Source organism: Cyclopterus lumpus, chromosome 23 (genome assembly GCF_009769545.1).
Source record: "Cyclopterus lumpus isolate fCycLum1 chromosome 23, fCycLum1.pri, whole genome shotgun sequence".
Lineage (NCBI taxonomy): Eukaryota > Metazoa > Chordata > Actinopteri > Perciformes > Cyclopteridae > Cyclopterus > Cyclopterus lumpus.
In genome coordinates, this window is record NC_046988.1 from 2,454,815 (window position 1) to 2,567,007 (window position 112,193).

General features: G+C 42.8%; 9 protein-coding genes across 19 annotated transcripts; 4 read left to right on the forward strand and 5 right to left on the reverse strand.

Moving 5' to 3' along the window:
• Positions 1 to 4,971: 4,971 nt before the first annotated feature.
• ppp6r2a (protein phosphatase 6, regulatory subunit 2a) lies at positions 4,972 to 21,490 on the reverse strand. 5 transcript variants are annotated; one of them, XM_034526853.1, is made up of 25 exons: positions 21,258 to 21,490; positions 20,936 to 21,064; positions 17,634 to 17,796; positions 16,612 to 16,866; positions 16,027 to 16,213; positions 15,675 to 15,812; positions 15,161 to 15,226; positions 14,917 to 15,029; positions 14,182 to 14,295; positions 13,968 to 14,094; positions 13,653 to 13,805; positions 12,858 to 13,082; positions 12,671 to 12,735; positions 11,944 to 12,059; positions 11,761 to 11,873; positions 11,035 to 11,115; positions 10,841 to 10,938; positions 10,310 to 10,367; positions 9,986 to 10,113; positions 9,744 to 9,871; positions 9,493 to 9,637; positions 8,841 to 8,929; positions 8,540 to 8,732; positions 7,422 to 7,529; positions 4,972 to 6,380 (listed from the first exon to the last, which is right to left on the reverse strand). In XM_034526853.1, exons 4-25 carry the CDS (start codon positions 16,836 to 16,838, stop codon positions 6,332 to 6,334), a joined length of 2,721 nt encoding a protein of 906 aa, XP_034382744.1. In that variant the 5' UTR covers positions 16,839 to 16,866; positions 17,634 to 17,796; positions 20,936 to 21,064; positions 21,258 to 21,490; the 3' UTR covers positions 4,972 to 6,331. The 5 variants fall into 5 exon arrangements, with proteins under 5 accessions (XP_034382744.1, XP_034382743.1, XP_034382747.1 ...); XM_034526856.1 differs by having other exon boundaries at positions 5,866 to 6,380; positions 11,761 to 11,846; positions 21,258 to 21,426; XM_034526852.1 differs by having other exon boundaries at positions 20,936 to 21,490.
• A 1,401-nt stretch (positions 21,491 to 22,891) lies between these two features.
• On the forward strand, positions 22,892 to 28,452 carry cbll1 (Cbl proto-oncogene-like 1, E3 ubiquitin protein ligase). Of its 3 annotated transcripts, none has more exons than XM_034526859.1 (6): positions 22,892 to 22,951; positions 23,903 to 24,070; positions 25,895 to 26,001; positions 26,420 to 26,503; positions 26,585 to 26,658; positions 26,930 to 28,449. In XM_034526859.1, the coding sequence occupies exons 1-6, from the start codon at positions 22,939 to 22,941 to the stop codon at positions 27,936 to 27,938; spliced, it is 1,455 nt and encodes a 484-aa protein (XP_034382750.1). In that variant the 5' UTR covers positions 22,892 to 22,938; the 3' UTR covers positions 27,939 to 28,449. The 3 variants fall into 3 exon arrangements, with proteins under 3 accessions (XP_034382750.1, XP_034382751.1, XP_034382749.1); XM_034526860.1 differs by having other exon boundaries at positions 22,906 to 22,951; positions 23,906 to 24,070; XM_034526858.1 differs by lacking the exon at positions 22,892 to 22,951 and adding an exon at positions 22,964 to 23,429 and having other exon boundaries at positions 26,930 to 28,452.
• Positions 28,453 to 29,014: 562 nt separating this feature from the next.
• LOC117726495 (chloride anion exchanger-like) lies at positions 29,015 to 39,243 on the reverse strand. The gene is made up of 19 exons (XM_034526812.1): positions 39,116 to 39,243; positions 38,809 to 38,948; positions 38,367 to 38,477; positions 37,930 to 38,090; positions 37,661 to 37,825; positions 36,807 to 36,959; positions 36,087 to 36,169; positions 35,698 to 35,845; positions 35,346 to 35,459; positions 33,223 to 33,300; positions 32,320 to 32,415; positions 32,099 to 32,205; positions 30,590 to 30,659; positions 30,416 to 30,508; positions 30,227 to 30,322; positions 29,912 to 30,133; positions 29,567 to 29,621; positions 29,337 to 29,473; positions 29,015 to 29,035 (listed from the first exon to the last, which is right to left on the reverse strand). The coding sequence occupies exons 1-19, from the start codon at positions 39,241 to 39,243 to the stop codon at positions 29,015 to 29,017; spliced, it is 2,178 nt and encodes a 725-aa protein (XP_034382703.1).
• Positions 39,244 to 45,049: 5,806 nt separating this feature from the next.
• Positions 45,050 to 55,517, reverse strand: LOC117726220 (chloride anion exchanger-like). Its single transcript, XM_034526367.1, has 20 exons — positions 55,387 to 55,517; positions 54,508 to 54,647; positions 53,243 to 53,353; positions 52,955 to 53,115; positions 52,682 to 52,846; positions 52,439 to 52,591; positions 52,137 to 52,219; positions 51,329 to 51,476; positions 51,121 to 51,234; positions 50,538 to 50,615; positions 50,346 to 50,441; positions 50,120 to 50,226; positions 49,973 to 50,042; positions 48,390 to 48,482; positions 47,566 to 47,661; positions 46,546 to 46,773; positions 46,306 to 46,360; positions 45,998 to 46,143; positions 45,785 to 45,844; positions 45,050 to 45,129 (listed from the first exon to the last, which is right to left on the reverse strand). Exons 1-20 carry the CDS (start codon positions 55,515 to 55,517, stop codon positions 45,103 to 45,105), a joined length of 2,262 nt encoding a protein of 753 aa, XP_034382258.1. The 3' UTR covers positions 45,050 to 45,102.
• Positions 55,518 to 71,211: 15,694 nt separating this feature from the next.
• slc26a5 (solute carrier family 26 member 5) lies at positions 71,212 to 92,691 on the forward strand. 4 transcript variants are annotated; one of them, XM_034526274.1, is made up of 18 exons: positions 71,213 to 71,412; positions 73,748 to 74,013; positions 75,370 to 75,509; positions 75,910 to 76,020; positions 79,685 to 79,875; positions 80,218 to 80,382; positions 80,511 to 80,746; positions 80,960 to 81,107; positions 81,503 to 81,616; positions 82,140 to 82,217; positions 82,441 to 82,536; positions 83,742 to 83,848; positions 83,921 to 83,990; positions 84,093 to 84,185; positions 87,574 to 87,678; positions 88,431 to 88,601; positions 90,879 to 90,933; positions 91,903 to 92,691. In XM_034526274.1, the coding sequence occupies exons 2-18, from the start codon at positions 73,808 to 73,810 to the stop codon at positions 92,025 to 92,027; spliced, it is 2,211 nt and encodes a 736-aa protein (XP_034382165.1). In that variant the 5' UTR covers positions 71,213 to 71,412; positions 73,748 to 73,807; the 3' UTR covers positions 92,028 to 92,691. The 4 variants fall into 4 exon arrangements, with proteins under 4 accessions (XP_034382167.1, XP_034382165.1, XP_034382168.1 ...); XM_034526273.1 differs by having other exon boundaries at positions 71,214 to 71,412; positions 73,751 to 74,013; XM_034526277.1 differs by lacking the exons at positions 90,879 to 90,933; positions 91,903 to 92,691 and adding an exon at positions 86,764 to 86,842 and having other exon boundaries at positions 73,751 to 74,013; positions 88,431 to 88,566.
• Positions 92,664 to 96,894, reverse strand: psmc2 (proteasome 26S subunit, ATPase 2). The gene is made up of 12 exons (XM_034526281.1): positions 96,505 to 96,894; positions 96,171 to 96,208; positions 95,975 to 96,056; positions 95,728 to 95,827; positions 95,307 to 95,438; positions 95,139 to 95,211; positions 94,832 to 94,927; positions 94,447 to 94,611; positions 94,258 to 94,345; positions 93,767 to 93,969; positions 93,582 to 93,678; positions 92,664 to 92,976 (listed from the first exon to the last, which is right to left on the reverse strand). Exons 1-12 carry the CDS (start codon positions 96,572 to 96,574, stop codon positions 92,819 to 92,821), a joined length of 1,302 nt encoding a protein of 433 aa, XP_034382172.1. The 5' UTR covers positions 96,575 to 96,894; the 3' UTR covers positions 92,664 to 92,818.
• On the forward strand, positions 96,891 to 103,781 carry dnajc2 (DnaJ (Hsp40) homolog, subfamily C, member 2). The gene is made up of 16 exons (XM_034526278.1): positions 96,891 to 97,119; positions 97,818 to 98,008; positions 99,059 to 99,134; positions 99,230 to 99,328; positions 99,418 to 99,640; positions 99,747 to 99,812; positions 99,903 to 99,994; positions 100,141 to 100,262; positions 101,017 to 101,166; positions 101,271 to 101,359; positions 101,969 to 102,038; positions 102,166 to 102,347; positions 102,991 to 103,091; positions 103,214 to 103,324; positions 103,404 to 103,561; positions 103,634 to 103,781. The coding sequence occupies exons 1-16, from the start codon at positions 97,065 to 97,067 to the stop codon at positions 103,697 to 103,699; spliced, it is 1,851 nt and encodes a 616-aa protein (XP_034382169.1). The 5' UTR covers positions 96,891 to 97,064; the 3' UTR covers positions 103,700 to 103,781.
• Positions 103,716 to 110,129, reverse strand: pmpcb (peptidase, mitochondrial processing subunit beta). Of its 2 annotated transcripts, none has more exons than XM_034526280.1 (14): positions 110,017 to 110,129; positions 109,090 to 109,289; positions 108,668 to 108,805; positions 108,249 to 108,335; positions 108,010 to 108,139; positions 106,627 to 106,825; positions 106,434 to 106,513; positions 106,099 to 106,205; positions 105,553 to 105,696; positions 105,135 to 105,295; positions 104,935 to 105,020; positions 104,503 to 104,591; positions 104,015 to 104,090; positions 103,716 to 103,915 (listed from the first exon to the last, which is right to left on the reverse strand). In XM_034526280.1, the coding sequence occupies exons 2-14, from the start codon at positions 109,171 to 109,173 to the stop codon at positions 103,851 to 103,853; spliced, it is 1,446 nt and encodes a 481-aa protein (XP_034382171.1). In that variant the 5' UTR covers positions 109,174 to 109,289; positions 110,017 to 110,129; the 3' UTR covers positions 103,716 to 103,850. The 2 variants fall into 2 exon arrangements, with proteins under 2 accessions (XP_034382171.1, XP_034382170.1); XM_034526279.1 differs by having other exon boundaries at positions 108,668 to 108,853.
• On the forward strand, positions 109,642 to 111,567 carry phax (phosphorylated adaptor for RNA export). Its single transcript, XM_034526282.1, has one exon. It carries the CDS (start codon positions 109,984 to 109,986, stop codon positions 111,205 to 111,207), a length of 1,224 nt encoding a protein of 407 aa, XP_034382173.1. The 5' UTR covers positions 109,642 to 109,983; the 3' UTR covers positions 111,208 to 111,567.
• The last annotated feature ends 626 nt before the right edge of the window (positions 111,568 to 112,193 follow it).

The window sequence follows — 112,193 nt, forward strand, 5'->3', positions numbered from 1 at the left end:
AAGTGAATTCTCCCTGGACCCCAAACCGTGAGTGAACGGACGTCGTCACACGGACGTCGTCGTGCACGTAGAAACACGTCTTCATGGAGTTTAAGAAGGACGCCATTTCCGCCTTTTCATATCAGGAAAGGTGCGATAAAAGAAAAGAGGTGTAGCGGTCACGTGGGCTGCTGGGGGGGCGCGTGCCCGAGAGGATTCAAAGGAAACCCGGAAGCTGCTGCAACTAAATCGATTTAAAGAGAGCAACCCGTCGACGTTGACAATTGACGAGCAACTATAACGCAAAAGAGCAACTTTTCTGCACGCATGACAATCAAGGCAATATTTGTAAACCGAGTTTCCTTTTTAACAGGCCGTTATTTCCGTAAATACCAGCTGATGAGTGATCATAACTGTTTCTATTTAACAAGAAAACCTCATCACACAGATTTAAAAAAGTGGACAAATTGATTAAATGCAACAATGTAATGAAGCCAGGAAAGTAGAGTTGCTTGTGCATGCTGCCGCAAATGAATATGACGTGAAGAAAGGAAGGGTGGCCTTGCTATTGACACTGACGTCACAGAATCCATGAACACAACCTGCAACAGCTGCAAATAGTAATATGAATGAATATTTAAAATCTGCTCAGCTGGCTTCATCTCAACCTAGAGAAAAAGCAAAATACTGAATCTGCTGATGGTGGTAGTGCAGATGATGATGAGGGTAACTTCAAAACACCAAGGAGTTAAAGTGTGAGTTGTGGTTGCCATGACGATAATCGTGTGTGTCCGTGTGGTATTGAAGCTCCAGGAGAGGTGGAGGACAGCAGCTGAAGGTCACCATGAGCAGTCCATCTGGTTGAGTTCAAAGACACGCCATGCGTACACGCGATGAAGTGAAAACAAACACGCCTTGTCGTCACCGTGGAAACCTCCAAACGGCTCAGTCAACCGGTCCTCTTGAGTCCTCCCAGCTGCACAGCCGTTGTTCAGCCCTCTGCAAATCAGGGATGAGAAGGACAAAAAAAGTCCTGCTCAAGAGATCCGATTCCTCAAAGGATGTTTCGTCGGTGTCACCAGAGGACGATCTGCAAAGACAAAGCGCCTCCTTTGAATGAAGGCACTACAATCCCTCTGATCCTAGAGGCACACGCACATCTGGATCAAGGACGCTGTGACCTGCTCCAAAGCCCGTAGACAGCGGCTACAAGTCCACGGGAAGAACATGAGAATCCTGTCGACAATGAATAGTTGGAAGCAGTTTGCAAACCGTCTCGATGGAGAGGGACTTCTTTCAACTCCGAGATAAACCCAGGAGGACACTCCAGTCATGACGGAGCATCATCACTGGGGAGGAGCTCAAAAGATGTCGACTTAAAGAAGTGTGTGCACCTCACAACAGGTTGAGCTATTGTCTTTAATTACCGTGTAGGTTAGAAATGAGCAACCTGCTGAATGAACATACTTTAAGGAGGATGTATCCAAAAAGCCACAGTACATGTTCAAAGATATGGCTGCCCTCAATGAGCCATACGCCCCACTGGGATCAGGATGTTCGACCACCACGCCGGATTTTATGGTTTCATAACTTTGTAAAGCAAAACGTCACAAATGAATACATGGATGCAAATGTACTGAATTGTTATCTCCAAAAATATTGGTTTATTTCATTTGCTCGCTTATCGGTGGCACCGCTTGGTTCTGTCTCCGACTCCTGAGGGAACACTCCGCTGTGCTCCTCCGTCTGGCTGCTGGCTGCTGAGCAGCTGATGACGTAGAAGTAGATACGGAGCAGCGCACTGACCGCTGGTTCCACTGCTGTGAGGTTCCGAGTCTCTCATGCGAGTTAGGTTCCGAGTCTCATTTGAGGTTCCGAGTCTCTCATGCGAGTGAGGTTCCGAGTCTCATGCGGTTCCGAGTCTCATGCGAGTGAGGTTCCGAGTCTCATTTGAGTTAGGTTCCGAGTCTCTCATGTGAGTGAGGTTCCGAGTCTCATGTGAGGTTCAGTCTCATGCGAGTGAGGTTCCGAGTCTCATGCGGTTCCGAGTCTCATTTGAGTGAGGTTCCGAATCTCATGCGAGTGAGGTTCCGAATCTCATGCAAGTGAGGTTCCGAGTCTCTCATGTGAGTGAGGTTCCGAGTCTCATTTGAGTAAGGTTCCGAATCTCATGCGAGTGAGGTTCCGAGTCTCATGCGAGTGAGGTTCCGAATCTCATGCGAGTGAGGTTCCGAATCTCATGCGAGTGAGGTTCCGAGTCTCATGCGAGTGAGGTTCCGAATCTCATGCGAGTGAGGTTCCGAATCTCATGCGAGTGAGGTTCCGAGTCTCTCATGTGAGTGAGGTTCCGAGTCTCATGCGAGTGAGGTTCCGAGTCTCTCATGTGAGTGAGGTTCCGAGTCTCATGCGAGTGAGGTTCCGAGTCTCTCATGTGAGTGAGGTTCCGAGTCTCATGTGAGGTTCAGTCTCATGCGAGTGAGGTTCCGAGTCTCATGCGGTTCCGAGTCTCATGCGAGTGAGGTTCCGAGTCTCTCATGTGAGTGAGGTTCCGAGTCTCATGCGGTTCCGAGTCTCATTTGAGTGAGGTTCCGAATCTCATGCGAGTGAGGTTCCGAGTCTCTCATGCGAGTGAGGTTCCGAGTCTCTCATGTGAGTGAGGTTCCGAGTCTCATGCGAGTGAGGTTCCGAGTCTCATGCGAGTGAGGTTCCGAGTCTCTCATGTGAGTGAGGTTCCGAGTCTCATGCGAGTGAGGTTCCGAGTCTCTCATGTGAGTGAGGTTCCGAGTCTCATGCGAGTGAGGTTCCGAGTCTCATTTGAATGAGGTTCCGAGTCTCATGCGAGTGAGGTTCCGAGTCTCATTTGAGTGAGGTTCCGAGTCTCATTTGAGTGAGGTTCCGAGTCTCATGCGAGTGAGGTTCCGAGTGTCATGCGAGTGAGGTTCCGAGTCTCATTTGAGTGAGGTTCCGAGTCTCATGCGAGTGAGGTTCCGAGTCTCATGCGAGTGAGGTTCCGAGTCTCATTTGAGTGAGGTTCCGAGTCTCATGTGAGTGAGGTTCCGAGTCTCATGTGAGTGAGGTTCCGAGTCTCATGCGGTTCCGAGTCTCATTTGAGTGAGGTTCAGAATCTCATGCGAGTGAGGTTCCGAGTCTCATGTCAGCAAAAAGGCTGGAAACACGTTAAGGCTGTTGCTTGTTGACTGGGATGGATTCCCTCTCTCAAGTGTCTACAAGTTGAATTTCATATTGGCTGCCTTGAATTCAGAAATGTATATAAAATAAAGATACCTTTTGGGAAGTGGTAATAAGAGTAATATAAACCTGGTTAGTGGTTTAGGGACTAAACATTGAGTCCTACACGGCTCTCCATCCATCCATTATCAGTCGCTTATCCGGGGTCGGGTCGCGGTGGCAGCAGGTTCAGCAGGCCGACCCAGGCCTCCCTCTCACCCGCAACACTTTGGGTAGCCTGCTTTACTGCTGCAGCCGCACCGATCCGCCTGTCGATCTCCTGCTCCACCTTACCCTCACTCGTGAACAAGACCCCGAGATACTTGAACTCCTTCGCTTGGGGTAGGCAGTTTGCCCCCACCTGGAGGGAGCAATCCGCCGGTTTCCGGCAGAGCACCATGGCCTCAGATTTGGAGGTGCTAACTCTCATCCCTGCCGCTTCGCACTCGGCTGCAAAACGCCCCAGTGAATGCTGGAGGTCACGGTCCGAGGAGGCAAACAGGACCACATCATCCGCAAACAGCAGAGAGGCGATCCCGAGACTCCCGAACCGGATCCTCTCCGCCCCCTGACTGCGCCTAGATATCCTGTCCATGAAGGTCACGAACAGGACCGGTGATAAAGGGCAGCCCTGGCGGAGGCCAACACCCACCGGGAACGTGTCTGACTTACTACCGAGGAGACGAACACAGCTCCTACTGCAGGCGTACAGAGACCGGATGGCCCGTTCCAACGGGTCCGGCACCCCATACTCCTGCCGCACCCCCCACAAAAAACCCAGAGGGACCCAGTCGAAAGCCTTCTCCAGGTCTACAAAGCACATGTAAACTGGTTGGGCAAACTCCCAGGACCCCTCCAGTAATCTTGCGAGGGTAAAGAGCTGGTCCACTGTTCCACGACCGGGACGGAATCCGCACTGTTCGTCTTGAATCTGAGGTTCGACAAGCGGTCGGAGCCTCCTCTCCAGCACCCTGGCATAAGCTTTTCCCGGGAGCCTACACGTCTCTATCCTTTCTTAAAGGGATAGTGCAGATAAGTTTTAAGTGGTTGTATGAGGTACTTATGTATAGTCGGTGTATTACTACCTGTGTTGTTGTGACTTGAGTTTAAGGGTCAGTTTGGTTTACCAGAGTCACACAATACAAACTAAACTATGTCGACCTGCAACATCTGTTCTGTGATGTCAGCTGTAGCTCAGGGGGAGTGGTTGTCCTGTAACCACAAGGTAGCCGGTTCGATCTCCCCATAGTTCACGTTGAAGTGCCCTTGAGCAAGACGCTGAACCCCCAGTTGCTCCCCAGTTGCTTCACTGCAGCCCACTGCTCCTTAATAACTAAGGATGGGTACAATGCAGAGAAGGATTTACCCACAGGGATCAATAAAGGATATATTATTAATAAAATACTTGTTTTTGTGGCTTTGAAGAGAGCATAGATGGATAGAACAGCTTCTAAAGTAAATTAAACTGATAGAAAGTTTAAAGTGTCTAAAATACATCACTGTCTATAGAAGTACAGCCACACTTCTAAACTCTCCCCTGTATCATAAAATAATATCTCAGTTGTATGTTGTTTTAGTGGCTGACCTCCCTGTGAGCCTCTTCTCTGGAGTATGTGCTCTGTGGGGACATGTCGGCCCTTTTATCATCTTCATATGGAGATAGAGATCCACCAGAGGAGCCGTCTTATTCACAACAGGCAGCTGGATCTTTGCAGAGGTGGAAAGACAACAACCAGACGGGCAAAGCAAAGCTTTTGGTATTAATGTGGTCAACCAGACACTTTTAATTTCAAATTTCTTTTTTTTTTTTTTAACAATGATCGTAGAACCTGATCGCTGTCAAATGATTGAAGTAAGTACACCAAAGAGGCCTGGAGCTCTGCAGAACCCAGACCTGCCCTCTTTCCAATCCTGCTGCTAAGAAACAAATAAAATTAAAAACTTAAAAAACAAACATACAGCGTCACTCTTACCAGATGCCACTCTTGCCCTGTGAGTAAGTGCTTGGTGGAGAGAGAGAGAGCAAAAAGGAACACACAATAGTAATCCCAAGATTGCTTGTAAAATTACTTTTAAATGTAGATAATATTTGTATATAGGTAGATAATGTTTGGTTGATTTTAGGGGGATAGCAATAAGAACGTAAAGGTCAATACAATCAGAAGGTCTTAGCTCACTAGCTAGGTCAACAGAGAACCGGTTATACATGCACTAAAAAGAAACAAAAAAAAAAAATTTAAAATCAGAACGATCAAGTTGAGATTATATCCAAATTTATCGGCCCCCAAACTACACCAAATCTCCAACGCTAGATTGATTCTTTTTAAAAAGACAAAAAAAAAGTGTGAATTTCATTTTTAAATATAAATGGCTAATTGACATTATTGCACATGAGCAAAAGACAGTAATACTATTAGAGCTCTGTTCAACGACCTGCCCCTCCACCGCCTCCTTGACCTCAGAACATTCAGACCTGTTGACGGACCCAGAGAGAGAACAGAAACGGAACCACTGGATAAGAACCTTGATCTGGGTGAGAGGACAGACGGACAGCCAGCAGAGATGAGGGGAACACTTGCATTGTGCTAGAATGTACAGTAAATGGCTGCATAAGTGCTTTTTCTTAAGCCTGAAGAAAAAAAATGGTTTTTTTTTTTCAAAAAACAAAAAGAAAAAAAAGTATTTATTGTTGAGGCATCATTAAAAGTTAGCCTGTGCTATCCATTCAGGGGTGACGATGTAAAATCCCTAACAATGGGATTCCAACAGCTTCAGGAGAGAAATCTTTCAGGACATAGAAAAATAATAATGATGATGATGATGATGATGATGTTACCCCTCGAGTTCTGTCGTTTCAAAGATCGCTGCTACATTAAAACCGCACTTAATTATGTGCAACATCAAAAAAAGGCGTTGAAGATGATTCCTCTACACTCTTCTGTCTGTTGGTTTTGTTTCTTGTTTTTCTTCTTTTTTTTCATCTTTTGTTGTTGCCTCATTATTGGTGTTGATTGGCAGTGTCCAGGTCCAATAACATGGCCGAGTGATTCAGTAAAAAAAACACCGTAGTTGCAGTGAGGTTATTTAGGGGAGGAGTCACTCTGTCACCGATGAGCAGAGGGGCTCAGACCGGCCCGTTGACCAACACTTCCTGGGGCGGTGGCGTTTCCTCTCTGGGGAACAGAGGAACAGAGGAACAGAGGAACCGTTACACAAACAGTTACACAAATTAATTCCAAAGAACTGAGAATTAGACACACGCTGCTCTCTGTGGTTAACAGTGAGCAGCAGGAATGAGGAGGAAGCCTTTGTCCCGTTGGGTTTACTCAAATGTCTGAAATAAGGTTTGTAAGCTTAAAAGAGAACAACATGTAGTTCTACGATATTAAATACTTTAGTCCCCCCCTCCTGTGAACTTTGAAGCTTTTCCACATTTAAAAAGGCCGTTTGTTAACCAGTGTCCAGGTGAGAGTACAACATGTCATCACATTGAGTCGCTGTGTGGACTCACGCTCATGTGACCGCGTTGGAGTTCCCTTACAGCCTCACGATCTCTTTTTACGCCTTTAAAGTGCCGTTCATTTGTGAAGCTAATCAACGGTCAACTAACGGTCAAGGCCCATTTGGTGCAGCGGGAAACGCTTCCTGTGCGGCGCTTTAGCTCCATAAAATATCATAAAATAGTGAAGAGATGCAAACACAAGTTCCAAATGCCCAAAGTGATGTCATCAAATGATTAGTCTGACCAATGTTCCAAAAATACTAAATATGAATTTCGTTACCATCTATTACATTTCTTCAGAATGAGTAACCAAAGAGTTACTGCATGTCCTTATTAGGGCGGTCCAGATTTGGTTCTTAGACGACTCGGATTTCTTTAGTCAATTAGTCGTTTTAACGCCTTTTTCATGCTGCATGATCTCTGGTGAACAAGATTTAAAGTGGTGTTTTTGTGTGGAACACTAAAATGGAGTATTTTGATTATATTGTCTGTGGTGCAGACGGCACACAGGGGTCCAGGTGAACCCCGCCTCCACCCAGTGACAGCTGGGATCGGCTCCAGCGCCCCGCGCCCTTAAATAAGCCGTTTGGATTGAATGGAATATTCTATGTGTTAAACACGACCACACTTATGAAGAGCTTCTTTGGTGGAGGACAGCCCTAACTTCAGCACAACCCAAACTTGTATACAGTGTGAACAGAAGGGCACGTACTTCCTGTCAGTCGGCGTGGTTACGGGTGAATCCTCAGCCGGCTGCTGCTCCGACGCTTTGGGAGGATCCGACAGAGAGAGCTTCTCCAGAGACACCGGACTCTCCTCACTGCAGGACACACACAAACTTATACTTTCAGGTTCAAGTAAAGTCTGTGTCTTTGAACTTTTGCTTCCCTTTTGTTCCGTGGCTGACCTTTGACTCTGCAACCTGTCAGCCTCAGTAAAAGAGAACAACCGTTTCTATTTTGGGCTCAAAGCACAAAGGATCCTGGGATTCACGTACACTGCACTCAAATTCTTCCACTCTCCTAGATAACCGCAGCTGTGCGAGTCATCGAGGTAACCTAATATTTGCACCAAAGGATTATCTGCAGGGTTTTCTTAACAAAAGCAGTGGTTCGTACCGGTATCCTTCTGAAATCACCACCCACTACAAGCATGATGTTGTGTCGGAGGCATAATGTCTGTCATATTCATGAAATGTGTTTATGTAACTCTGTAATGCTGTTCATCTGTACACATGACATCTATTGCTTCTGTCCATCCGGGGAGAGGGATCCTCCTCTGTTGCTCTCCTGAAGGTTTCTTCCGGCTTCTACCGGCTATTGTTGCTGCTGGGAGGCTTTTTAGGCTCTTCAACCAGCAGCCCTGCATGCAAGGCACTGATCTTGAAGGTTAATGGTTAACGATCCGTTAAGGAGTTAATAATTACCACCCAGTTCTAAGAAGAGAGTGAGTCTGGGGTCTGTTTCACTCTCGCCGCCGTGTGTTGGTTCACTCGTTGCTATAATTAAAATAGGCTACAAAAGGTATCAACGTTGCCTTTGCTTCCCAATAACGACTCAGCTGTCAAGCTACAAACTTCTTTTACTTTCTGAAGTCGCAAATCTTTGTTTTTGCTCAAGATTCTGTCGAGAACCAGAGACGCTCTCAGGATGTACTTAACTTAAAAAAAAGGCAAAACTGAATGAATCCAGTAATTTCAATCCCAGTCCGGTCTATAATTACCTCAATGTGGTAATTATGTTTCAAATATAGATGTTTCTACACACACAGAGCAGCTTTTGTGTGTGGCTGCAGAGTGGGATTTCACCAATCAGCTAAAAAGTTGCAAACCTTTTGAGGTCAGCGGTCTTGTTGCCGGGGGCGCCGGCTGTTCCCGAGGCGACGGCTGCGGCGGGAGGAGCAGCACTGGCATTTTTGTCATCCTCCTCGCTGTCGGATCCCCCGGAGGAGCTGCTGTCTGAGGCCACGAGAGGAGCTTTCCTCCCTTCTCCCACCGGCCAAGATTCAGAGGAGGCGCTCACCTCTGCAGACAGACAGAAAACATGAGCTTGTGTTCTTCTAATCAGTTGTGATGTGTCGTTCTGGGGTCTCTAACAGATGCTGAGCTCTGTGGAGGCAGGGAAACACTCACCACTCTTCTCGTGGTTTGGTTTGGCTGGGTTTTCTGCGTCACCGCTGCCCGATTGCACAGGAGAGCTGCACCTGGGATCACTCTCTGTACTGCAGACAAGAGGGAAGCAGAGAGCCGCGTTAACAAGTGGTAAAGAATGAAGAGTTTGCTCTGTTTACTCATTTCTTTAAAAGGTTGTCCCTCTGCAGCCAAAGTTTCCCTCCAGGCCAAACAATGTGAAACTGTCCTGCACACTCTCTGTACTAACAAACAACGTGTTGATCCTACAATAATCTCTCTCGCCAAAATTATAGCTCAACCCTCTATAGAAGGTCAATTGATTGGTAAAATAAGTTCCAGGAACAATGGAACCGGAGAACCTACTGTCAGCATCTAAAAGTCCCTTATGCGTTTCCTGAACCATGCAGATTAGACAAATTGGACCGATGGATTAAAGAACAGCTGTGTGTTTACTGCTCTGTTTGAGCTGGATGGAAGGAAAAGGACATGTAGAGGTGCAAAAGGAGATCGAGTGTTTAACTTAAGTTGCACTAGCCCGAGAGTAGAGACATTTTGCCCCCTGGAACAATCAGGAAATACATCGTCCTTCATTGGTCTTCTTCAAGACCACCTAGCAGACCTGCTAATTTGGGTCCACATGTTAGCGTCTCACCCGGAGAAAGGCTGGAACTCAGTGAAGTTGGCCCAGCCACTTCCCTGCGTCTCTGCTCCACTCCTGGATGAGCTGTCCCACCCTGCTGGGGTTTGGGACGCTGCATTCCCTCCAGAGTCCCTGAAATGTGCTGTCCAGCCTGGACCTGGAGACAAGACCAACAAACGAGAGACAAGAGACGATTGTCAAAGTTCCTAGGTTTCCATGAGATTTGTCTGTGTTCAGTGGGTAGCTGCTGTCCTCTAACCGACCTGTTTCTGATGTGTTCTGCTGCTCACAGTCCTCGTCCTCATCAGATTCAGATCCATGGTCCCGCTCTCTGCCTCCGTTCTCCATGCTGCTTCTGGGGCTTTCCTCTGAGGTTTGGGAGACCCCAAACCTGGTGGAGTGAGACAACGAAGAGATGAAAGGGTTAAAAGATAGACGACAAAACGCTATGTGTTCGAGAAACTGCTGTGACAGGATCAAAAACAAGAAAACCATCAGGGTTTACCTTGTTCTGGATTTAGCTTGTGTTGCATAGTTCATCTCCTTCTCCTCCCAAATGTCCTCCTCTTCTTCGGCATCATCAAACTGGCGTATCCTCTCTTTACAGCAGGCTTCAAAAGCAGCCGCATTGGCCTGCACAAACATTGTAATGAAGTTAGTCTTTTTGCAACGATGCCTAATATGCAGATAGTCTAAGTCAGTTGTTGTAGGAACAATTAGCAGTAACTATATAAATAGCAGTAACTATATATCACTGACAGTAAGAGCAGGTTAAGTTTGATCGTTACACGTTTAATAATTAAGACAAGGACAACAGCAAAACACTTACACTATTATCATCAGCATCGAGATTGAAGTTTATTTCGGCAATTCTATCAAATGTGGCACTGAGGAAAGAGAACAAGATGATATTAAAATATAATATAAGTGAATGGGTTTAGTAACAAAAAAGTAACACGCCTACACTGAAGTATCACAATAATACAACAAGCATAAACTCAAATAGTTAGTAGTAGTTTTTAAGAGGGAATACGCTGTGGTGAGGAGGTATAGGGTTCTGTTCAAACCTTAAAAATAAATGATCCACAGCATTTTCATGAAGGAACTATTTTCTTTCAACCCAACTAAACCCACCAACCGTATCCCTGCGCCACTCCTCCTGGACGAGAGGCTAGTGACAACGCAGGATGTAGACATTAATGGCGTCCTCCTCGGCTAGGCTGTAGCGTTAGCTAGCTCAGTGTGCTAGGTGAGCTAGCGGTATCGGTTAGCCAAAACTATCTAGATCGCTAAACATCAACTGCAAATAGGACAAATGTGTAGTTTGGATTTGGGGTGAACTAAGACTTTGACCACTTACTTGATATTTTCATCGTGCTCGCTGAACTCCTCGTCGTTGAAGCCAAACTGATCCACAAAGTTGGCAGTCATCTGTTGGATTTGATAGTCAGAGAAGGCCTGGGAAGGTCAAAGGGTGATATCGTTATGGATATTTTTTTAATTGAAGAGTAACAGGGGTGTCCCCCGTGGTCTCCCTAGTGGAGTCTACCCTACCTGCTGGAGAGACAGGTCGTTGGGGAAGGGGCTCTCCATGTCGTCGTCTTCACTGGACGAGTGCATGTTGTGGGTGCTTACCTGCAAGACACAGTGCAGAGGGTTTGGTCAACTTTATACGAGGCACATTTGAACATCATGCTGCACTTTTAAGTGCTTTAAAAAATGGACTCTGGACTAGTATTTGTGCTGTGCCATCAGACTCATCATGGAACAGTGACAAAGTTATTTTCTTTTTATGTTACACCAAGAGCATCCTCCTCCACGGAGCCTTATACTACATTAGGTCTCATCTTAGGATGCATACTATTAGTCTTTATGAATACCATCCCACTTCCATGCAGCTAATTATTTTTCTTGCAATGCAAACAAATGCCCGTCTGTAATTATAAAACACGCCTAGTTCCGCTTCCTTCTCCTGTAAAGACATTTCTCTCTCTGTGACCTCACTTCAAAACTTCAAAGTGATTGTTGTTAATCAATTAAAAACAACACCTCTGACATTTTGTTGCTGATAAGATTGGATTTATTCAATGACATTTGAAAAAGCAAATCAAATTTGCGTGGAAGCTGCTCTGACACTGTGCTGGGCTGCTCGGTCATGTCCTGATTAACAGGCATCTCTGAACACATCAGGCTTAAACTGAGAGAGAAGAGGAAACAAGAGGAAGTTAAAAGAAGGCTTTGCATGCAGAAGGACCCAAGTGCGACTGAGTGACATCTCACCAGCTCGACGGTGTTCCTCCTGTTCGTCTCTCGGAGCGTCTCGTCCACAAAGCTCTCCCAGCGACCTCTGCAGTCTTCTGGCAGCTCTGCAAACACGGGGATATTCATTTTCACTAACTTTTCAGTCAACTCCACCTCTGTTAACTCACATTTGGAATCCGGCCGGCCGCAGTCTTTGCTTACCTTTCATGAGGTCAGTGATCTGGGACGGTTCTGGTCCTTTCTCCAGGTTCTGGACCACCATGTTGGCAATTCTGGTCAGGTGACCCATGTTGCCTCTCCTGGTGCCGCCCTCACTCCTAAGATTCACAAATACGATGAATTTGGCATAGAACTTCACTGCAGCTCCACAATTGCTCTCGTCACGACTAATCTGTAAACCACCGATATTGCAGCAAACCATTTGCGGGGTTTCAAGAGCCACGGTAATCAGGTTCAGATCAGAAACGGGTACCCATCTAAATATTGCTGCATATATTTCGCTTTACTTTAAAATCACACTCAACACCAACTAGCATTAGAGCGTCCACCAAATTTTAAGTTACAGTTTACATCCATGTTTGATCCTGTTTTTGTGATTAGCATATGGAATCTCGAAAAAAAGCTTGTGAGGTCATGGTGCCCTTTGACCACCAATATGGTATCGCTCATCGTTGAGACCAGGCCGTTGGTTCTGCCAAATTTGAAGAGATCTCGTTCACGCAGAGGCATAAAAAAAAAGAATAGATTTTAGGATGGCTGAAACGAATGTCATTTCTAAAAAAAACAGTCAATGGAGGCTTTTGAATGAAGCGCTGAATGTCTGTCGCCATATCATATTTTATGCCGTCATTAGCCTGTTATTAGGAGTCATATAAACTTATATTCTTTTATTATACAAATGTGTTTGTGGACTTAAAGATATGCTTACTGTATTTTATCGTTCTCCTCCCAGGCATCAAGGATCCTCTGGACCAGTTGACACTTCTGGAAGAGCTGAGGTTGAACAGAAACACAGAATGAAGGCGAGTGTGGGAGTAATCGAGGCCGAGCATCAAAAGCCGTGAAGGTTTTTTGTGACGGCAAAGTCGGGACGTCAAACTGCTAAAGCCACCTACATGTGCTACGAGGGCATTGTGGATGGAGGCGTGTGGGTCACTGGTCCTGCCCGTCTCCACTGCCTCCTCCTGAGCCTCATGGCTGGATGCCACAGGCTGCCCGTCGTGGTTCTGGAGGACGGGACTGGGCCGCTCATCCGAGGAAGGATGGCTCAGGATTGCCGCCACACACAGCTCCACTTGCAAGTGCAAAAAGTTATTCCAGGAGTATTTGAAGAACAGATCCTATTCGGAGGGAGAGAGAGAGAGAGAGAGAGAGAGAGAGAAATGTTGAAATGCTGCGTGCAAGACAGAGCTGTAAGCAGCACTGAATTGATGGACACCTGCCGTACAGATGTCAATATATACCAATAAAACTAAGTTTTTAGCCAATTTCTTCAACCCCCACATACTCTGTGCCCATCTAACATTTAAAAATGACATGTTGGTAATATCTGGACCAGAGATGACTTCTCCAGTGAGCCCATGCTCATGGAGGGTTTAAATCCCCTCTGCTACGCGACACACAAAGCTCAATGTCTTCTATGAGCCTGCTCCAAATAAGCAACACCCACTGCCCTTTGGTCAGGTGGTGTGATTAGGTAATCAGTGCTCCCCTGCCTCACGACCAACCTTGTGCAAATCTGACGCAACTTTTTACAGATATAACATACAAACGGAATCGGGCAAAGTATTGTTCTTTAAAAAAAAAAAAAAGAAATAGGGAGGGCTCAAACGCATTTGATTCACTGTGTGAAATGAGAAAGAGGAGTTACAGAGTTTCAGTGTGCAGAGTCAAGCCAGGCTTTAGCCTACCAGTAGTAGTTCCATGGTGGCAAGGTTGCAGAGCTCCTGGCAGATACTGGGGGCACTGGTCTGCAGCAGGGCGGCCACCAGTCTGGCCACGTGAAGGCGGGCGTTCCCCAATGGCTGCTCGAGAACGCCAACGGTCGTCAATATTGCACTTTTCTGCAGAAGCGATGTGAAAAGCACAACGTTGTTTTCATACATAAGAACCTATAGTTGTCATGCTATAACTGTACCAAATCAACCACATACTAATAACATACCATACCATTTCTAAGTGCCTATGTTTAGAGTGTATTTTGCTTCATGACTATTTGGCTTTACCTTTGGGGGAGCCAGAAGAAGCTGCTGGAAGTCCTTTAAATGGGGCTCAATGGCATTTAAAATACTGCTGTTGACAGTGTAAGACCTTTCATAACCCTGAGAATACAGATCCATCAGCCCTTCCAACCTGGGACACACAAGCAGATACAAACATCAGACGTGAAAGCTCCCAGCGTTGACAATGAAAAACCTGACAGGAAACACTTTCACTCACCCAGACCGCCTGGCCTCCAGTAAGGTAAGTAGCACTTGAGTTCCGTTAACTATGGAGGCCTCACTCCTCTCCCCCTCAAACATGTTCTTGAGGAGCCCCGCTACACTCTCCTGCCTGAAAGACAAGGGTATATCAAATAGCAAGAACACCCAAACTAGACGATGTAGACATAGTACTGAGGTGTTCTCCTCTTAAACACTGGAAGTTATTTTGCATTTCTTTGCTATTGTTGTTACAGATGTGTGGAAACTCATGGATTACGTGTTTTACACCAAGGACACATTATGAAGGACACAAACTTTCACAAAAATCTAAACTGTTGTCAAACAGGGTCTGCCAGCAAACCCTTGTACACAGAACACTTATTTAAAGAACTCTGAGCTCCACATTGGGAGTCAAGGACGACTCAGGAGTGTTTCCGTATGTTTACACTCCTTGCTTGTGTCGACATGTAAGAACTCACTTCTTTCCAGGTCTACCGTCAAACTGAGTCAAAGACACAAAACACATGAAAGGAACCTGCTAATTATGTGACATCATTAACCAACAGCAGATGGGAAGCAGAGGGTGTGACTAGCTCAGTCATCAAACAAAGCCGATCCAGCACCAGGTTTTCATTTGTTTTGAGTGTCCTGCAGCCAGATAAATGGCAGGTTTTTCAATACACGCTCACTCTAAACACCACTGGACACGTTTCCTCTTTGAACACAAAACCAAGAGGCATTGTATACTTACGACTCTAGTACAGCCAATAGTGGGTCGGCCTCCATATTCTCCTGCATCTGATTGGCCTGGTCTCGACTAAGGCGGATGATGTCACAAAGCGTTTGCGATGCATTTGATTGTCTCTGTAATGTAAATCAATGAATTAGAAAAACCTCATTAACTCCATTAAATATTGTTAATGGATATGAACAGAAATATAGCGTTTCAATCTGACTAAGAGAGCGTCATGACAACATGGTGACAGGAAACTCACCTCCTCATCTTTGCCGGTATGGATGAGCTCTGTGAGTCTTTGTACCAACTTCTCCTCGTTCAGCCACTTGGGGGGGGGGCAGAGAACGACACAAATAGTGTTAGATATATTAAAATGTGCTCAATACAAAATTCAGAGCATATCTCTTGCCTCCACATGGCTCTCAACATGGTGACGGCTGAGCCGAGGGCTCACAGATAGCGTGCTAACACTGCAAACAACAAGGGGAGAACCGGAGGGTGGGCGCTGTGCTTCCACAACGACAGCTGTAACAGCTGTATCCTCGCAGAACAGCGGCCATGAGATTTCCAGTAGGGCACACGCACATGCGGCCGGCCATGTAAACAACGCACAGAGAAACTCAGATTAGTGAGTTCCTTCTCTACTGAGGTAGACATTACTCCACTATATCGCTTTAGACAATAGTCGTTTGCTGCTATATTGATGCCCTGAATATCGTATGGAGAACATTTAACGGCTGACGTTTACTTATGGGAAGTACAGTAGCGCTTACATGGAGGACCTCCTGCCTCAAGGGGGCAGGCTCCACACAACTGATGAGTCGAAGCAGTAAGTCCATCATAGCAGAGGCGTCAATGTGTTTCAGCACCAGACCAATGAAGCCTTCCTTTTTCTTTAGAAAGGTAATCACCTGGAAAACAAAACAAAGCCCCCTAATATTTTAGGTTCCTCATAGCAGCACCAAGCTGGGTGAATCTGAATGTGCAATATTCCAAAACCCCACACTTCTGTTTTGTACTGTACGTCAGTGTTTTGCTATCCAGTACAATGGATTAACGTTGCTTGCGACTGCTTGTTTACAAATTAAGAAACCGTTGCTCAAGCCATGACCTTTTCCAATATACCTGTTCGGTTTTCCTGGCAATGAGATTGCCGATGGTTTTGCTAAAGAAGCTGGCCAGTAGCGGGTTGAGGGGTGGGTCCTGCTCCAGGAAGTGATAGAGCACTTCAAGTAGAGACTCGTCCGCGCCCAGCTTATCGTTTATGATGGACACATCGGATGTCAGAAGCTCACAAGCGATGTTGGGAAACCTTTAAAAAAAGAAATACAGAATGACAATGAGAAGAAGTCGTCAGTACAATTATAAATTTTAAGGTGGTATTTCAAAAGAATTGATTATATCAAAATCTAATCTTAATGGGTATTTTTTAAAAGAGACGATGAGAGGAAATTAAATAATGTTTAAAGTTAGTTTCCTATTCATTTTAGGGAATCTAGTGTATTTCCTTTCTTCTTTATCAGATAACTTTTTCAAGTTCAATTAAATAAAAATTGGATAACAATCAAATACAACATCAATTCTGCCTTGTAATAGTTTATAATGGTGGCACTGACTATAACCACACACTGTCTTTTTCAACAGTCACATGGTTCTCCTGGGAGCCCTCACTAGTCCTTGGCATCATCTTTTGTGGCTGTGAGGACTCACTTGAAACGACTCCGCTCCTCCAGGTCGGCGGGCGGCTCGGTGGTGATGAGGCTGACCAGCTCCTGCATGCAGTGTTCCTGGGAGAGGAAGAGGAGCAGCCGGCGGTTTTGGGCCTTGCACTCCTGCAGGACGTCGTCCTCCTCCATCAGCTCTCTCAGCGTCACGTCCTCCCTGTCCAGCAGCTGGTCGATGTGGGAGGTGGTGTGCAAGTCAAACTTCCAAAACATGGTGGCCGCTGGGATGGGGGACACAGCCCTGGTCCACGGGGACAGCAGAGTGAGGAGAAAGGAAAGGTAAAAGAAAAAAACAGAGGTGAGGAGGGTGGGGGGAAACAGGGGGGCAAGCAGTAGCCAGAACAACAAAAGAAAGGGGTAGGAAATGGAAGAGTGGAGGTGTAGATGGGGAAGGAAGCAGGGGAGAGAGATGGATGTAAACAATGTAAAGGTGGAGGATTAAACCAATAATATCTGGAACAAGACAGCACTATCACTTGCAGTAAGTCCTTTTATATCACAGACTATGTTTAGAAGGGCTGCAACATTATTGCATTAATGCAATAAAAATGTTTTGTAAACAACATTTTATAATAATTATGAACAAATTAAGATGGATTATTCCCATTTATTATTTTCCCGTTTATACCATGTATGAAATTGGATGGAGACTTTACTGAAGTTTTTTCTACTGTTTCTAAATATGCAAGTGTATGGCCACAAAGGTAAAATCCCATTATCAAAAAGATAGAAGATTTGAGTGATGTTAAAATACTGGAGGTAACTGATGCTGTGACGTAATGTTGATGTGACATCTTCAGTCACGAACTGTGCTCTATACAATTTAAAAAAAAAGGTAAATCAGGAACTCTAACAGGTTAATACATCTTTTGGCAACTCCAGTAGCCAGTGTATTCAGAATACTTCATTGTTTACAATAAGGACAACAGTTGCATTGTTGTGGTCAAGGTAAATATTAGTGGACTGTGCGATTACAAAAATGCAACACAGTAAACTGCTCACACGTACCAGTGGATGAAATGTGGATATCTTTAATCAGACCTCCCCCACGGGCAGGCAGGCATTTGTGTTTGCGCAGTGTGTGTGGCGAGGCCTGGCATTTATCAGCATGGGTCTCCTCTTAAAACGCAGGCCTCTTTAGGAGATGAGACGCCAAGAGGCTCACCATAACCTGCACCACACGAAACACAGAAGAGGTTATTAGATCACCAAGATTTTAGAAGAAATGACAGACAATGTGTTAATAAATCCATTCAGATGTCATTTTACATCAATGTTATAAGTGAATGATAACATGGAGGAACCATGTGTTGCATTAAACAAACAAATTCACTTTCAAAACATCTCAAAGCACTTTTATTGTTTCACTGAACATCAATGAGTTATTTGATTTTTTATCCAGATGATTTCTAGCTCTTGACTGTACGACAGACACATCAGAGCAAAGCTAGATTTCTTAATGCAGAGCTGTTCAACTGATTTATATAACTTTACCTTCTCTTTGCAGCAATATTATTCAAGAAAGGCATTGCATTGAACCATCTGCACGGGTCAGGGGCAAAGTTCATTTAAAAGACATCCCCAGTATTAACCTGTTCAACAACATCACATATGTTTTATACACAATTATGTCGTGAATGTACTAGTTATGTTCAAACATCAAATTGTAGTCAAAAATACAAAAAGTACAGAAAAATACTGGATCACACATCTAGAATTCTTCATGTTATAATATGTAATGGTGAAATATAGAAATAGTGTAATGGTTTATACATTTCAGTCAGTATGGTAACATGACATTTGGGAAGAAAGTTCTACAAGCAGTAATCTAGCAAAACATAAAATACAATTTTTGAAATGACGTGCCTTTTAGGGTTATAATAACCACCCAAATAGATCAAATTTGGCTAAATTAAGTATTAACTCAACACAACGGGAATATTCAGGACAAACCTACAAGTTTTTACGCTACTTATTTTATGAAAATGAATTAAGCTACAAGCTTTAGTACACAGATGTTATCATAAAGTTGATCTACATGTTAGGTAAATATTATGGCCAATTACCATGCCGACACTAAAAAAAAAATTAAAATTGGCATGTTACTTGTTGTTTAGAACTACACTAATATACAACACACATACACACACATACACACACACACACGTGTGCACTCTCGTCCTTCTGTACAACTGCCTAACAAGAGTTGGTCAACATCTACTTCTCCCGTCCCATCAGCAGAGGCTTTTCAATGCCGACTATCAGATGATGGTGAAAGGAGAATGCATCTTAACTTATGAAAAATAGCTATTTGATGCTTTTGTGACAACGCAAGCATGTTCAGTTTGTTTTTCCTTGTGTGGTTACCGTGGCGGCTAACTAACACACGACCACCTAACACACGAAGCAGCGACACAAGAAAACAATGACATCTGCCGGCTTCACCAAAGCTAACGTGTCGCTCTGAGCAACATGCTACCAACTGTTGATCATGGAAGTAAAACTGAAGGGGGAAATCAAAGCGCTTCCTCCTCCTTCGCTTCCTTTTTCTTTTCTTTTTTCCCCCTTTCTCTTAGGAGGACCCTTCCATGCACATGCAGCAGCAGCAGCAGCAACGTCCATCTGGCATACATTTACAGAGTACACAAGTGCAATAATAACCCGGCGAACGCTCCCTGTGGACACTGAGCAGGAAAGCAAATGCTTGACTTTACATCCAAAATAGAACCCAGCAGAGGCAACCTCAACAAAAACAGTCTACTGGTACATTTACAGACATTGAAAAGAGGAACAATGGCACATACTGAGGGCAGACATGTGGATGTTGTGAGCAAACAGTTAAAAAGCAGTGAAAGCAAGCAAAAGGAAATTCCATCTACACTTACATGAACTTGAACATGAACTGTCCTTTACTTGCTGAATCCAAATATAGAAGATGCAACTAGTGGTGACAGAATATGTTTCATGTTGTACTTGACACCTTTTGAGATGCACTACCAAATAATCAAAATACTGACAGTTCCATATGAGAATAAAAGCCAGTGACTTTACATATCAAAGAGCTGACGCTTTTATCCAAAGCGACTTACAATAAGTGCATTCAACCATGAGTACAATCTCAGGACAACAAGTAACATTTCTTCAAGAAAGCCAAACTACAAAATACCATAAGTAACTGCCATTAATGTGCTAATCTGTTTTTATTCATGGTAGTCGGAAAACCTTACGTTTTTACGTTTGTAAATACTGCTTCACAAATGTTAAGAGATCCAGGGGTTCTTCCATTCACGTTATTGATTATCTTTGAGTTTGTTGGCTGTCCAACTAAATCAGCAAGTGTTTCCAACTTTGATAACTTGAGATAGGCACTTCACATTATGTTGTGATGGCTAATGATACATGAATACATTTAAAAATTATAGATCAACCATAGACCAAAATAATATTTTAATAGGTAGGGAAGAAATCCCCCATTTATGAGGACTGTCAAACAATTAGAGACACACTGGTGTGTTGTTAAAGCAATGTCAACTGAGCTCCTGTAGCTTTGGCATGAAGTGAACGTCAACTGACTTGCGGTAGGAGCTCAGATTTCTGTTTACGTCAACTTCAGTGGAGACACCACGACCAAATAATACAAGTTAAAGAAAACACACGGTAGATCACGGTTAACTACATGCTTCACAGTTGTTAAGCACGGGTCCATTCCTTCTTTATCCATCCGTAAGCAACGCACAAATGAACCGTGTTTTACGTTACTTGATTTCAGAAACGCAGCAGGGACTCGTTGCTGTCGGCCTCAGCTAACTCCGAATGGTTGCACTGAAGAACAACTTAAACAACTTCCAGCTCGTTAGTTAGCAAACAGGAAGAACATGTTTAAGATCTGCAGTATTCCAAAGAACATATCAAAGAGGAAACAAGTTACGTTCATGTCGCTGGCACTACAACTGTTAAACGTAACTTACCGACTATGTTACTCGTGTTAAGTAATCGAACAGCTAACGTTGAACAGATTCCTACGGCGACGTTAGCCGATTAGCTAACACTAGTTTATTAAACCACTATTAATCGGCGAGTTTAAGGCACAAAGTTAATCAAATAAACAATATAGCCAACTTTACGTTAGTCCCTCCTTCCCCTGATTAGCACGTAAGCTAACGTTAATTAGCTACAGTTAACGTGTAACGTTACTCAGCTCAGTTAACTTAAATAGCTCTCCAACTTAGACTCAACTTTGTCGATGCAGCAGCAGAGTTAACGTGAGATCGTTGCTCGAACTCATGGCGACCTTTTCGTCCAAAACTTACCTTTGGTTGAAAAACCCGCTGCTATTCCTTCCGTTAGTCTTAGATTGGTAGTTAAGTTTCCCGTCCAGCAGCGAGCTTCTACGTCCGTAGCTAACTATGAGCTAGCCGCGTTAGCTTCCACACATTAGCCTGTGAGCGAATAGTGATTTGTTTTGAAGAAGGGGTCAGTCTGCGACAGCTACTGTTAGCTAGCTCAACTTAGCTAACGTTAGTCCAATGGTGTTTTGAAGTCTATCAAATAAACGGTTCCCAAACAGTTATGGCTACTTGACATTGGTAACAACAGACGTTATTTCAGATGGAGTGTATGATTCTTACTCACGCACAAAGTAATTCAAACGCGGGGCTAAGTTTAGCATGCAAAGCAGGAAAAACTCAGTCATATTTTTCGAATCAAAATGGCGACATGGTTACGAGAGCGCGCAGTCGCCCTCCACGGTGGACGTGCGTTGACTTCAGACAGTGTACACAGCGAAGCAGTTTGGAGTACTGAAGGATGCGACAGTGCGACACTGTTCTTTGTATTGATCAAATAAGATAGGATAGTGTTCCTCCAGGGACCTGTCTATGTAGCATAACCAGTCTGAGTGGCCTTCCATCTTATGGTATTCTAACGATACAATACGAATAGTTCTGCTGTTATATAGTGTCATGGAGGTGCCAATGTACAGAAATTAGGGTCACAACTATTGATTCAAATGAACAAAATACTGCATATAATGAACCGCACAATTATAGCCAATACATGTATGCGTTTGTTTTATGTAAACGTAAGAAGTTTAGCGTTTTCCTTCTTGAGTTCCATTAAGTTAGGTATAATAGATGTAGTGCTCACTATGAGGAGGTACTTTGTCGAGAGGGTTTTGCTGCTTAGTTAGTCCTCTAATCTTAAAAGATTAGAGTATTAAGATAAACTTTATATATTACACATTGTGGACTACATTTGCCAGAGTAAAATATATATATGTTAAGTGAAGTGGATTGAGAGGCACGGTGTTTTGGCAGCAGTCAACAATCATTTCCGTTACTGAATAATTCCGTTACTAAATAAATATGTGTTTTGTCCATAAAGGATAACGTAGGGGTCTATACTTATTAGAATGTATAAACAATTGAATACCCAATTGTGAAAACCCCAATGAATAGCACTAAATTAATAGCAATTAAATATTATATTGAAATCAGAATATTGAATGTCCTCCGCGACATTTTCAGCTGGTGTTATCCAAGTAGTGCCATTTAAAACAGAAGTAAATTCAGATGGTTTTCCAGTCCCTTACCTGAACTTCTCTTTTCTTAAATTGTATGCCAAAATGTACCTATAGGTCAAAGGTCTGATCAATTCTATTCAGGCTTGATTGTTTATCAAATAGGCTGGATTTTTAATCTCTGAGGTTCACAATCCAATTATATATATTTAATTTATTTGAGCAACCTGCATCATTTAATTGGTGTACTCTAAACAAATATTACTTTTATTTTTGAAAATGCACAATTTACCTTTTGGAAATTTCAAAGAAGGAAATTCAAACCACCCAAACTCAGAAACACCGTTTTGAAAAGTATATATTTCAATGCAAATGACATAGTGGTATTTAATGTACAACATTAATAGTGATTTAAGTTTACAATGAAGTGTTCTGTTCCAAATATGAATAACATCCGTGCTTTGCTTCCATATATGTGAGTGTGAGAACTCCTCTCAATTATAAGATTGTAAAAACGTGAAAAGGCCTTATTCAGCAGAATGTGTAAATAACTGATTAATCCCTAACATTTTATCAGCAATGACTGATAAACCATATCTCAGAGGTATCTTCTACTCCTTATGGGAAATGTTTACCTTCTAATTGCTTTTTCTTTTAAATTATATTAATCTTCATCTCTCACCTTCTTCACCTCCCTGCTTATTTACCTTCTCAGCCTCGGTTCCTTCCTTTCCTCTCCCCTCCCTTCACCTCGCCTTCTCTATCCCATAATGCATTGCGTTCACTCGTTGGATCATGGACCAAAGCGGTAAGCCAAATACTGAGTAGGGCGGATGTTAGCTAACTTCTTTTACGCGATATATTTTCACCTTGCAGTTCTAGTGTAGTTGTATCAGCTCGTCAGATAACGACACATCATCCTCTCAGCACAGTATTCTGCTACGACCTCCACTTTAGTTCCAGAGTAGCATTACAGCTAGCGTGGTTCAGGCTAACGTTAGCTAACAATTTGCTCGCGATTGAGGAACGCCAGAACGCTTAACAATAAGTTAACGTTAAGTTCTAAATGAAGCTACATGATCACGTGTTTGGACTGTTACTGCCGTATATTGAACGGTGCATGTTGCACATATTAGTAGGCGTAACCGCTAGCTTCGATTGACTTGCGGCGCGAATGCTAGCTACATCATCAACGTTAGCATCATGCTAACTAATCTAACGTGAGCGAAGAACTGACACAACTAACGCTAACTGCATGTCTCAAGAGTGTTTGCTGAAATGTATTAGTAAGTACTTTGAGCTTCTTAGTTCATTGTCGTGGCGGCAGACCGCTCAGGCTTTTAATACATGAATTGCTTTTCCAGGCTATCAGTTCCCAAGACATTGTCAGATGCGTTACTAACTTTGCGTGTGCAATTCTGGCTGTAGCCCAACCACGGGGATGATTTAACGCCAAAGTAACGGCAACATAATGGATTGTCACTGAGCCTCGTGAGACGGGCAGGTGCCACTATCACAATATCGGCCTCGGTGCTTGTTGCACATACCGACTTGGACCGCATTTTTCCAAAAGTACAATAAATATCCAAGAAATCGCCTATCGAGTTAAATTTCAGCTTTCCCACATGTCATTTTAATTATTTGAGTCATATCAAACGGGTGCACCTCAGACTTAATGTTGGAATTTCCTTTGAGTACATTTGTAATGATTACACTACAAGACTCTAAAGCAGTGTTTTGTGTCCTATCTTTCTCCCAGCAGACAATGATCTTCAAGGAAGTGATGGCTCTGGGAGTTTGGGTGGCCCGGATGTCCGTAGACGAATCCCCATCAAACTCATATCCAAGCAGCCCATAAGGAGCAAACCTCAGCCGCGCACCCAGAGACCCAGCAGCAGGCCATCTAAAAGTGAGGCTGTGGAAAACGGTAGGCACATTCTGCAGTAGCTGAGGTGGCTTTCACACCTAAACCATTTGGTTTGGGCCTGTTTCCCCCGTGAGTACGGTTTGTTTGGGCTGATGTGCAAGCTGTCAATCAAGCCTTGGTGCAAACCGAACAATTGAACCGAGACTGTCTGAAATGTTGGGTCGCAGGCTGCTTCCAAGTGGACTCTGGTGCAGTTTGTGGTGTGAAAGCCATCGAACCAATCACAGGATTTTATGAAAGTAGACGTGTAATTTTAGCATGATTTCAAAAGTTTGACTACTAAAATATAAATCTATTGATTGTGAAGTCTGTTCATGAAGGGACCTACTAATATGTAAAACGCCCTAGATATATAACATATTCATGCAAATCACTTAACGCAACGTAACACACGTTAGTGCTGCTTTTTCCCCCTGATTAATAAATCAAAAGCTGGTAAAAATGCTTTGCTTGAATCGGATTGCACTTTGTGTCAGTCAGCAGAGTTTGATTGTTCGTCCTGATGATGCAGGATGACAATTGCCAAAACTGTACAATCAATCAGTTACCTTTCATTCTGTAGAACGTCATGTTTACTCCTCGGACTCGTTGGTAAAATGTCCGTATGCAAATGAACCCCCCGTAGTCCGGATCAAATGAACCCTGCTACAGTTGAAAAAGCACACTAAGATAATGTTGTCTGTGTCTTTCAGTCAGTGAGGGTACAGTTGGACCTCTTTGCCAATGTAGTTCTCTTGTTCTGCCATAGGTCAGTTCTGTTTGTTGTTGTCTGATGTAGTGGGGGCGGCTGTGGGCAACAATGTCAGCGGTTGGCTCCCCGGTCACCTTTGTGTACCAGGGATACGTAAATAATCAATTTTAGCAGGTAATGTAATATGTAAAGTTTTAGAAGTCCTTGTTTTACTTGGATTCTTTAACTGGCGGTCTCAGGACTAGGGTTTGGCATGAAGTGTAATTTCTAAGAGAACATTTAAATTGGAATTTGATTTTCAGTAATAACTGATATTTTGTTGTCTATGCTCATAGGTGACATTACATTAAATTCTGTTAATAGGTGTGCATCACAGTTCTTATCTTTTGAACCCTTTCTGATTTCCCTGTCCACTACTCTTTAACTCACAGGTTCATTAGATTATTAAAGCAGCGTTTTAGTAGAGGCTAGTTCTCTAAATGAAACTGGTGACATCATGCAGTTTACCTTTGCACCACCTGAGGGTACCAATGAATCACCTATAGTGACCATCATTGACCATAGATTGCAGCCCAGATAATCTACAGAAGATCTTGCCCAATCTATTAGCCTTTGTTATATCAAATACAGTTTGACTTGAACATTGCTACTGACTTTGCCACCTTTTTTTTATTTATTTGAACGTCCAATCAATGTTGATGTAAATGTGCTATATTGACCGATGGAGGCTGAATTCTCCTGCTCGCTGAGCCGTGCCTACATGTACCAGGGTGCATTGCTTATGAGCTTCTGACGCCCTGAGTCCTCACCAGTCATATCCTCTTGCTTGGTTAATGCAGCTGCAGCATCAGTGACTTTCTACTGCATTTCTTCAGTAGTCCTGCTCCAATAAATAACGTCTGAATATCAGTCAGCCAAAACACAGCGGAACGTATCCTTGTATCCTCCATGTTGTTTGAGCTCAGAGAAAGAAATACATTTGAGTTGTTTATATTCTAGAGATATCCATAATTCTCCAGGCATTAACATCTAGTCACAGCCCCATAAAGGTCATTGGTCACTGCTTTGGAGGCAACTCAATTCGACTGTTTTTCTGCATTACATAGTTAATATTCCTCTATTGTGTTTTACAGATAACTTTGGCTTCAAGCAGGAGGAGAGGTTTGATTGTGGAGCTAAAGCCGGTGATGTGTTTGCTACTCAGAGGAGATTCCCCCAGGCCCTGTTTTGGGACTATAAGGTACATTTTTGGGGAGTTTTTCCTGATCTGATGTGAGGTCCTGGGACAGGGATGTCGTATGTGTACAGATTGTAAAGCCCTCTGAGGCAACTTTGTGATATTGGGCTATACATAATAAACTGAATTGAATTGAGTCACCAGTGGGGAGGGAAACGAAGCTACAGCATTTAGATGAATAATAATGACAACTATGTCTTTGCTAATGTCTCTTGGACATGATGGCTCCCCTCCAGACAATCAGAAAAGTTGTCCAACTCTTCTTATTTTTCATGCTGTTCTCAGTTCAGTCTCAAAGCTTGAGCAAACAAAAAAATAGGCAAATCCTCAGTGGTACTTGGTACCAAATTGTGTCAGAGTACCTCTAAATGATTGTCTTTTAATGGTTACCTGTGTGTTTCCTCCCTCTTTTTTTCAACAGTTAAATTTGATTGGAGAAAGGGATGAAGTACCAATTCACTTTTGTGATAAATGTGGGCTTCCTATCCACCTATATGGACGAATGGTATGTATTGTCGTTGAGCTGACCTTTGTCTGCTGGCAGGCAGACATGTTCATGTGTAACTCTTCTTCTCTGACTCCTCAGATCCCCTGCAAACATGTTTTCTGTTACGACTGTGCTCTGCTTCATGAGAAGAAAGGAGATAAGATGTGTCCTGGGTGAGATTTCTGGAGACTGTATGAAGTTTCTATTCAGTTACATTGTGACGCATTTATTAACTTCCGAACACAAACTCTAAGCAGCCTATTAAAAAGTAACGTATCTAATTTTGTATGATCTTGTATACCAGCTTAAAGTTCTATTAGCTAAATCAGTTGTTTTACTTATGTTAACTGAGCCCTGCTGTAGCAGTAATGTGTCTTGTAATGCAGCTCCTCAGATGCGTTTTATTACGTCTCTGAGTCTCTGAACGTTTGTCCCATTTTTCAGCCTCACCATGTACAACTGCACCGACCCAGTGCAGCGCATCGAGCAGAGCCTGCGCGGCGCCCTCTACATGTGCAGCGTCGTGCCCGGATGCAAGCGCACCTACCTGTCTCAGCGTGACCTGCAGGCCCACGTCAACCACCGCCACATGAGGGCGGCCAAGTCGTCCGCCGGCCGACAAGAGCCCGTGCACATGCCCCCCCAATCCGAGGTCCCCGACCGTTTCCGCGTGCCTCCACCTCACCTGCCCAAGAACCACGTTCACCTGCCCAACCCGCTCCAGCACAGCAGTCACGACCCCTACAGTCAGCCTCCCCCGCCCACGTCCCACGAAGCCCCGCCCCCGACCGCTCTCGGTCCCGAGACATTCCGCATCTCCACGGTGACGACCCGCAAGCACAGCAATCTCATCACCGTGCCCATCCAAGATGACTCTTCTTCTCGGGAGCCCCTCTCTGGTGGTCCGGGCCCTGCTCAGCCACCCCACCACCACCCGGGGGACTATCCTGGTCAGCCCCCTGTAGTGTCCCACTCTCACCACATGATGGCCCCACCGCAGCAGCACTTCGGCCCCCCGCCTCCCCCACCTCCTCCCATCAGCCACCCCATGCAGCATCCACCCCAGGCCTCCGGTACGCCACACATGGTGTACAACCAGGCCCCTCCTCCCCCCATGTCCACAGCTCCCCCACCAATCACTCCGCCGCCAGGGCACATTATGGGCCAGATGCCCCCCTATATGAACCACCCGCCGCCAGGACCACCACCACAACACAGTGGCCCACCAGTCAACGCCCCCCCACCTCATCACTACAACCCCAACTCCATGCAGCAGTTCCCCGAAGACCAGGGCACACTCAGTCCCCCATTCAGCCAGCCTGGAGGGCTCAGTCCTGGGATGTGGCCTGCTCCGAGAGGGCCCCCACCACCACGAATGCAGGGTCCTCCGCAGGGCCAGATGCCTGGACCTCACCACCCAGATCAGGGCCGCTACAGGCCTTATTATCAGTAAACTGCTAACTGAATGAAGGAGCAACAGCCTTTGTCATTCTGTTCCACACCACTCGTCTCAATAATGTGATAGTAGACCTCAGGGTTATAGGACTTTCATTTTGATAAGACTCCCAAAAGCAAATGTGTATACGCTGCACATTTTAATAAAGTGTACTGAACCTCCCGCTGAACAATTTATTTTGAATAGACTTTAAGAGGAGCAGCACGGTCCCTTTTTTTTTTTTTTTTTTTTTTTTTAATAGCGTATGGTAAATATTTCTGTATATATGTCACCTGAATTCACACATCTGTACATTGAAAGACGCCAAATATGTCTCAATAAATTTTTAACGGCAGACTCATCTCTGTTTGATATGAAGGGTCAGCGTGGATCCTATTGAGAACAACTATCATTTGAAGACATTTGGTTCAAAACGGTTTTATGAGGGAATAACCAACTGTGATTTACTATATGACTTTCTGTCTTGGATATGTCTGGTTCTATCAAAGCTGTTTGGTTTGAAAGTCATTCTTATGCGTCTGTCAGTTTGCGTTCAAGTAAAATCAACATAACATGGTTCGTACTGTTTTCATTCTGTGGTGAAGCATTACAGGACTTTGTGCTTACTGTTGATCAGCTGATACTTTGTCAGCTGTTTGTCTTGTCCTATTTAGTGCTTACCAGCTTTCAGGGTTTCAGAAAAAGATTTCAAACCTCGCTCTGTATCAATATCTGTAGTACGGTGGTTTATTTTAACCTATAAAGTTTAGTGTTTAAAAATGGGAAACATTGTCTTTGAAAAGGTGGTTTGACCCATGCCACACATTTGTGTAGTATCTGAGATACATTTGATTGACACAATGAACACACTAACATTGTTATGCCAAATTCTTTAATGTATAGCATTTATTCATAGTAACTAAAAGGACACGACGGTAGCAACAAGTAGAAAATACTGTGAACTTCAATAGGCTTAAACCCAAACATTTCAAAATGAAACTCACTCACTTTATACACAAAGTATGACTTTTATTTATTGTGCCGTGGTCGTATGAAGAGTTTTCGGCATGACGGTCCTGGAGACAGTTGCTCTCCTAGAGTTTGCTTTCTGTTAACTGCAACAACAAAAGTTTTAAAAAATGACAGTCTGCCTTATGAAGGAAATAGACATTACATTATGAATATATATTTCACTTAATTTTTTTCGGGTTTGTTTTTATTTAGGCTCTTTAAATCTTAACAAGGGAGTTAAGCTTTTCGTTATAGTGAGCTTCATGACCTTTCCTCCGGTGCCATACCTGAGTCTAAACCCAACATCTTTATCTCTGGCTGATTGTTCCGGCGTCGGGCTTCTGCATGCATATTAATCTTTCTTTACTAGACGCTAGTATTTGTAGCATGAATAGCTTCCCTTACCCCCCCGCCTCGACTTTTGTCGTCTTCGTGTTTGTCTCGCACATGCAGCATGGCGTCATGAAGGGTCGGGAAGAACATGGAGGTCGAAATCTCCTCGTCGAAGAACGTACAGCTGTGTAGTTTCTCCAGGATGCACGCTGTCAACACACGGGGGAAACAGATGTTTTTTAGTAGTATTCACCTCATGCTCAGTGTACCTGTGATGTCACTGACTCGAAGATGAGACTCACCATCACAAGAAACAATGTAAACATCCACGTCGACACGGATGAGCTCTTTGAGTGCCTGTGGAGAATACAGTGATTTTACAAAACCTCCAACATTTTATACACTAAATGTTTAATTGATAATATATAATGTAATCTGTTGCAGCCCTCGTCTTATTCGTTGAAACTGCCAATTCTGGGTTTACACAGCAACACGTTGACAATAGCTTGTCGTTTTTTGTGGAAAAGCAGTGCCAGTGAAAAGGTGGAGGTGGAGACTGACATCCTACATGCGACTGCCACTTTCTCAGCCTCACACCAGCATCTACTGAGCTCCAGCATGTCGTAGCCTCCCGAATGACTCGGTACCGTTTTGAGTCCCTTCAGAGCAGAGATGTCCAGGAAGGACACAGCAGAGAAGTCCAAGATCAGGCTGTGGAGGTCCACTCTGGGAACACTGACGTCAGCGGGAAGCCCGGCTCTCCAGTCCATCCGGAAAGGAAGGCCGCTGAGGTCGGAGGGCTGATCCAGCTCCTTCACGTCCATGCGAGACTCATCAGTCGTCTGGCGGAATGACTCCCCCAAGCCTTTCTGCTTGACATACGTAGGAAAGTAGGCTGAGAGCTTTTTGGGGAAGAACACCTTGAAGCGCTCACAGCTGCAGTAGTTTATTTGAGGTCTCACCTCTGTAACGCCGTCCTCCGTTTTCTGCAACAGCTTCTTGATTTTCCTGAGAGCCTTGTTCCTCTTTCTCAAAACCCGAAGCGGGTTAAACCCAATCTGGAAAAACAACGTGTTGATTATGTTCAAGCGCTCAATGTTTAATGTTCTCTTGAGAAAAAAACGCGAGCAGAGTGGACGTGTCGTACACACAGCTTCTACCAGCTTGTCCCTGAAGAACTCAATATTGGCGAAGAAGAGCGGCGAGGGTATCCTGAAGATCAGCACTCCATTTGGTTCAGATATCTGAGAAGGGAAGTGCCATGATAAAAAACTAATGTGAATCAGAGAGATGAACTGAACATGTACTAAAACTAAAATGCTTACATGCATGTAATCTTTGCGATCTTTGTAGAGGTCGGTCCCTGGGATGTTAGCCAATACGGAACAGCGGGGGCTAAAAAGACATAAAGAGGTTTAAGAATGGCATAAGAAATAGGAGAGTTAAACGTCAGTCAAATTTTAGGCAATAAAGGACATCATCTTTTGTACATTAAATACCAGGTATCTTTTTGGTTAAACACTTGGGGTTTAACAAAGATTATGTATTCAGTTGTGTATGTGCATCTCTGCGTCTGTCCATAGGTAATCCTGCATACTACTGGACCCATCCGCCTGATATTTGTGGGGCTCATTTATGACTGTGTGCTCAAGAACCTCCCTTTGTTGCAGTGATTCACACTGTTTGAAAATGTATTGACCACAGATTTTATTGGCTTTTACATGTCGCTACCAGAGATGTATACGGTTTCTCTACGTCACTCCGCCGCATTCCAAATATGTTAACTTACGTTCATTGGTTGCAAAAAAAAACCAATATGGAGACGGCCGTAATCCAACACAACAATGGCAAATTTGCCAAACTCAAGGCATCATACCAACAGTCCACAAACCAATAGGTGATGTCAAGACGACTACGTTCACTTCTTATATGCTCTTAAGCGGCAACTCCAACACCTGCTTCAGTTTGTTTCAAAAACTGTTTGTCTCTTGATTTACACACCTAAGACAATATGTATGTTTGTATGTATAACTATCACTTTGCAAATGACAAACCTACTACTGACTACAATTGATCGCATCTTCTCATGTCTGGTGGTGTGAGAGCTAGTTAGCTGTTAGCAGCTGGAGGGCAGTAGGTTTCTGCAGTGTGTTTGGCTAACAGCGCTAACAGCTAACGTAGGGGGTCAGCAACCTCTTGTTAATCAGTGTGCCATGTCAACATTAAGGTTACATTACATTTACATCCAAAGCAACTTACATTCATACACCGGAGACACAGCTACGGGGAGCAATTCAGGGTTACGTGTCGCTCAAGGACACATCGACTAGAGTTAGCACAGCCGGGGATTGAACCAGCGATCTTCTGATTGAAAGACGGACCAGCTAACCACTGACCCACAGTCAGGTTAATGTTAAGGTTAATTATAACACCAAGATTTATCTCTGATCTGTAATTGTATTCATCCATATTGGTAGGGCTGGGCAATTTAAGGATAGTATATCGATATGAAATATTTGGTGTGTCTTTTAGGTTTTAAAGGCTGCAAGAGATGTCATTTACTGAACTTACCAGACTGTTCTAGCATTTCTATTATTTGATGACTTACTTACTTGCTTACTACTTAGTCATTCTATCCACATTACTGATGATAATTATCGGCAAATCTCACTGTGTAAATATTTTGTAAAAGCACCAATAGTCAACCCTACAATTTTGTCGGTTGGCCTTTCGTTTGGTCCTTGCAGACACACCTGAGAGCACTTTACTCGCTTCCTTTTTGCTGTTAGGTTCCATATCAAGGAATCAATATCGGCCTTAAATGGTGTCCTTACAATTGAGTCCTGAAGACCACAGTGAGCAGGTTCACCCCCAGGCCAACCGCCAGACCAAGATCCAGTCCCAGCAGGGCGGCACCCAGAAATGTTCCCACCCACACCACCTGCAGACAAACTTCTGAGGTCAATCACTGACGGAGAACCGACTGGGCCAAGTAAATAACCACGTAAATACAGTACAGCTTTGCTTTGGCAGTGAACTATGAGACAACACCTACACAGTCTGGTTTGTCCCTCCTCCACAAGTACGGGATTTCTCTGAACTGCATCAGCATGCCCTTCAGGTTGACGATGACCAAGGCTCCCAGGACAGACTGGGGTGAGGGCAAATATAACGGGTATATGTAAAAAACTGACTTTTGACCTAAAAATGTACTTTATGTTTGTTAGGATGCCCAATGGAGGACATGGAGGCAAATGAGACAATCAGGGGTCAAAAAGCAGTATTGGATGAAGCTTCATTTTCATTTTCATTTATATTTTTAATTTATAAAATATGTACAATAAATATTTACGCAATTTTACTAGCATCCAAAATATCCATATTAATTGACCCCCCATTTAGAGTTCCTATAAATAAAGTAAATTATAAATCCATTGTTTTACTTAAATAAACACAGCAACACATATCTTCACTTCCTTCAGTTGGTATTTCCCGGAACTATAAATGGGTGCTCGGGCCCCTGGGGAAGTATTTTGCCCAAACACCCTGGGAAGAGGAACCAGGCAGAGGTAAGTTGATGCAAGAAATATATATATATATATATATATATATATATATATATATATATATATATATATATATATATACATACACACACAATATTGTTCAGCCACCTAACTAGACATTTACCACAATCAAGTTAAATTTGTCACTGACTGCAGTTGTCCGTTTGTTGGCAGGGAGAACAAAGGATTACTCTGTCCCAGCTGAGCACATGGCCCTCAGCATCCACAGACCAACAATAAATACAAACAATAAACTTGGGTCCTCCTTGGGTCCTTCTTCACACCACATCTCACACACTATCTGTTGTAGGTAACGGCACTGCGTCGTTACAAGGTAAGACAATCAAAATGCTATTTGGCATAAGCCGTTACATTAAAGAGGGGAGTCTCACCGTGGGTAGCGGTTCCAGCAAGAAGCCAAGTGCCACAGTTACAATCATCGCCATCATGGCTGAGATCAGCCCTGCAATCTGCATTCGTAAAAAGTTAATGTTTCATTTAATGCATGCCAATGAAAGAAAAGTATGCCATATACCACTATTTCCGCAGTGCAACAAAACAGGAGAATTAAATGTGGACTCCTAAATATTAGATCGGTCATCGAAAGCTGTATTAGTCAATAATTTAATATCAGACAATCACATTGATTTATTTTGTCTTACTGAAGAAGTCATGAAGAATATGTCAGCCTAAATGAATCGACTCCTCCAAGTCATATTAATACTCACATTCCTCGAGGCACCGGCCGAGGAGGTGGAGTAGCAGCCATCTTTGACTCAAGCCTATTAATGAATCCTAAACCTAAACTAAACTACTCATTTGAAAGCCTTGTTCTTAGTCTTTCACATCCAACCTGGAAAACATTACAGCCATTTATGTTATACTGTACCGGCCACCAGGTTCATATTCAGAATTCATATCTGAATTTTCAGAGTTTCTAGCAAGTTTAGTCCTTAAAACTTTAAAGGTTATTATTGTAGGAGATTTTAATATTCATGTGGATATTGATAGATTACCTTAGTGCTGCATTTATCTCATTATTGGACTCGATTGGCTTCTGTCAGAGAGTACAGAAACCCACTCACTGCTTTGGCCACACCCTCAACCTTGTTCTTACATATGGCATTGACATTGAGCATTTGGAGGTCTTCCCACAGAACCCTCTTCTGTCAGACCATTACCTCATAACTTTTGAGTTTATACTCCCGGAGTGTACACCGTTAGTCAAAAGTTTCTACACCAGATGTCTAACTGACAGTGCTGTAGCTAAATTTAAAGAAGCGATTCCTTCTGCATTTGATTCAATACCACGTCTCAATGTGACGGAGGACTCCTCTGCTAACTTTAGTCCGTCCCAGATTGATCATATTGTCGATAGTGCTACAGGCTCACTGAGAATGACACTAGACTTGATAGCCCCACTGAAGAAGAAGACAATGAGGCAAAGGAGGTTTGCTCCCTGGTATAACCCTCAGACCCGCGACCTAAAGCAAACTTCACGAAAGCTCCAAAGCATATGGCGTTCCACCAATCTGGAAGAATCATCTCTGTACTTGTCTTGTTAGATCTTAGTGCTTTTTAAGGACTCATCTCTGTACTGGTCTTGTTAGACCTTAGTGCTGATAAAGGACTCATCTCTGTACTTGTCTTGTTAGACCTTAGTGCTGATAAAGGACTCATCTCCGTACTGGTATTATTAGACCTTAGTGCTGCGTTCGACACCATTGATCATGACATCCTATTACAGAGACTGGATCAGTCGATTGGCATTTCAGGTACCGCACTAAGTTGGTTTAACTCCTATTTATCAGATCGATCTCAATTTGTATTTGTAAACGATGAAGCCTCAATGACCACCAACGTTAATCACAGAGTTCCAAAAGGTTCTGTGCTTGGACCAATTTTATTTACCTTATATATGTGTGAATATATTCTGTACTATCTACCTCAAAGGCCTGACCTCATTGGTCCGGCCTCTTTCGCGATACCTCCTGCCTCTGTGGCCCTGCCTCCTGCCATGGCCATGCTGATGCGCCCCGGCCCCCCACCCCTATCCTCTATTTCTACTTCTGTTTCATGGATTGTGGAAATCTGGATCGTGGTCCATGCCTACTACTAATTATTCATACGTTTCTGTCATGTTCATTGAATGTGTTGTAACTCTGTTCATCTGTACACATGACATTTATTGCTTCTTTCCATCCGGGGAGAGGGATCCTCCTCTGTTGCTCTCCTGAAGGTTTCTTCACTTTTTTCCCCGTGAAAGATAATTTTTTGGGAGTTTTTCCTGATCTCCCGATGTGAGGTCCTGGGTCAGGGATGTCGTATGTGTAAAGATTGTAAAGACCTCTGAGGCAAATTTGTAATTTGTGATTGTGGGCTATACAAAATAAACTGAATTGAATATAAACCAGATTGTAATGTTGCAGTAAACATTTTTGGAGACAAAAATAACTGCGTGTTGTGAGCTGGTAAAGGTCTGTGACCCACCCAACAGTGAGGTTTGGTTTCTGACCTGTGTTTTGCCTCCCGAGCTCTCCTGCAACGCCGTCCTGGAGAGCGCGGTGCTGGCTGCAAACGACTTGAAGCTTGCGCCAAATATGTTGCTCACCCCGAATGCAATGAGCTCCTGGGATGGAAAAATTAAAGATAACCTTTTTAATTTGACTTTAATGATTCGGTTTGACCTACTTTTATTCATGCAGCACAGGAAAGCTCACCTCCAACCCTGAGATAAATACAATAGGCAATGTAATTTTATACCTGTATGACCAGAATTACGAGCAGTATCAGTAAGTATCAGTAACCAATTAACAATTTTTCCTTTGTTAAATCCAGACATATATAGAGAGATAAATGTAACTCACCTGGTTCCCATCAATGGTGTAATCATGTTTGAGAGAGTAGACTTTGGCCACAGAGAATGCAACAGCAAACCCTACTATGGCTACAGGAAAGGCCTCCACCGCGCACTCCTTGAAGACTTCCATGTTGGGCGCAATGGGAGACTCATATCTGCAAGAAAAATTGTGCATTGATAGGATCTGAACAGTGGGGGACTGTAGCTGAGTACATTTCAAGTTCAAAGAGGGAAATATTGCCTGCTACAATTCTGACAGCTGGGGTTACTAGTTACATTTCATATTCAGACCATATTCAGAGTTTTTCAACCTCTGGATCTGAATTACCTGGGAAAACATTAGCCTGCTTGATTTTGACCTATCAACTACTAAAGATCTATAGAACTTGAACTTACCCACTCACCATTTTGCCAACAACATCAACACCATATCTCGTCTTGAAGTTGAACCCATAGGACACCCCACAAGCTATGATAGTCTGTGTGAGCAGGAAAGACACCAGAGAGACAAACAACTCTAAAATCCCAGGTATTCCTTGAATGCTGCATTACCACACACTGATGGTGTTAAACACATACACAGTTATGCTTGGGGAAATTATTTGTGAAATATACATGAATTGCAGTTAATAAAATAAACTGTGCAGGAGGAGTATCTTACTTTGAAGCGGACCTATCATGCTCATTTTCAGTTTCAGACTTGTATTTTGGGTTTATACGAGTACATGTTTACATGCTTTAAAGTTGAAAAAACACTTTATTTTTCTCATACTGTCCATCTGAATATACATGTGTTCACCCTCTTTCTGAAACACTCCATTTTAGCGCCTGTCTCTTTAAGCCTCCCTCCCGAAGCTCAGCCTGCTCTGATTGGCTTGCGAGAAAAACATGGTTAGCCTTTGACAATAGTAGTTCTCAAGCCATGGGTGGTTTATTTTAATGAGCCTGCATGTGACGTATGAAGGGAAAGCAACATCTGAATGGCTTATTGAATCACATTTCTTCCGATATATATATATATGAAGCCCACAAAAAGCTGGGTAGTCTTAATTCACAGTTTGTAAGCACTGAAAAAGTTAGTTTTTCATGTTATGTTCCCTTTAAGGTTTCCCTCACCATAACAACTTCAATGGGGATGGGAACAGGCAGCTTGGCTTTGTATTTGTCATTGAGCTCCTTCACGATGAACACCACCAGCATGATCACTATGGACATCACCAGGTCACAGATGTTGGTGGAGGTGATCTGGACAAAGATCTTCTCCAGGCTCTGCGCACAAGAAGCAAACACTCTTTACTCAGCACTTTCGAGGTTGATTAAAAATGTATTAATCAAGCCAAGATGCAACAGAAATCACAAAACGTCTGTATCATGGACAGCTGCACTTACACTAGTGACACTTTAACCAAATTACGTTGAGATATATGTGAAACTTTGTCAACTTTCTAATACAACAGGGGCTGAGTGGAATTTTGTTTGAAGTTTCCACCGGATACTAATTAGCGAACTAGCTACGCGGCCGTTTAAGCTAGCTACCGGGATTTGTTTGTGCTCTGAACAACTGTTGGCGGCTTTTCAAATTAGTTTTCAGAGGATGAAACAAATGCCACCAAAGTTAGCATATTAAAACATTAGCTTAATTCCCGGATTTTAAAGGGAGAATTTGATATTTTGTGAAATACTAATACTATTTCTTGTGAAGCAAAATGGGACTACAATCTTCTTTTTGTTCGGCAACCCTGTTGTACGATGCCAGTAAATTGAACTTTTCTCACTTTCTTGCTGTGAGTAAGATGATTGATACCATTCTCATGTCTGTGTGGTAAATATGAAGCTGAAGGCCGGTTAGCTTAATTGAGCATAACAACTACGGATTAATAAACAAGCAAGATGCAAAATGTTAATTGGTGAATTAATTGCAAAAATAATATTAACATAGCTGTGAGATACATATACATACACACACTTACATATATGACAGAGAGTGGACCGCTGATGCCCGGAACAGTCAACCCTAACACAAACTTGAGCTGGGACACCAGGATGTGGACGGCAGCTGCTGTGGTGAAGCCTGACACCAGAGTGTCGGACATGTACACAACAATAAAACCCACCTGCAGAACACCCATTGCCAGCTGCAGAGGACAGGAACACATATGGGGAGAATAAGCTTAAAATTGTACATATAACACGCAGTGTGCTGTGCTGTGCTGTGCTGTGCTATACTAGTCAGATATACCTGGAATATCCCCATAAGAAAGGTCATAGAGGAGGCCACCAAGACTCTCTGCTGGTCCTGGGTCAGGCCCTCAAAGCCAGTGATGTTGGCCGGTGGTCCGTCCTCTGGAACTAGGCGCGTCACCACAGCTCCCACCATCAGGCTCAGGACTGGGAAAGAACCTGTGTGGAGAGGTGGGGACAACCTGTTAAGCCATATTACACTCGATCTTATCTCTTCCTCGCAAGATGATAAGATCAATGACCCAACAAGCCTTTTATAGTGAGATGTTTATGCTTGATAACAGAAAACCTGTTTTAAAACTCTGGGACAGTTTACCAAGAAAATAAACAAGGAGACATTGTGATCAATAAAGAGTTGTGTTCCAACGCGCTACACATTTATGAAAAGAAGAACAAAATATATATTTTATAGTGACTCAGCATTGCATGACATACCGACAGATATGTGTCTTGAAGAACCGAGGAAGAAGTATGTTAGCATGGGGAAGAAAGCCGTGTAGAGGCCGTAGCTCGGAGGCAGTGAGGCCAGCAGAGAGAAGGCCAGTCCTGAGTGAGACCACAGTACGAAGATTTTGATCATGGGTATTTTGCATGTCAAATATCTCTGAAATACAAATAAAAGCTTATTTTGCTGTCACATAATAATATAATAATAATTTTTTCATTCAAACGGTTCAAACGGTAGCAAAAGTAAGGCTGTAGGTTTAGATGATAGACGCACGTAAAAGTCAGCAGTCAATGTATTTTCTTAACGAAGCATGGCCATAATTATTACCCTGAAGTTAGCCAAATGGATTTGGTTTCTCTGAATGCACCAACAATGCTACTGCCGGACTCTGCAGCCACAGACTGCAGCTCCCTCCGTCTCACTCCTCACCTTGCATAATGGCCACCAGTCCAGTGCTGATCCCAGACACCACATCGCCCAGCAGCCACTCTCTGACTCTATAGATCCTCATCCAGCCAATGATGGGCAGAAGAGAGAGCACCGCATTCTTGGCACGTTTTGAATCACAGCTGGATTTAACAAACATTGAAAAAAAAGCTCTTGCATTTTGTTTCCCCTCAACACAATTTCACCAAACCCTCGGTCACAGACACTCATTTTGCAGGAGATTAAAAAACAAGATTAAGTCAGATCAAAGACGGTGATCTGAATCTCTAAATAATTGGGATTCTCTTACGTCAGATACTCTCTCAGATGGTCCAGGATGGGTTTGCGCAGCCGGTAGACTTTCTCATGATCTTCAGCCAAGCTGTCCTCTGAGTACACGGGTCTGGCCACCGCATATTGTTTCCTCAACGTCACCATCCTCACACCTCAGGTGTTCAAAGAATGCTGGTCTAATGTTAAAGGTTCTGGAGGAAAGATCCCTGAGAGAACCTTTGCTCTGAGTGTAGTCAATCTGAGCTCAATCTCATCACTGGTTGCTTTTGTCTTGGCTGTGTTCAATCATTAACACACAGATTTATGATTCATGTGTTGATATGTCACATATCCATTTTGTTCTTGGCTGGCGACACCTTCAAGCTCAAGTTATGGATGAGAGGTATCTCAACATGTTGACATTTAGTTTGGCTTACTTTCAATGAGCAGTTTTAGTTTTAGTGAAGCTTGTTTTTCTTTGCATTAGAAGTCTGCCTTCAAAATGACCAAAGACTGCAAATTTAATGATGCACGAATCCCAATTCTTACGAAACTTTGCTTTTCATTCAAAGATCACATAGACTGCACCGTTTATCAATGGAGAACAATTATTGTGTTGCTGTTGTCTGAGCTTGTTCACTTCAGTGGGATTGTCAAATGAAAAGAGACACCTCGAAACCTCATCTAAAAATGAGGTGAGAGTAAGAAATACAGCAGAGATTCTTGGGTGCAGGGGCGTTTGTAGGACTCCAAGAAAGGGGGGGCTAAGCGCCAAGGGGAGTGTCACCCTGGTGAATGTGTGGGCGCATAGCGCACAGCAAATCTTTCTTGGGGCCCCTGATATCCATTGTTTCTGATAGTTCATAGATTGGTTCAATCAGAGGGAGATTTTGCTCTGTAGTTTTGCTTCATTCAGTATATGATAACACAAGAGATAGAATGTCAGGGTCATAGTAATTTTTATATTTTATGCTCATTTGGACACTATCACTGAGATAAAGATGAACTAGTTCAGTGTCAAATATACCATTCAATGGAAACAAATATTATAATAATTTATATTAACGCAAAGAATAGAGAGATTCTGTAACTACCTGGACTTACAGGTAAACCTGAATGTAAGCAGGTAACACTCGTTAACTACAGACAGACACATTCTGTAACTACATGGACTTACAGGTAAACCTGAATGTAAGCAGGTAACACTGGTTAACAACTACAGACAGACACATTCTGTAACTACCTGGACTTACAGGTAAACCTGAATGTAAGCAGGTAACACTTGTTAACAACTACAGACAGACACATTCTATAACTACCTGGACTTACAGGTAAACCTGAATGTAAGCAGGTAACACTGGTTAACAACTACAGACAGACACATTCTGTAACTACCTGGACTTACAGGTAAACCTGAATGTAAGCAGGTAACACTGGTTAACAACTACAGACAGACACATTCTGTAACTACCTGGACTTACAGGTAAACCTGAATGTAAGCAGGTAACACTTGTTAACAACTACAGACAGACACATTCTATAACTACCTGGACTTACAGGTAAACCTGAATGTAAGCAGGTAACACTCGTTAACTACAGACAGACACATTCTGTAACTACCTGGACTTACAGGTAAACCTGAATGTAAGCAGGTAACATTCGTTAACTACAGACAGACACATTCTGTAACTACCTGGACTTACAGGTAAACCTGAATGTAAGCAGGTAACACTCGTTAACTACAGACAGACACATTCTGTAACTACCTGGACTTACAGGTAAACCTGAATGTAAACAGGTAACACTCGTTAACTACTACCGACAGTCACATTCTGCCCTGCTAGAAAAAACAGCATAGACCAGCAAAGCTGGTGACCAGCAACACCAGCATATGTTGTATTTTGGTGCTGGTCTAGCTGGTACGCTGGTTTATGATGGTGTATGTTGTTTTTTGCTGGTATGATGGTGTATGCTGGTATGATGGTGTATGCTGGTTTATGCTAGTATGATGGTATGCTGGTATGATGGTGTATGCTGGTATGATGGTGTATGCTGGTTTATGCTAGTATGATGGTATGCTGGTATGATGGTGTATGCTGGTTTATGATGGTATGATGGTGTATGCTGGTTTATGCTAGTATGATGGTATATGCTGGTTCATGCTGGTCACCACCATAAACCAGCATACACCATCATACCAGCATAAACCAGCATATAATGCTGGTATGCTGGTATATTTGACAATGTCAGGTTGATTGGTCAGATTTTCAAAACATTTATTAAAGAGGACAGACATATAATAAAGAACATGGTAACAATATTAACACAGAGAAACAAACAAATACTAAATATTTACATAACTATTTAGAATTAACTATTAAAACATCAACATCAAAACATAAAATATTTCAGTCAGTTATTAATTAAGCGTTTTTTTTTGTTTGTTTGTTTATGTCCATGATTTTTTCTGTTATGTAACGACCAGCCTTTGCCCATCTGGACTGCAACTCCGTCTCCCCCAGGTTTTTTTTCTGTAGCCACTCCTTGAAGCAGACTGAAAGAAAAAAAAAGTAACTTTAATGTTTCTGTCACATCAGAACAAAGAAACACTTGATATAAAATAAGCCGGTCCGTGGTATCCAAAAAAGACTATAACTACTGCTACATCAAGAATGCCATACCTTTCAATGTTTGCAGCGTCTTTGGGGTTAAAGGCTGTCGGGTGGTTTTGGTGGTGGGGCACTCCTTCCCAGTAAGGCCCCCCCAGGGTTTTAGTACCCCAGATTGCCACTGCCAATTCCTTCACAAATAAGGAGGGGTCGCGGTTGTTCCTGGTAATTCTGACCCAGGTCTCGTTCCTAATAGTGATGTCTCCTTCCAAGGTAATCTGAAAGAATCCCAAAATATAAACAATCAAAACATTAGATTATAAGAAATCCTTGAAAGATTGTTAGTATATTAACCAGTCAATACAGTTGCAGAGGTATTGTTTACTTGTATATACTATATGTTTCCTTGTTTAGGTGTTGGCAATGTATACATATAGTATATTGTAAAAGAATGGGTACACATATTGTACCTTGTCTCCAAAAGGAGTTACAGATGGTTCCTCTCCAGCTTTGCATCCAGTTTCTGAAACTACACAGAGCAAGATGTAAACACAGTCCTAAGAACTGCAGTCATTAACAACAGTAATTTAGCAAACTTCTACCATAAACTTCAGAAAACGTAATATTGTCAAAAAATAATGCAGTGTAGTTATAGATAAGAACGAAATAAGACAATACATACCCACGATGGCACCGTGAGGCATATGGTGTGTGTAGATAGAGCTGGATTAATCAAATACCAAAACATATGACCAGCTCCATTAATGAGTTATTACTGGTGAACCAGCTTCACCAGCAAGGCCACCCTGGTGGACTAGCATCATTAATGAGTTATAGCTGGTCGACCAGCTAAACCAATATCGAACCAGCATAAACCAGCATAGAAAGTATGCTGTTTTTTCTAGCAGGGTGTAACTACCTGGACTTACAGGTAAACCTGAATGTAAGCAGGTAACAGTCGTTAACAACTACAGACAGACACATTCTGTAACTACCTGGACTTACAGGTAAACCTGAATGTAAGCAGGTAACACTCGTTAACTACCAACAGACACATTCTGTAACTACCTGGACTTACAGGTAAACCTGAATGTAAGCAGGTAACATTCGTTAACTACAGACAGACACATTCTGTAACTACCTGGACTTACAGGTAAACCTGAATGTAAGCAGTAACACTCGTTAACTACAGACAGACACATTCTGTAACTACCTGGACTTACAGGTAAACCTGAATGTAAGCAGGTAACACTCATTAACTACAGACAGACACATTCTGTAACTACCTGGACTTACAGGTAAACCTGAATGTAAGCAGGTAACATTTGTTAACTACAGACATACACATTCTGTAACTACCTGGACTTACAGGTAAACCTGAATGTAAGCAGGTAACACTCGTTAACTACCAACAGACACATTCTGTAACTACCTGGACTTACAGGTAAACCTGAATGTAAGCAGGTAACATTTGTTAACTACAGACATACACATTCTGTAACTACCTGGACTTACAGGTAAACCTGAATGTAAACAGGTAACACTCGTTAACAACTACTGACAGACACATTCTGTAACTACCTGGACTTACAGGTAAACCTGAATGTAAGCAGGTAACACTCGTTAACTACAGACAGACGTATTCTGTAACTACCTGGACTTACAGGTAAACCTGAATGTAAGCAGGTAACACTCGTTAACTACCGACAGACACATTCTGTAACTACCTGGACTTACAGGTAAACCTGAATGTAAGCAGGTAACAGTTGTTAACAACTACAGACAGACACATTCTGTAACTACCTGGACTTACAGGTAAACCTGAATGTAAGCAGGTAACACTTGTTAACAACTACAGACAGACACATTCTGTAACTACCTGGACTTACAGGTAAACCTGAATGTAAGCAGGTAACACTTGTTAACAACTACAGACAGACACATTCTGTAACTACCTGGACTTACAGGTAAACCTGAATGTAAGCAGGTAACATTCGTTAACTACAGACAGACACATTCTGTAACTACCTGGACTTACAGGTAAACCTGAATGTAAACAGGTAACATTCGTTAACTACAGACAGACACATTCTGTAACTACCTGGACTTACAGGTAAACCTGAATGTAAGCAGGTAACATTCGTTAACTACAGACAGACACATTCTGTAACTACCTGGACTTACAGGTAAACCTGAATGTAAGCAGGTAACATTCGTTAACTACAGACAGACACATTCTGTAACTACCTGGATTTACTAGTTCACTCCGTGCATCATTTACTTTGAGGTAATCTCATTGGCTGTAATCCTGGATGTCGTTGCCAAGAGACATTACTTGGAAGAGTGAGAGTCAGCGCAGCAGCCTCCCCAAGGTCCTAGTGCCCGGGGGATTATATCGTCAAGTATGATGATGGGCTATTGGATTGTAATTTTAAGTGGGAGAAAACATACAAACCAGAACGCACGCACATATGTAGCATGTTAGACTCCATGTCAGAAACAATAGTTTGATTTAATGACGTAAACAAATAAGGTGTCGGGCCAAAGAGAATATTGATTGGTGGTGCCATATAACTTTTATTTTATCACGTTGATAAAACGTCAGTTACTAACGTCAGTTAAAGTGACCATTTGGCTGGAGAACCTTCGAAAGAGTTTATTATCAAACCTGCTGACAGGGTAGCTGTAGTCATTCAGAACATGTCAGACTACAAACAAGAGGCCTGCTCCCAATTAAGTGATAAACATTTTTACAGAAAACTGAAGACTAACCCCATCCTAGACTTCCAAAGAAAAAGTCTCAGATGTCACAGGCCAAGCTCCTGAACTGAATTGTATCTCTAAGAATGAACATGATAATCCATAAAAGCTTAGTTGAACCCAAAGGTCATGCTATTGTAGCCAGCAACGATTTTCTACTAGAGCCATTATCTAACTATGTTGATCATTTCCTAAAACCATATGTTCAGAATTTTGCATCATCTATTAAGGATTCTACTGATTTAATAAACAACATATCAATATTAAAAGAGGTACCAGAAACATTGAATGCCATCTTTAGAGTGATGAAATATTTATTTATATCTTTCAGCCACTGCCCATTCAGTCTTTTTCACATTGCTTTAGAGAACAGTGTGCCTGGATTTATTATCATTATCATTATCATGAAAATATAACTATACAACACCTACATTTCCTACAAATCCACTATATACAGTATAAAAAAACATCAACACCATGGAATTTCTTACACAACGGTAAATACTGTATATGTAAACTCAGATTGTCAGATGTATAAAAACAGTATATCGTTACGCACTATCATTGTATTGCAGCCTACAGCATGATCTGTAAAACATGAACTCTTTTTGTCTTTTTTTGTGGTTTGTTTGTGGTGTTTTTTTTTATTCAGAAGTTATAACCTGGTTTCTGGATCTGGAGCCTGTGGGTGAAAAAGGCACATGGAGTTATTGAACATTTGTTCCATCACAGCTTAAAGTGGCAAATGTAGGCCCTGTCTACATGCATACAGATATTTTTTTAAACAGATTGTTTTCCCTATATACAGATATTTTTTTCTTTTCCCTCAACTCATTAAAATTAAATTCTGTCCGCACGTCTTCTGTTTTACAAAAGATCTCCGTCCAAACGAGAACACAAAAATGACTCGCCTGAGTGTGTATCTGTAGAAGACAATAAGAGATGCTTGAACGATACGTCAAATACCAGATAAGAAGATTCTGAGCATGCTCAGTGAGTTTATTTTCCTTTGGCGGTGTAAAATAAAAAAATAGATAACAGTAGTAAATGTTATATTTGGTGCCATGACAAAAACGAAAATGTACTTGTGTGTGGACGGGCAAAGAAAATATGATGAAGTGGGCGAGTGTAGTTGAAAACTTGACTTATATATACAATATAGAATATTTCTGGTTTTAAAGGTGTCTAACTGGTGCATTTTGCAGTTTTTGTCTGTTGATCAAAGGGGCTTGTCCCACAAAAATGAACCAAAATAGATTAAATGAAAATAAATAAGTATATTATAAATAAATAAAAATGAATTGTCAATAGCATGAAGTATAGGATATGATACATACACTTCTGTCTCTGCTCCTTAAACTGCCTTCAGGGTGGTGAACCGTGACTGTTGTTATAATCTGGGGAGCAACATGAAGCGTTCATTATTCTGTACATATCCACAGCACAGATGGACATATATATATATATATATATATATATATATATATATATATATACATATATATATATATATATATATATATATATTCCTTGTATTACTTTTTCCTCACCTTGTCATAGTCAGATTTATTTTCTGTGGACTCTGGATGTTTCTCCAGGATGTGCAGCATGGCATCGTGCACAGTCAGGAAGAACATTGACGGCTGAACTTCATCGTCAAAGAAGCAACAGTCATGCAGTTTTTCCAGGATGTAAGCTGTAGGAAGAAGAGGTTAGTCAAAAGCACTACCGTCAGAGTTATACGCATTATTAGCAATCTTTTATTCTGGTTGTTTGGGTGTCTCCATTATGCTCATATAGTAAAAGTCTGTTGAAAAAAGGCAACTTTTTAATTTAAATACTGTAGTTTCATACTCACGATCACAAGCCACAATGTAAATCTCAACTTCGACCCGGATCAGCTCTTTCAGCATCTGTAGAAAAATAAACAAAATTAGATTAGATTAAATGCAAATAATCATATTAGATTAAACAAAAATAAAAAATAATAGATTAAATGAAAATAAATATGATAGGAAAAGATAGAAAATAAATATTATAGAAATAGGTAGAAACTAAAATAGCCTAATGTATGAAATAACTGTTTCCAACGTCTCACCGTTTTCAGTCCCTTCAGAGCGGAGATGTCCAGGAAGGAGACGGCAGCAAAGTCCAGGACCAGGCTGTGGACGTCCACTCTGGGGACACTGATGTTGGCGGGAAGCTCGGCGCTCCAGTCGATCCGGGTCGGGAGGTCCTTGAAGTCCGTGGGCAGGTCCAGCTCCTCCATGTTGCTCTTATCCTCTGACTCCTTGATGGGCCCACATGAGGTGTTCATGAAGCCTTTCTGCAATGGTATCAAATACTGTTTGTACATTTGCTGTCTTGTCTTCGGTTCACACAGAGCTGCGGCACATCCCAGCATATGATGGCTGAAAGACAAAGGAATGCAAGGAGGACGAGACACTTCGCTGCCTGGCACAGGATTAGCAGCATTGCAACCTTCTCCATTGAGTAAGGTTAATCTACTTTGTGTAATGAGTGAATCATGCAGTTTAAGCTCTACTGGTTGTAATCACTACATGTGCCAACTTTGTACATTACATTATTATTTGACCAAAACGTCATAAGATGATGTCTTGCTTATGGCTTGGACTCCTCCAAGACCTGGGTAATCCCAGCTGTAGATAGTTTGGTTTGGCCTCATCATCCACCTATTTTTGTACTAAGTTTCTGTACCCTGTAACTGTACTTTTATATATTTGACTTTTATAGACTTTTAAACTCCAACAGAGACAATCATAACCTGCACGTTGTAAACGCTGTGTGACAAGTCATAGTCATAAACCAAACACTACAAACATCACATCGTATCACATTCACACATTTACTTGCATCTGCGGTAAGTGCAGGTGAGCAAATACTATCGCTCTCCAAATCTTTTAAACTAAAGCGTTTCAGCATCAATGTTGAGCAATGTTAATCGATATAGTTTTTTTGTACATAGAAATATATTTCTCCACTGCTCATTTGAATCAATGTCAAATCAGATCAAGAAGGGACAATAATGACAGCATACAAAAGTGTGAGAGTGTTTTGCTGTTTGTTATTATGGAACACGGTCAAAGTCATTACTCACTGATGTCCATTGAAGGTCTCCCTTCTTGAGAAGTTTCCGGATCATCCTCAGTGCTTTGTTTCTCTTTCTCAACACTCTGAGCGGGTTAAAGCCAACCTGGGAACACATTGGTGTGAATGAGATGCTGTGTTGCAAACTGAATTAGCTAAGTTCAGAATAATAATAATAATTCCAACTTTATTTAAACAGCCCCTATAAAAACAGTTTTCAAAGTGCTTTGACAGACACATCAATGCAATAGAACAACAGAAAGATCAGAAAATAAACTAAATTAAATTAATTTAAAATTAAAATTAAATATTTGTTATTTTAATTAAATGTTGTGCCATCCAACAGTTATCAGATATCACTAAGACAGTCTAAAACAGCAGCTATGCTTCTTGGGCCATCAGGTCTCAAGGGAAGATATATCTGTGTGTCGTCAGCGTAGTAATATACACATTGTGACGTTGGATTATTTGACCTAGTGGGAACATGTATATAGAAAATTAAATCTGACCTAAAATTGAGGCTTGCGGTAAACCACAGGTAATGTGAGATGTAGATGATGAGGTAAGAATCACACCAACTAAGTGCTGTGTCCTTGATTTCACCCACATTCTCTCTTTAATTTTGTGTGGATTCATTTAGCCAGGGCTGGGGTGTTCTAATTGACCTTTTGTCTTTCAAGGGGGGCAACAGATTTCCAGGACAGTCTGACCGGTGTAATTAAAAAGGGAGACCAATTCCTCTAAGTTAAAATAAAGATTGAAGGCAGTTTAAAAGCCCAGAAAACTTGCTTAAAACCACATTCAATAAAGTTCACTTGTCACTTTTGTACTCACAGCTTCCACCAGCTTGCTCCTGAAGAACTCAATGTTGGCAAAGAAGATTGGTGATGGTATCCTGAAGATCTTCACTCCTTCTGGCTCATATATCTGAAGAGAGTAATGACCTTTAGACCCAAATTATAACCCAAACCACGGTAAAGTCTCTTGACTGTAAAATGCACAGGCATGGTTCTTATCAACTCTCTGGTTCCCAGAAAAACATTTAGAACATCCCATCCCTCCTCTTGCTCACTCAAAATGAATACAAGTAAAATAAAATAAAAATCACAAAATAAAATAATTAAATAAATCATCAATCTAGTCCTTTGACCAGTGTTTAGGATTTGGTGGCATCTAGAGTTGACTAGAATCGATTTACTCAATCAAAAATGTGTTTCATATAAGCCTTGTATCAAGCTAGCAGACACACACATTACCACATTGGCTAGGTTTAGGCAACAAAAGTTCTTAGTTAAGGTTAGAAAAATCACATGTTTTGTATTCAAATGATAACACAACAACCGTAATGTAACAACCATAATGTAACAATTTAATGTAACAACCATAATGTAACAACCATATTGTAACAACATAATGTATCAACAATAATGTAACAACCATAAGGTAACAACCATATTGTAACAACGTAATCTATCAACAATAATATAACAACCTCAACTAAACAGCCGTAACGTAGCAGCATAACTAGTGTAAGTAAATAACGACTGCCCTTAGCACACTTTCTTACGTTACGTAATAATGTTTCACACGGGACATGAACCAACCCTCAATATTACACCACGTAACTTTCAACAAGGTTGCATTATTTACTACATTACTTGCTCTGACCAAATAGGCTCACATTCAACATATCCGTGGTTTGCTGAAACGTACATAGTAAAAAAATGTTGACGACTGGGCAGATATCGGAGAGCTTTCGGGCATCACCGAATTACTGAAGCTGCCACTTCAATGTAAAAACTGTCTCTAGAGCCAGTGTTTAGGTTTGTCCGCTCTGGGCTGCTGTAGAAACATGGTGGTGCAACATGGCGGACTCTGCGAAGTGAGTGGAGTGGCCTCCTATGTAGATATGAAGGCCTCATTCTGTGCTCACGAAAGCACAACAATTCTTAGTTTCAGGTGATTCTACACTAATGAAAGCATATTAATGAATATAACATTCCATCTATGTGCCAAAACAAATCCTCTAAATCCTACGCACTGCTCCCTTAAAAGAGAGCGAGATGAGAATACCACTGCCATATTTGTGTATCAGCTGGCTAGCTTAGCTTTGCACAAAGACTGAAAACAATGGGAAGCTTATCTGACTGTACAAAATAAAAACAGCCTCCTAGCTCCTCTAAAGCTCACCAATACACATAATATATATTGTATATATTGTACCCTTGGACAGAGTTAAGCTAGCTGTTTCTTTTCATGCTAAGCTTATCTAACTAACTGTTGCCGTATATGTTACGAATCTGTATGGAAATGGTATCTCATCAAACTCTTCCAGAAAAAACGAATAAGTGTGCTAAAATGTCAATCTATTCCTTAAACATTAGAAAACACACACACACACACATACACACACTTACATCAACAAAATCCTTTCTGTCTTTGTAGATATCAGTTCCTTTGATGTTGGCCAGCAGACTGCAGCGCGGGCTGGAAAAAAAAACACAAAGAAAAGATGTAAACTGCTCAGGAAACAGTTAAGAAATTAGATTTGTCAAGATACTTACAACTGAGTCCTGAGGACAACACTGATCAGCTCCACACCGAGGCCTGCAGCCAATCCGAGATCCAGACCCAGCAAGATGGCTGCAATACAGGTACCTAACCACACCACCTGGATGTAGATGATGGTAAGAAAGGGGGCAATAATAAAAAGACAATAATAAACATTCAAATGCAAAGATGTTTGGCTTTTTTAAAAACTATCTGGTGAGTGAGTGTGTGAGAACGTACACAGTCTGGTTTGTCCCTCCTCCACAAGTACGGGACCTCTCTGAACTGCATCAGCATGCCCTTCAGGTTGACGATAACCACAGCACCCAGCACAGACTGATAAAATAAGGGGTCAAAGGTCAGATTTCTGCCAGTCCAAACTGCAAAAACTTAACTAGTATGTTAACAGAGCGAGGAAGATCTGAGGTTGACCTTCGGGAGCGGCTCCAGTAGGAATCCAATGGCCAGCGTGACGATCATCACTATGATAGCTGACAGTAAACCAGCCACCTGAGGAAGGACAGAGCAGGTATGTGAAACTACAGATACTTGGTTCCCTGTGCTGCAACATGCTGGTCACAGTTGGTTATACCGCCAAATAAACGTATATCTTTTATTCCACTAACCTGTTATAAACCACATGAGATTATTGGTATAGGGCTATCTTCTCCTCGCCCAAACACAAGAGGTCATTGTTGATTAGCACTTTTATTGGTCTCTCGCTGTGACTTGACTGAATTGTCTGTACTCTGGTCCCAAGAACAATTTTTTAAGATTTGGCACAAAAATAAAATATTTACATAGCCTATAGTCCATTTGCTGATACCAAGTAATATTGGACGATTTTTTGGGGTTTGTGTTCGGGGTTTATATTAACATCATTTGATATCAGACCTACAGATATCGCCAGCCAAAGGATACACATTGAGATTAAAGTCAGGGGTCAACAGTGAGGTTGGAGTCAGGATAAATTAAGGCTTAGATTAAGGTAAATAAGCATTTGGAGGTAGTTTACCTGAGTCTTGCCACCTGTGCTCTCCTGCACAGCGGTCCTGGAGAGCGCTGTACTCGCAGCAAAAGACTTGAAGGAAGCTCCAAAGATGTTGCTGGCTCCAAAAGCTATCAGCTCCTACAGAAAACACATCTTGTCATTTGAATCCCGATTAAACATTTAGACTTTGCACTCTTACTTTTGCGTTGCATACATTCGCACTATCGCATACCTGGTTTCCGTCTATGGTGTAATCGTGTTTTACAGAATAGACTTTTGCCACGGAGAAGGCAACAGCGAAACCCACGATCGCTATGGGAAACGCTTCCACCGCCGTCTCCTGGAAGATGTGCAGGTTTGGTGCTATCGGAGGCTCGTACCTGAGAACAGATGTGAGGCTGTTGTGCTGAAATGTTTCTGTAGTATGGTTTCAATCCCCCCTCAGATAACTCACAAACATGTCACACCAATACTCATGGGGTAGCCATACACATACATGTGCATTGCGGTTTTCTTCACGCCCTCATTATCTTGACACTGTGAGTGTAAAGGTCCATGAATTAGTCGGCTCTGACAGATAGTGAGAGACCCAGAAACAAATGTGTATCTGAATGTTTACCTGAAGCAGTTGCATTGAGCCCTACCGGCTGTTTGAGAGAGAATTATTTTACATAGTCTCTCATGTAAAAGTAATCTGAGAAGCTTAAAAACACAATTGCAGTACCATACAATAGAGGTGTATAAAGAATCATTTTTGATGTCGAAGAATTACATTTTCTTCTATGTCGACGGTGTCATTCACATGGCTGCAGCTGCGGCACCAAAAATATCAAAAGTAAAATAAAATAAAATATGATATTGATATTATTTGGCATGATAGATAACATCAAAATCAGCGATGGCAAGTTAAGCATCTCGGTCTGGATCTAGTCCTGTTATCTAGTGGGGGCTTATGCGGCCTTCATGTTTAATTATCCCTGATGGCTTATTGCTGAGCACGCAACAGACGAAATCCCTTGCTTTTAGCTGAAATGTCTCACCCTTTTGGAATATGGCCGACAACTTCAATGCCGTATCTTGTCTTGAAGTCAAACGCGTATGAAACTCCACACGCAATGACAGTCTGGAGGAGAGAAGACGTGAGTCGTTAGGGCCTGACCTATTGGATTCGTGAAAGATCTCTATTCACTCCCCGTGTTTGTTTCCTAGAAACTGACATGAACGCTGTCATAAATGATCTCATAAATACGATTAATGATTTCTACAGACGGCACTCTTCAGGCTGTTGAGAAATATATATATATATATATAAAAGGATCACGTCGCCCGGGGTGGAGCTCACCATGATGACCTCTATGGGGATGGGTACAGGCAGCTTGGATTTGAATCGGTCGTTCAGCTCCTTCACGACGAACACCACCACCATGATCACCAGGGAGATCACCACGTCACACACGTTGGTGGAGGTGATGTCATTGAAGATGATCTCCAGGGTCTGAAAGAAACCACACACAAATTACAACTAAAAAGTCTAACAAATGAATGCTGAATGCGAGGAACAGCAAGGAGGCGGCTCCGTACTCACATATATGAGCGAGAGTGGACCGCTGATGCCTGGAACAGTCAACCCTAACACAAACTTGAGCTGGGACACCAGGATGTGGATGGCGGCTGCTGTGGTGAAGCCTGACACCAGAGTGTCGGACAGGTACATGACAACGAAGCCCACCTGCAGAACACCCATCGCCAGCTGGAGAAGACAGAGGTGGTATGTACAAAAAATAAATATTACAACTTTAGGGTTCAGAGGACGTTGCAACGGATCTGGGAGGAGACCCAGATGAAATGTGTGTTTCACCTGCATGATGCCGGCGAGGAAGCTCACAGAAGAAGCCACCAGCACTCTCTGCTCCTCTCTGGTGAGGCCATCGAAGCCTGTGATGTTGAGGGGCGGACCCTCGTCTGGGACCAACCTGGTGACCACCGAGCCGATCATCAGACACAAGACTGGGAACGGACCTACGGGGAGAGAGAGAGAGAGAGAGAGAGAGAGAGAGGGAGAGAGAGACAGGATAGCAGATAAGTAGAGTTGTATCCTTTAGAGAGCAGCTATGGCCGGTGATACACACACACAAAGAGGCCTTACCCACTGAGATGTGTCGGGAGGTGCCCAGGAAAAAGTAAACGACGACAGGGAAGAAGGCGGAGAAGAGCCCGTACCAGGGAGGCAGAGAGGCCAGCAGACAGTAGGCCAGACCTGAAACACAAAGACATGCACATAGAACGTACTTTCATACCTGACTTCTATATTGGTTGCTATTAGCTACGGTTACCATATCACCCGTGCTCATAGTTAAAATACCTTCAAAACGAGAGTGAAATTTAAATGTAAAAGGGTTGATTTCCTTCAAATATATCGCCCCAGTAAAAATGTTGCTTTTGTTTCTGTGTAGTGGAGAATATATAATTAAAACATTTTGGTTGGAAGATAAACCAGACCTGCTGCTAATGATAACCAAAAGATATCAGATATTGTATATTATCATATTAGACACAAGGGTAAATGATCAAATAGTTCCAATAAGGAGGGAAATCTAAATCCTGAACTTATATACAATAACGAATTTGGACCGTTTATTCTTTAAATTACCTCTCATTTTTACAAGGTGACAATTACAGCTGCTGATTCTGTAAAAAATAAAAAAAAGTAGTCCCGTTCTATTAAAACATAAATAATGCGGGAACCCTTCAGGTGAATCAGTAACAAGGTACTCCAGCTCTCCCCTCCCTTGGAATGTTCACACACAGTTTGTTTTCTCCCTTTCTACCGATACCGACGCTGTGCAATTGAAGATGCATTTGTCTCCTCTCTTTGGTGAGGTCATGCAGTGGGAATGAAGCCCTCTGATGAAAAGAAACGAAACTTTGATCTTTTGCTTCTCTATGAGCGTTAGTGCCGTATCATTTCTCTGCTTTCCTTCCAATTAACAGTCCTCGTTACTGTTAATTGTTGCTCTGTGGACGCCTGCGGACGCAAGATGTTGTGTCAAAATGTGATTACGGGTATCATATATAAATATTGGAAATGGGGGTGCGTGAAGGCACTCCAGGGTGTACGTGAGATTTAAAAAATATATATTTAAAATTAGCATCTATTCAAAAATTGTAAGTTCATAAACTGCATTTTATATATTATATATTAAATAAGACACTGATGGCACAGCGCTGTGTATTACATCTTTTTTCAACCAAAAATACTTTGCGCTAGTTACTGACAGAAGGTTAAGAACCACTGATCGATTGCGACTTTCTACCTGTTGTTTTACATGTCAGTGATGTGAGAATAGAGAACTGCATTTGAGCTGCAGACATGTTTGAAGGAGTTAAATCTCCACTTTGCAGCCTGCTCACCTTGCAGGACTGCCACCAGTCCGGTGCTGACGCCGGACACGATGTCGCTGAGCAGCCACTCTTTGATCCGGTAGATCTTAAACCAGCCGATGACCGGCAGGAGAGAGAGAGCCGCGCTCTTGGCTCGTTTGGCGTCGCATCTGTGCAACGGCAGAAAGATTATAGAGTATGTGTTCTTTAAATCTCTCAGAGTCGGTCTATCGGTCAGTGAAGAAGGGAGTCATACTGAAAGTATCGTGGTGTCACGATCATTTGCACTGACAAGAAATTCCAACAAAAGGCTCTGGCAGGAAAGCAAGAGGAAGAATTGTGTCAGGTGAGACACTTTTTTCTGCTACTATGACAAACTAAAGAAATAAATTGTTAGCATACATCCCTTGCATACATCCCTAACTTCTCTCAAGAATCTCACGAGCGATTTATACTTCCCCCAAACAATTTCTAGAAAGGTCCTTGTCCTTGTCTGGGTCCTTGTCTATAGAGGAGTTTTACTTAGAATGAGGACCAACACATGTGAGCACAGGTGATGTGGATCTGTCTTATGTGTTATATATACACACCAACGCATTGCTCTGTGCTGTTAAATCTTCTGTTAGGTAAGTGGAGAAAAGGTTTGATTTCACGTTCCAAAATCTCACATCTTCCATCGTAGTTTGACCTCAATTTAAACCATTGAAATTGAGCCAAAAGTTAAAGTAAATGTTGCTTTTAATATTGTGTGAAAAGTAGCAGAAGAAGTACCACTCAAGAACCAAGGACAGACTGATTTAACCCTTTACCATCTCCCACTCTCCCCTTTCTTTCCCATCATCTTAACCTCCATAAAGGCAAGACAAGACCTCAGCGATTACAAATCAGAAAGCATTGCACGCCCCTTACGTGAAGTACTGCTTGACGTGGTCCAGCATGGTCTTGCGGGGCCTATAGACCACCTCGTGGTCCTCGGCGAAGGACTCCTCCGAGTACAGCGGCCTGGCCACCACGTACTGCTGAGCTCCCCGTCGCATCATCTCGCCTCTACTGCCGCCGGAGCGCCGCTGCTTCCCCTCTATCTGGTCCTGAAATCCAATAATCACATTAAGGTTAGGAAGAGCGTGCTGTGTTGCCTTTGAACATCACTTACCAAACAACGTTAACGAAAAACAACAAAGGTCCAGGCGCCCTGACTGGAGGCAGGGCACATGAGCCAGGTCGGGACCTGTGCCGTCCTGTGGGAGGGGTGTCAGGCTCCGTTTGCGCTCTGGAAACAAGAGCACCGGATCCGCTGAGATCAAATTGGAGCCCGAAATACAGCAGCACCTCTGGAATTCCGGCTCCTTGTAAAGATCCTTTGATTTCGAGACATTTCCCCTTTTCCCACTAACAGTACAGCAGCATGTCCCATGTACCTGATGGTGTACTAATCTGTCTCCAGTCCAGACTTTCCAGTCCTCTGTCCTTCCTCCTGCTGATCCTGGAGATCAACTGAGACCTAGGATGGTTTTGCCATCAATAAATGCCACCTCTGCAGCTTATCACGACTGTAATTATTAACAGCAATTATGATGAAGTCCCCGTTTCGTGCAGCGGCTGGACGCCTGGCTTATCCTTGACCATTGTTCTTACTGATATCTGTAACCTGCAACTCTCAGTGAAGACTTCCCACCCCCGAAGAGGATTTTGAAGATATTGTTGTGATGGGCAGGATAGGGAGGATGTGTACGGGGACAGGATCAGGATCAGAACAGGACAGGGCAGGTCATTGTTATCAAGTGGAAATCAAGTAGCTTTTCAGGACGGGAAACGCTGCTAAAGGTCGTCGGCGGTGCTCCGTAGTGCACCTCAAGGGTAAAAATAGTCTGCAGCAACCAAGGAATCTTGGAGTTGTATTCCAAGATTCATGTTGCCCAGCGTGTGATAAGACACACTGACACCCAGGCAATCAGGTGCATCACAGGTCAATCCGTAAGACCCACCTTTTAGGGTTTTTGCTTTTTGCTTCTTTTTTGGGGGGAAAACATGACATAATAAAAGAGAAAGTCTTCCTTTAAGTTGAAGGCACAAAGTACAGTAGCTCTCTGTGTGTGTGGCGTTGTTGATCACTGGTTTCAGTGCAATCTTATCGAAGTGTCTATCCAGAATTAAGTGCATGTAATACCTGCCCCTGTTGTTTGTCCAGGATCAAGCACGGTTCAGGCCGGGTTCATGAGAAATGGTCGAACCCAGACACATGAGTACATCTCTTTGTTAAAATACAATCTCCAGTTTTGGGGATTGGACATTAGATATCGGACATATTCCCTTTTTTCCAATCTGACAAGTGTTTTTTAACGTGTATATTTGTGTCTGTGTGTGATTTTCCGACTGCGGACGGGTGCTTTGTTTTCTGACTACTTACCCGCAGCACATACAATCGACTATAATAAACCGGTGTGATCTGATTGCAGGCTTTGATCTGATTGCAGGCTTTGATCAGGTGGTTTCAGCCATGCGCTTGTTTTATCGCACCGCTCTCGGTGATGGATGACAGCGCAATGAGTGATATCTGATGGAACACTAAACAATGATCAGCTGTTGATTACGCCAAGGTCAGACACTTTCCACTTGGCATGAACTTAATATTTTCCATTGATTGAATAAGAGACCAAAGGAATGTGGTTTAAATTCTAACAGCACACATTCATATCTTTCAAATGCAGTAAAAGCGGTGCACTTCAAAGAGAAGTTCGTCCCTGTTCTCAGAATCGTCATCACACTGGAGTTTGCAGGCCTGATGTAACAATTCAATTTGAGCATTTGTGATCTTCAAATTTGCGCCATATTCCTTTTTTGAAATAAGACAGCAGAGAATGAACTCTCACTACAAATGACAGCCAAAAACAATCCAGAGGACAAGAACAACTGGCAACTTTGGCACACCAGTGTCCTGGACTGTCCTGCTGGCACGAGCAGTATGTGGTGAGACAGATTAAGGGGTTGTGAAGTCAGGAAAGTAACCTTGATCATTGCAACACTGTAATGTACACTATCTGTGTATTGCTGCTGTTTGAGAGTGAAACCGAGGCACAACAACCGCAAAGCTTAAAGGGGCACTAGTTTTTAATGTGGAGTTTAGTTTCTACACAATCTGTGAGAACAGTTGTATAGTATCGTCTGTAGCTCTGGAGGAGGAAGTCTGAGAAAATAAGCCTGATGATGTCATCAGTGTCTCTGCTTGGGCTTTTACTGTTGCATTGTGGGAAATGTAGGATCCAAAGGTTTTTGGAGCCTGAAAAATACTAGGGACTAAAAGTCAAGAAGTGTGAAAAGTGAAAAGTCTTATTAACAGTATGAAATTATGAAACTAAATTACTGAGCTGCCTCTTTAAAATATTGTTATATAAAAGGGTCATTACCATTGGATCATTTGGATGCTTCTGAGAACCAAAGTCTACATTTCATATAGCACCATACACAAAGGTCACATAGGAATACAATCAAGGATGAGTATTAACAACACATATTACTGCATTGTACAGTGATATCTCTTCTGACAGGAGGGTGGGAAGTTCATTCACACGTACAGAAAAGATGGAAAAGTTGAGAAATATACAGTTAAGATCCCCAACAGAGAAGTTTAGGGGAACCACAAAGAAACGTTCCTTTAAATATTTACCCAATAAAATGTTTGTGTACACTAAACACTTTCAGCAACTGAGGCTCAACACAAACATTTTTTTTATGGCATAGACTTTAAACCCATGACAGGCAATAAAGAGCGGCAACCACCAATGGGGATTGTGTACAAAGATTGCAGATGCAATCAAAGATTAATGGCAACGGACTGATAACAGCAGATTTTGACTCTACACTTCCAGTTCTGGAGGATTATACTGCAATTAAATTAAGTCATTTCAACTCATGATCAGGCCTCCAAGTACCCTTTAAGTTGTCACGCTAATATCGCCCCTCCTCTACTCTTTATATCTTTGCCGACGCACTAGTAGCAAAAGTGTTCACACCAAAATGAGCATTCACTAGGGAACAACATACTGCTAAAGGAGTACATTTAGTGTGTTTTCTTGGTGTTGGTGTGTGTGTATGTGGGAGAAAAATGTGAGCATGTTTGCGTCTGTGACTAATGTTACTAACCATGCAGTGTCCTCGAACAGTATTCATCCACCCAGGAACGAATGCCAACAACGGGTACAAAGTTTACAGGTTCACCTGGGCCGAGAAAGAAAGAAATAATAACAGGGAAGAACAAACAGACAGGACTCAATTGGTAAACACTGCTAACATTTTTTTTTCTCCAGTAAACAACCTCGTAAATTAGGTAGTCATAAAATACATCGTCACCTTGGAGTTGGAAACTGTATTGTAAATGGTGAAATTAAGGGTTATTGTTGCACAAGTTGAAAAAGGGTCATAAAGTCAAGCTAGCTAAATCAGTAATGTCAAATAGACGGCATCACAGTTTGCTAATATTAGCCAAAACAAGCTAACGGTAATACCAGACCATGAATGGCTGTAGCAGCAAAACCCCTGTGATTTATGAGTGTATTTATTTGAGTAAGAATGTGTTTTGTTGTTTATGTTTACTTTTCATTCATCAGAGGAATAATATTTATTCATACAAAAAGTAAAAATATACTAAAGTAGTGATTTTCTCCTAGCCCATACGAGTCCCATATGCAGTGTGCAACACTTACCCAATTCCCATGGGTACGACATACTGTCAGGGTGCTTTATACTTTAAGCTGTTTTGGATCACGATAAGTAAAAGTTGTGTTTATTGTTTCATGTGTCGTGGTTATGACCATTTGACAAAATAGTAGGCTAGCGTAACACATGAAGTTTCTCATGTCAAGAGTTTTTCAGCAAAGATACAAGTCAGATTTAACTAAATTAAATGTATTGTTTTAAATAAAATGTGTCTGAATGTAAAATAACGTCATGCTGTCGTTATTAAACTTCAAAACATTGTACAATTTAAATTGCCACTAACATTTCAAAATGTTTTATTAAATAAATGACATATGTTTGCATTACATATTAACATGCACAAACATATAAACATGAATAATGAAACAATATAATAATATATTAATAATAAACAATATAAACAAGTCTAGATTACCATTGTGTTACTTGTGTTGCTTTAATCCCGACTGACCAGGTCAAAAATAACAACGTGCAACATCCATTTAAAATCTAATTATACAAAAGTCTCTCATTTGTATAAAACAACACATAAGGAATTTGTTTCCGTCACCTTTTAAATGACGTTTATTTGAAAAACGCTAGTTCCATACTGGCTTTCTCTGAACAAGTTATACGCCTACTAACAGGTGGACTTTGGACAGAGCCAGGCTAGGTGTTACCCTGTTTAGTTATGCTAAGCTAAGCTAAAATAATCGTCTCATACTTCCAGCTTCATATTGAACAAACCTATATGAGTGTGGTGTCAATCTTCTCTCCCAGCTCTCGGCAAGCAGTTTATTTCCCAAAATGCTGACTTATTTTATGAGGAGCTCTTGTGTTTACAAATGTTTGGAAATATGTTGTTTGGAAAGCAAAAGTGTGCAAGCCCTTTACAGTTGTTGTAATTGCACCAGCAAGACAATCAGATATTTTTATTCTAACTATATCAGAGTTATTCACTGCTAAAAGATAGAGATAACTCTTAATCCAGACCGAAAAAACAGCAGCAGTGTTTTTCTGTCTCCCTCCTCAGGGTCAGCGGTGTTTTCAGACGTCCGGTGGCCCATCAGAGGGAGGAAACAAAGTGTTTATGCTTCCAACCACAGCCGTATGGTGAGCAGTCCGCAAACCAGAGATGAGTGGTGTTTATTCTTTTGTTCCTCTCCAAGCCCTTCACTCACACTCAAACAAGTGTTGTGGGACATTAGCCAAAGGAAATCAACATTGAGCCTGGGCCAGAAGATGTGGGCTGATTTAACAGAGATGGATTGAGTTTAAAAATAACTGCAATTGTGTTTCATTGCTTTAGAAGCCACTGGTCTAGTTAAAGGTGCTACATTTACCCTTCAGGCATCATTACATCGTTACAGTATTCATGATGTGAAAGTGTGACCTTTATACTATAGGTCGGATGTGGGCAAATGTTGCTCCACTAGTTTGGTCTGAAATAAAATTGGTGTGAGACAAAAGATGCTTTGATTACAATGCATTTGTCTGGCTTCTCATTGTGTTCCTTCCACTCATCTGAATCACCAGTTCCTCCTAATTTGAGTCATTCTGCATTAGCTGGTTTCTGCCACGTCACTGAGACATTTTGGAGATTTTAAAAGCCTGTGCTGCTTTGCTCTATATTTCTGTCATGTCCAGGAAAAGTTTTGTGTCTTGTGTCCATGTTGTCTCGTGATTTCCTGTTTTATTTTGAAGGTCAACTCTCCTCTTGTTTCAGGCAACTTGTTCCTTCCCCTGTGTGTTTCTCCTCTGGTCTGATTGTCTGCCTCGCTCCTGATTGTTTCCACCTGTGCCCTCACCCTGTGTATATATTGTCTGCGTCTCCCTTTGTCCTGGGCCAGTTCGTCTTGTTTCTTGTTCCAAGTGTACCAGCCATGTCCATGGAATTCCTTAGTCTCCACGATTTTATGTTACTTTGTTCATGTAGATATTCTGTTTGTATGTTTTCCAGTTAATTAAAACTGAGATTTTTTGTTACTTTACTTTGAGTCGTGCATTTGGGTTCTGATCTTTGTTCGGTCTTGACAATTTCTTGCTAACGTGAACTGAGCATGCTAACCAGCTAGCTTCGCCCATCCTGTCTCGTAGAACCACTTGTGCCTGGAGTGGCAATGGTGAGTGTCCCTATAGTGTCCAGTCTGTCCTCAGTCCAACATTAGAGGACGAAGAAGTAGAGCCAAGGACCTGTCAGTCACATTGAAGCTGAGGTTTGCGTTAGCTGAATGGAGTTGCTACAGCCATCTTCATCTCCTGGAGCCACCACCTGCCCTTTGATGGGAGAAAGAGACAAAAATATGAGCCTTTATTTTCTGCCACTTTGGATTTTATCCATTAATGCCACTATCAAAACACACCACCCGGTTAGTGTCACAGTAAAAGCACAGATGGCTAATGTAAACTATAGGCCAACGGCCCACATGAAGGTTTTAAAATAGTAGTGTTATTTAGACAGGCTCTCCGATTTTTAGCAGTTTGGTTTACATTTGTATATTATTATTATTTTTTTTATAACTGAGGACTGTAAATTTGGATCGAATGGACTAAGGAGTAGAGGTGAAATGCTGCCCCCTATTAGTTTGAAACACGTGGCCAGAAATGATACTTTAACTCATCAAAACCAACATGGTTCATTAAAGTGATGCAGCTGTAATCTTCTATTATTCCAGCTTGGAAATGTCCTTCCTGAAAGCTTCAAGGTTCATTGGTTTCTGTTTTGAAGACACGGAAACAAAGGCTGTCAACAACTTTATTTTGCAATACGTTCAGTCACATTTCATAGACTCAGAGCTATTATCTTAGGCAGTGGAGCCAAACCATAAAATCATATCGCCTACGTTGGTATCAGTAAGCCGATAGCAGCAGGAAAATGTCTGCGATTAGACATTCACTCATTGACTGGGATTGTTGGAATTTATTATATTGGAGACATGGCTTTCTACATGTTCTGTATGCAAATCTGAAACTTGTGCTTGTACCTAAGTAAAAAAAACTTACTGTAATGGCCATTTGTACAATAAATCAAAAACAAATAGAAATCAAATTGCCACTGACGCACCATAGGTTTGTGGTTTACGCAGCCAAAAGAAAGCATTGTCCATTCAGGAATCTGTTTTTCTGATAATTTATTTAACTAAACAAAACAAGCAATTGTTCCTCAAGCCAATCAGACCATTGCTCAGAGAAGGAGTGGGGAATAGCGTCATCCCATCCCAAGTTTCTCTTACAAAGCTCCTGCAGCAACAGCTTGGCTGGCATACTGAATGGTGATAGAAATTCTATAGGGTCATAAAGTGAGCTGACCACTGACAAAATGCCTCTTCTGGTCTGTGGCTGTTCTCGTAATGAGGTCCTGAACTCCAATGTGTCAGTTTCAATGCTCCACTGTAGTCCTAGTGCTTGCTCCATTGGAAGTTGGTCTGTATCCAGATCCATTTCCACCATTTCTTTTGGTCTTTTGTCTTTTACTCTGCGGCTGTTGCTGATCCATCCTGAAAGATTGAATCCTTCTTTATGACAGAGCGTTTAAGTCCTTGATGATTTGTAATCAACATAGAAATTGTTTTTGATTGTATTTATCACTTCCGCAGGGAAATGTTGGACATTATTATCTGCAGTTCTCCTCAAAGCATAATTTGCAAAACTTGGTGAAGAAAAGTTGATGTGCTCCTCTGAGACGTGCACTTGATGAAACATAGCTTGGATGTCAGCCATTACTGCAACGGGCTCTTGCCTAAATTGGATGAGAACTCCAATAAGAGTGTTAGTAAGATCAGGGCCCTGCAAGAGCTGGCAGTTCAGTGATGTCCCTTCATAAGTTGCTCCACAATAAAAAACAACTCTGTTTGCCTTTGCTGGGATGATAGACTCCATGATGAGGGATATACCACACCTTTCCATCACTTTGCTCTAGTTGATCAGCAGGTACCATCTCAGCATATCCTCGAGTTATCATGTTGTTTAGAAATGTGGTGTATTAGTCCTTAAATGGGCCATTTTTATCAATCTTCTTTTGACCCATTGTTCTCAATAGAATACTCTTTCTTTTACCCCTCAAGTTAAATTTTTTTTTAAAAGTTGTCAGTACAGAATTCAATTCAATTCAGTTTATTTTGTATAGCCCAATATCACAAATTACAAATTTGCCTTAGAGGGCTTTACAATCTGTACACATACAAAAACTCAAAAAATAACCTTTCACAGGGAAAAAAGTGAAGAAACCTTCAGGAGAGCAACAGAGGAGGATCCCTCTCCCCAGATGGACAGAAGCAATAGATGTCATGTGTACAGAATGAACAGCATTTACAAAGTTACATAAACACATTACATGAATATGACAATGTATGAATGGACCTCCACAATCAATGAAACAGAAGGAGGTAGAGAGGAGGGGGGGCGGGGCGCATCAGCAGGGGCCATGGCAGGAGGCCGGCTCACCAGGCAGGAGGCCGGCTCACCAGGCATCAGACACAGCCAGGTCCAATGGACCCTATGAGATGTGAAGTCACAACGACTCCGGGGAGGAAGCAGAGTTAATAAGGTGCAATGGAGAGATGTAAATTCATCCATAAGGAGAGAGAGAAGAGGAGATAGGTGCTCAGTGTATCCTAAAACATCCCCCAGCAGCCTATAAGCCTATAGCAGCATATCAAGGGGCTGGACCAGGGCAAACCTGATTCAGCCCTAACTAATAAGCACTATTAAAGAGGAAAGTCTTAAGTCTATTCTTAAATGAGTTGACTGTGTCTGCCTCCCGGACTGAAAGTGGAAGATGTTCCATAAAAGAGGAGCTTGATAACTGAAGGCTCTGGCTCCCATCCTACTTTTTAGGACTCTAGGAACCACGAGTAGCCCCGCATTTAGTGAGCGCAGCTCTCTAGTGGGGCAATATGGTACTACAAGCTCCTTAAGATATGATGGTGCATCACCAATCAAGGCTTTGTAGGTGAGGAGAAGAATTTTAAAATGTGATTCTTGATTTTACATTACGGAGAGCCTTTTTATATGTTTTAAGACTATCTTGCAAAACTAGGCGTGATTCTTCCAGATTGGTGGAACGCCATATGCTTTCGAGCTTTCTTGAAGTTTGCTTTAGTCTATGGGTCTGAGGGTTATACCAGGGAGCAAACCTCCTTTGCCTCATTGTCTTCTTCTTCAGTGGGGCTATCGAGTCTAGTGTCATTCTCAGTGAGCCTGTAGCACTATCGACAATATAATCAATCTGGGACGGACTAAAGTTAGCACAGGAGTCCTCCGTCACATTGAGACGTGGTATTGAATCAAATGCAGAAATATGCAATATGCCATATGCAAGAACAAGGTGGAGGGTGTGGCCAAAGCAGTGAGTGGGTTTCTGTACTCTCTGACAGAAGCCAATCGAGTCCAATAATGAGATAAATGCAGCACTAAGGCAATCATTATCAACATCCACATGAATATTAAAATCTCCTTATCAGTTTTAAGGACTAAACTTGTTAGAAACTCTGAAAATTCAGATATAAATTCTGAATATGGACCTGGTGGCCGGTACAGTATAACAAATAGAATTGTCTGTAATGTTTTCCAGGTTGGATGTGAAAGACTAAGAACAAGGCTTTCAAATGAGTTGTAGTTTAATTTAGGTTTAGGATTCATTAATAGGCTTGAGTCAAAGATGGCTGCTACTCCACCTCCTCGGCCGATGACTCGAGGAATGTGAGTATTAATATGACTTGGAGGAGTCGATTCATTTAGGCTGACATATTCTTCATGACTCAGCCAGGTTTCAGTAAGACGAAATAAATCAATGTGATTGTCTGATATTAAATCATTTACTGATACAGCTTTAGATCCATCCATCCATCCATCCATTATCACCCGCTTATCCGGGGTCGGGTCGCGGTGGCAGCAGGTTCAGCAGGCCGACCCAGGCTTCCCTCTCACCCGCAACACTTTCCAGCTCATTCTGGGGGATCCCGAGGCGTTCCAAGGCCAGCCGGGAGATATAATCCCTCCAGCGTGTCCTCGGTCTTCCCCGGGGCCTCCTACCAGTTGGACGTGCCCGGAAAACCTCTAATGGGAGGCGTCCAGGAGGCATCCTGACTAGATGCCCGAACCACCTCAGCTGACTCCTTTTTCGACACGAAGGAGCAGCGACTCGACTCCAAGCTCCCCCCTGATGTCCGAGCTCCTTACCCTATCTCTAAGGCTGAGCCCGGCCACCCTACGGAGGAAGCTCATTTCGGCCGCTTGTATCCGAGATCTCGTTCTTTCGGTCACGACCCAGAGTTAGGGTAGGTGAGGGTTGGAACGTAGACCGACCAGTAAATGGAGAGCTTTGCCTTCCGGCTCAGCTCCCTCTTCACCAAGACGGATCGGTACAGCGCCTGTTTTACTGCTGCAGCCGCACCGATCCACCTGTCGATCTCCCGCTCCACCTTACCCTCACTCGTGAACAAGACCCCGAGATACTTGAACTCCTTCGCTTGGGGCAGGCAGTTTGCCCCCACCTGGAGGGAGCAATCCGCCGGTTTCCGGCAGAGCACCATGGCCTCAGATTTGGAGGTGCTAACTCTCATCCCTGCCGCTTCGCACTCGGCTGCAAAACGCCCCAGTGAATGCTGGAGGTCACGGTCCGAGGAGGCAAACAGGACCACATCATCCGCGAACAACAGAGAGGCGATCCCGAGACTCCCGAACCGGATCCTCTCCGCCCCCTGGCTGCGCCTAGATATCCTGTCCATGAAGGTCACGAACGGGTCCGGCACCCCATACTCCCGCAGCACCCCCCACAAAACCCCCCGAGGGACCCGGTCGAAAGCCTTCTCCAGGTCTACAAAGCACATGTAAACTGGTTGGGCAAACTCCCAGGACCCCTCCAGTAATCTTGCGAGGGTAAAGAGCTGGTCCACTGTTCCACGACCGGGACGGAATCCGCACTGTTCGTCTTGAATCCGAGGTTCGACAACCGGTCGGAGCCTCCTCTCCAGCACCCTGGCATAAGCTTTTCCCGGGAGCTTTTCCCGGGAGGCTGAGCAGTGTGATACCACGATAGTTCGAGCACACTCTCCGGTCCCCCTTCTTAAACAATACTACTAAAATAACTAAATACTAATATCAAATAAATAGCTCCAACAATTACAATACTGCTTTTAAAGCAAGTCTAATATGTTAACATAAAGGGTAAATATATACCTTCAGTTTCTAGAGCGGTTGCAAACACAGTTGGCTATAGTTCCACATTACCAATTAATTTTAATGAATCATATTTTAAAGAAGCATAAAGGCGCACTTTATGCTGCTATCGCTGCAGTAGTTTAGTAAATGTTGTCGACATACATGTGGCTGTGTCACCTGTAGATTTGTACTGACACACCAGCACCAGGTTGCAGTAAGGAGCCTTGAAGTCCTCTTTGGTTGGACATGTCTGCACTGATCTGTCCTCTATCGCCCCCTTGAGGACTTAGTTCTATTATCTCCACAGCGACGTAACACGTATCGAGTGTGTACAACCTGTACAATATGAAATATCCTATATTCTTGAGGGAAACATTTGACAAGATTAGTTTGAAATTGCAGGCAATTTGCTATTTTAGATTTAACATACAGACCCTACTGTAAGATCAAAAGTAAGATGCATCAATATACATTTAATTAAATGAAACCCAGTATTAAGCAGCTCATATGCACTCCTTTTTCAGCGGCTACAAGCTAAACATGTTAACACGTTGACATTTTATTTTATTATATATTCAAATAACCAAAAATGTCATAACTTTTTTGCTGACACCAAACGTCTGGACACAGAGGCTGTTGTAAATGCACATTTGATGGCAGTTTAATTCAATGCACTGGATTTATTGACCGTTGTTATTGGCAGCACATGTTTGACCATGTAGCATTGCTTAGCCGTGATGACAATACAGGTAAAAGAAAAAAGAACCGAAAGGAACCGAAGAAAAATCAAAGTCAGGACAAGGAACAGGAAGTGCTCTGACCTGTAACATGCTGGGGCTGTAGGTGTGCGGCAGAAACATGGAGGGATGGGAACACATTAAAGACACCATACACAGCATGTAGCCTGGGCAGCAATCGATTAAGACTGAGACACATTGAAGAATAGACGTTTTGAAATGGCACCATTGTGATTGTAATTATTTCACCTGCCACGCCAAGTCCATCATCAGCTCCTCATGAACGCCTTCCACCTGGAGGGAGCAGGAAGTGGTGATATTGTCTGAAGGCCAAAAGAAGCCGGGAAACCCCAACGCGATAGCAACATTCTCACACTTCTAATGCGAGGAGCAATAAATCCAGATTTTTACTGCCTCGCTGTATAAACATATATATTTATAACAGGCTCCGAAATCAATATTCAACCCAGTGATTACTTAATCGACATGCTCGGAACTCATTTCCCTGTCTTGGACTGTCCAGACACTTGTAATCCTCCATACAGTGTACCGGCCACAGTTCTCATTAATAAAAATGATCAGTAGTAAAGCGCAGTAAAAGAATACAGGAAGGTGTATCAACGTTGCTGGGGTCCTACTGGACACTAACAGGCAGCCGATCAATTGAAAGTAACTTATTACAAAATGCTATACACACACCACTTAATGAGAATCTTTTCTGAAGGTTTTTGAATCAAAAGTAATAACTATAACTTGTGCTGGCACATTTTGAGCTTGCGCATGTATGAGCTGAAATGCAGACACACACATTGCTGCAGAAGGACCTTCTTGTGATGAGGAGGAGGAGGCAAAGTCTCAACAACACTGTTGTCCTGTCGGCTTATCACTGAGGGCATTGACACCATCCAGCAAACATACTGCTCTCCTTCTCTTTTCACCTATTGACCAATTTGAAAGGAGTGACAGTGGCAGTTTGGTTTTTCCTGCAACACTCTTTAGCAACCGTTGAAAGTAACTATGGATATTTATTAAAACAAAATCAGTTTCTAGTTGGGGCCCCGTGTCTCATTTCAGATTCATATGAGTTGTTTGTGGCTTTTGATGCTTTAAGTATATTATGCTGCTAATTCTTATTTTACTCAACGGTATGTAGCATTCAGGGGGATCTATTGGCCGAATTGTTATATAATATTGAGAAGTTTGATTTCTTTAGTGTATAATCACCTGAAAATAGGAATCGTTGTCTTTCTGGGACCTTGGAATGAACCGTTTAAATCTACATATGCAGCCTTTTTATGTGTCGGCCACCCTAATTCTCCTACACAAGTGAACATTTTGAGTTGGTTGTGAGGTCCTGGGACAGGGATGTCGTATGTGTACAGATTGTAAAGCCCTCTGAGGCAAATTTGTAATTTGTGATATTGTGATAAAGCCCTCTTTTCTGCCCCCTAGATTAAATGTGGTGCTATTTTTTATTGTACAGAAACTGTGTAAACTGAAACTTTGTCCGTTATGCATGCTCGTATTTATTTTATATAATCCTATTTAATTTAATTTAATTATCCTTCTAAATTGTCTCAATGTTTTCACATATTTTCTAATGCATATTCTTGCATAAAGACCATTGACCTTGATATGCAGTATGCCTAAAAAAGAAGCTAAAAGCTATTCAAAGAAATTTCAAAATAAAAGCCACACAAATAACACATACAAAAAACATAAACTGAGACAATGGTAGCATTTTAATTGTTTTGTTTGCTTAATAATTTAATATTTATTAAATTGTTCAATGGTTGTTTTTTATACTTGTTCACACTTTGACACTAAAATAATAACAATAAACAAAATAGTGTTGTTTTTTGTGACGTGTTGTATGCACATTTTGAATACATTTTCATATAATTTATCAAACTGATGCAGAAATCTTGTACTTCCTCATATATTGTTTTTATTACTACAGATAAAAGCATGCACTAGTTGTATTATGATAAAACTCCAGTATCTCCATAGTAAACTAGAGTTTTTTTACCACCTTGACCGTTATTGCTCCCTAGCTGACAAAGCGTGTAAAAACAGAAAGACAGATGCCATCAATACATCTAATACTCAGTAAATCATGAAGCAAATTGAACACTAAATACCATAAACACCACCTTTGATGTAGTGTTCATACTTTTTATTTGTGAACGTGATATTTTGTAGTGGCTATTTATATCTTTAACGGTTACAATTCGCCCCAAAATTCATATTTTTTCCAATTGGTGTGAGTTGCCTCACGTTGGATATATGTGCCATAGAGGTGTCTGCATTCTCTTGAATATAACGGGATTATATGGCAGCTTCATGTGTGCTCAACACAAGTTCTTTATGTGTAATTATGTGTTTATAATTTTGGGGTGAGCTTTATCTTTAAAGGAATGTCACAGAAGGACCAATGTATCATTATGATCACGGGGTTTTCTAAATAAGTGTTTAATATGGGGACACTTGTGAATAATTGATGACCGTACTTTGTTTCAACACCAAATTGTCCTAGCGGATATCTAATACAAAAGCATATAATAACGAATAATGAATGAGATATAAGTAGTGGGACATTTTCTCTCATCATCCTCAAGTTTTGGGAGAGCAAGTCTTTGTCAGATGGATGTGGATCACAGATAGGTAGCATATGAGGAGTGGAGGGGGGGCCTTACTTTGTTATTATTCATTGCCTGCCGAGAAACATGTTTTTCCTTTCGTTTTAGACCATGTGAGAAAGAACAACTGAGCACAGGAGGGAGACCCGTGACCGCTGGGCCGCACGTCAGGACGTGACGCCAGCGGTCCAGCTCTCATCATCCAGCCCCCTGTCCCCAAGTAGCCAGAGATCCACACGCGACAAAAACCTCTCACTCTGACTATTTATTTTAGTTCGATGTAACCAGATTCCGCTTTCATTATCGGCCCTCCCCTCACAATAGATGTACTACATTTTCATAAATTTCTGTCATATTCATTGAATGTGTTGTAACTCTGTAACTCAGCTCATCTGTACACATGACATCTATTGCTTCTGTCCATCCGGGGAGAGATGGACCTCCTCTGTTGCTCTCCTGAAGGTTTCTTCACTTTTTTCCCGTCAAAGGGTTTTTTCTATTTTTTGGGGAGTTTTTCCTGATTCGATGTGAGGTCAAAGGTCAGGGATGTCGTATGTGTACAGATTGTAAAGCCCTCTGAGAGGAGTTTGAAATTTGTGATTTTGGGCTATACAAAATAAACTGAATTGAATTGAATTGAATTGATGACAGAGTCCCTCTAAATAAAATGTAATCATAACATTTTCAAGTAATCCAACCACACTTTTACTTATCATAGTTCTATGTTTATTTATCATTGCCCATAACAGTGCTTCCGCATCATAGTATTGTCTTATTTATGTTCTAGGTACAGACGAATATAGGTATAAAATAACAAATAAAAATAGTTATAGACGAACAGGCATGCACGGGAGAGTGTCAGAGAACCCCAGTGTTTGCACTGTTTGCAAGGACCATTGAGGGTTATTGTTTTTTGTTGAACAGTCAACTAGCTAAATATAAAGTATGTTTTTCTGTTCCCGAACCTAGTCCAAGTCCTTGGACGTTATATATATATATATATATATATATATATATATATATATATATATATATATATATATATATATATATATATATATATATATATATATATATATTTTCTTGCATCGTGTTCCTACATTAATTCATTTAATTAATTAATAAGGACTAGGGATGGGTATCAAAGTCGGTGCAAATATGACATTTTTTTTCCAGAAAGATCTTCATCAAGTCATAATAAAGGCTTTGCTTGAATATGCTATTGTAATAGAACAGATTACCAAAATAAATGTAATATGAAAGTGCATTTCATTTTGAAAATAAGCAGGCAATCAGGGGAACATTTTGACCAAACTTGAACATACATCTACATCGCTTCCATATTATTATCAACCGAAATCTAACATCTGCAATGGTGATGCAAAGTGTGTAATGTAAGGCACGTTACGGATCACGGCGTTTAGGACTACAAACACCTGAGTGCGAGAGAAGAGCGCATGCGTCAGGATCAACGCTCATATTTGCAGACCGGAAGGCGAAGAGGATTTTAACTGTAGAGTAACGACTCCTGTCAGCATAACCTATCTGTGTATCGTAACAGGTCTCCTCCTCCGCCCGCTGTCCTCCTCGAAGGACGCCGGACTAGTTAAACTTTAACTGACTCCAGCAGCCGGTTCGCGTGAAGCTGTAACTTCGTGTCCTCCTCCGGCCGGCAGCAGCATCCCCGCAGGAGCTGGAGAGCGGAGGTACGAGTCCCGTCTGAAACACCGTGTTTATGTTAGCTTAAATGCTCAGCTGTTAAGAAACCAGCGAGGAGAGTGTATTCACGTTAATACTGGTAGCCCGGACGCTGCCGTTAATTTATTTACTTCTTCTTGTTTTCTCAAACTTCAAACGTATCGGGTCACCGTTTCGTCCTTCATCTTTGTCGAGTTAGCTAACGCTCGTTACCGTGAAGGAAAAGGGAAGAAGCGCGAGGCTCTCAGCCGCTCGTGCGTCGGCTTCTCCCGAGCCGCACTCAGCCAAACGAGCCGCTTCCGTTCACAACGCTGACAGCAAGCTGGAGCAAACGAAACGTGCACACCAGAACATGCTCGGTGAAGCGCGTTTCCTTTTGATTGTGCCATACTATGTGCTTAGTGGAGTATCCAGTAGAATGAGAGGGTTACACATACCTGGAGACTACGGTTCTCTAGTACAAGGGGTATTAAGATCCAGGATAAAGGTGGGTTTTAGTTTAGCTTTTTATAATTTAGGTTCGAGCTTTTAGGCTGTTATAGATTTCCACTCTGTTGAATAAGTCCGACCCACATAGTTATGAACTGATATAGCCCATTCTTGTAGCTTTATATTATGATTTAGTTACATAATAAATTATGTACAAAGGGGGATTGATAATATAAATGCTTATATATATATAATGTTATGCTTTTGTCCGGATACTGAAATGTGTGTCTGGGAATGTGCGGCTGTCTAGACCACGCTAACATCAGCATTAACGAAACGTTATCCATCTTCACGATGAACGTATCACTTGTTGACTGGCGACAATTTTTTTAATTTATTACAAAAATAGGATTACGGTTCCCGTCAAGAATCGAACCGCCGATCATGTAAAAACCATTGACCCCAAGAGTGGCATCTGAACTACCACTGAGCTATAGAGAGAATTTAGTGATTTTCTAGTATAGTCATATTCACATTGACATTAGTAGATGCATCACTAACGCAGCATAATAGTCATCAATAACTGCGTTTTTCTTTCTGTCGCATCGACCTCAATGCACATAGCAGGTGTTGCCTATGTAATCACGTATTTGAGTTTGGTGGGTCCAAGGATGCAAGAAGAAAAGGCAGTCTGTGTTAGAACATATTGTATAAATATTCCAATATTGCATACTTAATTTGCTCAAGTTCAGGTTTTATTATTGTGAAGCATGTTCTAATGTAAATGAGAAATGCTTTGTATTCCTGAATAGTGACTTTCCTCAATAGCTCAGAGGTAGTTCAGGAGAGATCAACAGGGCAAAAGTTGTACATGATTGCGGTTCGAAACTTTGAGAAAACCGTAATTAATTTTGTCGTTCTATATTTTTTTTGTCGCCAGTCAACAAGTGATACATTCATCATGAAGATGGATAACGTTTCGTTAATGCTGATGAAATCCTAAATGAATGCTGCATCAACAGAGCCACCTACTGTGTCCTAAGGGTCTCAACCACAGCCTCCCGAACAGGTCGTGCATTTGACAGCAAAGTCATCCGTGTTTAGTCTTTAAAAACATACCATAAAAAGAACGTGAAAGAGAGAGTAAGCGATGGAAATGTTTATTTCCTAGTAAGTCGACTTGGGTCCTGAGAGGCCACTCCTACAACTCCTCACGCACGCAAACAAAACCAGTTAATTAAAAAAACCAGTTAATTTCGCACACCGGCCAAAACGAGCCGCTTCCGTTGACAACGCTGACGGCAAGCTGAAGCAAACGAAACGTGCACACACCAGAACATGCTCGGTGAAGCGCGTCTGGGTCACAGGCGGCGGCTTAAAGTGTGAGCGGGCGCAGAGATGTGAATGCTCGTGCATGTGGACGTGTCAGTACACCATACCGTTTTATTTATTCTGGTTATATTAAACAGAATAACATTTCCTCCATGAACTATAAAGTGGTGGCTGTGGCCTTCATGACATGTATCACATATATATAAGTGTCCAGTTTTAATCTGACAGGGACAGAGCACAGAAGTCACTGGAGATGAAACATATTCAAGATTATTTATTATTATAACATGTAGATCAATAGACGTCAGAGATATGATGGTAAAGAACACAATTTGACCCAGTAAAAAAATACGTTTTATTGCACCTTTTTAAAAAAAAAATAAAAAAAAACGTTTACAACAAGGGATTAAATAGAGACAAATATTTAAAAACATACATAATATGAATTGATAATCAAGCAGTAATGGCAGACAAGGGTGGTTGTCATCCCTCCCACTCTCGTTGTCACACGATAAAGTAGCGAAGAGAGGGTAAAACGGTTTGTGTTGGAATAATCATCTCGTCTCTTCTTATGCTTCTGAGGAGACGGAGGGAGTACAGACGGACAGATCGACTGGCCGGGACAATGAAGGAGAGGATTGAATGGAGATGAACAGCTACGGAGAGACGGATCCTCTGGCCGCCTCCGTCATGGAGCGAGAGGAACCCGCAGCTCAAGGAGAGGCCGACTCACAGCCGATGTACAGGATCGAACGCCCGGTCTACGATGAAGCCTTCATCCGGTCGCAGCTTCTCCACCGCAAAAAAACCTCCACCACCCTCCGACAGAGGCAGGCGCACTGGTTCAGGTACGTTTATGCTGAGGAATCCGCCTTCCGGATTTGTCCTGCTGAAGTGCTCTTGAGCAAACCCAGTGTAGGGGCGTATCCACAAAACGTCAAAAAGAAATGGTCCTCCAGGGCTCAATCAAGTCTACTTATTTTTGTTTATGTAACTCGTGTGCTAAAGACAGTAACAATCTTGGATCTGATGAGCAATGTAGATGCAAAACAAATAAAAAGACATAGTAATTGATAATGGAAATATGGAGCCATATAGCAAATGTGTGGGAGCAGCAACTTAATGTATTGTAGATAGATAGATAAATGGTTACTTTATTAATCATGCAAGGGTAAATCTTTTCACTACAGCAGCATGTAAGAAGTCTGTACAGCTTTATGCAATGTAATCCAAATGTCTGGTACCCACTTGAATGGCAGTTTTCATATATGGTTACTTTGCTGTTTAAATATTTGTATTGGAAGCATTTGCGCAAAGATCCGGGCATTTAAACTGATTGATTTATAATATGTCCAAAGATAACATCAGATAAAAAAGAGGAGAGAAAGGAATGGAAACCATTTTTTAAAAAGTATGATCCCCCAAATATTTTTGTTTAATTGACTAGTCTTTTAAAATGTGACAAAATATGAAAATGCCCATCACAATTTCACACAGCCCAACTTTTTGTTTTGTCTCATCAGCAGTTTAAACATATTTGATGACCAATGATATAAAACAGCAACAGTTTACTTGATAATTGGTCTAAATGATTAATAAGTTATCAAACTAGTTGATTCCTTGTTGATGAGTAGTCAATCGATTAATAAATTGATTTTAATTTTTAAAAACATGCCTGTGATCACCTGCCCTCCGGCTTGTGGGCGTGTTATGTGTATTTGAACAGTGAGAAACTATGAACTCTGTTCTTTTGTGAAATGACACAAAGCCCGATTGTCTGCATCAGAATGCTTTTTAATCATTGACATTCTTCCCCTCCCAGTGCTGTGATTTCACTTCCACATTAAAGCCCCGACGACAGTTCAGACCTCATCATTTGGTGTCTGAATAGAGATGTTGCAGAAACCATGTAAAAGGGAAACGGACGCACAACATGTTTTCCAACGAGTTGTCTTGAGGAATAAAAAGACGTTTTGAAGCAAGTTAATAAATTAGAATGTAGAAAATACCTACTCTGAAAGCTGTGGTGCATTAAGCTCTCTACCAGAGTGACTGAGCAAGTACACTGCGGGCCAGAAACAACAACAACATGGATTCCAGGAAGACTTTCTGTAGCCATTATTATTATTATTATTATTATTATTATTATTATTCTTTTTCTTTGATTACAAACCGTTGAATCTGCTTGTCTCCGTTGTTTACAGGTGTTCATCAAAAAAGGCCAAGGCGGCCGCTTTCAGTTTTTTGCCTATTCTAACATGGCTGCCATCTTATCCAGTCAAGCAGTACCTGTTTTCAGACGTGGTCTCGGGTCTCAGCACGGGAGTCGTGCAGCTCCCTCAAGGTCAGTGCACCGCAGTCCTTTCTCGACATGCAAATCGCTTAAAGCATCAAACAAGGGGGGAGAAACCGTTTGGAAGGAAGGAGTTCACCGCTCTGGTAAACTTGTCGATGACGAGGAGCGGTAAAGCTGTTCGTGACACTCTGGTTGTCACCCATGTGCGTGTTTGAAAGCCCTAAAAAGACACACGCGTCGCATATTCATGGAGCCAGACATGTTACGTATTCCAAGGTTTTGTACAGTAGCCATGAGCTCCGTGTGGAATAAGTTGAGGGTTAATGTGTGAAGGCTGCCTTCGGCCTCCCGCCGTCTTAGTTTTGGCATCTCTGTAGCTTGTGGTGCAATCACTTGGCTTCTGGTACTGTTCCCTTTTGTTTATCTCTCCCTCTCCTCTGCTCCACAGGTCTAGCCTACGCTATGCTGGCTGCTGTGCCTCCGGTTTATGGCCTGTACTCCTCATTCTACCCCGTCCTGCTCTACACCTTCTTTGGCACATCCAGACACGTATCCGTCGGTGAGAAACCAACTTAAAGCCTCTTACTTCTGGGTCATAAATCTCCTCCTCGCTGGTGTCTCTGGGGCCACCTGCGGTGGCTGGCGTTGGTGCGGAGCTTCAAGGAGACCTGACGGATCTCTTTCTATCTTATGTCTGTGTGTATTGTTCTACAATACATACCAAATGTGTGTCAACGGTTTTTGTCAACGCATTTCGCAATCCTTTTGTTCCCTTAGTCCCTGTCGTTATGCCTGATAGGCTTTCTGTTCCCACGCGGCACATACAGTTGACAGTAATAATAGTGAAACTTGGGAAAGGGGGGCTTAACCTTTTGAAAACCATGGCTGATTATAGTTAGACTGTGTAAAACATTACAATAAACATGAGCAAATATATTGATGTTATACATCAAATTAAACAACAGAACTTGGGCTACAAGGATCAGTAAGCTATTTCCACACAACTCAAACACCAACTGAAAGAATTATTAAAATATCATAATCATCATTTTGTCAGGAGTCAGCCCACTCAGCACGTTTTCAGAACTAGCAACCCGTAGCTCGGTGCTATCAGAAAAAAACAGATAGCAAAGAGCAAGAGGATTTAACACAGATTCTAAACATCTTTACAAAATCCTTCTGCACCAAAGCATCTTCTTCTAATCAACAAAGACTGCTGTATTTGATGTATTGAACACCATAAGTAATATACAAGTGAAATATATGGTTTTGTACATGAGAAAATTCAAATTTCACAGATGGTGCCCAAATGCCCATTTTGCCTAATTAATCTGTACTAAAACCTCTCTAACTTTGTACTGCTTCACTTTTTCAAAGTAAAACTTTGCAGTGAGACTGGTCACATATGTTTCTATGATCTCTGTGGTTTTTTTCTGCATCCTTCCAAGAGATAATAATCCTGAAAGTGCTTTTTCGTTCTAGGCGAACCTGAAAATTCAACTTTTGCTGTCTTTCATCTTTATTTACTTTTAACCAGTAACAAATATACTAATATTTACACATCTGAACAAAAGCACACATGGTTTGCCTTTTATTATAACACCAACATTATTCAAATAGCCTTTGTGGTTGCTGAGATACACCCTTTTTAGTTTGGGTATGTTATTTCGAGCAGAAACCTAAAAAATAGGTTGGTTTTCAAAAGGTTAAGGTATTGTTTTGATGAAAGCTACAGTTTTTGTTGTGCATATAAATGATCCAGTTTGTCGTGTGTGTGTGTTTCTCTTGCCGAAATGTGTCTTTGGCAGCTTTCAGTGACAAATGGCAGCTTAGGGCAGTACAGTGATGAACGCTACAGTTTTTAATTTCAACCACAAAATCTCATGAAATTCTTTTAGAAACTATCAGTCGACTCGAGGTGGACAAAAAGCGGCTTCTCACTGACTGAGATGACAGCTGTTTTCATTAGTTGTGGCTGGTCAGCTCATAGAGCCACGGCTAGCCCCGTGAGTTGGTGGAGAGCCTGTTAATGTTCCAAGTGGACTCATTTTAAGAATCGTGTCACAGCCCCTTAAAGATGCACTTCATGTACACATTTCATCAGAGAGGCTTAAGCCAGAACTCCCTTCATGCTGAGTGTCACTCTTACCACACCTCAAAGGTTAACTTCCATACATGAAAGGCAGGCATAGGTTTTGAGTTGACCCGACCTTTAGAACAATGTTTATAGGAAAGAGGATCCTGTAATTCTCTTACCTCCATGTTTTTTTAGTAAATCTGCCACTACTTTAGAAAATCAACAAAACACTTTTTTTGTGGCACAATCTGTCGAGGACAGGGATTCTCGTGTTGTCCTAGCCCTGTGTTTGTTGTCATGTTCTAAATGAATGGTGGATGCTGTTAAGCCGTAGTCAGTCCGTGGTCGGGTTGCTTTCCCCACTCAGACGCCAGGAAGAACGCGGTGAGCAGCTAAACCTGCCTGCCGACTCTCTCCGACACAGCGAGGGGCTCCAGCTCTGCTCTGGGACGCAATGAGCGATCTGAAGATTCACGAGCAAGCGACCGATCTAAATTATGAGATGGCATGTGTGGGAAATGTTTTCAATAAGTTGTTCCAACCGTGTCCTTGGCTGACACAGACGGGCTGCACAATGAACTGCACCTGTTCCCCCTTTTGAAAAATAAGATCTGATCTGATCTAAAGTGATGGACGGGAAGCAGGTGGTTGACCCCTTAACTTCTGGCAGAGAGGGAGAGGGAATAACTGGGCTGCTGTTCAAGTGCTGGGCAAGATAGCCTTTACACACACACACACACACACACACACACTTACACTTTAAGTGCATGACCACGCAGTCACACTGGACATCCTCTTACTGCACAGCACCAAGCCTGGACATAAGTGTGAAATACGTCCATAAGGCTGCATTCACATGGGACCAGGAGTAGAATATATTAAATATAGTGATTTAGTGTCTAATGCAGTTATTCTAGTATTGCATGTAGCTATAAAATGCAGCTTTCTCTTAATATTCATTTCAAACGTTTACAACCTGCTCTCTTACGAGGGAGTAAATAAAGTACAAATATTCTAACTTTAGAGGCAGTGCCGTCTACCATCACCACTGCCTGTATTCTCTCCCTGCTTATGGCTCCTAACTTCACTGTCCCACTCTGGTTGACTAAATGATATCCAGCTTGCCGCCTGCCTGATGTGAATGCAGCATAATTCAAGCGCGATGATGTTTGGTGAGGTGTTTCTCTTCCCCTTTATTTGCTGATAAGAGACTGTGTACCTGGGCAACTGAGTGAGAAGGGGGTCGTATTCTCCTGATGTTGTACAGCATGTACCTACAGGAGCGTGTTATTGCGGCAATGTTGGCAGTCAGGGAGAGTTGACTGTCGAGCGTCACTCCGAGGTTCCTGGCAGTCGGAGTCGGAACCCAGGTCGTGGGTGGGAGAGCCTTTTCCTGGAAGGAGGAGAAGTTCAGTCTTGTCCGGGTTAATTTTCAGGTGGTGTGCGGACATCCACTGAGAGATGTCGGTCAGACAGGCAGAGATTCGTGCTGCTACCCGTGTTTCAGATTGGGGAAACGAGAGGATCAGTTGGGTGTTGTCAGCATAGCTGTGGTAGGTGAAGCCATGCGAGCGAATGACAGAGCCAAGAGAGTTGGTGTACAGAGAGAAGAGAAGAGGACCAAGGACTGAACCCTGAGGGACCCCAGTAGTCAGAGGACAAGGCTCAGACACAGATCCTCTCCAGGTTACCCGGTAAGAGCGGTCGGTGAGATAGGATGAGAAGAGTGAGAGCGCGGTGCCTGAGATACCCAGGTCCTGGAGGGAGGACAAGAGGTTCTGGTGGTTCACTGTGTCAAAGGCAGCGGAAAGGTCCGACGGACATTCGAGCGGGCGAACTTTGAGGAGTATAAAAGATCCAAACATTTTCTTGTCGCAATCCCACGTCAGTTGAACGTATAACCCAAGCCATCTCAAGAAACGTCTCTAACCTTTAAGTCCATCTGACAATAGGTGCAATAAACGAACCTCAACCTATTAAACCAAAGGCATGATGTGAACAACAGGAAGTGCTGGGCAAAGATGGCCTTTTTCAATCGGAGGCGCAGTGCCTGAATCCACAGTTACAGTGGTACTGAAGTACTTCCACCATTCAGTCACAATGCACTTTGACAGAAGACTGCTCTGTGTGTGTGTGTTATCTGCAGGCACCTTTGCAGTGATAAGTCTCATGATCGGGGCCATTGTAGTGAGGGAGGCCCCAGACGCCATGTTCTACGTCCCGTCCGCCAACGGGACCAACGGGACCAACGCGACCGCCGTCCTGGACGTGGAGGCTCGGGACCTAAAGAGGGTGCAGGTGGCCGTCGTGCTCACGACCCTGGTGGGAATCATCCAGGTGAGCCTCGAAAAACAACCGTTGCGCTCAGCCGCCAACTGAAAGCTGCTGTTGATTTTGCCCGATCGACCTTCAATCCCCCCCCCCCACACACACACACACACACACACACACACACACACACACACACACACACACTCACACAGTGTCTCCTGTTTGGTTAAGACACCCCAGTAAAGTGATACAGCGCACTGAAATCTTCTCACGCTCAGAAGTCCTTGTTTACCCAAAAGCAACGGGCGGTCTGAATCACTGTTTGCGTATTAACGCCTTGATTTCATGTTTTTATTTGAAACAAAAACTATGTGGCTTGTTCTTCTCCCCTTCCCTCTTTCTTCTCAGTTTGTCTTCGGTCTTCTCAGGTTTGGCTTTGTGGCGATCTACCTCACAGAGCCCCTGGTGCGAGGCTTCACCACAGCCGCAGCGGTGCATGTTGTCGTCTCTCAGCTGAAGTACCTGCTGGGGGTGAAAACGCAGCGCTTCAGTGGGCCCCTCACGGTCATTTATGTACGTTTCATGAGCTTTTTAATGGTTTGGAAGTGGAAAGAGCTCCATTGGGGATGTGGGAGAATTTCTTTTTCTTTTTTCTTGGTCTGGTATTGCTGTTGTATGCCTCACAAATACTCTTGCCACAGAGCCTCAAGGCAGTAGGCAGTCACATCACCAACACCAACGTCAGCACGGTCATGCTGGGCCTGGCGTGCATCGTCTTCCTGTACGTGTGCAAAGACCTCAACGAGCGCTTCAAGAAGAAGCTGCCCATTCCCATCCCCGGAGAGATTATCGTGGTCATCGCAACTACCAGCCTCTCGTATGGAATGTCCTTATCGCACGACTACCAAATGGACGTGGTTGGGAAGATACCGACCGGGTAGGTTGTTGCATTCTCCTTTCGGGAATGTAGAGAGTGTATTTCAGTCATGTGCGAGAGCTTACAACCGGGAGATCTGGATCTACCAAAGAACTTTAGTAGATACGTGTCGTATCCTAATTATGTTGATTGTAGTTTCAGGCTCTTGTTAAAACAACAACAAAAAACATTTACACTCCAGGATAACACAAGTGTGGCCTTCTGTGTTCTCAGGCTTCTCCCTCCTGTCACCCCGGAGTTCTCTCTGCTCCCCAATCTGATCACGGACTCCATTGCCGTCGCGATCGTAGGATTCTCAATGGGCATCTCACTTGCCAAGACCTTCGCCCTGAAGCACGGCTACAGCGTGGATAGCAACCAGGTGAGTCTGGACGCCTTGGGCCGTGGACACTTACCTGACAATCTGTGTGCTTACTTTTAGTGGAGATGCACCAAATCCGACCAACAAGCGGAAAGACTTGGCGGAACCCGAAGCGGAGCGGTTTGCTCCGGCTTGGTTTTAGCTCGATTGGTTTTCAACATGGCGGACGGATGACAAACGTTCTCACTTTACAGCTAAGCACAACACTAAAAGATGTTTCTGAAGATATTTGAGGCGAGAAATGGGCTGTTCAAGCCAAGTTCCCTGAGTCTGCTACTTTGAAAAGATGAATAGGATCCAGCAACTTCACATACGGCAACGGAGGATTTGGTGCAATTTTCATTCCGTTGAATGTATTTGAATGTTCTGATGAAACCTTCCTGTTCTGCTTTCAGGAGCTGATCGCCCTCGGCCTGTGCAACTTCCTCAGCTCTTTCTTTCAAACGTTCGCCATCACTTGCTCCATGTCCAGGAGCCTGGTGCAGGAGAGCACCGGTGGAAAAACACAGGTAGCACAGACACAGCGGTGATGACGCTATCTCGCCTGACTGAATTGGTGTTGTAAAACCACGATTAGAATGAGACAATGTTGACACAGTGACTGATTGTGTTCACTTCGCTCGGCTTCTGCCAATCGGCTTGTAGCTCCTTCACTTCGAGATAAACACTCAACAAAGTCACGACTGTTTGCTGTGCTGGCTCCTCATTGGTGGAACGAGCTCCCCATTGACATCAGGACAGCAGAAAGTCTCTACATCTTCCGTCGCAAACTAAAAACACATCTTTTTGACTATACCTTGAATAGGGAAGGTAGAGCCGTAGTAGCACTTTGGCAGCACTTAAATGTATCTTACTGATAGCACTTTGTAGTTTAACGTTATTGAAGAAATTGTACTTGTTTGATTCTTGTTGTTCTGAGTTTGGACTCATGGTTTAATGCACTTATTGTAAGTCGCTTTGGATAAAAGCGTCAGCTAAATGACATGTAATGTAATGAAATGTAATGATTGTGCCAGCCTTTTGTGTGTTCAGATCGCGGGGCTGCTGGGGTCTCTCGTAGTGCTGCTGGTGGTGGTGGCCATTGGTTTCGTCTTCCAGCCGCTCCCTCAGGTGGGTGACGCTGCTGCTGATGACGCCGAGCCTCCGGCTTCCTGTCTGGCAGCTCGGCGTCAAAGGTGGAGCTGCAGACGCTTGTATTTTCTTCCCGGTCTGTTGAACAAACAGTGGCTGATGGAAGTCCCAACCATTAGTTAATGCTTTACGTTTCACCTCATAAAGTCTTTTCTAATGTCTTCCTGTATTGTTTTGTTCTGTTGTCGGTTCGGTTCCCCAGACCGCACTGGCTGCCATCATCATGGTGAACCTGTTGGGCATGTTCAAACAGTTCAGAGACATTCCTGCGCTGTGGAGGACCAGCAAGATCGAACTGGTCAGTCTGGTAAATCGAGCTCAACACAATGAACATGTCCCCGTGCAGTAGAGGTCCTCACAGAAAACAATGACGACGCTAAATAAGGGGCTCGTTCTGCACTTTTTAGTCCGCTGTGACTTTTGGGATGTTCCTAAACAGTCCGTTACCATGAACATCAGGACACAGCTAATTACTTTTATACACATGTATGGGCCTTTTTTATAAAATAGTTTATTGGCATTCAGCATCAGACACCGTTCAAATATTCAATGCATACGTCCGACTCCTTTTGACCATTTGCGACAAACACAAAAGGAAAAGAAGCAAAACATCTTCTCTTTAAATGGTAAATGGACCTGTACTTTTCTAGTCTTCCGACCACTCTGTGCTTTCACACTACATGACATCATTCACCCATTCACACCCATTCATACACTGATGGGAGAAGCTAAGGTTCCACCTGTCCATCAGGAGTAACTAACATTCATACACACACACATGCACACACCATAGGCACAGCTACGGGAGCATTTTGGGGTTAAGGGTCTTTAAGTGTCTTTCCCTTTAAGAGCCCTTTTTACTTGCTACCAGCAATATATTTAATACATATTTGTCTCTTTTCTGCCAATCATGAGGTATGAATTTATTTACTCTCCAGAGGCGCATTGCATCTGAAAATACTTTGTAAGACATTATGTATTCCTCTCCAAAAATCTTTTTTACCATGGCAATCCAGAAACATGGTGTTGATCTTTAGGTTTCCACAGTTCCTCCAGTAAACTGGGGAGTTACCGTCGTACTGGGTTTTCAGAGCAGGCTTCTCCAACTAAACTCCCTCCAATTTCCTGAACGGCTACACTTCCAATGATACATCTCTTTAGTTCTTCCTCAGATATGATGATACCTTTTTTATTTTGATGCTGATCCAAGAGAGAAGTGTTGGTGTGTGCTAGTGGGAGTGTGTGTTTGTGTGGCCAATCTACAGCTGCAGATAAAGCTCAAACAGCAGGTTCATGTCACGGTCCACTTGGGAAAGAGAGCCCCGTAGTGTCAACCATCATGTGATTGTACATTTGTAATCTTTCATTCCCACCTTTAAAAAAAAAAAAATGTTATCATTTAAAACTAAATACAAAATACCACAAGGAAAATAGTTTGTAGCTGTACCGTTCAACGTCATGTCTTTGTTTGTTTAATTCTGTGTGTTCCTTTCTCTCTCTCAGGCCATCTGGCTGGTGGCCTTTGTGGCGTCTGTGCTGTTGGGACTGGACTACGGCCTCCTGGTAGCCGTTGCATTCGCCATACTCACAGTCATCTACAGAACACAGAGGTACTGATCCTACAGCTGCTTGCCTGTAGTCTGTTTATTTCTGTGTTTCTCACCTTTCTCTGTGTCTTCCAGCCCTAAAAGTGCCATTCTGGGCCGTGTTGCCGGAACCGGACTGTACTGTGACGTGGATGAGTATGAAGAGGTGAGTCAGTCGGGAGAGAAAACGCCAAAGTCTGTGCTCGGGCTTAGCATCAGGTCTGTTGGTCCCAACTCTGAACGCCTGTGATTTGTGTTTTGTTCCCAGGCGACTGAATATGAGGGGATTAAGATTTTCCACTCCAACTCTTCAATCTACTTTGCCAACAGTGACCTTTATGTGTACACCCTCAAGGAGAAGGTAATCCTAACTGTATGTTTTAAGTACTGCGCAGAAGGTAAAAGAAACCTGATCCCATTTACTTCTTTTGAACAGAGGAATATTGGAAGTACTTATATCTGTGTTCAATTCAGTTCAGTTTATTTTGTATAGCCCAATATCACAAATTACAAATTATCCTCAGAGGGCTTTACAATCTGTACACATACGACATCCCTGACCTTTGACCTCACATCGAATCAGGAAAAACTCCCCAAAAATAACCTTTGACAGGGAAATAAGGGAAGAAACCTTCAGGAGAGCAACAGAGGAGGATCCCTCTCCCCGGATGGACAGAAGCAATAGATGTCATGTGTACAGAATGAACAGCATTACAAAGTTACAGAAACACATTACATGAATATGACAATGTATGAATGGAACTCCAATCCATGAAACAGAAGGAGGTAGAGAGGAGGGGGCGGGGCATCAGCAGGGCCAAGGTGGGAGGCCGGCTCACCAGGCATCAGACACCTCCAGGTCCAATGGACCCTATGAGACGTGAAGTCACAACGACTCCGGGGAGGAAGCAGAGTTAATAAGGTGCAATGGAGAGATGTAAATTCATCCATAAGGAGAGAGAGAAGAGGAGATAGGTGCTCAGTGTATCCTAAAACATCCCCCAGCAGCCTATAAGCCTAGAGCAGCATATCAAGGGGCTGGACCAGGGCAAACCTGATTCAGCCCTAACTATAAACATTATTAAAGAGGAAAGTCTTAAGTCTATTCTTGAATGAGGTGACTGTGTCTGCCTCCCGGACTGAAAGTGGAAGCTGGTTCCATAAAAGAGGAGCTTGATAACTGAAACCAATTTAGTGCGGTACCTGAAATGCCAATCGACTGATCCAGTGTCTGTAATAGGATGTCATGATCAATGGTGTCAAACGCAGCACTAAGGTCTAACAAGACCAGTACAGAGATGAGTCCTTTATCAGCACTAAGGTCTAACAAGACCAGTACAGAGATGAGTCCTTTATCAGCACTAAGGTCTAACAAGACCAGTACAGAGATGAGTCCTTTATCAGCACTAAGGTCTAACAAGACCAGTACAGAGATGAGTCCTTTATCAGCACTAAGGTCTAACAAGACCAGTACAGAGATGAGTCCTTTATCAGCACTAAGGTCTAATAATAACAGTACGGAGATGAGTCCTTTATCTGATGCAATTAGGAGGTCATTTGTAATTTTCACCAGTGCTGTCTCTGTGCTGTGGTGTTTTCTAAATCCTGACTGAAACTCCTCAAATAAACTATTCTGATGTAGGAAGTCACACAACTGATTTGTGACTACTTTCTCAAGGATCTTAGAGAGGAAGGGAAGGTTAGAGATCGGTCTGTAGTTAGCCAACACCTCTGGATTAAGAGTGGTCTTTTTCAGGAGAGGTTTAATTACAGCTACTTTGAAGGAATGTGTTACATGGCCTGTTAGCAAAGACACATTAATAATATCCAGCAGAGAGGTGCCAATTAAAGGCAACACGTCTTTAAGCAGCCTCGTTGGGATGGGGTCTAAGAGACAGGTAGACGGTTTAGAAGTAGAAACCATTGAGGACAATTCATCAGGTTGTTTGAGGTGCAATGAAGTGTGGGATTGACAAACACTGTGACTGTGTAAGTCATCACTACGGTTGATACCCAGAGGCATGTTATTAAGTGAAAACCATTCAGGGGCTGGCAGATTGCCTGTGTAAAGATGGAAGCAAACAGTTGTAACATGCAACCTAAAGAGAGGCGAATAGATAGATATCCTCTGACATCAGGGCCCCTGATCACCAATTAGCTTATCCAGATAAGAATGCTGACGATCGAACATGAGTCTGGATATTTGGGTTTTTACGAAGCTGCTTAAAATGTATCTTGGACTGCTGTCAGAGCAACACGTCCTTAAAGGGATTGATTGGATGTTTAGAAGTCTGGTTGTATGAGCTGTAACCGGTTCCTGGCTGTCACATGCATGTTTCTGCCCCCCAGCATCACAGAATGAGCACACTCAGAGTATCTTTATGAATATTCTTTATTCAACTGCAGACTGTATCTCTGCTCTCCTCCCTCATGCCTCCATGTGTATCAACCTAATATAGGGCAGAGACACTCTGACCTTCAGACGGTCAGGCAAACCCATTCTAAATCAAATGGCTCGCTCTCTTCTATTTATTATAAAAGAGTGTAGATATCATTATCTACACTCGTATGCAGGTTCTTTAGAAACCATCATAATATGTTGGTGTAATTATCGCGACTATATTTCAGTCATTCAGAGTTAATAACGTCATCCTTGTTGAACAAATCACTCCTCAAACATTTTTTTTAAAGAAACAGGTTTTCAGGAGGCGACTAACGGGGTTATTTGAGCCTGATTTCAGCTTGTGAGCCTCAATAGTCTGAAGAATGAAGCCCAGGTTTACAGCTTCTGAAACATGTTGTCCAATGTAAAACTTTTAACTGGTTATGAACCATCTCAATGTGATGCTTATGACTTCCATAAGTTCACAATCAGCGGGCAGACTGGCGCTTTCTATGTAGTTATTCTGAATGCTTGCTGAACTCTGACTTCCTGCCAGGAGTTAGACGAGAAAATCTCCCAATGGCAAACTCGAGCTTTGGAGGTGCTGGTTGCTACGCAGAGTTTCCCATCGCCAGGTGAGCTGTCCCTCGACCGGCTTCCAGTCTGGATGCTGAGACATCCGACTGATGGCATTGGCTTCATATTTATCTCACAGGCGTGGAAGTGATATCAATATTCACATCTAACTTTCAGGAAGAAAAAGAAGAAGCGTATGTTCTACTTTGATCAATATGGATGTTACCGAGGACATTTACGTCACATCTACCACGTACACCAGTGAATGGCAACATGGATTATTTGTAAGAAATAAGACTAAAATTGATATAAGTAGTACATTTTAAATGACTTAGTATAATAAATGCCAAAGGCTCTGCAGCCTGGGAGAATAAAACAAAAACTCAGAAATCAAGTGGCTGTGGTGATGGGTTTTCAAGAAGCCAATGAGGTCTAGCAGCTGTTGGCCGGGACAGAAATAGCAGCAGTTTATTGTCACGGAGGACATTAGAATGAGTTAGAGGAAAGCATGATTACATCACTCCCTTTCTGTTCGGGTGGATGTTGTCCTCAATGTACAAGTTATTAGATTTACTTGGAGGCCACCGGTCAGCTGAGGTTTTACAGCAAACCATTAAAAGGAAACAAAATGCATCTTTTGCTACAAACCGAACAGCGATGCAGAGATATTGGATTGTGGATATCCACACATGTCCCTAAGTGAGTTCACATTTTGAACCACAACAGCAAGAACAAGTCGACCTGAATCGTCGTAGAGTTTTCCTGACGCGTTTGATGCCTTTTGATGCAGACGGGAGTGGACCCCGAGGCCCTGCAAGCTGCCCGCGACGCCCAAAAGAAACGGACGGAGAAGGCAAACGGCAACCGCAACCCTTCACTGAACATGTGTGGCAAGGCGAGTCCTCCTCTCCTCTCTTCTCCCCCCTGGTTGCTTGTCGCTTTACTACAGTCGACTTGGTCGAGTCAGCATGCTGCACAGTTCTGTTTGTTTGTCTGTCGCGTTGGTGGCTTGTGAACCGTCACTTGAATATGAGCCAACCCAGGAATACCATTGTTTACGCGTAATAACTGTTTGGGTTTTTTACGATGAAGACCAAACAAATTGGTCTTCATCGTAAAAACCCCCAAACAGTTTTAAAGCATAGAGTGTATAACAGAAGTCAACGTTGGTTTGTGGACTACCGGTAGTCATGAAGCCTTGAGTTCTGCATTTTGGCCAACGCCATCTTGTTTTTGTGGAACCAGAAGTGGCAAAGAGGGTGGAGCTGAGTACATCTAAAATCTGTATGACCTTTTCAGGGGACCAAAATGTTACTATTATCTTTGAAGTGAAAACCCACCGTGAAAAAGGTTAAAGCCATGGTAGCAACCTGTCAATCACCTTGTAGTCCCGCCCTTAAGCACACCCAGCTTTATGGTCTATTTAACTCTAAGCATAATGTACTAAATGAACATCATGCTGTATTGAAGAAGACTTGAAACTAGAGATTGAGACCATAAACTCATGTTTACAATGTTTACTGAGGGAATAAATCAAGAGAGAAGTAGAGTAATTTTTTGCAGCAGCTGCATTATGCTCGCTGGTACTGTTTGAGTCCGACAGCTAATAACTAACACAACAGTGTGCCTGTATTTGATTGGTTCCAGAACGAGCAGCAGGAAGTGACCCATGAGGTTTTGTCCTATGACATCGTGCCGGAGGGCCCCTCAGATGAGGCCATCTTCCTGGAACCGTCTCTGACTGCCGTCCACTCCGTCATCCTGGACTGGACGCCGGCCACCTTCATCGACTCTGTGGGAGCCAAAGCCATCAAACAGGTTCTTCCTTTTTTTCTTTTTCAACACCACTGAACGGGGCCTCTAACAGTCTGGTATCGGGACGACTGGTTCAAGTCAGGGGGAAGAAAGTGGAGGTTAATGCTCTGAGGTTTCTTTCCTGTGATGCTGCAATTCAATTCAAATTAATTCAATTGAGTTTATTTTGTACAATATCACAAATTATAAATTTGCCTCAGAGGGCTTTACTATGGGGTCAGATCAGTCTCAATAATTGCAAATGCACACAGAGAGACTTACAAATGCAAACACAAAGATTTACAAATGCGCACAGAACAATTTACAAATATGTTTGATTTACAAATAAATTAGACTCACAAATGCACGGAGAACGACGTGTCTGTGTTTATTTATTTGTCAATCGCATTTGTTTGTGGATTCTTCACGTGTGGATTTATGAGACTCCCCTGCCTGGCTAGATTTTTTTCAACATAGACCTAGCTGTAGCCAATCAGATGTCGCCCTCATTTTCAGCCAATCACATGAGCGCATCTCCCCCTCCCCTCCCCACGGGGCTGCCAGCGTTACAGTTGCGCAATTTGCAGATGGATACACATTTAATGTACACCCCCCCCCCCCATTGTTGTAACGTTAAGTCATGACAACAAGGAAGTTGTTGTAAGTCATTGAAAGTTCAGTTTAATCTTGTAAATCTTGGCGCAGCACGAATGACGCGAATAGAGCGAAAAGTTCGCCCGCTGTCATTCAGACGTCGTCGGTGAAAGTCACCGAGCTGTGATGTTATGTATATATATATATATATGATATTAATGTTATGAACCCAAACACCAGGGCGTTAGATATTCCGACGTTTATGGGATGTCCACAACAAGTATAAAGCAGAAATAGTGGATGACGGAAGTTATAACTGTTTCCACGGAGTAAAGCCACGGAGATAAGCCACGCCCCCTCTAAGGCGCAAATAAAGCGAATGACGCTCATGTGATTGGTTGAAAATGAGGGCGACATCTGATTGGCTACAGATAGGTCTATGTTGAAAAAACGCATTTGCGGATCTATCCACCGCAGGAGTCTCATAAATCCGTACACACATGAAGAATCCACAAACAAATGCAGTGCGATTGACAAATAAATAAACACAGACACGTCGTTCTGCGTGCATTTGAGAGTCTAATTTATTTGTAAATCCTTCTGTGTGCATTTGTAAATCGAACATATTTGTAAATTGTTCTGTGCGCATTTGTACATCTTTGTGTTTGCATTTATAAATCTCTCTGTGTGCATTTGCAATTATTGAGACTGATCTGACCCCATACTTTACAATCTGTACACATACGACATCCCTGTCCCAGGACCTCACATCGAATCAGGAAAAACTCCCCAAAAATAACCTTTCACAGGGAAAAAAGGGAAGAAACCTTCAGGAGAGCAACAGAGGAGGATCCCTCTCCCCGGATGGACAGAAGCAATAGATGTCATGTGTACAGAATGAACAGCATTTACAAAGTTACATAAACACATTACATGAACATGACAATGTATGAATGGAACTCCAATCCATGAAACAGAAGGAGGTAGAGAGGAGGGGGCCGGCTCACCAGGCATCAGACACCTCCAGGTCCAATGGACCCTATGAGACGTGAAGTCACAAAGACTCCGGGGAGTAATGTGATCTCTTTTCTTAGTTGTTGTGAGTACACGAGCTGCAGCATTCTGGATCAACTGGAGGGATTTAAGAGACTTATTAGGGCAGCCTGATAATAAGGAGTTGCAGTAATCTAGTCTGGAAGTAACAAACGCGTGAACCAGCTTTTCTGCATCTTTTTGGGACAAGATGTGCCTGATTTTTGAAATGTTACATAGATGAAAAAATGCAGTCCTTGAGATTTGTTTAATGTGGGAGTTAAAGGACAAGTCCCGGTCAAAGATAACACCAAGATTCTTTACAGTGGTGTTGGATGCGAGGGAAATGCCATCTACAGAAACCACATCACCAGATCATTGATCTCTGAGGTGTTCAGGGCCCAGTAAAATAACTTCAGTTTTGTCTGAGTTTAACATCAGGAAGTTGCAGGTCATCCATGTTTTTATGTCTTTAAGACATTCTTGAATTTTAGCGAGTTGTTTGGTCTCCTCTGGTTTGATCGATAGATATAATTGAGTATCATCTGCATAACAATGCAAGTTTATGGAGTATTTCCTGGTAATGTTGCAGCGTCCGTTCAGGACTGCTTCTCGGAAGATGTGTGTTTCAGAAGGATTTTACCTCTGGAAATGAGTCTGTATGTTTCTCTGCAGGTCATCAAGGAATACGCAGATGTGGACGTTCAAGTGGTGATAGCCGGCTGCAGCAGTGAGTAATCACCTCAACTTGTCTCTGTGTTTAAAGCTGTAATGTGCAACTTTGCTGCATTAACGTGTCTAAAAAGAACTGGAGCTTTGTTATATATTTGGTTGAGTTATGTGTGTGTGTGTGTATACACTATGCCAAATGTTTCCAGCAATTTTTCAAATCCAGATAAATCTGTAGTTTCAATCACGATAATGGTGCGTTTCATTTGGTCAAATCCCCTTAGCACATGTTCAGTTTTCTGATTTTCTGCCATTAATTGGCTTTTTATCCAGTTTTAAGCCACATTTTGACAATACACTTTAGCTTTCATCATTTTTAACCGGATGAGGTCATCAGAGAAACAAGCTGAGAAACCGTTTCCGTTTTGTTTTTCTTTGGAGAGGAGGAAAGCCTCCATAACGATGAACGCCAAAGGGATCCTAGTCAGAAGCTGAGAAAAGACCACAACTCCCATGAGCCCTAATTCAATGTTTACATTGTGTGTGTCAGTCAAGAGGAGCTTAGAGAAGATGTTACTCTGATGTGGAAACAGCTTTCTACTTTAACTTTTGCTTCATCTCTGCCTACAAAGTCAAGACTTGGAAACTATTGTCTGTGGGATAATGACATCATCATTTTTATATGGGGGGGATCAAGAATGTTCTGCAGAGTGATTCATAACACTCCCTTTAAATCTTAATCTCTAAAATTGTCCAAATACTCTCACAGTTTTAGATACACATGGCTAAAGCTAATAGAAAAGAAAAAAGGATTCATGAGACTTCACTGTCAGGCCACTTTATCTCAATCTTATCTATATCAATGAGGCCAGACTAAGTACCACCACCCAATATGGCAATCGGTCAACCGCCTCCAGAGATGCCCATGAAGATGAATCATTTGGCAATAGTTAACATATTCATATGACCAGGTTCCGTCATGGTGCCAGAACAGTTTGACTGATCCTGTATCTCTGCTTTGATCCACTAGGATGCCTGCTGAACGAGCTGGACAGCTTACAGTTTTTCTCTGGGGTTGTGACCCCGGAGATGGTGTTCCCCACCGTCCACGATGCCGTGCTGCGTTGTCGCCGTAAATCAGCTGCTTGTAGCTAGGCCTGGGCAGTTTAAAAGATTATACCAGTGCCTGTACACTTAAAGTGACACTAATAGAATACCTCTTTGTTTTCTACTTTATTTGAAGTAGAAATGGAGTAAAGTCACTTTGTTTTGGAAAGCTGAACTGCCAACTGTCAAATAAGCCACCCTCAAATTCCAAAGGATGAAATGCAGGGATCGTTCAATACTGGCTGCTGGCTGGTTTGGCTGATGAGCCCTATTGGTAGCACAGGTGGAAGCTCCGCCCTCAAGAAGCACCGAGGAGTCCGACAACCTCGTTACCTTAAAGACGCTCACCACTGAATACAATGCAGTTTATGAGGCTTGTAAGAAATCAGAGATTCAGGACTGCGTTTCCAACGGACATTCCTCTTTTGTAATGGTGTTTAAATAGTCACTGCTGTCGGGATAGGTGTACTTAATATATTTTAAGAAATATATATATAGTTTGTGATGGAAGCTTATGTGAAACTTGAAGCTGCTTCTCTGTATCATGCTGGTATCAAATGTTTGTTACTGAAAACTGTAATTATGGATTCAAACCAGCAGTCATATTTGTTGTTAAAGTAACACAGGATGCCTTTAAAGTTAGCGTGTAGTTATTTTACAATGTTTAACAAATCAGAGACTCAATCTGGAATAAACTTTATTTTTAAGTGAACAAGAATGACAACAAAAATGACTTTTGGGGGGGGAGGGGGGGGGGGAAATTGGCTCTGCTTCTTTATACAGTAAAAAGCCACGGTGGAACTCCTTACACACACACACACACCCAAACACACCCGCTCTTAGTTGTAAGTCATGTATCTGGGAGTGGCGCTGAACTTGGCGTAGGACTTGATGACCTTGTTGACGGCTTCCAGGAAGTCTTTCTCTGTGGCAATCTTCCTGCGAGCCCTGATGGCGAACATGCCGGCCTCTGTGCACACACTGCGGATCTCGGCACCTGACAGCAAACGCACAATATTAAAGTCTGCTTACGGGACAACTGTCATGTTCAATCATTCCTGGTTTTGAATGAGATGCCTCTATGGCCATTTTGTGATAGTGGGCAGTAAAAATAGAAAAAAGCTTTTAATGTACAATTGTTTTCAGACCTCGACTTCATTACAACCAAACGGGTTCAACTGCATTTAGACCCTTGTGCCATGTTTCTGATTCATAGAGACGGTGTTTTTGTATTTGAGATATCTCCTCCTTATCATTGTCTCTGGTGAAAACCTTCAAAACATCAACATCGTCTTAATAAAAAAAGAAATGGATGCAAACATTGTTTCATAGAAACATGGCACTAAATCCAGAAGGCAACAAAATGTTAGTGCTCCCTAGTGGCCACACACAAGAGCTGCACCAGTTTTTCGCCAAATATTTAAGGGCACATTTTTAAACTGAGAAACTAGTCAATATTCCACACGGGTAACAAACAGCTGAGAAGATAAATAAACGTCCATGTTATGATGACCCTGGGATGATTCATTTAGAACAGGAAGAGAGTGAAAACTGGAGCTACAGGAAGATGTGGGAATGTGAGTCTTAAAGTGTCCGTCTTACCGGTGCTGTTGGGACAGAGGCGAGCCAGCAGCTCAAAGCGAATGTCTCTCTCCACACTCATAGAGCGGGCGTGGATCTTGAAGATGTGCGTGCGACCCTGAAACACAACATCGGTGTGAGGTGGGTGGGTTCATGAAAGAAAAACAGCTCCAGACACAATCCACTTCATGACTACATGAACTCACCTCCAGGTCAGGCAGGCTGAACTCGATCTTCCTGTCCAGGCGTCCAGGTCTCATCAGGGCCGGGTCAAGGGTGTCCGGTCGGTTGGTGGCCATCAGCACCTTGATGTTGCCTCGGGGGTCGAAGCCGTCCAGCTGGTTGATGAGCTCCAGCATAGTCCTCTGGACCTCATTGTCTCCGCCGGCACCGTCATCAAAACGAGCACCTGGCAGGTTCAGACGAGTTTCCGTTAAATGTTGTGTGGGGATATTCATTTGACTTTCTTTGCCACTGGTTATTAAAAAACTAACATTCAGTATTTTGTGAAAGGAAGAAAATTAAATGAAAAAGGTCCTAGTTATTTTAAAGATTAGAATCTCCAATAATTTCTACAAATATCTTTTGACGTAACCCTGATGCGAGCGTAGCTTAAGCCATTTTGTGAGCATCAACACAAACCTATTTGAGAAAGTTTACAAACTACAAAAAGTATGGCCAGTGAGGCGAGCCATACCTCCAATGGCATCAATTTCATCAAAGAAGATCAGACAAGCCTTCTTGGTCCTGGCCATCTCAAACAGTTCACGCACCATCCTGGCTCCCTACAAACAAACAAAAAGACAGAAACCCAAAGATGTGTGTTTACATCCATCAGGATTCATTGATCCAACAGCTGCCGTTCTTCGACCGGTCTCACACTCACCTCTCCCACGTACTTCTGCACCAGCTCGGAGCCGATGACTCTGATGAAGCAGGCGTCTGTCCTGTTGGCCACCGCGCGGGCGCACAGAGTCTTTCCTGTGCCCGGCGGCCCGAACAGCAGCACGCCTTTCGGTGGCTCGATACCCAGATTGACGAACCTCTCGGGCTGGAGGACAAAGACAAACAGGATGATGTACGAACCTCTCTCACATGATGGTGGACAAACGACAGTTTAAAACTGTACTAAACTGGAAACTTGGCTCTATTTACAGAACAGAAGTGTGTCCGTTTGTAAAATCACTTAAAAAAATAGTGACTGCCCGGTTTATTTGAACTGTTGTGACGAGGAAAAGATCTGGCGATCTGCTTCATTTGTGAACACTCACGTGGAGCAGGGGGGTCTCGACCACTTCTCTCAGCTTCTCAATCTGCTCCTTACACCCACCAACATCACTGTAGGTCACATCAGGCTTCTCCTCCACCTACAACACAAGAGTTGTTACTGCAGCTTATTCTGGAAATTTTAGAAGCCTACATGGCAATTGTTCATGTTATGAGTAAAGATGGACTTTTAATAGAATATATAAATGATGACTATGTATTAAACAAAGTCAGATTACATGGCTTAAATTTTTCACAGATTTCTCTACTTAAGTGTTGCTCTCTTAAGAAGGTGCCTGAGTGGATTCATACCTGCATCATGGTGACAGTTGGGTCAATCTTCGGAGGCAGAGGAATATGGATCTGATACTTGTTTCGGTCAACACTGGGAGAAAAGAAAGACACTAAATTTAGCACTTCGTTTCACAAATATGTCTTTTCAATCATCTTCGAGCTATTCAAAGAACACGTCTGCCTCACCCGACTCTCATGCCCTCCTCGATGTCCGTCGGGGCCACCTGGTCGCTCAGGTCCACCACAAACTTGGCAAACTGTTTGACGTTGATAATGTATTTGGGGTCCTCTGAATCTGCGTTGATGATCTTCGTGCATCTGTTTGAATAACACACAGACACCTTTGGGACTAGAACATTGGCTATACTATGCAACTTCCAACATGAAAACTAAAGACGTGTTTTGTACTGGAGGGGAACATTGTAAAACATAATTTACGAGCCATCATTGCTGAATAAATCTTATTCTGTTATTTTGACAGGGTGAAAAACAAGTTTTTTTCAGTTGAATGCAGTAGGGAGGCTAAGAAAATTACAACACCATCGTACCACATATCCAGAAGCTACAGAAAGCTAGAAGCTTTGTTTATCTGCCAAGTTTGTTTTACCTTGCAACCTGCAGCGGCTGCTCACTCTGCAGAGTCTGTTTGTCTGCAGCCAGATCCCAGAGGGCTGGTGGAGCCAGGCCTGTGTCGGACTCCTTAATGCCTGTCAAAGTCGCACACAAAAAAACAACACAAAAGGAACTTCAAACACAACCCAGCAGCTAACCAGTCACAACATCTGAAGTCAGTAGTTTACTGACAAAACAGGGCCATGTGGTCATTTAAGCGTGTTTCTGGTTTAATCACCCACCGGTCAGCTCGTTAATCTTTTTAAGCAGCTGCTGGATGTCATCTTCCACTTGTTTGATCTGTCTGGAGTAGGTGCTTTGACCCTGAGGATAAACAGCGAGCAACGCATTAGAACTTAAGAATGAATAGTAATGCAAATGTGACGAATTCCCCATGTTCCGTTAGAGACCTCCACTCGTGGCTCGGGCCGTACTTACATATGTTTTCAACAGGGCGATATCCCCTTCATCCAAAGCTATAAAGATGAAGAAACAACATGAATCAGTTAACGATCTGACATTGACACTGGGCCTCTGGCACTGGTGTCGAGCTGAGCGGCGCAGTTTAATAATTTCCATAACACAACGCATGTTATAGTAACGTTAACTGCTTTGACTAAAAATATCTTTGTCACAACCACATTGGTTATCATGACCAGTGGTAAGAAAGTCAAGCTAACAAACAAGCTAAGCTAAGTAGCTAATGTCGACGTTTCTTTTCAGCAAAGAACATTGGTTGCGTTTAAGAATGTATTTCAATGTCTAGACATACATCTGATAGGTGCGTCATCCTTCTCCTCTTCCTTAGTCTTCCTTTGGTCGTCTCCCAAATAGTCCGGCATTTTAAATCTGAAGACAAACTGTTTCTCACAAAAAGACCGAGCTGCTTCGGCAGCTAAACTATACAATTACACAGCAGCTTTGGGTTTCCGCCGCTTTCCGCCAGTCACCGGAAATACATGTCGGAATTCTTTTTAGGCTGTACCACCAGTTACAAAAGTATGTATAATACTTTTGTCAAATTAGCAATACTCATACAATTATAATTCGACATTTTAAATAATAATTAAATGTTACAAATAAATGTCAAAATAAGTGGGTTTCCAGCGAATAAGCGCTGCTACGTAAAACGCGCATGCGGAACTACCAAAGTGAGAAAGCGTAGTCACATCACGTAGCCGGTAACGGTGTAACAACGCAGCGCGTTTGCGGCACTTGGAGAGGGAGGCCCATGTGGTGTGTTAATGAGCGGCCCACAAATTTAAGCACTTTCAGAAACCTTTCGCTTGATAATTTCGGCAGGTGAATGTTCGCGTAGCCCGTTTTTCTACGATGTTGTTAGAAGCGCTGGTCGGTGAGGAAACGGTTGTCTTCGCAGCCACTGCCGGTAAGCACTGAACGAGGCCAGGGGGAGGTAGCTAGCTAACCTACCTTAAATATGAAGACTATCGCTCCACTCGTTAGCACGCAGCTAGAAAGCAGACAGTGAGGACTAAGCTAGTATTATCAGCTCGGAAGAGCTCTTTAGTAATGTATGTTATTCCCGGTTTATTCCAACTGTATTTTCCTGTGTTTCATAATGGAACCGAGCTGCTGCCCACTCATGGTTGCACTTGCTGCAGTGACTTTTTTAACTAAAATGTAGAGCTCTTGCAATTAGCTAGCTTAACACTTGCTAGCTGGCAGCTCTTATACTTAACGTTAACTTTCACTTGTTTGATATTTCCCTGACTCGTATGTGTCCGCATGGCAGCCATTAAGTACCGGAATGCTGTATACCGTCTGGACACCTGTTGTACCCTCAGATAGTGTGACAGCTGACTATTATTAACGAGGACAAAAAATAGTAGCTGTAGTTTTTCCTTTTTAAAGCGTCCACCCCAAACTTCAGCAAGGTGCTTTTAGCAGGAAACAGGAAATGCATGTTGTATGTAAACAAAACAAAAAAAGCTCTATTTGGGTCAGTGGTCGTTTCTCCTAAATTCCCTAATATTTGTAGTGACTGATGGCATATCTGGGAAGTATTATTATCAGCCACTGAAAAATAAATCCAGTGGTGCTTCTCACCTCTGTCTCCCACCTCAGCCTCTCTGCAGATCCAGGTGGAACCTGTGGGTCGATGGTTCGAGGCCTACTTAAAGAGGAGGAACAGGAATGCATCTGCCTCTTTCCAGGAGCTGGAGGAGGAACAGGTGTCCTCCGAGGAGTCTGAGGATGAGGAGTTCCAGCTGGAGGAGTACCCGATGCTCCGAACACTTGACCCCAAAGACTGGAAGGTATCGGTCGAAATAGGAATATTACGTTTTTTTAAATTTAATTGGGGAAATGTCTTAATGTTTGTTATTTATTCTCCGTTAATCGCAGGTTTACATCAGCTCTTCTCCTGCTTAATCGTCCTTGTGTCCTCTTGAACAAAGAGGACTGTGTGACCACTATACCGGGCCTGACATGTAATCCCTCTATTGTTTGACTGGGGCGCTTCAACAAATGCTGCGTAAAATGAGAAAATAGTGAGAGTTAGCCATCACCGGTGACAAAGTGGCATCTTCAAACAGCTTATTCTGTCGGCACAATAGCAAAGCCAAACTTATTCAATTAACAATAATATAAAACTGCAACAAAGGAATACATCTGTGTGCCTGGAATGAGAATTATAAAATTAAAAGCAAATAAAATTATATATTTTTTTACTTTAAACTATTAATCAATTATCAAAATTGTTAATAATGGGACCGAAAGATGTATTAACTGTTTTTCTGACATTTTAAAGACCAGATAATGACAATAATCTCTACCTGCAGCCCAGCACTCTTGATCCACTTTCTGTGATATTTGATCAATATTTCTATTCCTGAACTGGACACACATTTTCCTCGTAATAATAATAATATAATAATAATACATTTATTTATATAGCACCTTTTAAAAACAGGGTTTACAAAGTGCTCTACATAGAAGCAAGGTAAAAACATAACATCAATACAAGTAAACATTTCAGAAAAAACATGAGGCAAAGGAGATAATGCCATATAGGCAATGAACACAATAGAGAAATAGAAAATTACAAATACAAAATAAAGCAGAACAGACAAACTAAAATAGGGGAACCAAAGAACTGCATAAAAGGACGACATCTTGGAGGTAATAAAAGGTGTACCAGTCCGGTTTTGGGGAGTGGAGTCAGCAGGAAGAGTAGACGGTGGTGGGGGGGAGCTGTAGCAGTTCCTAATTTCGTCGTAGGGGCAGAAACCCTTCATACGCAGTCCAGTTAATTTATAGACGGCTTGTCATTTGAACCCTCTCCTCACTCTTTACTTGTTTGTCAGAATCAAGATCACTACGCTGTCCTCGGGGTCCCACACTTGAGATACAAAGCCACACAGAAGCAGATCAAAGCTGCCCGTGAGTACATTTCTTTTCCTCCTGCTCGTGCGGTTTATTCCTCACCGTGGTGGAAGCGACAAATCCCGGTCACGTTCTCTGCTCTCTCTCAACAGACAAATTGATTGTGCTGAAGCACCATCCTGACAAGAGAAAAGCGTCAGGAGAGCGCATTGTAGAGGGAGACAACGACTACTTCACCTGTATAACTAAAGGTAAAGCACTGCCTCTAATTGTTGTCAGCGCCAGTATTATGACTGGAGGGGCCTGAACTCACAGCTTTCTGTCATTGTGTGAACCTCAGCTATAGAAACCCTGTCGGACCCCGTGAAGAGAAGAGCCTTCGACAGCGTCGACCCGACCTTTGACAACACCGTGCCTTCAAAGAACGAAGGCAAAGATAACTTTTGGGAGGTGTTTTCTCCCGTGTTCGAGAGAAATGCCAGATGGTCTTCCAAAAAGCACGTGCCCAAACTTGGAACTATGGAGTCCTCCTTCGAAGACGTGGACAATTTTTACTCTTTTTGGTAAAAAAAAAAAGCAAGAATATTTGATTAGAGAGATCTTAGCGATTGGTCAGAAAGATTAAGCTGTCGGAGAGTGTTTTAACTTGTTTGTAATTTTTTGTTAAAGGTACAACTTTGATTCATGGAGGGAATTCTCATACCTGGATGAGGAGGAGAAGGAAAAGGCTGAATGGTAAATTAGCACGCGTCTCCTCTACTCGCTGCACTGAAACACATTGAAGAGCCCGTGTTATAGCTCGATTGTTGTCACTTTGTCATACAGTCGAGATGAGAGGAGATGGATCGAAAAGCAGAATCGAGCCTCCAGAGGTCAGAGGAAGAAGGAGGAGATGAACAGATTACGAACACTAGTTGGTACAGTCCCTCAGCCAGCACACAAACACACACGCAATCAAAATATCCTAACGCTACATTAGGCTGTTGACTGTTTTTGTAAAAACAACCCGATGTCTATCCAAAGAAACGGCCTGAGACTGATGGGTTGTTTTGCCTCAATGCAGATACCGCCTACAGTTATGACCCTAGAATAAAGAAATTCAAAGAAGAAGAAAAATCCAGAAAGGAGTCTGAGAAGAAGGCGAAGGTGGAAGCTAAGAAGAAGGAGCAGGAAGAGAAGGAGCGAGTAAGTCATTCAGTCACTTTCTTTTTTCTTACAACCGTTGCTCAAACAGGAGGAAATAGTGCATTCATTGGGGACTATTTGCAACGGTGGATCAATCCACATTTGGTGCTCTATGGCGGTTATTCCCAAAGACTGAGTCGGGACACACGTCTATTGCAGGAGGTTTTATTAGCAGCATATTATGAAGTCTTTTATTGAACATTTCTTTATTGGCAGTACACCCCTGAGCCACACGAGGGAGCCTGAATGTTGGTATTGTTCTGCTTATAACTTTGACTCTAATATGAAAGGCTTGCGTACATTCTGCTTGTTTTACTGATGAGAGGAAAAAACCAAAGCCCATTTTATGCATCTATTTGGTTTCACATATGAAGTATTTTAAACGTATATTTTGATAAAACGTTTATATCTCCCAAGATATACTAAGGTGATGAGGAAATGGCTGTAAAAATGTTAAGGGATGTTCATTTATGCACAAATTCCCTCCTTATGAGTTAAAACCGAGGTCTATGGTGAACTGGGCGTAAACAATTGGAAGTAAAAACTTGTACACAGTACTGTGACACCTAAATGGAACCAAGTCATCATCAATATTGTTAAAATGTCTGCAGTGAAAATGAAGTAATGGACTGTAATATCGTAGACGGACTGCTCTACGCACCATAAACTTCTCACCAGTAGATGAAATGCTTGTGAAATAGTTTTGTCCCCGTTTGGCAGAAGCTCATCAGTCGGCTTCCCGTGTGTTTTACAGGTCCGGCAGGCGGAGCTGGAGGCAGCTCGCTTGGCAAAGGAGAAGGAGGAAGATGAGGCCAAGCAGGTAGCTCAGCTGGCCAAGAAAGAGAAGGAGATCCAGAAGAAGGCCATCAAGAAGGAGAGGCTGAAACTCAGGACCACCTGCAAGGTTGCCTCACAGGACCACTTGAGATTTGAAGGAGTGCTTTCTGACCGTGTAGACCTGCATGAGTCGCAGCGCTTCAGTTAAAGTTGTTTGTTCTTCCTCCACAGAACTGGAACTACTTTGCTGAGAATGAGGCTGAGAATGTGAAAATGATGGAGGAAGTGGAGAAGCTCTGCGATCGCCTGGAGCTGACGAGGTACACGCAACGACAACATCACCACTGATGACGTTTATTGCTTTCCAACGTGTATTTACTATAAATACCACTCAAACAACCCCAGTGCTCCGATGCACAGACAAATATTCAGCATCCGTCAACCACATAACTTCTCACCGAACATATATCTCACAAAATCTTTTATATTCATTACAAGTGTGAAAGGCTTTATGATAAATAATGTGCCTCGTGTTTCCCAGAGCAGCAACATACACAGACCTCCTGAGTTTTTGTGGTTAAATATCACCCCCAGAAATGAATTTTCACATCTCTATATCCTATAATACTTTGGAAGTGTTTGGGAGTGTTTGGGAGTGTTTGGAAATATAATGTCTATAAATGAAATGTAAGTTATCTGTTGTATTGTATTGTTTAACTGGACAGTTTTTGCTGCACAATGTTTTGAATATATATATATATATATATATATATATATATATATATATATATATATATATATATATATATATAATAAATGTGTGTGTAATGTTCTATATGCTTTGTCGATATCTTATTTTTCATGTACTATATTCCAGTAATCTGTGATAAATGAGATGTGTAACTGTATTTGATGGTACTCGTTTCCAGCCTGCAGTCCCTGAATGAAATCCTGGCCTTGGGCTCAAAAGAGGACAGCAAGGTAGCCGTGGAGAAGCAGGTAACTTTTCTTTTTGATAAGATACACAGAGATGACTAGCAGGAGACCCCGCACATGCCACCACAAGGCAAAGGGGGTCAGCTGATGTCTTCAAAGTGCACCAACATGCTGATGCTCCTCCCCTCAGATGCAGGAGGTGAACGCCCAGCTGCAGAGGGAGAAGGAGGCCGAAATCCAGACGAGGCAGGCGGTCCGCAGTTCTGACCAGGCCAGCGGAGCAGGAGGAGCGGGGGGGAAGGGCTGGAACGAGGAGGACCTCCAGCTGCTCATCAAAGCCGTCAACCTGTTCCCTGCTGGGACCAATGCCCGGTGAGAGCCCTCCCAGTTCTCAACAATTTACTTTACGTTTTATGTAAAGACATGCTACTTCTGGAAATGTTTTATTTTTTATTACATACTATTACCTTTTTATGATTTTCTTTTACTGCCTACCATACTATTGACTTTAAAAAAAAATTTAAGTCACTATACTATGATTTTTTTTTTTTGCCATACTGTGACTTTTTACGATCATTTCTTTGCATACTATGACTGTTTTTACGATATGATTTAAAGAGTTTTTCTACCATACAGTTCTGGGACTTGTTTGAAATACTATAACTTTTTTAGACATAATGCATACTTGAATTTGATGGCATCGAATAATTCAACGTCCATTTTTATATTAATGTAAATCCGTGCCTTGCCGGGTTTATACATGTGTAGGAGGAAGGGGACCAATTCAATATTGGAGAGAATATCAGGAAGTTTTAAAGCATCTGTTTAGTGACTGACGAAGGTTGACTCATGTTTAGCTTCTTTTCTCTTTGATGATTCTGCCCCATCAGCCATAATCACAAAATATGTAATGTACCCAATAAAGAACAACCAAAGTCATATTCAGGTATCGGTATTAATTTGAGTTAATTTCAAATAGAATTGATGTAACTTTACAAACTGTTTTCCCTTACAGATGGGAGGTTATTGCCAACTATATGAACCTCCACTCCACCAGTGGCATTAAGAGGACAGCCAAAGATGTCATCAACAAAGCCAAGAATCTACAGCGGCTAGGTGAGCTCCACTCTGCTTCAGGATCATACCATCAGTCCTGTTTACATTAATGCCAATGAAGCCCTGTAGATGGGCATGTATGGAATGCCGCGTATCGACTTTTGTTAATGTCATCTCCACAGATCCAGTGCAGAAAGACGACATTAACCGAAAAGCCTTTGAGAAGTTCAACAAGGAACACGGTGCAGTTGCGCCGACCATCGACAACGCTGTGCCCTCAGAGAGATTTGATGGTGAGTGCAGCTGTGACACAAGACCGAAGTCCCACTGAGGGGAATACCGTAACGATGTGTAACCCATGTGCACTCTCAGGCTCTAGTGAGGGGAACGCTGCCTCCTGGACCACAGATGAACAGAAGCTTCTGGAACAAGCCCTGAAGACGTACCCAGTCAGCACTGCGGAGAGGTGGGAGAAGATTGCTGCTGCAGTCCCAGGACGGAGCAAGAAAGACTGTATGAAGCGGTACAAGGTACGTTTACAGCCTACTGATGTTCTTTTGTCCATGTCGGCAGAATCTAACACCTTTCCCTATTTCTGACAGGAACTGGTGGAGATGATTAAAGCCAAGAAAGCTGCACAGGACGTTGCAGGAAAGAGTAAAAAATGACAAGAACCACAAAGAATAGTATTCGTGTTATTTTAACATTATTGTGTTGGTCTTTATTTTATAATAAAAATTAAAGGAGGGAAAAAAATCTGAGTTTAAATTCTTTGTTCTGCTGTACAGGGGTTGGGTATTAGTCCTCAGTGCTGGTTGTTCATGTTCTCATCCAGAACATTCCACTGCGGATCTGGTTGTAGTCGGGCAGCTGTTCAATTGGACCTGAGGGAAAGTACAGTGTGTTATATTATGGGTTGTATTATTTGTATGCAACACTATTCTCATTCAAAAGGTGATTCATTTGTTCAATGACAAACATACCGACGGCTGCGATGGCAGGAGCCTTGTTGTAGATGTATTTGGTGCACACATCCTTAATGGTTGTAGCATCAATGGCCTGTAGCAGCAGGAACAAAACATTACATTTTAGTAAAAGATCTTTCTTTCTTCCCCAAATTCCCATATTACCTTAAAAGCAAAGCTTGCATAAAACATCTTCTACTTTTGATAACTGACATGGGCCATACAATCATTCTAAATAACATATTGGCTGAGAGGCAATAAGATTTATCATGAATTGGAGAAATTATTCAACATTTTCATGGAGTCTTGAGGCCTAAAATGTTTGGGCAAAATATGCAGGCGCCCCATCAATCAATATTCCTCACCTATCTCTGCTTCTTAATCTGAGAAATTCTACTTTATACATAATTACAACCAGAGTTTAAATGGCTAATATAATTTGGGACGCCCCTGAATTAAAACCTCTGTACGCTGCAAGTGACTGAGATTTGACTGGATCCACTCACATCGATTCTGGCCTCCAGCTCATGAAGAGGGATCCTCCGACTGTAGCACAGCATCTGTCTGCCGATGTCCTCACAGATGGGAGTGGATCCTGGAGTGAATAATAAGTGTTTATAGTTGGTCACTCACGACAGATCTCTAGTTTAGCATGATAAAAAAATCATAGAAGACACACGCTAGAATTACAACTTTGCAGTTGTATGCCTCCAGTTTACATCCACATCTTTTCAAAATGTCATTTATTATATACGTGTGATGGTCTTAATAAGGATATTCATCCTTGACTTTTGGACAGTGTTTTGCCACAGTGATCTTTGAAGATCGTACCAGTTAATCATTGTGGCCGTTGGTGCCAAACCCTGCTTATTAACATCTAATAGATCAAAAAACAAGCGCTACATTCTGCTTTTGGGATTATGGGGATGAGACCTTACCATCAAGATGCAGGAGCATGTTGGTCTTCAGCAGGTTTTTGGCCCGTGCTACCTCGCCCTCAGTCACACTCGTGCAAAGAGACATCCTAACATGGAGCAACAAGATTCATTACCCGTCTTTATATTTGGACCCTGAAGGAGGCCGCATGACACAAACAAACCCTTACCGTCCATCCGATAGGTCCCTTCTGGGTACTCACCATTCCATCTGAGTGAAATGCATCATGTCTTCGATGGTGCCGGGCTCACACACCATGTAGAGCCCCCACAGGCCGGTGTCTGTGTAGCAGGTGTTGAAGGACTGGAAGCTGTGGCACAGATTTCCCTGACAGGCCATCTGAGCCAGTTTACTGGACAGATTCTGAGTTCAGAGGACACAATCCGACAGGGACGGTTAGCACATACAGAAATATTATTCACCTTGTACCACAGAAACCTTCTTTTCAATGACAGTCAGCAGCAGACTGAAATGGTTCGTGAGCTAAACATAAATGACTGGCTCACTGCCAGAAAGGATATAGGTCAATACATCTTGATTGCCATGACGTCACTTAACAAGTCTGGATGTACTTACTACAAACTAAACTAAATGGGAGTTGAGGTTTCATCAGAACTCACCACTCCTCCACCAAACGAGCGGTCCCAGTTTCCAATAAGCGTGTTTGCCACCATGAGGGGGATGGTGTCGGGGTGGGACCAGCCGACCGCCTCCACGGCAATGGCGATGTGAGCCAGAGGCATCTTGTCGTCACGCACACGGATCTGAAGGGTCAGCAGAGCACATTCACTCAAACTCATATTCCCACTGTGCTAATCTAACATATACTTTATTTGAAAATAAAACAGTTGTCAATGTTCTTGTTTTGTATTTATATGAGAAAATTATAATAACTATTTAATTTGATTCATAAAGCACTTTCAAGTTACTCAAAGACAGCCATGAACCTGAACAGCTCAAACTCAGTTTAGGACCTCTTAGCATTGCTTCTCCCCCATGGCTCTGTCTACTAGTGCCATCTAATAAATAAGGCAGAAAATGCCCCCGAATACAATAGAATAATACAAAATACTCGATTTACATGACAAAATTGAATATGTTTTTCAGAAAAAGAGGAGAACTTAAAACAATAATGCATGGCATTAGGCTCAAGACTTCAACCTTACCTCACTTCCTGTGAAGTGGCATGGAGGAAGTGCCGGGGCTTCCCCTCTGCCAGGAAGTTTTCCGAAATGATACTTGGCCAAATCAATGAGCTCATCGTGCGAGACCCCTGATCAAAAACACACCACGATGTCGTTAAGATCAGAACACGCTCAACGTGCTACTTTACTTTGGTCTGGTGTAGGTTATGAACAATCAGCAGTAATATTAACCAACTAGTTTGTCTAATAAAAAGATTCTACATTAGCCGATGACGGATGGTGGGAATTATCCCAGCATCGATGTGGGTTTGTTGTTTCAGATCAAACTAAAATGTGAGGAGATGAACAGCTCTGACCTCCAGCAGCAGCCAGCACGATTCTAGGGCCTTTGTAGTGAGTGGTGATGTACTCCACCAGGTCACCTCTGTTGATCGTTCTGCAATCAAATACAACCCACTTACAGCATGAAAGAAAAGGTAAGGGGACCTTTGGAACGCACGAGAGAGCCGTACATGAACCACACTGAGATCAGGGGTCTGGAGACCTTACTTGATGTTCTCGGTGGGGCCCAGGATGGTTCTGCCCAGGGCTGTGGACTGGTACGCAGTGGCGTGCAGGTAATCGAAGACCACTTCCTGCAGATTGGTCTCCACTTCCTGCATCTCCCTGAGGATCACCCCTCGCTCCCTCTCGATCTCTGCTTCACCCAGTGTGCTGTTCTGGATGATGTCAGCCAGGATCTCCACAGCTTGGAAGAAAAGATAAACAGGAGTGTTTTTATTTGGGTGCATGGAGCAATGATTTCTTTTCATGACTCAAACACACCGCGTAGTGGCTAGCACTGTCGCCTCACAGCAAGAGGGCCGCGGGTTCGATTCCCGGTCGGAGCGGTCCTTCTGTGTGGAGTTTGCATGTTCTCCCCGTGGCAGCGTGGGTTCTCTCCGGGCTCTCCGGCTTCCTCCCACAGTCCAAAGACATGCTGCAGGTTAATTGATCTCTAAATGTCCCATAGGTGCGAATGTGAGAGTGAATGGTTGTATGTCCCTACATGTGCCCTCGATGGACTGGCGGCCTGTCCAGGGTGTCCCCTGCCTTCGCCCTATGTCAGCTGGGATAGGCTCCAGCGCCCCCGCGACCCTAATGAGGATAAGCGGTATTGAAAATGGATGGATGGATGGATGGATGGACTCAAACACATCGGCCTGTGTTCAGTTCACCTTTGTGTTTTGCTATAATTTGCTTTTTTGGTTTCCATCAACCTCTGTATGTGATTTCCTACATTTCCCAAATAGACATCTGACAACTGCCAGTGGATAAGTCTGAATGTACTTCTTAAAATGGAATCAACTGTAAAGAACCGTTATATACTTAAAACTACTACATGAAACTTTAATTTTGTGTTGATTTTGGCGGCCCCAGTGGACAGAAGCGGTAGTGTTTCCATGAGCACCATTGGGACATAAAGGTCTGACAGCCCGCCTCTCAGTCCTGGGTCTGAAGGAACTTCTGGTGAACCTGTACGCTGCAAATCTTTTCGTCTGATTTCACGGGGAATCAGACCTGATGAGATCTAGAATCCCTGTACAGAACTAACCAATCCCCTTGTTGACGGCCTCGTTTGCTGATGTCGGTCATAAAGAGGCACGCAGACATCTTGCTTAGTTGAAGCCGAACAAGTCTCGTGGCTGCATTCTGGTCCATTGAGGGAACTTAGTAGAACATTATCTTGCTGCTTCATCTACGATGGATTCCTCCCAAAGCGACATTTGTGCATGCGATACCAGAGAGAACCCCTCGTGCCGCGTTTATGCAATCAAATATGAAATTCTGTGCAACTAAACAACACATATGCTGCCTGTCTTCATCACGGCGTGTCGCTGTGGCCTTGCCCTGAAAGCCTTCATTCAGCGGCTGTGCCCTGCTGGACCGTACCTCGTGGAAGATCTTTAGAGAAAGCTTTGGCGTAGTACACCGTTTGCTCTCGGGACGTGTAGGCGTTCAGGTGAGCCCCCATGTTCTCAATCTCCAGCTCCAGATCCAACTGGGAGCGCTTCCTGGTGCCCTGTCACACACATGAACACATCTTTTAGTTCCATTTAGCTCACTAGTCCTTTTAAAAAAAAAATCTCAAGCAAGCCGTCTTTATAGATGTTGCACTGTAACCATCTCACCTTAAATGCCATGTGTTCCAGGAAATGTGCAGTGCCATTATTTCTCTCATTCTCGTAGCGACTGCCGGCGTCTATCCAGAGGCCCACCTGGACGAAGTCAGCAATGAATATCCACAGGTTAATATCTACACACACTCTGCGGCTGCTGTTCCAGAACCTCAGAGATCGGAGATGACGGAGCTCCACTCTTTACTACGCTCATGACAGCTCAACTCGTTGACTTGAGATGCTTTGCTGCATCTTGCTATTTTAAAACAAAATCAGTTTACAAAAAAACGACATTTAATTATATTTATGCATTAGTACTTTTCGATATTATTATAAATACATACAAGTAGCACGTACACAGCAAGTCTGTGTGTGTGTGTGTGTGTGTGTGTGTGTGTGTGTGTGTGTGTGTGTGTGTGTCTCCATCTCACCGTGCAGGTGGTCAGCCCAGCGTCCTCAGAAGACACCCGCAGTCCGTTCTCTAAGGTGGTCACCTTGGTCTCAGGAACATTCAGAGCCACCTGCTGAGCCGCCTGAGTGGCCAACAGTCGGCGCGGTGCGGCCGGAAGCTGCAGGCGGAGGACACACGGTGATGCACGGTCACGGTGATACTGCGACTGTGGGACAGTGACGTCAGCTGTTACAGGCCACAACAATCCAGCGACATATTAATAACCCATTGCGTCATTCCCCTCTCGCAACAGCCCAGCATGCAGCAGCTGTTAGCTAACGTGTTAGCAAACACGGAGCCTGGCCGGCCATGACGAGAACGGTTTCCTCCGTTCCGCTGGACCGTGATCACTGCGGAGGAAGCGTTGTATCACAAACAACACAGTGAACACGGGCCTCTTACCTTGGGTACATAATGTATCTTCAGTACATGTCTTTGAAGGAGATACTTCCCAGCAGACCTGAGGCGGTGCAAGGACGCCGCCATATTGTTTATCTGTCACACTGCGCAAGAGCGGTCTTCGTTGACGCGATCGTACGCTACATCCGCCGGGGACAATCCAAGGCAGAGGACCATTCAAAATATCACAGATCAAAGTAGTCCTACAAAGGTTATAATATTTACACAAGTTTTAATTGCAAATCAAATAAAGGTATATTTATATTTTGCGAATTAATATATGGCTTGATGGAAACTATTTGATAAACACATTTCCCCCTGGTGATGAATAAAGTATCTATCTATCTATCTATCTATCTATCTATCTATCTATCTATCTATCTATCTATCTATCTATCCTAAGGCTATGTTATGCTCTTTGATTTACATTCCCTATTCTTACTTCTATATTCACAATTAGGCGTCGTCAAAAATATGGGTTACCAACTTTTTAGATTATATATAAAACACTTGACTTTGTTGGTTTGCTGGTAAAGTGAACCCCGTGGTCAGGTTTATTTTGAAAGGGTCTGACATTTGGGAGGCGGAAGTGTGGCTTTAGCGTAGCGCGAATTTTCTTCGGAGGGTCTCAAGATTGTCAACCTCGTCATAGCCGTTCAAAGTGAGTGGAGGAGCCACGCAAGGAGCACACGGGAGCCAGCTAACGTCACCAGCTAACGCACAAGACACGCATTTCTGTTTGAGCTCGTTCCCCGTTTAATATTAACTTCCGTAGCATCGCTAGCTTCAAACTACGGGTTGTGTTAGCTGCTGTTGCTAACTTGTACCTAAACTTTAGCCTATGCATTAAATCAGCAGTCAACAGCCATTCTCTGCGGTGTGGCTTCCATACAATAAATGGCTGGCGGCGGAAATCTAATGGAAGGGGACCTGGAAGATGGGGAGATCTCCGGCTCTGGCTCGGACACTGAGATGGGCACCGCCGCCGCAGCGCAAGCTCGACCCCAGGTTCCTCCAGCTTCTAGCGGCCAGTCCTTCCACGACCGAGCCGCTGCCCAGCGCTCTGCCGCCGCCTACCGCAGCACTGGTAGGACGGTAGAGTCCAGCGACAGTGACGTGGACTCGTCAGACGAGGAGGCGACTGTTTGGCGACGGAAGCGACAAAGAGTGTCCAGCGTCCCCCAGAGGCCTGCCTGCACCTCCCGGCCAGAGCCGAGCCGCTTGCCCGTCCCCGGCGCGCCAGGAGGCCGCAAGGTGAACAACATTTGGGGCTCTGTGGTCCAGGAGCAGTGCCAGGATGCCGTCGCTGCAGAGCTGGGCATATTCGGCATGGAAGGTGAAGTGAGCATGTCCAGCAGAAATGTGGAGACTTATAACTTTGTGCTGGCCCGGAAGATAATGGAGAAGGAGAGAGAGTTGGAGAAACAGGCGAATAATGACGGAGAGGTGAGCATGCTGGACGCCCAGCTGGAGGAGTACATGAAGGACCGGGACTCAGAGGAGAGGGATGCCAAGAGGAAGAGGCCGGCTAAAGAGAGACTGGGCCCCAGGGCGGAGATGGACATCAAGGGCCGGTATGAGATCACGGAGGACGACCCCGAGGACAAGGTGACGGAGGAGATCGCACACAGGCTGCAAGAGCCCAAAAAAGATCTGATAGAGCGCATTGTCACAGTCATCGGAAATAAAAAAGCCATAGAGCTGCTTGGAGAGACAGCCACACTGGAGGAAGGCGGTGGCGTGTACACCATGGACGGCAGCAGGCGAAGGACGCCTGGTGGAGTGTATCTCAACCTGCTGAAGAACACACCCAGCATCAGCAAGTCCCAGGTCCGGAAGATATTCTTCGAGGAACAACAGAAAGAGTGCAAGAGCAAGAAGGCCGCCCAGAAGAGGAGGCGGTACATGGTGGCCAAGAAGATGAAGCAGGCCATCGGCACGCTCAACCTGCAGGAGCACGACGATGTCTCCAGGGAGACTTTCGCCAGTGATACTAATGAGGCCTTGGAGTCACTGGAGGAGGCTGCGGACGACGAAGAGGAGGGTGAGGAGGAAGCTGCTGTGGGCATCGAGGAGACGGCATCGGTGGTCTACAACGCTGCAGACCTGGAGGTCTTTTGAGGGATGCCTGCCACCGTGACATTTAGGATTGAAATTACAACACCACACTCAAAGCGCTGCATTAACTCGTTCTCCACTGCATCCAGAATCTCATCTCTGTCCTTCTTTTTTTGTTTTTCCTTTTTAATAATGAAAGGACATCATGGATTTGTAGATTGCAGCACATGTAAACCGTGATTTGTGATACAAATGTTTGCCTTTTTAAATCAAAAACGTACCTAAGTTGTTAAAGCATGTTGGGATATCATTGAAGCACTATTTTTTTTGTTACACGTTTTCATTAGGATATAACAAGATCTTGATTTCTTAACTACATTTGTGTGGAACATAAATAAAGGCGACTTGAGTAGTTACTTGAAATTCATTGCTCACTGGGTTTTTGTAATGCTGCTCACTGTAGAATACTTCCAGAAGCATTGTGATACAGAATCAGTCCCTGTAAGCTGAACGTGTTCAGCAGTTGGACTGATTATGTCAGTTTCAGGTTGGTTTTCTTGGACATAAAAAGAGTCAGAAGAGCAGAAGTTTGTCCACTAGATGGCAGACTTCTGATGTTTAGATAAAGTATTGATCCCATACAAGTAAACGAAACGACACAATACAAAAAGTAGTTTAATCAGTATATCAGAGGAAGCATGTGATGGAAGGTGAAAAACACAATATGTAAACGGTTTATACAAATATGAACTGTAATATCAAAATCAACTCAGAAATTAAGCCACATAAGAAGTTCCAGTAGGTAAGATTTAGGGGGATCTGTTTGCAGAAATGGAATACATTATTCATAACTGTTTTAATTATTGTGTAATATTGCCTCAAACTTGTTTTAATTGGTTTAGAATGAGCCCCTTGTATCTAGGAGCAGGTCTTCTTCGCAGAGTTTTCTACAGTAGCCCAGAATGGACAAACTCAACTGTTGACTGGGTTATGGTAATTCTCAAGAGAAACTGGGACTACAAGTAAATTGCAGTTGAAGATATTTCATT

What these genes read in the sequence shown, in the direction of transcription:
- ppp6r2a (XM_034526853.1), bottom strand. Translation starts at nt 16,838, where the DNA reads ATGTTTTGGAAGTTTGACTTGCACACCACCTCCCACATCGACCAGCTG. An exon ending in CTGGAGGCCAGGCGGTCTGG is followed by an intron (nt 14,095 to 14,181) that starts GTGAGTGAAAGT and finishes TGTGTGTCCCAG; the next exon opens with GTTGGAAGGGCTGATGGATC. An exon ending in ACCACGCCGACTGACAGGAA is followed by an intron (nt 6,381 to 7,421) that starts GTACGTGCCCTT and finishes TCTGTTCCCCAG; the next exon opens with AGAGGAAACGCCACCGCCCC.
- cbll1 (XM_034526858.1), top strand. Translation starts at nt 23,399, where the DNA reads ATGTCTCAAGAGTGTTTGCTGAAATGTATTA. An exon ending in TCCACCTATATGGACGAATG is followed by an intron (nt 26,504 to 26,584) that starts GTATGTATTGTC and finishes CTGACTCCTCAG; the next exon opens with ATCCCCTGCAAACATGTTTT. An exon ending in GGAGATAAGATGTGTCCTGG is followed by an intron (nt 26,659 to 26,929) that starts GTGAGATTTCTG and finishes CCCATTTTTCAG; the next exon opens with CCTCACCATGTACAACTGCA.
- LOC117726495 (XM_034526812.1), bottom strand. Translation starts at nt 39,243, where the DNA reads ATGGTGACGTTGAGGAAACAATATGCGGTGGCCAGACCCGTGTACTCA. An exon ending in GTGGTCTTCAGGACTCAATT is followed by an intron (nt 30,660 to 32,098) that starts GTAAGGACACCA and finishes ATGTCTTTTTAG; the next exon opens with CCCCCGCTGTTCCGTATTGG. An exon ending in TTACATTGTTTCTTGTGATG is followed by an intron (nt 29,474 to 29,566) that starts GTGAGTCTCATC and finishes GTGTGTTGACAG; the next exon opens with CGTGCATCCTGGAGAAACTA.
- LOC117726220 (XM_034526367.1), bottom strand. Translation starts at nt 55,517, where the DNA reads ATGATGCGACGGGGAGCTCAGCAGTACGTGGTGGCCAGGCCGCTGTAC. An exon ending in CTCCCGACACATCTCAGTGG is followed by an intron (nt 53,116 to 53,242) that starts GTAAGGCCTCTT and finishes CTCTCCCCGTAG; the next exon opens with GTCCGTTCCCAGTCTTGTGT. An exon ending in GGAGCAAGCTGGTGGAAGCT is followed by an intron (nt 47,662 to 48,389) that starts GTGAGTACAAAA and finishes ATGTGTTCCCAG; the next exon opens with GTTGGCTTTAACCCGCTCAG.
- slc26a5 (XM_034526274.1), top strand. Translation starts at nt 73,808, where the DNA reads ATGGAGATGAACAGCTACGGAGAGACGGATCCTCTGGCCGCCTCCGTC. An exon ending in AGGCAGGCGCACTGGTTCAG is followed by an intron (nt 74,014 to 75,369) that starts GTACGTTTATGC and finishes CGTTGTTTACAG; the next exon opens with GTGTTCATCAAAAAAGGCCA. An exon ending in GGACCAGCAAGATCGAACTG is followed by an intron (nt 82,537 to 83,741) that starts GTCAGTCTGGTA and finishes TCTCTCTCTCAG; the next exon opens with GCCATCTGGCTGGTGGCCTT.
- psmc2 (XM_034526281.1), bottom strand. Translation starts at nt 96,574, where the DNA reads ATGCCGGACTATTTGGGAGACGACCAAAGGAAGACTAAGGAAGAGGAG. An exon ending in GAGGAGGGCATGAGAGTCGG is followed by an intron (nt 95,212 to 95,306) that starts GTGAGGCAGACG and finishes CTTTTCTCCCAG; the next exon opens with TGTTGACCGAAACAAGTATC. An exon ending in TGAAATTGATGCCATTGGAG is followed by an intron (nt 93,970 to 94,257) that starts GTATGGCTCGCC and finishes TGAACCTGCCAG; the next exon opens with GTGCTCGTTTTGATGACGGT.
- dnajc2 (XM_034526278.1), top strand. Translation starts at nt 97,065, where the DNA reads ATGTTGTTAGAAGCGCTGGTCGGTGAGGAAACGGTTGTCTTCGCAGCC. An exon ending in AGCAGGAAGAGAAGGAGCGA is followed by an intron (nt 100,263 to 101,016) that starts GTAAGTCATTCA and finishes TGTGTTTTACAG; the next exon opens with GTCCGGCAGGCGGAGCTGGA. An exon ending in CCTGCTGGGACCAATGCCCG is followed by an intron (nt 102,348 to 102,990) that starts GTGAGAGCCCTC and finishes TTTCCCTTACAG; the next exon opens with ATGGGAGGTTATTGCCAACT.
- pmpcb (XM_034526279.1), bottom strand. Translation starts at nt 109,173, where the DNA reads ATGGCGGCGTCCTTGCACCGCCTCAGGTCTGCTGGGAAGTATCTCCTT. An exon ending in GCCACTTCACAGGAAGTGAG is followed by an intron (nt 105,697 to 106,098) that starts GTAAGGTTGAAG and finishes CTGACCCTTCAG; the next exon opens with ATCCGTGTGCGTGACGACAA. An exon ending in AGCTGGAGGCCAGAATCGAT is followed by an intron (nt 104,091 to 104,502) that starts GTGAGTGGATCC and finishes CTGCTGCTACAG; the next exon opens with GCCATTGATGCTACAACCAT.
- phax (XM_034526282.1), top strand. Translation starts at nt 109,984, where the DNA reads ATGGCTGGCGGCGGAAATCTAATGGAAGGGGACCTGGAAGATGGGGAG.